The following is a 144,179-nucleotide window of genomic DNA, read 5'->3' on the forward strand; positions in this document are numbered from 1 at the left end:
GTTGGTATAAGACAAATATTTTGTCGTATTCTTATCTGATACAAGGTACAGGTAGGTGAGAAGAAGCTCTGAGATCGGGGACATATCTTCAGGATAAACTGATCTTTTTAATTTCCGTAAAAGGGAAGGAGTTGCCGAGTTCGATGTCGAATTATTAGCTGGTACAAGCTACAGGTAGGTAGGAAAACCCTTTTAAGATCATGGTAATAATTTCAATCTAAAATAAATCATCAGCAATGAATGACATGTAGGATTATGATTATTGACATCCAAATTAGATGCTTTCTTTTAAAATAATTTGCTGTAAATGAATGCATCATATGAATACCTAATAAACAAGATGTGTTTGTGTAGCACTGATGCCCCCATATGGCAATATAGCAAATATTAAGCTTTTTTTAAAATGCAAATTTAATTAATAGGTACCAAAAATAAGGTATTCTCAACGGAAAACAATTGTGAAATTTGTGAAAATGTTAAAGGTTTTTTTTATATGTACAAAAATCTCTATGTTCAAGGCAAAAATGTCAATGTAATTGGTATCAAAATGAAAGGTCTTGCCACATAGAATTCTTATATAGAGTATGAAAGCCCTAACCCTAACCGGTCAGAAGTTATGACCTAGAAGGTCAAACTCCAAGGTCAAAGGGTCAATGTTCTTGGTATCCAATGAAGTAACTTCTCACAAGGATTAAATATGTTAAGTATGAAAGCACTAGCCATAATACTTTAAGAGTTATGGTCAATGTTTGCTTTTTTAAAGTAGGTCAATTTTAAAGGTCAAAGGGTCAAAATTCTCGATATCCAATGAAGTAACTTCTCACAAAGATCAAGTATTTGAAGTACTGTAGACGTACTTTTTTCCGCGGGGTCATAATTCCGCGGAATGTCAATTTCCGTTTAATCCGCGGGTAGAAAATTACGCGGATTTCTTAGACTGTCACTATATATGCCTTACATTTATATTAAGTACGCTTGGACAAATTTCCGCGGAAAATTTGTGGCCGCGTACATAGCGTAAATTAATACCACGCGGAAAAAAGTACGTCTACAGTATTTGAAGTATGAAAGTCCTATCCCCTACCGTTCAAAAGTTATAGCCAAGGTTAAAGTTTCTTCACAAGTACGGAAATCTACAAGTTCAAGGTCAAAGGATCAAGGCTGTTGGTATCAAATAAAAGGTCATTCAAAAAAGATTACATATGTGAAGTATAAATGTCTTGGCATCTACTGTTCAAAAGATATGGCCAAAGTAAAAGTTTATAATTTTCATGACAAATGGGTCAAACTGCAAAAAATTAATATAAATAATCAAGAGCTAATATCAGCCTTTCAGTGCTGAAACAATTGTTTAAAAAGGATGACTCAAAGATCTTTCAAATAAAAAGTCGGTGTGACATTCCACCTTAAAGGTTTATGAAGAGTTATCTGCAATTGATGAAAAGAAGAAACTTTATTATTTCTCAAAGTATCTTAACTTAATATAGATATAGTTTATTCAAATATTTACAAAGATATTTGTTTGCAAATTTAATAACTTTTTTACAATATCTTAAATAAAAACATGTGCAGCCCATCAGAACTTCAATTAATGTAAAATTCAAGGTGCAATTAATTGGACAAAAATCAAAGTTTTGTACAATTCTCAGTGAAGCATTATTTGATACCATCTTCAAAATTTTATCAAGATTTCAACTATCAGACCATTCATTTATTAGGTACGTAAAATGGTCGCTATACATTATAACCTAAATGCTTCGGAATTCTCGCGGGGCTGCCCTTCAATACATGGTCATTAGATAAGAAATGAAATCTAGTAATTTGGACTTTATAATTAGTTTAATTAATTTTTTTTTATATTTCAATCATATTTTACAACAAGTATTAAACAAACATCACTGCCCTAAGTGAAGAAATACAAATAAAGTAAGCACAATGTCATATATTTGTACTTTGGATCACATGAGAAAAAAAAATTCACTCGAATTACCTAGTGTGAAATATCAGGTATACCAGACCCAGAAAATTAGTAACTGCCGAATAGCGAGAAATGTAGGATTTGTAGATTTACGTATCCCTTGCTCTATTGCGTTAGGATATGCCTCGTGGGGGAAAAATCTTGAGTTTTGTGAGAAATTAAGTCTTATCGCTAAGCTGGATATTCCTGTAAAACAATACCAGATTTCTTATTAGTGGTTGTTGTATAGGTATAAGTTTCTAATTAGAATAAGAAAATAATTATTTCTATCTCACAACCTCAGTATAATAGTCATTCAATTACACTGGCGGATTAGTTTAGAGGTTAGTGCCCCCCCCCCCCCCCCACCCTCCCACACCGGTCCCCTTTTTCTGTCGAATATATACATATGATTTAATAATTCAATAATTTTTAATTTTAATAAAATGTAATTTACCAATCGAATAAATATTATCAAAAATATTTATTATATTTCTGTATGTTTTAACACTGACAAACTCTTAATTCTGATAAACAACAGCATCCCCCCCCCTTTTCCCCTTTCAAGATTCATGGATTCGCCACTGAAATCTGCGTCGCCGTGTGAAACAGTAGTAAGAAAGTTTGCTTTCAAGTCGCTGATTAAGGAGATAATCATTGTGTTGCAGGTTTGAATCCATCTGAAGGACGTGGAGACCGGTCCTCCAATGAGACCGTATAAACCGAGGTCCCTTGTCGCTGGCACGAAAAAGATCCCTCACTGTGCAGGGGACCAGGGCCCCCTTTTCTTTACAATATAAGCATAAGATTTAATAATTCAATAATTTTAGTGTGGTTGTGGGCTCCTTAACTCTGACAGACAACCGCTCCACCCCTCCCTGTCGCTGTTGGTGCTGGCACGAAAAAGGTCCTTCACTGCTCAGTGACCCAGAGTGTCGAGCAGCTTTCCAACGGCAATTGTTAGTGTTCCCATGAGTGAAAAATTGGAGCGAGGAACTTATTGCAGCATTTAAACACGTTTGGTTTTCGTTTCTTACAGGACCACATTTAACGATAGATACCTGTCTCCAGTAGGTAATACCCCCCCCCCCCCCCCGTGCATTCTCCATTCACAATACACAGTACCAAACTGCATTAACCGAAATACAAATAAATATATAAAAGGAAAATATATCAAGCACTATACCTCAACTCCTTTTATTTTTCATTAAAATCAATCCACGATTGTCTATAATTTATCCATAATTTATATTGATAAATTGTTTATATTTACTGACATTTCCATTTTCCAGCATACGGATTTATATATAATAACCCCATTGTAAATTACAGATGAAATAAGAAATAAATTACCAACCGAATATGTATTATATATTATTAAAGAATATTTATTTTATTTCTGTTTATTTTAATGCATGTGGAATATTCCATGTACGAGTGAATAGGTCTCTAGTGATGACGTATTACGCATCTTATGAACGATAACTCATTATATGAACGATAACTCATGTCCGACTTCTTTTACGCCATATCTTCTAGTCATTACCAAAAAGGTATATTTTTTAGGGAACATTAAACCTAATTCGTCAGCCAGTCTGTCCATCTGTCACGAGAACTTTAAACTTGATAATAACTATTGAATGAGTTGAAATAGGACTTTGATATTTCACATGTGCATTATTTGTGACATCTGATTTTCAAATATACTGTGATTTTTTTGACCCTGTGATCTTGATCTTGGAGCTTGATCTACTTAAAAAAAATAACATTACTTTAAATTGACCATAACCTTTGAAAGCTTCCATTTCATAAAATTGTATTAACTGTGACAACACCTTTTAAAATTCACTGATTTTTTACCCTTTGACCTTGAAGTTTGACCTGCTTTTCAAAAACATTAACAATACTCATACCTTTTGAATGAGAAGAGATAGGGCTTTTATTTTATCCCTGTGTATTACCTAAGACAACTCTTTTCTAAATACACTGACTTTTGACAACTTGACCTTGAGGCTTGATCATAACTTTTTAATGAGGAGAGATAGGGCTTTCATATTACACAAACATCACATGTACGTAACCTGTGATAAAATCATTTCAAATGCTAGTATATCATGAACTTTGACCTTGAAGTTTATCCGGCTTTTCCAAAATTTAAACATTGCTTAAAATTGACCATATCTTTTTACACATGTATATTAGCTGTGACAAGGCCTATCTAAAAAAAAAGGTATGGCTTAAATCATGCAGAGTGTGTTATGGCCTTGAATCAAGGTCATTTAGGATAAGATATTTTGGCTGGATGCATTGTTTGAAAAAATATGTGTGAATTTTTCAATACGGTAGCACACAAATGGGATATGCTCATCATCAGCGTGTGTCATGGTGTGACCTAAGGTCATTTTGACAAGGTCAAGGTCGCAAACATTCCTTTACTATCCTTTTTTAATAGTAAAACATAATAAGATGATATCTACCCTTAAAAGATTGCTTTAACATTAGAAAGTGGCATGACCTTGACTCAAGGTCATTTCTCTCTGTCCGTAGCTCCGACGGAAGACCTACTCGTTGCTTTGCAACGAGCTCGGCCCTAGTTAAAAACTATAATCCTGTTAAATTAACGTAAAAAAACTACAAATGTGCGTTTAAAATTGATTTGTCACTTTTCTTCCTCGCAACGTTTGTTTAATTGCGTTATTTTTATTAACTTTGCAACGTCGTCTGACGTCACAAACGGCTCTTACGTCTATTAGCCACGTAAGTTTTGAAGGGCGCTAAATTCACATTAAATATTAACGAAATAAGCAATTAGGAAGAAGGAAAATTAGAGATTGTAAATATAAGCATTGAATTCATATTTTTGGCTGTATCATACTGCGCTAACGCGCGGTATTTAATTTGTGTGTAATAGGACCGAAGACAGCCAAAAATATATATAAAATACATGGTTACTGTCTTGATATATAAGCGATATTCACAAGATGAAATTACACCAATCAGTCGACAGAATGGTAACTGAATGCCCACTGAATGGTCACTGAAAGGTCACTGAAAAGATCCTTTCCCATGACTTTTCCGTGATCATTCCGTTACCATTCAGTCAACTGAATGGCAGGTACATTTCAGTGACCTTTCAGTTATCATTCAGCTGCATCTTTTTATTAAATAATCGGCTTATTTTTTAACATAAAAATTTTATTTCACTTTTTCCTGATTTAATAGCATTTAGTTTATATATTTTCGAATAAAAAGTGAAGAAAAAAATTAATGCCAGAAAAAAAAAAATTATTCCCAATTCCAGAATCGAATCCTGGTCCCCAGCGTGACAGTCCGTGACCTTATCAATTGAGCTACTAGTTCTTGTTGAAAAGTATGGAATTAAAATCAATCAATTTGAAGAAATCGAAACGGAACGCGGTTCACCTGTTGTATCGAGGAGTTGCGATGTGTATATATCTTGTATATATTTTGTATATTCTATGTTAATTGCGCGGATTTTGGGGACAGACTGATTAATTACACATCTCTTATCGGGATGATGACAATTATCGGCGACGGGCACCTGTTCTTGTCAAAGAAATCTTCTCCTCGGAGATCGCTTTAAATTCTCTATCTAGAAATTTATCAAAATATTTTATTTTAAACAGTATCATTTAACAAGCTATAATCTGCAAAATTAAGTTTCTTCCACAAGAGGCATACATAAATGATTTATTCTATTCCTGTAAAATGATTTTATAATGATGTCTCTCAAAAGCTGAAATATCCTGCGGTTTTGACAATTAAGAAACGGAATTTATAATATCAAGGTTCTTCCAGAAAAGGTATTTAGGTAATAATATCAAAAATATCAATTCTGTCGCATCGTTTAATATTATATATTTCCATGAAAAATATAATAACTGTAGAATGTATTACATTGATATAGGAATAATGAAATCTATATTAGAGCTGTAAAAATAAGAAAACATTTTCTTTGTTTATATTAAGATCGCATTATGATTGATAGCCTCCAGTTTTAATTCAGATTGATTTCTAATTAATTTAATAGCTATTAAATGAATGTTTATCACCGAATTAGAGATTTACAGAAAAAAAAAAATAGACAAACTCATACGACATTTTACTGAATTTTGCTTCTAGAATCGGATCTGATTCATTATATTTTAATCACTTGAAGAATTTTTTTGTTTTTTAAATCTAATTGGAAAATTAAATATCATTTTGAATTTTATGAGTCAAAACTTTTTGAATTTTACGAGTTCAGTTGAATTGTTATCATTTTTTTGAAACATATACTAAATAAATAACAGTTAAGACGTATTTTTAAAGTCTGTAATCGCAATTTAAAGTTATACCAGGGAGTATACGACATATCTGATCTAAAAGAACAAAAATACAAGATCAAATGTAGATTTACAGGATATTTGCTATTAATATTTATACGTTCAAATCAATTTTTTCGCCGAATTTGACCTTAAATATCCCCTCGTTTCTATGGTTAAATTGACTTTAAACTGTGTGTGATATTTAATTCCGAGTCGGAAATAAATCGGTTATTATTTCAAATTTGGTATCTATGAAACGCGATTGATTTAAATTGTGTAATTTACAAGAGTCTTCTCATTATTTAAAGTATCAAAAGAAATAGAAAGATCCTTTTTATTTTAGTTAGTCTGAACGTATAAAAAATATGCCATATATGTCTTTTAACATTTGGTAAACACTTGAAATACAATTGAACATCTAACTGTTATTACAAGTTTTAGGTACCTTTATTACGTTAATGAAACAAATACACAGTTCAGATTGGATAATAAATTTATGCAAGATATTTTTAAGGAAAAACTACTGATTATAAATTAATAAGCCAGTGAAAAAAATCGCTGAATTGATACTAAAATGTGTACCAAAAGATAACGGAAAGGTAATTGATAGACGACGGAAAGGTCACTGAAAGTCGACTGAAAGGTCACTGAAAGTTGACGGAAAGGTCACTGAAAGATAACTGAAATGTGTCCGCTGAATGGTGACTGAATGGTATCTGAAATAAGACTGAAAGGCAACTGAAAGGTCACTGAAATGTGCAACTGCAAGTTCACTGAAAGCCGCCTTGGAGTTTAAAAATGGCGTCAGTGGAGGTGGCCGCTTGAGTAGGAGGTCCGTGCTCTAAAGCCTATAAGTCAGCCCATAGTGGATTATTTGATAAGTGACCATTGTATAACTACTGTGTAACCACTTTGGTGTTATTTTCTGCCTTTTTGTGATAAAATTCATGCAGGAAACTTGGATTCTTTATCAAGATCCAGTAGTGCCCAGTACCGTATACACATGTTTATGTGTGTTCGTGAGGTGTTCGTGAGTAGTGTTTAAAGACCCAATTTTTTTACCGTACGGTTACCTGAGGAGGGGGAGTGGTCGAAGTAACAGGGTGTTATTTACCTGGAGACCCCCAATACCCAAGGTGTCAAAAATCTGTGTATACGTAGCATTACACAGGAAGTCTGTGTTTGGTAATCAGGTCATCATTACATGTTTTGTGTCTGGTTTTGAGTAAAACTACGTAAAATAATTATTTTAATATGAAATTTATTTGTAAACTTAACGAATTCATCATATCGTTTTAGAAAATGTTTTCCTTACATAAAAGAAAAAATCACGAGTAAAAACTACAAATTAATATTTATCTTTTTTAATCTTCAATAAAAGAAATCACTTGATTAAAAAAATCTGAATATTGAAATAAAATAAATTATTAATCCACCTATCCGTCGTGCATGTGAACATGCATTTACCGCGATCGGAATGTTTTTTTTCCCCTGGCCAACAATGTTGTCCAAAATATTCCATATTTTTGATTCTTCGTGTGTTAGCAAAATTTTATTGTTAGAAAGAGTTCTTTTCAGAATCGATCACTATTAATTATCTTCACATTTTCATTACATATATATATATACAGACGCTAGAGGAAATTCGAGCATTAATTCTGACATCAATTTCTGTAGATATCTACAACATCGTGCGGATTGTAGCCATAGTACAAAATAAAACATCTTTTAAAAACTATGCTATGCCGTTTATTAGTGCTGAATATTTTTCTTATACCCCATTTCTTAAAAAATAATTTAAATCGTCGGACTTCCAATTACGGCAAATAGAGCCGGTTTCTGTGGACGCGGTCTTTTTTCTACAGATAACGTGGACGATATAACACTTACAAGTAACAAACAGCAGTGAAGATAGAAAAGAAATATTTTATAATGTCAATGTTGTAATAATACTAGTATACTTTCAATTATTTTATTTAAATGAATTTCAAACGTATTGGAGTTTTCTAATCTGCGTGTATACTATGCGGGTACATGAAAGAGTTTGACGCGTGACCAGGTAATTGTTTTCAAAACATGCAAACTCAGATTATCAGGAAGCACGGGTAGCTGAGCTGTCAATCAAATCAGAAGCTATTGTTTTCCTTATGATTGACAGGCGGTAAATTATTGATCTTGAATCAGGTAGATTTTTGGGGCGTTAACATAAAATTGGGTGTTTAAATTTTGATGTCGCAAAGATTCACCAGTTAAATTGTTAAACATTCGGTAATATTTGGTATATATAACAATAGTTGTATAAAAATAACACACAATATATTACAAAAATAATCAGTAGTTAATTTGTTTGAAACCAAATTTGTCGAGAGGCATGATCTTTGATTTATATTATCTGAATTCAAAACTCAAAAAACATATGTTACATTTCTCTTCATCAGTCTTTGAACATGACGTTAAAAGTAATACAAATACGTCAATTGTGACGTCATAGAGACTGTAATTATTTTAGATGGTAGATCTAATTGATTTTTTTCAAGATGAATCACTTAAACTTTGCTCGATATCATTCACTCTTTAAAAAGTTTTACTTAGTAGTCATTTTTTACTTGAAATAACAAAGATAAGTAATAGATAATTACTAAGCCTTTACTTAAAAATTTAAATCAATTACTGAAACATATGTAAATTACTAGATTGAAATGTTTTACTTGATTTTTGTATTTTAAAGAATTGATTTACTTTGTATTTCCTCTTTACTGAATTTTGTTTACATAAGTAATTAACACTTACTAAATATAATTAAAAGAGTTACTTATACATGTCAATTACTTAAGCATTGTCTAATTTTAAGTTTCTGAGGAATTCTGCAATGATAAATGATGCAAATAAGTTTGTAATTATAAATAAATTAATATATACCGTGTTTACCGGTACATGCATCAACTTTATTCTTTTGTCGTAAGGAATATTAGGATGCATGTCCCGAAAACGTCAAGTGCTTTATACAAATATTTCCTGCCGTAATGTTAAGTATGTGCAGCTTTATGATTTTATGCATAAAATAAATTGAGCAATTATAATGCAGTTGATGATTTTATGCAGGGAGTTTCTTAGGATTTGGCGTTTAGGCCAGTGGCCCTTGACCTTGGAGATTTCAATCCTTGTGAAAAAACTGTTAACCTTGGCCATTACTTTTGAACGATAAGGGATAGGGCTTTCATACTTATATAGATACAATTCCTGTGAAAAGACCATTCATTAGATACCAAGAACTTTGATCCTTTGACATTAACCTTGGAGTTTGACCCACTTTTAAAAAGCAGACCTTGACTTTAACTTTACAGAGGTTGGATTTAGTGCATTCATACTTTACATAATTCATCCTTGTGACAAGACCCCTCTTTGGGTACCATCAAATCTTACCCTTTGTCCTTGACCTTGGAGTTTGATCTACATTTCAAAGTTAATAAACTTCACCATAACTTCTGAAGGGTTGGGGATAGTGCTTTCTTATTTCAGATATGAATCTTTTGTGGCAGGACCTTTCATTAGATACCAATAACATTGACCATTTGACCTTGACCTTTGAGAGATCAAGAAATACCAATTTATTGAATTTGTATATAAGAAAAGTTAAACCTTTGCTGTGTTGCCATATGGGGGGGGGGGGCGTCAGTATTTCACAAGCACATGTATTCAATTGATTTACTTAAAACAATAATTTATTTACTGAATCAAGGAGAATTCAGAGCAGTTGTAATACAAATAATTACTTAAAAATGGTAGTCTAATTACTATCAGGACTGAATTCTTAATTGCTTCCATATTAATTGTCTGTGAGGAGGAGTTATCTTTCTTCTAAATATTTCTTCATGTCAAAAAAAGTTATACTAACTAAAATGTTGTATTAAGTACTTGAAACTATCAACCATTTTTAAAATGGTCTTTAAAAATACTCCCAGTATACAACTTATTCTATTTAGAAGGCGTTTGATATTGGAATTAAATGTTTTTATTGCTTAATATAATAAAACAGTTACAAAGAAATAATGTCGATTTTAGTAAAAATGATAAATATTTCATTTACTTGGCATTCTCTTGAAGTAATAATATTCTTGATTTTGATAATTAAATTAATAGTTTCAGATTTACAAATACTTAGTAATAATTCATAAAACCTAGTAAAAAGAAAGCATATTATTTCTTAATGAAGTAATAAGGATTTACTAAACATGAGAAGTTACTTGTTTCAATCCCATGTACATGAAATAAGTAAATGGTTTATACTTTTATGAGTAAATGAATTACTTGTTTCAATCCCACATGTATATGAAATAAGTAAATGGTTCAAACTTGTAGAGTATTCCAATTACTTAATTTAAGAAAATTATAAAATAAAAATATAAATTTGATCACTAGAAATGAGTAATAAATTGAGTATATAAATAAGTAGTCTTAATACTTATTTTAATACTTATTTCAGTAATTATAATAATAAATAGTAAAAGAATTGACAAGTAATTGTTTTATTGGTTTTTACTATTTATTATTGCAGTTACTAAGCAGGATTGCCTTTTACTTACTATTCTGACTAATTGTATTACTTAATGTTTATTGTTTTTATAAATGCAAATACTTATTTTGAAAATTAATAGTAAAACTTTTTTTAGAGTGTTAAATTGCATGTATTAACAGAGGTCTATTTCTATTATCTCCAATTTCAACCCCTTTCAATCGCCAGTTTCCGTTTTAAAGCTGTACACTATCTTCGTTGTAATTAACAAATTGAAAAAATGGACCTCCCCCCTTTTTCTTGATCCATATCACTGTGAAAACTTGGAATATCATTATCACGTCTGCCCTTCGTTATACAAGCAAAATAATATTGTGCTAGATTCCTGCTAAAATATTAATAAAAAAGAAATAATGTACGAGATTGAAGGATATAAGCATTTATTGTCTGCAATTCCACGAAAAAAAATCTTGAATTTGGATGAGTATATTTCAATTTCAAGTTCCTTAAAATATTACGAGAGATGTTATATATTATAGCCGCAATTTACATACGTATATCAGCCATCGATCTATTTTATTTTTAAACAAAACCTTCTGAAATAATTTTATGCAAGTGTAGAAAAGTAAATTTTCATACTGCTTCAAAAGCAAAAATCCTGTTTATGATCATAGGGGCTTGTCTTCCGGATTATTAGATGTAAAATAATTTTTTTAAAAATTGAATCTTCTTTAAATACACTTTAAAAGTGTTAAAATAAATATCCTGACCTTTTCAGCCAAGAAAAACCACGTTTAAAAAAGACGTACCACACATCTAGCTTTAAAAAGATTCAAATTTTTAAAAAAAAATTATTTTACATTTAATGATCCGGAAGCCAAGCCCCTATGTTAATGATGCTGTGCATATACTTCTATCTTGTGTCATTTAAACATCGGGTAGTGACTGTGCTGTTTATATTTATAGCCTAAGACTGAAAATGCCACCTATAAAAGCAATTAATAAAACTGAGGGTAGTGTATCTGAAAGCAGTATCAATTCATCAGAGACCCTAAGTAATGAGTTACAGTCCATTGTGGACGAAATTCGTCAACTGAAGAGTGACCTTGTGACAAGAAAAGATCTAAAAGCAATTGTTGAAAATACTGTAAAAAATGTTGTTTCTTTCATAATTGAAAAGAAAATGGAAGAAATCAACGAAGTAATCAAATTAAACAAAGAGTCAATGCAGAAAGTTATTGATAAGCAAAACAATACGATCGACAAATTGAATCGAAGGATAGCACAGCTTGAATCAGAATCGGAAGACACACATTATTTTGCCCGTGAGGCCTATGTTACTGCAAATCGCAACGAACAGTATTCTAGGAAAAACTCCTTCAAGCTTAATGGTGTTCCTCAAACACAGGGGGAAAATGTAATGGAAGTTGTCAATCAGGTGATTCAGAAAGAATGTGGGGTGCGGATCCTAGAAAGCGATGTCATCGCAATCCATAGAATCCCGGGTAAACCTAATACACCCAAACCGATTCTAGTTAAACTGAAAAACAACGTCGCAAAGAGTGCAGTAATGTGTAAAAGATCTGTCATTAAGACCAAGACGAACGGAGAAAACTGGCTTTCAGATGACGTTACCAGGCAGAATGCCATGCTAATCGAACGCCTAAAAAACATCACAGGATTGGTAACGCATGGTACTTCAACGGCAGTGTCTATGGTGAATTAAAGAGCAACGAAAAGAGGATTAGATTTGAGATCCTGGACAATATCGATAAAAAGATAGAAGAGAGTGAAAAATGAACGGAAAACTATTCCGGATATCTACTTGCCACGTTCAGAACTCTTTAAAATAGTATTCGGAGAGACTGTTCCGGTATCGTTTGGCTACAAATTCCTACAATGCAGAACAATATGTGAAAGACTTTCGGGCAGTTTAGGGACTTAACCAACCATTTTTGAGCTGAAAATGTGTTTTTTATACGTTTCTTTTGTATTTCTTCTTTCCTCTTCTTTCCTCTCTCTTTCTCTCCTTTCTATATCACCGTTTTTTGAAGTACAATGGCTCCATGCTTTGAAGGTAATGTTTATTTTATCAGTTAATGATGAACTTAAAAATTTTATCTGTTAGCTGTCAGGGTCTAGGGGATATCAACAAACGTCGAGATGTTTTTAATTTTTTAAAAGGATTAAACTATAATATATATTGTTTACAAGACACACACTTTACTCCCAACTCGGAGAATGATGTTAAAAATTTATGGGGTTTTGATTGTTACTTTAGCTCATATTCCTCAAATTCGAGGGGAGTAGCTATTCTTGTTAATAATAACTTTGATATACAGACTTTGAAACAAAAAGGGGATGCTGATGGAAACTATCTCTTTCTAGAATTCAAAACCGAGGAAAAACAGCTGCTGCTTTGTAATATTAATGGCCCAAATAATGATAGCCCAGACTTCTATGAAAACATACAAACTTGTATAGATGATTTTAACTGTGATAATGTTATTGTATGTTGTGATTTCAACCTTGTATTGAACCCAGATATTGATTATTATAATTATAAACATATAAATAATCCTAACGCAAGGCAAAAGGTTCGCGATTTTATGGAAGATGGGGGGAAAACCATCACACTATTTTTGTAACTTAGAGAATAGAAATTTCACAAGCAAGATCATTCCAAAAATAGAAACAGAAAACGGTAACATTATTTATAAGCAGGCAGAGATTTTGAACGAAGCAAAAAAATATTATGAATACTTATATAGAGACATAGATAATTCTGTAAACGATATAAATGATCTTGATGATGAATTAAATTTTCCAAATATCGCTAAACTTTCAAAAATAGAGTCCATGGAGACAGAGGGTAAAATAACATTAAAAGAAGCTTCAGAAACACTCAATAATATGAAATCAAATAAATCTCCAGGTTCGGATGGCTTTACATCAGAGTTTTTTAAGGTTTTTTGGAAGTCCATCGGTGTTTTTGTAGTAAGATCTATTAACTATGCCTATGAAAATAAGACTTTAAGTATTACACAAAGACATGGTATAATAACCTGTATACCAAAAGGTGAAAAACCAAGACAACATTACTGGAGACCCATTTCGCTACTTAATACTGTTTATAAAATCGCATCAGGCTCAATTGCTAATAGAATGAAAAAATATCTTGATAAAATTATTCATTGTGATCAAACTGGTTTCATACAAGGAAGAAATATTTCTGAAAATATAAGACTTATATATGATATCATGCAATTTACAGAAGAAGAAAATATACCAGGACTTTTGCTCCTGCTGGACTTTGAAAAAGCTTTTGACTCCTTGTCTTGGTCTTTTATACAGAAATCCCTCAAATTTTTTAATGTTAGCAATTCTATTAGGAAATGGGTTGATATTTTTTACACAAATATTACAGCTTCCATTAATCAAGGAGGAAATTTGTCGAAATCTTTTAACCTACACAGAGGCTGCCGTCAAGGAGACCCTTTTTCTCCATATCTATTTCTTATTTGTGCAGAAATCCTTGCAATCAGCATTCGAAACAATAAGGATATAAAGGGGATTCAATTTATGAATACTGAAAAAAAGTTAAGTATGTTGGCAGATGATACTTTAATATTAGATGGAAGTGAAAGATCACTCCAAACAAGTCTCAATACTCTTAAAAGATTTGAGAAGATGTCAGGCTTGTATATAAATTACAGTAAAACTCAAGTAGTCTGGATTGGGTCTAAAAAAGGCAGCAATGATACGCTAAGTACAGATCATACATAAGAGTGGGGAAAAGTAACCTTTAAATTATTAGGCATTGACTTTGACACAGATCTAAAAAAGATATTTATGCTTAATTATGCATCAAAAATAAGTAATATAAAGAAATCAATACAACACTGGAACAAAAGAAATTTAACTCCTCTTGGTCGTCTAACGGTTCTAAAAACTCTTTTATTGCCAACATTAAATCATGATTTATATGAAATACTCATTCGACAAAAAATTGAACCGTTGGGTAAAATCTGTTGGAATAGAATATTTGACTTGAGCAGTGGTGAATGGGAGATAATTTATTTACTTCCATTCAAAATTACAAAAAACACCAAACTTCAGTGGTTTCAATTTAGAATAAACCATAAAATACTAGCGACAAATTCCTTCCTACACAAAATTAATAAAACTGATAATAAAGCATGTACATGTACCTTCTGTAAAATAGAAACTGAAACAATAGCACATTTGTTGTGGGAATGTGAACATGTGCAATCTCTTTTAGAGAATTTTGCAAACTACTGTTTCAATAAAATCAACACTACTATAACTTTTTCCAAAAAAGAATTTTTATTAGGCTCTGTGCAGAGAACTGATAAGCTTAAAAATATTATTGCCTTACAAATTAAACATTATATCTATCTGTACAAATGTACAAACAGAAACATCTCCTTAGATTGGTTGATATCCTCTATTAAAACAATGTATGAATTACAAAAATATATATCTTATAAAAATAATGAAAAAGAATCTTTTGATGAAAGCTGGAGGCCATTGACTGATTTATTTTCTTAATCATCTCTCTCTCTCTTTCTCTGTCCCCTTCTCTCTCTCTCTCTCTCTGCCTCTCTCTCTCTCTCTCTCTCCAGTTCTCTCTCTCTCTGTCACTCTGTCTCTCTCTCTCAATGTTTTCCTTTTTGTAAAATTTTTTTTTCAAAAAGCAATAAATTATATAAAAAAAAGAAAGCCGCCTTTCAGTTTTAACTGAAAGGTCTCGTTTCTTCCTGTGATTTGGGAGGGTAAGAAAACGTGATAGAGGGCGAGGCTTGCCGAGCCCCTCTCACGTTTTCGACCCGAGCCGAAATATCGCTTATATTTCAAGACAGTTATCATGTATTTTGTTTATCCTGCAATATTTTTTACATTTGAACGTCCAAATCTAGCTATTTTCGACAGATTTAGGCACATCTCTGCAGTTGAAAGTATGACGCCATGGCGTAAACATTGCAAAATACGTGACGTCACAATGCTTTTTAGAACGTCGGAATACTTGTGCGAGGCTTTATTAGGGCAGTGACCGGATAAAGCTTTGGTTTATTAGGTTACCTTTATTAGGTCAATGCAAGGGGTAGTTGCAGGATAAATATGAATTCAATGCTTAAATAGACGACCGAACGGACATACCGATTACTATATACCCTCCCGCTTTTCAAGCGGGGGTATAAATATAAGGATTTTGTCAAATTTATAGAGCTGTAGAACCTAGATAACTTCGCTATTTCCATGAATTCTCGATATTCGTGTTCGTACTAAACGAGTTTTTATACCCCCCCCCCCCCCCGCTTGTAAAGCGAGAGGGTATATAGTAATTGGCATGTCCGTCCGTCTGTCTGTTACGCTTTGGGGTACTAAGTACCCATCTCTTATCCGCAACTCCTCTCATACCATTAAATGAACTTAACGAGACTTTCACAGAATCTTTGTTATATAGTGTCATTGTGCAACTCCTAGCTATTTTACTTTTTGATCGGACACATATTTTGGTTTTTCCAAAACATTGACACTGCCAGTTTTTCAATAATATTGAAGGGTACCCATCTCTTATCCGCAACTCCTCTCATACCAGAATATGCCCCAATTGTAATTTAGAAGAGATAGAAGATGAAGTACATTTTCTTTTAAGTTGTCCATGTCATAGTCAATCAAGAATAAATTTACTATCCACGATATCTATGAGGTGTCATCTTTTTAATAGCTTGTCAAAAAATAACCAATTTTTGTGGTTAATGAACTGTGACGATGTTGATGTGCTGTTCAAATTGTGTGAATTCATAAGTCATGTATAGTTAAACAAATTCAAAATCATTTGATGTACCTTACTTAAATACTTGTGCTACACTATGTAAATATGTTGTTGATATGTGTGTTGTATTTTATACTCTACATTGAACAGAAGTGGATAACTTTAATACATGTATAATAACAATATACTATCCTTCAGCACTGACTCTTGCTGTCCATTGTAGTTCAATTTAATTAACACATGTGTCAATGTACAATTTATTTATATAATATATATTTTTCTCCATAAATTTTATGTCTGTTTATTCTACATGAGGCAGAAGTGGAATTCTGTATATCCTTTAGCACCGACTCTTGCTGCCTCTTGTTGATGTTTCAAACATAGTTTTATGTGTTTTGATATATATATATATATATATATATATATATATATATATATATATATATATATATATATATATATATATATATATATATGTGTGTGTGTGTGTGTGTGTGTGTGTGTGTGTGTGTGTGTGTGTGTGTGTGTGTGTGTGTGTGTGTGTGTGTAATATATCCTAAATAATACTTATGCACATTTTTTGTACAACAACCCATCATGCATGTCTATATATGAAACTTAAAAATGCTACCAACATATTTATCAGTATATATATACTTAATAGAAGAATTGCTCTTTCCTATATATTGTATTCTGTCTATTACTTTATTATGTTTATATGTAATTATGTATGTTATATGTTTATGCCCAATGGGCCCTGATTGGTAATAAATTCTATTCTATTCTATTCATACCATTAAATGAACTTTAAGGAGACTTTCACTGAATAAAATTTAAATATACTTTCAAAGATTCTTTATTACGTAATGCCATTAATACATTGTGCACTTCCTATTTTACTTATTGAACCGACACATATTTCGAGTTTCCCATAACAAAACATGGACACTGCCATGATATTCATATGGAATGCGGGGGTATCATTTATTGAGCTCATTGCTCACAGTACCTTTAGTATTGAGTATAAAAAAAGTGCGTAAAAATCACTCTCACAAAATATTCACTTAATATCATTGTCAAAGCTTTTTTTAAAAAGTCCTTTTAGCAATAAAGAATTTATATTATAGCTATAAGTTCTATAATATTGAAGGATATCCATCTCTTATCCGCAACTCCTCCCAAACCACTAAATAAAATTTAAAGATGCTTTCAGAGATTTTTTATTATAATTATACATATTGCCATTGTGCATCTCCTATTTTACTTTTTATACCCCCGCTTGAAAAGGGGGGAGGGTATATAGTAATCGGGATGTCCGTCCGTCAGTCTGTACGTCCGTCTAGCTGTAAAGGCTCGCCCGTCTGTTACGCTTTTTGGTACTCATCTGTTATCCGCAATTTCTCTTACACCACTGAATGAAATTTGATGAGACTTTCAGAGAATCTGTACTACATAATGCCATTGTGCACCTCCTATTTTACTTTTAGATCTGACACATATTTTGAATTTCCCAAAGCAAAACATGGACACTGCCATTTTATTCTTACCTATGACGTGAGGTGTGGCGGCTTCTGAATAACATGGAACACCACAAGTTATTCCTCTTTACACTTTACTGCAATAAAGAGAGGGCAATTCCCCGTAGCAAAACATGGACACTGTCATTATATTCATATGGGAGGCGGGGGTATCATTTAGTGAGCTCATTGCTCAGAGTACCTCTAATATTTATCTTGTAATGATTCTCGCTCTTTTTCATAGATCGGTAACATTTTACCATAATATCTATGTGTTTTTCAGTGGATGTAAACAATTTTACTACGTGGAGACTACCATTAATAAAAAAAATTATACCCCCTCTCCTTTGCTCTTGATGTAACGACGAAATTATCATAGTAATAATCAAACGATATACGCGGTGGAATTATGTCTACGGTGCTTGTCTCGCTATTTTTCACTCTTTGTCCGAGGCTGTTTCGTTGCTATGATGTATATGTATCTATGGTGGGTGGAGCTAATGCTGCGCCTGTGGAACTTTGTATTCAGCTGATAAGTTCTTGCTACCTGTCCCAGAACCACTATAACGCTATACCTCCATTTGAGAGAGACTTTCAGAGATGATGGACACTAATAATAGAATTCTTTTGGTTATTGCTGTTACCTTTGGCTTTAGTAATTCTTACTTTAGTAATTCTTATTTTTATCACGAACAATTCATAAAAGATCCATTTTCGTATGATGGGCTCAAAACTGATTTTTATCTGATGGTGGACTTTGTAAGGGGAGCGATACAGTGTGCAAGTAAATGTTCACAGAAGCGGAAAGAGTGTATATCGTTTGCTTGGAATGAACGAACACTGAAATGTTTGCTGTACAATCGCAGTTTCAAAAGCATGCAACCTCCAGCTCAGCTATATGAAGAATGGGAATACTATCACACCCGAGGTATTTATAAAATCATCTTTTTACTGTTGATATACATGCATTTACTTTCTCATGATATCTTTTGGTATTTCAGGAAAAATATCTCGACCTCCTTCCTATCTGTTAATGAAAAACTGCGGGAACATCAAAAATAGATAAATAAGTAAATAAATCAATATGAAATAATTATGATTCAAGCAATGAAACTTTAGAAGAAAAACATGTTCCTGTATAATATTATTATGCTTCCTGTCAATTTTTCTATATACAATCAATGCCCCAATGTTTTCACATAATGTTCTTAGGACTTATATAGCGTAAGCATACTATTTAATATGTATCTATTTTTTAAACTGAATTTCATGGCCGTGTATCTATTTTAGATATGTTCACCAGAGGCTTAATTCTATAAAAATATTTTAAATACAGCATTTCAAAAACTTTGACAATATCAAAAGTGTAGTGAACGAAAAATTCGACGCACGAAAATGTTCAATATTCAGTAGAAATTTGTAAGATATTATCTTTTTTTATTTACAAGAAAATGGTTTTTATTTTAAAAAAACGCCGACGACGTGTGATGATAACACAGCCATTCGTATATGGGATCCGAAGGAGTTGTATGCGGCGTGTGCATTTGTATAAGCACTAGCTGAAATCTCGCGCAAGCGCGGGGGAAAATATTTCCTTTTTACTGCTAACAGAACTATTCCAAAAAATATTTTTCAAATTCTATTGACAATTTATTACACAGGAATATAGCATGACGAAATACTTAAAAGTCCAGCAATTAGTTTACTTACTTACTTAGTCCTCTTCGTGCTTTGAGCACATAAGGCCTGCACCGAGGACCTCCATCTCTGTCTGTCTGCTGCCATTGTCTGTACAGTGCCCCAAATCCACCCCTGATCATTCATTTCCTTTTCAACCGACCGTCGCCATGTCTCCTTTGGTTGCCCTCTGTTTCTCTTTCCTGGTGGAGTCCATCTTAGGGCTACCCTTGGAATCTCTGATGGTTTCATCCTCATCACATGAGATCCATAGAGAAGGACTCCTATGACATTTGTTTTGAATATCCTTATTTTGGTTTTGGATCTAATAATTGAGGATTTCCAGATGTTCCGTAGGTTGGCAAAGATGGCACGGGCTTTTGAAATTCTATTTTCTACGTCCATGGTGGAATCTCCATTGGCTATGATCTTACTGCCAAGGTATATAAAATTTCTTCCTCATTTCTTTCTTCATTTCTTCATCTCTAGAATTTCTTTCTACTTCTTCTATTCTGTTGTTGTTTGCTGTGACTTCTTTATCTATCTTTGTATTTAGTTTAGGAACAGAAATAGATAATTATAAGAAATACATTTCCTAATATTTTGGGATTATTTTTTGTACTTCTACAAATAACAATTTTATTCAAGGCTTCTTCTCCTTACAGTCATGTTATAAAACAACTTTATTCTTATATACATCATGTACTACAGGTGCTCATTGGCCTTTTCTCTTTACATGTTAGAAACTTTATTTAAGAAATAAAGTCTGCGTTTTCGTGAATGTTGCAGAATAACCTCCGAGGTCGAGAAATGCTATCTGAAAGATAAAAACCGAGGCGTTAGCCGAAGCTTTTATATTTCAAACAATATTTCGAGACCGAGGAGGTTATTCTGCATCATTCACGACAAGGACTTTATATCTATTCTACCATGTCTACTGCAATCGCTAAATACTGCTGATCGTTTCACCCCTACTAATGTGTTCGGAACCTTTTATTTTTCGGTGTTCTACAAATCATAAAACCCGATGAGTTCAGAGTAGCTTTGGCAGTGGCTCTGGCGAGAGTTCGCGAGACTACAGCAAGATAGTGTAAATTATTCACGGAAATGTGGCTAGGAAGTGACTAGCACGTGGAGACATGGTAAACAGAAAAGTTATGTCGCGTTTAAGTTTTCAGCACCCTATTATATCATTCTGTAAAAATGTACTTCAATTGATTTCTCTTGAATTCATTCAATTGAAATTATAAGTATTATCTATGTTATCTATGATACAATTTTCTGCTATCATGAATTAAAATTTCTTTTTTGACAAATGTTTTTCCATGGGAACCGGAACTATATTTTTTGGCGTCAGATTAGCAAATGAGGCACCAATGTGACTTTAACTGACCAATCAGCTGAATGAGAATTGCATCATGGGTTACTACGAATACTACAGGAATTTTACGCTAGATAAATTCCTTTATTGTACTATCGGTGAATACAATTGTCAGGTGGATTCTCTGGTCAAAACACGTGACCACGAGTATAGTTATGTAAAAAATGTTTTGTTAATTCAAATGCATACGAGAAACTGCTCGTTTTCCTTACCCAAGAAGTGCTGGTGTTCTGAACTTGACACTAACTACATATACATTTTATTAAACATGTTTTTTCTTCTAAAAAAAACAAATTAAAAACGCCCGTGAGATCTTTCATAGTTTCTAATCTTTGCATTTTGTTCATAAGAACATTTTTTTTATTTTGCACTCCATTGACATGATCATAGATTGACCTGAACCACGTGTTCGAAGTGAAATTTAAACATGCATTTGGCGTGAACGTATTCAATCAACAAATAATCAGTTGCTCGTGGTTAGATCATCTGTGCGCATTAATAACAATAGCCATATAAGGCAAACAAAGGTTTGACCGTGTTGATGATATTACACATTTTTTTACCAGCGTATCGGTCGCTAGTGAGCTCTAATTTTTGCCGTAAACTATGATAATATATATTTTTATTTAGCCCCCCCCCCCCATTTAGCCACCCTTTTCTGTTGAAAATCATGAAAGTCTTTCAGAAAGGTCTGGAAACACATTTTTCACAGGACATGTTTCAAAAGAATTAAATGGACTATAGCAATTTCCTGTTTACTGCCAATTTTATTTATAAAACCGGTTCTACCCTATAACCTTTGAATAGGCCAACCTAAACCACGTGTCTTGAATTTAAATCACAATAACAATAGTAGGGGTGCGTTTCCTCTATAGAGAAACGATTTAGGTCACCATGTCTCGATTACGCTGTTCCATTTAACACCAGAGGTAAAATTTGTTTGCTTACCTGTGTATGGAATGCAGACGATTTGAGCTTTTGTTACATTAAAAATACCCTTTTTAAATTACAAATTTGTTCGTAATATGTATTGATCAGTTAAAATTAATATAAAATAACAAAATAATGTTCCTGTTTTACTGCTGAAATCACGTTGTTTAATGTGTAGGGAGGTCCTTGGAATAGCCCCGCTTAGCTAAAAAAAACCGACATTCATCAGCAACTTTATGAAATTTACAGTGTTTTTACTGCAAACGACGAACACATCGATGCAGTCTAAACAAGTATTTCATTCTACAGCCAAACATGCATTTGAATTGTTCAGATTTGATACGTGTTTCTGATCTGATAATTTTTTGATGACGTTCGTGATCTATTGGAAATAATGTCCGCCGCTTTTCTTTGATCTTTGCAATAATCGTGGTAGAATTTAACATATTTTGAGCTACACATGTATATTATTGCTTATTATACTTCGGATGATCTGTTTCCATTTACATCACATATAAGAGAATGTACATACAGGTCTAAAAGGTATAAATAAGTTTTAAAAATAAAAGACTGTATGTAGAAAATCAACTGAAAGTGTTCATCAAAGAACACAATTTTAAAGGATTTAAGTAAATTATTTAAAAATCAAATTGTACCATCTTACATGTCTAATCAAATAACCATGGCCATTAATCGACATTTATTTATAAAACATTAGCACAACTTACTAAGATACATTCACAAACTCATTGTGTTACCAATTTCTTTACATTTATTTCCATGCCCATTCATGATAAACAATCGCCTCGATTTTCTTTTCGACATCGGGTTCGATGCCACCTGACTTTCTAGAACTTTCAACAAATAGCGAGATCGGACATAAACGGAAAGGATTTGCACATCAGTGACCATTGCTTATTTCTTTTATATCACTTAAATCAAATTTTGATTGAATAATTCATTAATGACGTTTTGTGAAATAAATAAGCGCTTGCTTGTTGTCAGATATTTTTTAAAATGCCGTTTACTTAGATCCGCCACCACTTTACTCTCTTCAGTGCTATTTCGAGGCTGTTAGAGCTGATTTCAATAGCCCTAACGGAGTACGCTGTTTGTGACGTGCTAACGCTTTGTTGTCGAGAGGTTTAAATACTACGTCACGTTGTCACCACATCAAAGGAAGTAGCCGAGATCGTGTCTCTCCCATGCTAAAGTCGGTCAGCTGCAACATACAGCTTGTTTGTTGGGTAAAAAAAAGTTGAGTAGACAGTCCCGATGTCGTTTTCTTGAATATTACCAGCATAATTAAATGTCTTTAAAACTTGAATTGATCAATGAAAGCATTTTATGATTTTTTTCAGTCCACTACGAATATTTAAATTGGTCGATTATTTCATTCTATCGCAAACTTTATCTTTTTCATATTTGCGTACATGTATAAAAATCAAGTAGTGCATAAGTCATTGATCATTGCATTAATTGGTTACGCGTATCAATCCAAGCCATGCATTCTGAGACTGATACAATTTAGAACAAAATACTGCTGAAAAATAGAGCACCCTCTATACGCATATATTCGAGAGAAATTGTGAAGAGGGAAGGCCGGGGGAGACGTTAAAATTTTATCTATTGAAGTTCAATTTAGTTATGTTTTAATAAATTTTGTATGTATAGTATAATTAATATCGAACGACGGAATGTAAAGCGTAAATCTATCTTCACATGCACTTCCCGATTCCTAGAGAGGGGCGTGGCAAATTTTGGAAATAAAATGGCCTGTTCTCGAAAAAAAAATCTATCCTCGACCAGTAAGAAAATAAACAATCTGTCCTTGACTGGCACTTCTAACCCCTGCTCACCCCACCCGCTTTTTTTTGGTTTATATTTATATAATTATTTTTTTTTTCTATTCATTTGTTAAATTATTCTTTTTATATTTATTTGTTTTACTCTATCTCTCTCTCCTTTTCTCTCTCTCTCTCTCTCTCTGAATTCATTCTAAATATTTATCAATTGATAATCTATTCCTCATACATTTTTTTTCAATGTTTACATGTACTTGTAATTGTACCTTGACCTATGGAGAGAACGATCATAGGCATTTAAGCCTGTTGCTCAATCCAATTCAATGAATAAAATATATTTTAAACTAACCCCACCCGAGACAGAGTTTACCTTTTTTTTCTTTGGCTTGTCAAACTTTTTTTCGGATGAAGAAAAAGAAAAAAAGTTATCCGTCCCTGACTTACATGATATGAAAAGAAATAATCTGAAACGGAAATTTCACCAGCCCCTCTCCTTGGCGTTTTTTTTTTACCCACACAGTGTATTTACATTCATTTTCTCAAGGCAGCTGCTGTAACAAGGAACAATCGACTCGTCTCTATAGCTCCATTTTTTTCCCTGTCGCTTGCGTTAATACAATATAAATTGTGACATACACATGTGCACAAATGGCAAATGCTATAAAAAATAAAACTATCACCTCGGCTTCACTTTATTATGGACTCTAAAAAATGCATATAATATAAATAATGCTCTTTTTAAACTGTTTAATAAGACTTGTGCTGTCTGTCCCCTTTTGTAAACCGTTTAACGTCGGCGATGTGTATTGCAGCTGACCGACTTTAGCGTGGGAGAGAAGCGATCTCGGCTACTTCCTCTGATGTGGCGAGAATGTGACGTAGCATTTAAACCTCTCGACAAGCAAAGCGTTAGCACCTCACAAACAGCGCAATCCGTTAGGTCTATTGAAATCAGCTCTATTCGAAAATGAATGTAGACTTTTAATTATGTTCCCCAAACGAAGTTGGGGAAGATACTGTTTTTACTCCGTTTCTTCTTATTATTTTTCTTCTTCCTGGGTACTTATTTGTCAATTAATTAATGATCTCCTAAACTACTCGTGCAATTGAGGTAAAACCTTTTTAGGTTAAGTAGGTATGTTATGTAGATTTGCCGAACGAAGGTCATTTTGCGCGCACGTGCAACATGTGAAATGACCAGTATAATGAATATAGCCGTAACTTTTTCAGTTCTTAATGAAATGCTTTGAAACTCATAATATATGAATTTCTTTACGTTTTTGAGTTTCGTATTACGGAAATGTCCGATCTATTCATAGTAATTTTTGCATGCACGAGTGATTTGGCGTTTACTATAAATAGTGTTCCAGGCGTGTTTTTGGTCATTGCGAAGTTCGTTACAAGATTTCAAGGACATACATTTCCCTTCCCATCCCCGCCCTAAGAACTATGCAATGCATTGTATTTAATCATTATATACATGTACAATTATGTTTTTGTCGATGTTTGTGTCAATTAATATAAATTGTGTTATATATTAAGTCATTAAAAGTTGATTGTTGATTATAAATGCGATCTTGTAACGAACGCACCTAACCTAAACTATTTGTTGTTATTTTTCAAACTAGTCAAGAAAAGATTTATTTTCGGAGGAGTTTACGAGGGAGAAAATAAAAGGATATATTAGTAGCATAGACAAGATGACATGGTCAAAATAGCAAGATCTCACGGACATGCACGCGCTTTGCTCTGATTGGCTGAAACTAAAGTCTCTATAATCTGTATCTTTCTTGTTTTTTGATAAAATCCTTTGAAATTTTAAACATAGTCATAAATTAGGGAGATTTACAGCCTGATATATAAGAATTATCATGAAAGCATGTGCACACCGTGTAGTAGGGCACATATGGGGTTTCTGTTAAGTAACATATGGGCTTCCAACTCCGAAGCGGTGATTTTTTGCATTTGGAAAATATATTTGTAAAAATCCGTTGCTAATGAAGTCTTCGGGGCCAAATGACATGCGCACGGGTTGTAAGAATGTATTACCTTCCAATTTAGTGCAATAGGCTGGTTGAAAACGTTACGGATTTTGCAAACACTTCTGGACAGTTCAGTCGACTGGGAAAAGTTGTGGTGTCGCTGACTTTCTTTGCTCTATAATTTTCAAAAGCGGACCTTTAAAGCTCATTGTAAGGATGGTAGATAAAGATTGATATAAAAACAATCCATGGAAACTTTTTTCACCTTTCGCAGTCTCTTTATCTGTAAGAAATATAAATTTTTGTGGCCAAATTCTAATGTGCCTAATGGGGTTTCAAGGTTTGTTAACATAGGGGGTTTCAACTCAAAGGTTTTTTTCTATGTTTAAATCTTTGCTTTCTTTCAAGAATATGGATTTCGTCCATTTAATACGAAATAAAATCGAATAGTCATATGTTAGGCAAAAAGTTTGGTTGTCACCTATGTGCAAAGATGAACAGATGTGAAAGCTCACTCAAGAGACAGGTTGCGTGTCATACACAAGCCGGGAGCATTCTTCCAAGCATAACATTTTACTGTTGAAATTCTTCATTGAAAACTCACACCTTTGTTGCGGTACCGCCAAATAATGGTATTGAAGAGTTGTGCATGAATAAAATTTGTTACTGAAAAGTGAAACCTACCCCCCTCCCCCTCCTACACAAAATATTTTTTAAAAAAATCTTTGTGTTTGTGTAGTTTTTTGGTAGGAATTTTTCTCTGACCCCTATTAAATTTTTTTTTTAAAAGGATGCTATGTCCTTGTATTCAATTGCCATAGAAAAATGCTTTGTTCCTCTTGTGCGTCTGACCAGATTCAAAATAAACCTCCTTCCCACATTTTCCTAAAGGAAACCCAGTTCCGTGTTTATGAGACGCAATGTGCCTCTATGTGAAACTGATTTATTTGATTAAACGCCTTCTTTTATGTAAACGTATTCAATGGCGTTGTACATGCAGTAACATTGTATACAAATATACATGGAAAGCAATGATTAAAAATATATAAGTTCCTAAAGAAGTGTTTTTTAAAGTTGTTTTTGAAAACATCAATAGATTTTGATTGATTAATATGCTAGTTCGTTCCATAATTTTAGATACATGTACAATGTTATTAAATTTCCTGTCGCAGATCTTTTATCTTACATTCAATAGGACTTATAACAGCCTTCGGAATTTCGGGAAAAACGCAATCGTTTATTTGAATTCTATTTTGATAAAAGTTCAATTAAATGTTTCGCCCACTGAACAGTTACACATAAATATCAGAATTTTAAATGACATCCTAGATAGATTTGATAGGTGTCCGATAGAGATTAAAGTGAGTATTCATGTATGTATATTTTTACATTCAAATTATTTCTTTTCTTTTAGAAGTCCATCGGAATTTTTATATAATTCCATTCAATATCCTATCAAACACATCAAACCTTATTACTGCATGCGCAGTAGAATGCATAGTTGGAATTATATGCATTTTCAGTCCTCTTGTAAGGCTAAGATGTGTATTGTATTAACTCATATTAATTAAAATCAGTGGAATAACTTAATCATCAAAATATAACATTTGTACCCCCCCCCCCCCCGCAATTAACATTCAATGTCACAGACGGCTTTTACGTACGTCAGGTCTGACATGCGCTAAATCCAGTAGAAAGTAAATGTATAATGAAATTTACAATTATGTAGAGATAAAACTAGAGAATGTAAATGTAAGCATTGGATTCTTACTTTTGGACTTTTGACACTCTTACAGGACCGAAGATATCAAAAAATAAGAATTTGAGGTGCTTAAAAATCTTTGCACACCAGTGAAAAACAAATCTTTTGCCTTCCATTTGGCCATTCACTTTTCCTTCGTGATGAATGAACAAGGAATCTGATCCAAAGATTTAAACATAGAAAAAACCTTTGAGTTGAAACCCCCTATGTTAACAAACCTTGAAACCCCATTAGGCACATTAGAATTTGGCCACAAAAATTTATATTTCTTACAGAAAAAAGAGACTGCGAAAGGTGAAAAAAGTTTCCATGGATTGTTTTTATATCAATCTTCATCTACCATCCTTACAATGAGCTTTAAAGGTCCGCTTTTGAAAATTATAGAGCAAAGAAAGTCAGCGACACCACAACTTTTCCCAGTCGACTGAACTGTCCAGAAGTGTTTGCAGAATCCGTAACGTTTTCAACCAGCCTATTGCACTAAATTGGAAGGTAATACATTCTTACAACCCGTGCGCATGTCATTTGGCCCCGAAGACTTCATTAGCAACGGATTTTTACAAATATATTTTCCAAATGCAAAAAATCACCGCTTCGGATTTGAAAGCCCATATGTTATTTAACCGAAACCCCATATGTGCCCTACTACACGGTGGTGCATGTACGTGTGCTTGCAAGAGCGCGCACGTACAACATGAGAAATGTCCAATATACATGTAATTGATATAGACGTAACTATTTAAATTTTTGATGAAATGCTTTGAAACTCATAATATAAGGATATATTAGAAGCTTAAACAAGAAGGCATGGTCAAAGTGGCAAGATCTCACGCGCATGCACGTGCGCTTTGCTCTGATTGGCTGAAACTAAAGTCTCAAATTACAGGAATTAGGCACAAAAAGGGATTTGGGGAGCGTTTGGGGAACATCTGTAACGGTCCCCGTTACAATTAGCACTAGTTAAATTTACGATAATTACAATGCGCGAGAAATCCGAATATAGTTTACGGACATCACCTTATGCCTAGTGTATTCCTACAGGCTTAAGTAAGAACTCTTGTGCATTCGTTTCAGAGTTTATTTGCAAAATTTGTTAATTTATAAGTATAGATTCCTAATGTGACAATTTTGTACAAGAAGTGTAACGTTTTTATCTGAATATATCTTAACCAGGATTCTTTTAAGAGGAGACTTTTCTTATACTCTGTCTGAGTAAAATGATTTGGCGATAATAATTTTCCTTAACTCTTCCTGAGTAAAATGATTCTGTATATATAATAAGAAGACAACTATCAGAGATTTTTCTGGGTGCTATGTTTCAATAACTAAATATGACTCACGCGTCACCGCGTATTCTTGGTATAAAGGTTCCTATTGATATGGTGAATCAGGCACCTCGATCTGAAAAGATTTACTACCTCCTGACATACAAATTAATTTCCCGAATACCACTACCGCTGTTGAGCTTAATATTCAAATTCCTACACTATAGCCTTATTTCTTAAGTTACTTCTTCAATAATTACGTGTGCCTTAAGTCTTCTCCCCGCAGACTTCACAACTCTCTTTAGCTGCCCGCTGCACTGATTTATATACCCTTTGGGAATCTATTTCCGTGGGAAGTAAGGTTATTCTATTTCATAGGTGTTTTCTATAATGTTTCACTACCCATGCCTTTGATATCGTGCGTCCCGCACGCTATACCATTTTTTTTCCTTTTTTAAAAAAAAAAAAATGTTTTAACAAGATATCGTTAATGTAACTATCTATTACATCTGCATATTAAAACATGCACTAGACCAAAAAAAAACATCTACATTTTCTTGTGACCTTACACTAAAAATTGTAATCATATTCGTATTCAGAATGCCAAGCAGCCCTTTTTTTTGTCTATGACCCGAATTATAGCTAATTCTATTTCATTCAATTCTGATTTCCTAACATTTCCATATGAGATTTATCAATGCCAATTTCAACAGCAGTGTCCTGACCTTGATCCTTTGAAAATTAACTCTTCTGTCAATCTCTGAGGACCTGGGTCCCATATGATCTTAACATGTACAATAAGTGTTTTTGTTTCTTTTTCTTTTCTTATTTTGAAAATAACATCAGGGTGCTGTTTTACAATGAAGAAACTCAGAAAAGAAGTTTTGCTGATTTCCCAATTCCTTTCTGTGGGAAATATAGGAACACTTTTACGCCTTCTTAAAAATTCTTTTTCACCACATTCTGATCGTGGAATCTCTTTTGGTGAAACTTAGATTGCTCTGTGATTTTGCGCGTGTTTGCATGCGCTCCTTCCAAGGTTTTTCGTAGTTCCTATACCTAATCATGTACATTGGTAGGCTCCAATCCGTTTGGAATTTTGTACATGATGTTAATTGGGGAGCCGTCTCTCTTCCCAACATTAACATATAACCCGTACTTTCATGCAGAGAGGATCGGTAAGCCATTAGAACATATGGTAATTTCTTATCCCAATCTTGCTGGAAATAAGACATACGCGCTCATGAAAGTCGCTAACTTGTTTTCTTTCACTTCAGAATGTTCGAGGTTCTGTTAAACCTTTCCACCATGCCGTCTGACTTTTTGGTTCCATATTTTTCAGAGGATATGCCGAGCTGTCCACTTATATATAAAATAATGAGATATTACGATAATATACTAACTTGTTGCCAGATTCAGTCTCTGGAAGGGTACTCATTATGTCACTATTTACAAGTTCCATAGGATAACCAGTTTGTTCAGTTTGCATACGAGCCTTCCAAGAAGAGTAGACTTTTCTTTTACGGCACTGAGGACATCCTGTTACATAAATTCGGAGTCTGCTTGTAAACCTGACCAGTAAAACTTTTCCTTAATTTAGCTCGAGTCTTTGCAACACCAAAATTTTAGCATCATGACATTCTCTAAGTATCTCTTTTCTTTCAGTCTAGCCGTCTACATGTATATTCTGCGACAGGACTGCACCAAGAATAAAAGGCAATGTGAAGTTTGGATATGCCAATATCGTTGTACATGTATATTCTCAGACGTCCACTTGAACCCTCTTCCTTTTTCACAGAAACAAAGACTTTGCAATGCTGCACCGTAAAGTATATTATATAAAAGGCAATGAGAAGTTTGGCATCATTTTTTTCTTTTAAAAATATGCCAATATCAGAGCCGTTGTCAAACACGATTTCAGTCTATCATAAGCATTTTGACAATCAGACGTCCACTTGAACCCTCTTCCTTTTTCAGTTACTGAGTAGTCGAAACAAAGACTTTGCAATGCTAGAAAAACGTTCATCAAAATAAAATCGATACACAGAATTAGCTGTATATTAAATCATTTTGAAAGAATTTCACAGAAATTTCCGTAATAGCTGTAGGAGGAGTAGCATTTTGAAACAATTTCACAGAAATTTCTATTTTTGTATAAGCCTATAACAGATTGTACTTTAAGTTTATTAACATCAATCGGCATCGGTCACATTATTGCCTAATAAATACATTTATGCATAAAAGATATCAGAAATTTGTGCATGCATCATTTTTTTCTTTTAAAAATCATTTGGTTTGTTTTTTCTGCATTGCATTTTTGTACATTTTGAAAGAACCGAAAATTTATATTCACAAAAACCGTACACAGAATTATGTATCATGACTTGTGTCGACCAAAACTGTAGGAGGAGTAGCATTTTGAAAAATGCCATAAGTCGTTTAAAAAATGTCACACATTTCTAAATAAAAAGCAATTATCCACATTTAAATTACAATAAAACTAACCCAAAGACATATTATTATTTTTTACAAACATTTATTTCAAATCATCTCTATGTTAAACGACCAAAAAGAAATAAACCATTTCAATATATACAAACAAGTATATACCACTTTATAAATCTGATCAGTTGACTTAGCACCGATGATTCTGAACAGTTACTGTAAGATACATTTGATCTTACGTTATAATTATTACAGATAGCGATCAAAATTGAAATATCAAATGTTTTCTTTCACTTCAGAATGTTCGAGGTATCTGGAAAATGGTATGATTAACGTGGATATAGATAAAGTGTTTACCCCTGGAGTAACCAGGACAGTCAGTTGTAATGATGGCTTTGTTGCAGTATCTGGACAAATTAACGCAACATGCAACCCTAATTTTCAAACAGTTGTTTCCGATACTTGCCGTGAAGGTATCTTTTATAAGTATACTGTGATTCGGTTATTCAATTTGCACCTCACCTTATGTTTGTAAGAAAGTAATTTGGAATATACAGGGTTAGAAAACATATTATTGCATTTAAACATGTAAATATCCAAACTTTGAAAATGAGAAGTGATTTACAGTATTCTTATGTAAATTTTAGTCCTGCGAAATATCACGGTTGGCAAGCCTACAGAACAGATATCAACCTTATGGAAGTACGAATCTGGTTTAGCGGTGGATGGAATTAGAGACACTGATATTGACGCTCTCTCCTGTTCGCATACAGATGTCTCTGATGATAATCCGTGGTGGAGAGTTGACCTTCTAAAGGTTTACTTCATTGTTACTGTAAGAATGCTCAACCGGGGAATGGATCGATATGGAATAGGTAAGTTTGAGGTCCTTGTCAAGAATTTTCACTAATATTGTGATGCCACCACCTGGCGGTGGAGGGCTCGACACTTAGGGCCATTGATCATGAATAGCGAGGGATCATTTTCGTGCCAGTACCTCGACACGGGACCGCGTTTTAAAGGGTCTTATCTGTGTAAGACCGGTCTCCATGTCCCGAAGTTGGATTACAAGCCGCGACTTAAATTGATACGTAATTACAAAAGAGTCAAAACCACTAGCTTGCTATATTTTCAACTAAATATCAACTTATTCATATTTAATGAGAGCAAAATTAAACCTTTAATTTACTTTGCCATATTGGAACACTTAATTATCATTTACTATGTCGCACGTACACGTATGAGATCGAACAAGGCTGACAGGTACCTTTTGAAGTACATGTAGTAGTAATATAGTGGGACACAAAATAAAAATGGATAATTTTTCGGCTCGTCATTTCCACAAAAAGGAAGGTTTTTTTCGGTACCGCGCCGAGGGTTTCTTTTTTTGGCCTTTTTTTGGGGGGGGGGGTCCTCTTATTTGGGTGTTATTTGAGGAGGCTGGGGATCAACAAATTAACCACCACATATAACTTAAATTTTTAGAGATGATATCTATATAACTGTAACTATCATTTGGCAAAAAAAAAATCGTACATATTTGTTTTAAAATTTGATCATTTTTGTGTATCTATAAATGGAGCTCTTCTTCTAAAGGAGGTCGAAATAGTCTAAAAATGGCCACGAACACCCAGCCCCTTTAACTGTTATTAGCTATCACTCTTGACCATGACTTTTGACATGCCCGAAGGCAGGTGGGTTTATTTCTTTGTTTTTACATTTGCAAAAATTTTTCTTAGATGACCCTTTTGAAGAGAAGAGATGTTCAATTCTGTATGTACGAGGGGTGATCAAAAAGTTCGCGAACTATCTCTATATTTAGAAAACCACAATTCAGATCAGAATGAAATTCGGCACACATAGAGTCCTACACATGCACTGTAAATAGCATATGTAATGGAACGTTTTGCCCCGTGTTTGTGACGTCACAATGTGAAAATGACGTCATAAGGTATATAACGTGACAAAAAATGGCTGACTCAGTCGTATTCGAGAAACGAACGGCTGTAAAGTTAAACATATATCTTTGAAATTCCTTTGCAGAAGTTTATAATAATTTGTTCACGGTTTATGAAGACAAAAGGCTAGCCAAAAGTTTTGTCATTAATTGGATTGATTGTTTAAGTGAAGGAAGGGAGATGTTTAAAAATGATGTTTGTTCTGTTGCCCGGGGAAAGCAAACTGGGAAAGAGACGTGTCCTTTGTTAAGCAATTTGATATGAAAGATCGCCAATTTACAGATTGAAAAGTAAATGAATATCTTTACAATAATATAATTATTCAAACCCTAAAATATCGTTTTCTTGAGACTTTCAACATATCAGATATGATAAAGTGAAGGCATCCATACTTTATCCACATGGAATAAACGACGCTCAAAAGACAGATGACTTGGGTTTTGATGGTCACCATGCTCATTCTGCAAAATGATATCATTATCCATCCATACTGTTGCGGAAATTAGGCTATTTCTGACAATTGGACTGTTTTTGTTGTAAAAAATAACTTGCATGGTAAGAAATATAAGAGTCGGAAAAAAGTTTATGCTTCTGCGACAGAACGCTAAGGAGTATGTCACGTGACCGCCTATATCACGTGATCCGCGCAAGGGCAGAATAGTTGCAGATACCCATTAAAATCGGAGAGAGCTACTGTAAAAAGAAATTCAACACTAAAACCCCATATCATTTCTTTTTTGGAAGTTATTCAATTAGTTCGCGAACTTTTTGATCACCCCTCGTATAGTACTAGTTTGGAGGTCAGAGGTCATAGCGCGACCAAACCACACGGCGAGATGATACAGTACCAACCAGACCCAACCTGACACTAAGCAGTCCAAGAGCAGTCCCGGAGACTGCATTATGGGACTGCTAATTATATATAAACCAGAGCTGTTACACAGCGGTCCCAGAGTAGTGCCACACCTGTCCCATTGGACGGGGTTTATTAACAGGCGCGGGTCCAGGAATTTTACTCGGGGGGGGGGGGGGGGGGGCACTCCAGTGAAAAAAAAATCCAACCCAGAAATTTGACAAGAAAAATCAAAAAAAAAAACAAACAAAAAACCAAAAAAAAACCTAAAAACGTGAAAATCCTATTTCGGGGGGGGGGGGGGGGGGGGGGTAGTCGTTTACTTCCAAATCTTCTTCATACCTATGACTTTTCATACCAACTTAGCCATATCCAAGTTTTTGAGGGGGGGGGGGGGAATCTGCGTTTTCTAAGGAGGGGGGGGGTCCAGGGTCACTTTTTACTTGGTTTAGTGGTCCGAATCCCCCCCCCCCCCCCAGATCCGCGCATGAGTAATTTAAAGGGCGGAGCTAACTGGGATATGAGATTTCCAATAAACAATGGAAGTATAACAGGCAGTTGAAATTATTCTGAGTAGTATGCCAGGAATCCTTACATGTATGCGAAGGTCATATATAAACAGTACACGCATAGAAACAATTTGAATTTAAATATTTATTGAAGGAAAAAGGTTTTTACACCTACATGACTGTATGAATTACACTAAACATGAATATTTAATCACAATTATCTGGTATATTAATAATTCAATATCTTTATTTTATCTGATTGAACCGGTTCCCATATTTATTTTTATATAGAAAATTAAACTTGAATTGATTATTGTCAACCAGAATTAGTTTTAAATAGATCTTGTCATAATAGAACATGGCCGAGTATATTGCTTGTGAATTGGGAACAAAAATTATGAATGTCCTGGTCCCTGCCCCCCTGGGGCCTAAGGGATGGGGCCAAAACCACTAAAATTAATGAAATCTTTAAAAATCTTCTTCTTTACTCTTGGACATCAAGCATTCAAACTTTTTTGGTGGTTGTAATAAGCATTGAGTCCTCTACCAAAATTGTGAAATTCATGGCCCTGGCATCAGGGGTTCTAGTGCTACAGGGGACTAAATAGATTATATAGTGACAATTCATAATTTCTTTGAAAATCTTCTTCTCTCTCCTGCGCATTAAATAAACTAAATAAGAACATGTACATAGTTATGTTGAATAAGGTTGCCTCTTCCAAAATTGTGAATTTCATGGCCCCTGGGTCAGGGGTTCTTAAGTTCTAGGGCGGGGCTATATAGATTATATAGTTAAAACGCATTATTTCTTTGAAAATCTTCTTTGCTCCTGGGTAGTTAATAAACAAAGCAATTTTTAAAACATTGTTAGGTTGAATAAGGTTGCCTCTTCTAATATTGTGAATTTCATGGCCCTAGGGTTAGGGGTTCTGGTATAAGGGCAGGACTCTGTTAATTATATAGTGAAATGCATAAATTCTTTGAAAATTTTCTCCTCTGCTCCTGGGTATTAAACAAACTAACCAAGTATATAATTATGGAGGAGGTAAGAGGTCATCGAGCCGGAAAGTCGATCATAAAAGGGCTCTCTTGAAAATTCGTAAAATGTGTTATTTCAACTATTTAAAGTGAGTAGGGAAAGTTTCTGCATTATTCTGGGGGTATACCATTGAGTATGTAAAAATATCTAAATACCTTTGTTATTCGTTTAAGTGCATTTGTCTATTTTTACGTTTTCTAACCCATGTAGCCAGTGAGGACAACTCACCCGTGAACACCTGAGAACATTGTCACAAATGTTATTATAGTTGTATGATAGTAGCTTACAGGCCAACTATAGAATGCATGTGGAGATAAATAACGTGTGTTTCTTGTGCTAATGTTCTTCTGTGTATTGGTTGTGTTTCCCGGAAAAAAATGTCTGAAATGTCTGAAACTACTAAACTCTTAGAGGAAACTCGAGCCATTGTATATGAAGAACAAATTCGTACATTAAGGACTTTAGAGATTCCCTGTATCATTTGGCGGTCGTTGCAGCCAATGGAAAGGCATCGGTCTATAAAACATATAAACATAATTAAGAAAGAAATGTTTCCGTTCATTTTTAGCTCACCAGAGTCGAAGGCTCAAGTGAGCTTTCCTGTTCAAAATTTGTCCGTTGTCTGTCGTTCTTGTTATTAATTATTATCTTTTCATTTTCATCATCTTCTCAAGAACCACTGGGCCAATTCCCACCAAACTTGCCACAAAGTATCCTTAGGTGAAGGGGATTCAGGTTTGTTTAAATGAAGGGCCACACCCTCTTCCATGGGGAGGTAATTATGAATTTGTGAATAATTAATTTTATCTTCTTAATCGTCTTCTCAAGAACCACTAGTCCAGAAAAGATGAAACTCCTGTGGAATCATCCTCAGGTAGTGTAGATTCAATTTTGTTCAAATCATGACCCCCAGGTGTAGGGTGGGGCCACGATCGGGTATCAACGTTCAACATAGGAATACACAGGAAGGATCTTTGAAAATCTTCTCTAGAACGACTAGGCCAGGAAAGATGACTCATGTTGAATCATCCTCAGGTAGCGAAGATTCGAAGATTCCAAATTTCTTCAAATCATGACCCACAGGGGTAGGTTTGGGCCACAATGTGGTATCAAAGTTTAACATAAAAACACATAGGAACCAGAAGTCTCTGTCGAGACTGAAGCTCTACTGGTTTGTACTTATAGCAAAGGAAGAGGAAAGTACTTAAGCAGTTGGGAATTGAAACTTTACACAGGCAAAAAAGAGAATAATGATCCTTGAATAAGTCTCTTTATGTTCTTAGTGTAGTCTACTTGCAAGCCACATTATATTATAATCAGACTAAAACTGTATTTGAAGTAGCAAATTTGAGAGTAACAGAAATTGCTATCTTTATTAACCAAGGTAATAATGTTCATTGAAGTCAAAAACGGATATAAAGAATTATGTACCTTAGTGTAGTCTACTTGAGTGCCAAGTTATATTGAAATCATACCAAAACTGTAGGAGGAATAGCATTTTGAAAGAATTTCACAGAAATTTCTATTTTTAGTAACAACACCAACACCGTTCGTCGAAATCAAAAACCGATATACAGAATCATGTATCTTAGTGTAGTCTACTTATATGCCAAGTTATATTGAAATCAGACCAAAACTGTAGGTGGAGTAGCATTTTGAAAGAATTTCACAGAAATTTCTATTTTTAGTAACAACGCCAACACCGTTCGTCGAAATCAAAAACCAATACACAGAAATATGTACCTTAGTGTAGTCTACTTGAGTGCCAAGTTATATTGAAATCATACCAAAACTGTAGGAGGAATAGCATTTTGAAAGAATTTCAAAGAAATTTCTATTTTTAGTAACAACACCAACACCGTTCGTCGAAATCAAAAACCGATACACAGAATTATGTATCTTAGTGTAGTCTACTTATATGCCAAGTTATATTGAAATCAGACCAAAACTGTAGGTGGAGTAGCATTTTGAAAGAATTTCACAGAAATTTCTATTTTTAGTAACAACGGCAACACCGTTCGTCGAAATCAAAAACCAATACATAGAAATATGTATCTTAGTGTAGTCTACTTGTGTGCCAAGTTATATTGAAGTCAGACCAAAACTGTAGGAGGAGTAGCATTTTGAAAGAATTTCACAGAAATTTCTATTTTTAGTAACAACGCCAACATCGTTCGTCGAAATCAAAAACCGATACACAGAATTATGTATCTTAGTGTAGTCTACTTGTGTGCCAAGTTATATTGAAATCAGACCAAATTTGTAGGAGGAGTAGCATTTTGAAAGAATAGCACAGAAATTTCTATTTTTAGTAACAACGCCAACACCGTTCGTCGAAATCAAAAACCGATACACAGAATTATGTATCTTAGTGTAATCTACTTATATGCCAAGTTATATTGAAATCAGATCAAAACTGTAGGAGGAGTAGCATTTTGATAAAATTGTTTACAGACAGACAGACAGACAGACAGACGGACGGACGCCGGACGCATTACTATCGCATAAGCTCTTCTGTGGTCCTTTTCACAAAAAATCTTACGACTAAGACTAAAATTTCACCACTCTGTAATTTTTTATTAGATAAAAATATATTTTTTCTAAATAATTAATGAAAATGCAATCATAAAATATCAATATAATGTAACAGAAAAATAAGATTTTCGCAGCTAATATATTGCTGTAGGAAGGGGGAAAGTTTTAGTCTTAGTCGTAAGATTCTTTGTGAAAAGGGCAGCAGGTCTCTGACCAGTAGAGCTAAAAATCTTAAAAACATTTTTTTTTCAAGAACTGCAAAGCCGTGTTTGGTCATAGTTATATTTAAGTATCCTCTGAGAGTGTAGATTCAAGGTTGTTCAAATCATGAACTTAACAAGCGGTGGGGGGGGGGGGGGGGGGGCACAATGTGGGATTAAAGTTAAAGAAAGGAAAACTTAGGGAAAATCTTCTCAAGGATCTGATTTCCCTATATTTAGGACCTTTTAAAATAAGTGATTTAAGGTCCTCATTTCATGTATTAACTATATTTACGTCACCTGTAACAACGTATCCAGCAGAACTATAGTTATATGGCGAAGAACATGAACACGATGGAGGATTATGTTTCAGATACTCGGTATCCAGGCCATGTAAAGTTTTTTTGTAATTGAAAAATTTGGAAGCAATGGTCCATGTATATTTGTGTAGTGTTGATTCAAGTTTATTCAAATCATTACCCCTTTGGCAAGGGTGGGGCCACAATAGGTGACCAAGTTTTTACGTAGGAATGCATGGTAAAAATAGGTAAAATTCTTCAAAAAGCCATCATGATGATTGATCATCAATTTAAAAGCATAAAAAAAGTAATGTACATTTGAAATTCAGAAGAATACTCAGAGGAGCCATAAAGTGGACAAAGGAATACAAAGGCTATAGCAATAAAAAAAATTATCCTATAAGCAACGAAACCATAATGTGTCACAAAAGCATTCTAAGGAAGTGTTGATTTAAGTTTGTTGAAATACCTCAGAACCTACATTTATAATACATTTAAAGCATTTCCATACGTTATATTTTAATGACTCTATACAAAACATAATTTTGTATACCCCCGGATCGATAAAATCGGTAAATTGTTTTTATGCTGTCTTTCTGTTTTTCAACTTTAACCTAGCCAATAACTATTGAGTGGGTGGGGCTATGACGTTTATATTTCGCATTAGACACAATTTTCGTAAAAGACAAACAGTTTAGAAACGCAGAGAAACTGTTACAAGGATATGTACATATAGAGAGTTTTCGATGGACCTTTTAGCAAAAGTTACCTCCCGTTGGCCGCCATACTGGAGGTCCAAATGCTCATATTCCTTCATTGTTCAACCAATTTAGGAATCATTATTTTTCTGAAGTATATAAATTTTTGGAAGCCTCCTTTATTTAAAAAAATTATTTAATAAATATTTTCCACCAAATATTGCTGCTATATTTTCTTAAACTTGGTACATGTAAGACAAAGAGGAAAAGTCACCGAGTCGACCTCCAATATGGCGGAGTTGAAAAAAAACCTGAAGCAAGTAAAAAATCAATATTTTGCTTCATAATTATGATTGTTTCTTCTGCAAGCTGATGCAGATAAAATTCCTATGTCAATCAGCTTGCACAAAACCTAGCTTACAGTCTCTTAGTTCCGGGCCATGGAAAAATTGACCATTATGCTGTCTGACGCTCGTGGCGTCAGGCAATACGTCCGTATTGTGTACATTCAATTCTCCAGATAACGTTTAAATTTTTTTTTCAAATTTTCCCCATTTTTGTATAAGACCTTTGTCCAATAAGGTTGCTATTTATAATAAAACGAAGTACTACAGTATTTCATTAGAAAAAATATGACAGGTTTTGTAAATATTTGGAAAGGGCACACATCGGGTCCGAAAAGAATTGTTTTAAATATTATGTATCTGATTGGAGCTTTAGTTAAAAATGTCTAATTTTTATTTCTTTACCGCTCGTATTCGTTTCGTTAATATATATTTTCAATTTTTGTTCTAAACCAAATCTCAATCCTTAACATTCTTTATAAAGTTGAAATTCTTACCATGTTTCAAGATTTCTCTACAATCAAAAACGTTTATATTTTGCTGTTTTCTTTTTTTGAATATATACAGATGTGTCTGATCGCCTTCGTAATGTTTCCATCAGAACCGGAGAGACCGTGTCAAATATCTCAACACTCTGTGGTTTCTATGCTGGTCCTGGAACTCTTGGTGAACTGGTCACTATTGATTGCCCGCCCTCCACTACTGGACGCTACGTTGAAATCGCCTTGATCACCGAAATTTTGAGCCTTTGTGAAGTTGACGTTTTTGTTGCTTCAGTATAAAGGGCCAATTAATTGACAATTTTTTTAATTACTCTACATGACAGATGAAGAAAATAGCGTTTGAAATATGTATCAGAATTTGATAGAAAGACATCGGTCATTCAAATGGTTTGATTGTATATTTATTGCTTAAACAGGCTCATCATACCACTCTCTGATGAAATACTACACAAAAAAATAAACCTCCATTGTGTCGTGGCTGTTTTCTGCTAGGGACAAATTGTATAGGTTCGCTTTATTATTTTATAGCCTGGCACTATCACATTACTGTATCTTGTTTTGTGTATAGTTTTTAAAAATGATTTTTTAAGTTTTTAATTACATTCTCTATAAGTTTTTGTCTTTTAAAAAAAAAATATGCTTAAACGTTCCTTAGTGTTTTGAGTCAAGGGAACTCTTGCAATTGAATCTATATTCCAATTATTTTTTAGTTTTGAATTTTCATTTCTTATAAACATTTTCCATTCAATTGTCACTTGTTTTTTTTTATTTCATAGATTTTATTTTTGCTTTAAATTACATTAACAGACTGTACAATATATTACTTATGTAGTTTACATTCAATACATACTTTCAATTCTTCTCCCTAGTAATTCATATCATACAATGAATACAATCCCTCTTTGGTAAGTACAAATACATGTTCATTTCAAAAAGCTGCAAAAAATATATGACATTCATGTATTATATAAATCTTCACTGTGAAAGCTTTATCTGCAAAGAAGTAAACCAGAAGTCTCTGTCGAGACTGTAGCTCTACTGGTTTGTACTTATAACAAAGGATGAGAAAAGAAGCCATTGTCATTAGACCAAAACTGTAGAAGGAGTAGCATTTTAAAGGAATTTCACAGACATTTCTATTTTTAGTAACAATGGCAACACCATTCATCGAAATCAAAAACCGATGCACTATTTTAATATGTGTATTAGTGTAGTCTACTTGTGTGCCAAGTAATATTGAAATAAGACCAAAACTGAAGACAAAAGTAGAAATAGTAGCGTTTAAAAGGAATTTCATAGAAAATTCTATTTTTAGTAACCATGGCAACACCGTTTATCGAAATAAAAAAAAATGCACTATTTTATGTATCTTAGTGTAGTCTACTTCTGTGCCAAGTTATATTGAAATCAGATTAAAACTGTAGGAGGAGTAGCGTTTTAAAGGAATTTCACAGAAAATTCTATTTTTAGTTACCACAGCAACACCGTTCATTGAAATCAAAAACCGATTCATTATTTATGCATCTTAGTGTAATCTACTTGTTTGCCAAGTTATATTGAAATCAGATCAAAACTTGAGGAAAAGTAGCATTTTAAAGGAATTTCTCAGAAAATTCTATTTTTAGTAACAATGGCAACACCGTTCATGGAATTCAAAAACCGATGCACTATTTTATGTATATTAGTGTAGTCTACTTGTGTGCCAAGTTATACTGAAATCAGACCCAAACTGTAGGAGGAGTAGCGTTTTAAAGGAATTTTACAGAAAATTCTATTTTTAGTAACCATGGCAACACTGTTCATTGAAATAAAAAACCGATGCACTATTTTTTGTATCTTAGTGTAGTCTACTTGTGTGCCAAGTTATATTGAAATCAGATCCAAACTGTAGGAGGAGTAGCGTTTTAAAGGAATTTCACAGAAAATTCTATTTTTAGTTACCATGGCAACATCGTTCATCGAAATCAAAATCCGATGCACTATTTTATGTATCTTAGTGTAGTCTACTTGTGTGCCAAGTTATACTGAAATCAGACCAAAACTGTAGAAGGAGTAGCGTTTTGAAAAATTGTTTACAGACAGACGGACAGACAGACGGACAGACAGACAGACAGACAGACAGACAGACGGACGGACGCCGGACGCATTACTATCGCATAAGCTCTTCTGGTCTCTGACCAGTAGAGCTAAAAAAGGGGGGAGGGGTGGAGGAGGGTAAACACACAAAAAAAATTAGTTAAGTTGGGGGGGGGGATATTCATTATTTTAACATAATTGTACATTTGAATATAAATTCGGAAAAATAAATACAATGCATTATAGCATATCACAAATAATTTCCCAGTATTTTTCATATTCTGAAAAGAAAATGGGCGCTTTAGATGGCGATTCGGCAGGAATAGTGGCTCATAAAAAGAATTAAAAAAAATACCATTGATTTATACATTTTTTCAAAACCTAGCCTATTACTGTGTTGTTGGTAAATGTAAAATGGGCAAATATTCATTTAAATATGTTTTATTTTATTTTAATATGCACCTTAATATAGCCGTAGGAGTAAAATGATGAAAAAATCGACTCTTTTATAGCCGTTTTTCATTAATTTCGTTGTTTCTGGGTCTTCTCTCCATGAATTTTAAATGTGTTATCAGTGTATTTTTAACCGTAAAATTTTTTTCCAGTTGTTTGAAAAATGGAGAGACGACCCAGAAATACTAAAATCTAAACTTTTTACATTAATTTTCTGGTAGAAAATTGACAAAGTCCAAATGTATAGGGCTTTGGCTTTAAATAATGATTTAAATACAAGCTATGTATAGTGTTCCGCGGTAGCTACATTGGTTTGTCGCTGGATTCGAGCCATATCGAAGCAGTAGCTTAGGTTCGAATACAGGGATTTCTTTTATTTTATTTTTCTTTGAGCTTGAAATTTTTGAATTTTAAATACTCCTTGAATAAAGTTGCAAATTATGTTTTATAAATTATTTTACATTGTTTTATATTTCATTGCGTTTACATTTTGTCTTTTATAGTGCTAACGTTCTCAAATGGAAATAAACATACATGAACCTGTAACTACAAAGTTACACCTGATGAAAAAATATTGATATATTAAAAAAACTAGCAACTTCAATCGTTCTGTTACATTCAATATTTTAGTGCATTTGAAAACTGAGCACAAAAATTATTAAGTGTTAGACTTCTATTACAGTGTATATTCTATTACAATCATGTAAATGTACAGCTGATGTATCCAGCATACTATATATTAGATAATTTATCTTTCTTGACACCTTATAATTGAAAAAATTATTTACAAATAAACAAACATAAGACAGAAATCCAATCCCATGCAGTTTCTATAAGATGTATAAGATACGCATTGAAACTACATGGTGCTTGGACATTTAAATCTGAATTGTTTCGTGTCAATGATTCCTGCCGACTGCCCATCTAGTGCGCCCACTTTCTTTACATTTTCTTTCAGGTATTATAGCTTTTTCAACTAATATTCTATCTATACTATTTTTTTCTAGCGTTGCAATACTTAATTTAAATACATTTTAAAACCTACTGGCAAAAATAAATTGTTTAACAGGAAGTTTTATTATATTGTGTATTCTAAACATGTTTGTACTGTTGAGTTTCCCAAACAGTATATCCTGTCTATCAAAATTAATAATAATAAACACCATATTTTTTTTACACAGAAATACTCAAAAATAAATGTTTAATTGTTTCAACTTCTTGTTTACATAATGGACAAACAAGTGAATCAATTAGTTTAAGTTTATAATTGTATTTATTTGTTGCAATATTCCTGTGCAGAATTTGATATTGCATCCACTGGAATTTTGCCCTTTTTTGTGACTTCAAATGGTAGTTCAAATATATTATTCCATTCTAACTCGCCAATTCTTAATGGATTCCCCAAAATTAAAAAAAAAATCTTATGTTTGATAAACTTCCATGATATAGTGTCAAAAAACTTTTTAAAAAGTCAATTATCATTAATAAGCTTGGAATCTGTATATTCATTATTTTATTCAACAGGATTTTCAATCGTTCAGCATTACAGCCTGAGGCTATTTCATAAATCACATTCAACAAACTGGTTGGGCGATAGTTTTATAAGAATTGTTTTAGTTTTCTGTTTGGGTGTGCAAGTTATTATGCCTAACTTATTTGATTCAGTAAAATGTGATAATTCATATGAGTTGTCTAGTGCTCTTGTAATGATGGCACTTACGAATATGAAAAATGAGAAAAGCCCTGGACGAGATGGTTTCACCTGCGAATTTTTCACTTTTTTTTGGCAGGACATACGAGGGTTGTCCCAAAAAGTCGTAGACAATGTTTATAACTTTTTAAACATGCAACCAATACTAACAAAATTTTGCATAGATATAATATAATCAATGCTCTTTAAAATTGTAGATTTTTAAATATACATCTTTCATATTAATAATATTAGGACGATTTAAATGGTGGCCGATAAGGTCTGTCGGTGCACGGAGAAAATTCGGAAAAATTTACGCATATAACTATTACATTTGCTTTTATTAGGTCACCTGAGTAACTCAGGTGACCTATTGCTATCTGTTTTTGTCCGTCGTCGTCCGTCGTGTGTTAACATTTGAACATTTTCAGCTTCTTCTCTGAAACCACTGAACCAATTTCAACCAAATTTGGTATACAGCATCTATGGGTGAAGGGGAACATAAATTGTGAATTTCATGGTCCCTGCCCCCCTGGGGCCTGGGGGTGGGGCCAAAACCACTAGAATTATTGCAATCTTTAAAAATCTTCTCCTTTACTCCTGGACATCAAGTAGGCACACTGTTGGCATGAATGTATTGAGCATTGAGTCCTCTTCCAAAATTTTGAAATTCATGGCCCCAGGGTCAGGGTTTCTAGTGCTATGGCGGGGCTATATAGATTATATAGTAAAAATGCATTATTTCTTTTAAAATCTTCTCTGCTCCTGGGTATTAAATAAACTAACTAAGTACATAGTTATGATGAGCAAGAGTGCCTCTTCCAAAACTGTGAATTTTATGGCCCCAGCGATAATTCTTTAAAGTGATGATGTCATGATGACTTCAGTAGCACTTTGTTACTCAGATCAACCTCTGAGTATTAATTAATAGAGTAAGCATGCTAAGTTTATAATTATGCTAAGCAATGGTGCCTCTTTCAAAATTATGAATTGTAAATTTCATGGCCTCTTGTTTAAAACACGAACCAAAGTTATTTGTTTGAAAGTTGTTACACGATACTCAGGTGACCTATAAGGCCCGTGGGCCTCTTGTTTCTTTAGTACTATTTAAAACATTGAACTCAAATTTAAATCAGTGAAATCAGAATCAAAATCTTAATAAGATGTCAAACTTTCATATAAATAGCATTGGAAACAAACGATTGGTGTCATGATTTTCAAGGTGTTGTTGGAATTGAGTTTGAAAATGACGTCGTCAAACGCGTAACCGGCGCACGGATATATAATAAATACTTTTGAATAAGGTTTGTATACATCATAGACAGGAAAAAAGAGTACAGAAGTGACATTACACAGTAGATTTTAATAGGGGAGTTATTTTTAATTGGCGTGAGATTCAATGAGAGTTTTTCCTCTATACCAAAAATAGTAACAGCATGTAAGAAGTAAAGTACATAGGGGCTTGTCTTCCGGATTGTTAAATGTAAAATAAATTTGATTGTTAAATGTAAAATAAATTCTAAAAATTTTGAATCTTCTTTAAATACACTTAAAAGTTGTTAAAATAAAGATCCTGACACTTTTCAGGCAAGAAAAACCACGTTTAAAAAAGACGTACCACACCTATATACATGGGTGTTGCTAAAACGCGGAACGGAAAACGGAACGGAAAGCGGAACGGAACGGAAAACGGAAAATTTATGTTAAACAAATAGCCTAGATTCGATATAAATTAGATATAAAAGCAACATTCTTTATATAAAAGTCATATCTTATACAAAGTTATGGTAAACACTGGCTCGTGTGCATGCAATGGTCTATAAAATACATGTGCATACTTTCTAGACTCAAATTTTGAGTATCCATCGTATCGTACTTTTTTTTTCCTTTTTGGGAGTTGATTATATCAACGAGTCTATGTCAGTGGGCCAAGACAGGAAGTGCAACTGACAAACAGCCGCCAAGGAAAATGATCATTGCGAATAAGAAAATAGTTCCTCATTAAACTTACAATAAAGGAATTATAATTCTTGACAATGTAGTCCACAATCACTGTATTCAACTTTAGTCTGTCATTTTCATTTCTTCTTAAGCATCTGTCACCTAAATAATCATACCGATTCCGATATGCATTCATACATTGTGCAAGTATTCTAATTTTAAGACAGGAAATTCCCTACTAACAAAGCTTCTGCAATATGATGAGAAAACATGATGGTATTCTGGTGGTTAAAAACAGAAAAAAGTTTTGATACAGTATAATGTACATAGACAATAAAATAGTGGGCTTAATAATCAGATGTACTATAAAAGTTAAGGTCAAATTGGAATACAGAGAACAAAACTTCATGTCTAGCCTAGCCGTTTTGTTTACAATGCATGTGTATGGAAAAACCCCTACATAAACAAATACATGGGCGCAGACATTTTGGACACCCAAAGTTGTGCGGAGGAGAAAATGCTACCTGGCGCGTGATTGGTCAATAAGAGAAAAGACTTGTTATGTATTTGACAAGTGAAATAAAGTTGATAAAAATCTCATATCAAGACTTGGGTTTCTTTGAGATATATAGGAGTAACAGGTAAAAATTTGAAGGGAGGGGTGCTCTTTGGTTAGAGATTTTCAGTTGGTGTCAAACGCACCTTGTTGTAAACAAATGGAAATTGAAAGTAAAAGTGCCGCGTGACCATATATTTTTTCTGGCATGTTTTGTTTTCCAATATCTCGAACTTTCACGACAAAAAGGTCATTTGCCCGAAATTCAATATATGTATCAGTGAGAGGGGCTCACGTTTGTATGGAAGTCTATGGGAAAACATTTGGTGGTGTTTGTCCTATAGAAAAGGTATGATTTCATCGATAAACATTGATTACAGCCAAAAAATCAATCAGTTCCTATTTTTTTGGCATTGAGATTATATTTTAGTTAGTTTTAACTATTTGTTTAAAAATTAGAGGGTTTGGGTAAATTGAGGCTCACGATAGGGACTGCACATAGTAAAAAAAAAATGCCAAAATTTTGCCCTAGCTCTCATATTTTCAATAAATGTACATGTAAATAGTTTTAAATAAATATTTATGCTGAAATTTACTGTGAATATTGTAGATAATACAATATCGATATTTATGGGCATCATCAATACACAAAACATATGAATATCCCCCTCGCAGTTTGAGAAATTCATTTAAATCCATGTATTTTATGAGTGTAGACATTGGAACAGATTGAGTAATCCTCTTTCAAATTTGTGTTAATCAGAGTTGATTGAATAATTTATAACAAAATTTGACTGTTGTTAACTAATTAGGTGACTTTGTTTTTACATAAGGGGCATAATCCAGCAGAAAAGCCAGTTTCAGTCATGTAATCAGTGCTGGCTTGAAAAAAAGTTATACTTTTGGTGAAACTTAGAGATTACTTGTAGGAAATTTAATTGAAATTACAGTACAATATATTTGTGCAGAAAATACATTGAAAATGCAATAAATATGCAAAATTATAACTAAAAAAATTATGAAAAAGGTGTCTGAATATCCCTCCTTTTTGCCATATCCAATCTTGATATTCTGCTGAAAAGGGGGGGGGGTAATTTTGTGCTCTAATCATGCTGAAAAATGAAGGATTTTTGTTTAAATTGGGTTTATTTGAATAACAAGAGTCATATTTATCTGCAGTTATTTTTTTTCAATTTCTTTGATATTTTTTGAAATAATTATCTGAGTAAATTCTATTTTAACATGTTTATTTTAAGTACAGCTATTTATAAGAACCAGGCAGAAATAAAAATAAGTGATTCATGATAGTGATAGATTTTTCAAAAACCCTCATATTTACATTAAGATACATCAAACTAAATACTTAATCACAGTTATAAATGGATTTTATGCACGGTTGATTAAAAAATGAATTCAATATATACTGAAACAGTCAACAATATCCATTGAAAGGTGTCTGTACGTGCAGGTGATTTTTTAAAAAAGCCCGCACTCTCATTGAATGTGAATTATAAAATATTGAACATCCAGTGTCAAAGAGTAAAAAACATTTAAAAAACCCATGGGTTATTTTAACTACGAATAGATACAGTGATTTTAAATTATGTAAAAACATGAAATTCTAGTTATCTCCCTTGGCACTCTTCTGTAAAGAAGTCGAAAATGATGCATTTCACTCTTCTGTGTAGAAGGAGATAAGAGGTTGATTTTTGTTTATTATGACTTTGAACAGGTACTTAGAGACTTATATACTTACAATAAGTAGAGATTGACATATATATTTCATCAAAAAAAGATCTTTATGGACAACCATTTGTCCTGTAGTTTTTCTTTTTTGTCTGAGTGTGGAGTTTCACCTCATTGTCCAGAAGAAAACAATTTGATTCTTATAAAAAACTGCAACAAAGACATTACAAACCATCTTAAATTTTTAAATATTGGAAATATAGCATCAGAGGGGCATTTAATATGCCTCCGAGCTGGCATTTTTACCACGGCCGAGGATTATTTAATCTGCCCCTTCCACCGATACTCCCTTGGTGTAAGATGGAGGAAGAAAACTTCGTGCTCACACCCAAGGCACAATTCAAAGGCCAAAGCCGAGGTCGGGAGGAGCATTACAGTTTCAATGTCAAGGCACTTCTATACAGTGTATGGAAGTGTCATTCCTGTTGGCTCAGGTAATACATTACATCCCTTAATTGTAACATTAAACATCTAATAAAATGCTTATATTGTTTGTTCACACTCCACATGTTCCATGTAAAAATTATTGAATCTACAGGGATTTTCTACTGCCCCGTATAGCATAGGGGCTTGTCTTCCAGATTGATAAATGTAAAATATTTTTTTTAAATCTGTATCTACATTAAATACACTCTAAAAGTTCCTTTGATAAAGATTCTGAAATGATCAGGCGAGAAAAATAATGTTTTTAAAAATAGTATTACATCTATATACTTAAACTCTCAAGGTGCAGTACTTTTTTTAAACATTATTTTTCTCGCCTGATCATGACAGAATCTTTAATAAAGCAACTTTTAGAGGGAGTGTATTTTATGAAGATACAGATTTTTTAAGAATTATTTTACATTTATCAATCAGGAAGGCAAGCCCCTATGCCGTATAAGGCCATTCCCATTTTCAAATTTCCTTTATTTACATCAAATGTCACCTGTCTGGTGCCTCTTGACAATTGGCCTTGTATCGATGCTGACACCTGTCTTGTATAAACTAGCCAAGTGACTAATATACACTTACACAGTAATGATGAACTGTAATGACTTAATATACTACATTTGTGACTGCGTATTGATATTCTCTCTTATGCAGTCAGTTACCTAGTAAATATGCTCTGTCTAGGTCAATTAGCAATTATTATGTTTCAGCATTGCGTTTTTAAAAAATATGATGTAATCAAACTAACAAGTACCCAAGTCAGCCCCCAATTGCAAGTAGTATAGTCCTGCCTCTTGAATTACAACTTAATCAAAATTCTCAAATTTTCGGATATAGTATTAACAAAATATAACAAACTACCTTTCTCTTGACAACACAATTCTTATTTTTCTAACACAACATAATTCATTTATATTTCTTGTATATAACATATGATCCCTATTTTTGAAATTGTCACCTGAAAATATTACTTACGTTTCTATTTAATTTCTTTTCCTAAATTCTTATGATCATTTTACATATCTTTTTATTGACTAGGGGATTTTCATTGAAAGTAGATATAGTGATAAATTATATTTAAATTAACATGTTACTCTAGATGTCCTTTACATTTTATTTTAATAGGTTTATGCAGTAAATGCCGTAAAAACCTAAGTGATGAAATGAAATCATTTGAGGTAAGATTTACAAAGGGCAAAATATTAAATACTGATTATATCTTTTTCAAAGCCTTTTCTGTTAAATTAAAATCTAAATAAAGTCTGCAAAGTAAAAATTACCTGGGTTTAATAAAAACTTAATAGATCCATTGGATAATCATGTTTGAAAATGCAAACATGTATAAATTTACAATTTGTTAGGTAGAAAAAATTCAAACATTGATCAATTACATTTTATATACATTTCATACTTGAACACAAATTGCATCTGTAGAAAGGAAATCTAATAAGTGTCCATGCAGTCAACATGCCCTTGTATGTAGCATGTTCATCTATGCCTGTAGCCTTGAATTCAGCATATAATGATATAAGTTATATACACCATGTACCACGTACTAGTCTAATTCACAGCAGTTAGTTATAAATAATATATTTGCATGTATTATATATGTACTCTCCCAAGTAGTAGTACGCTCAAATTATACCAGTTCATTACATGAACAGCATTCATAGATCTGAATTCTCTATCTTCAACAATTTTCAAACTCAGCATAGAATGTGGAAATACCATGCAATGATTTAATATAGTGTACTTTCATGTAAATTAGTTGAATCTGATTCGAGAAAACCTTTGTTAAAAAACACTATAAGTATAATATAATAAATACTGCATGTATTCGACTGCACCTCTGTTTACAGTGGTTTTCTTAAAATTAAAATTTTCAATGTTACACTCTCAACTACATGTAATATTTATATAATGTACTGTTCTGCTGTAAAATGACCTAAAATATATGTTATGATATATTTCAGTGTTGTCAAAAAGAACTCCTTGCTTCTAACTCCAAAAAGGCCCAGAATGACACAGCTGAGGTAATACATGTACCAAAATTTTATTGAAATACCGGATTTTTAGGTCAACTCAGGTGACCTATTGCTATCTGATTTTGTCCGTTGTCGTGCATCGACTGTGTTAACATTTGAACATTTCAGCTCCTTCTCTTTTAACACTGAACCATCGACCAATTCTGGCATATAGCATCTATGGATGAATTGAACAAAAAATTGTGAATTTCATGGTCTTTGCCCCCCCCTCCCCCTTGAGCCTGGGGGGGGGGGGGGCAAACCCACTAAAATAAATGCTGCTCCTGGGCTTTTAATAAACTAACCAAGCACATGGCTGCCTCTTCCAAAATTTTGAATTTCATGGCCCCAGGGTCAGGGGTTCTAGTGCTAGGGCAGGGCTATAAAGATTATATAGTGAAAATGCATAAATGCTTTGAAATTCTTTTTTCTCTGCTCATAGGCATTAAATAAACTGTCTAACCAAGTACATAGTTATGTGGAATAAGGATTCCTCTTCCAAATTTTTGAATTTCATGGCCCTAGGGTCAGTGGTTCTAGTGCTACGATTGGGCTATAAAGATTATATAGTGAAATGCATATTTTTTTAGGTTCTTCTTTTCTGCTCCTGGGCATTAAATAAACTAACTAAGTACATAGTAATGTTGAATAAGGATCCCTCTCTCAAAATTGTGAATTTCAATCAACAACATGATGAAATAAAATTTATAAAATTTCCTAAATTTTGAAAGAAGTGGCCCCTGGATCAGTGGTTCAATCCTGTTGGATGGGGTGCACAACTAATGAAGTTAAAATGCATTTTCTATATGTTACTCTGATCTACGTCTGAGTATAAAGTAACTAAAGTAAGCATGCTAAGTGTATAGATATGATAAGCAATGATGCCCCATTCAAAATTGTAAATTTCATGGCATTTAACACAAATCAAATTCAATTGTTTGAAAGTTGTTACATGATACTCAGGTGACCCAAGAGGCCCACGGGCCTCTTGTTAAAGTAAAGTAAAACATTTAAATATCAATTTACTTCTCAATTTTCATTTCATATTCAAATATTAATGCATTGTATCTTATATTTTCATGTAAAATATGGTAATGGCTTGTAGGATAGGATATCAATACATGCAATTTAAATTCTGTGTGAGGATAATACGCATACCATATACAAATGAGGAAATATTGCAAAACGAAATCTGATTTTCTTTCTTCATTTTCATTTTGAGTTTATTATTTACAATAAATATCCTGAATACATTAAAGAAATACCATTTCTAATTAAAAATGGGTTTTTTTCCTGGAACGAGTTGTTTTGTTCATTTATATACAAAAAAATTATAACCATATCAATTTTTAACAATATCAATATTTTGTATTGCACATTGTATTGTGGCTCCAATATCTTGATACATTTTGATACAGAGAAAATTGAGTTTCCCCAAGCCCATTTGCTTGGCATTCATTTGAAATAGTTCAAATAGCCTTATTATCTATCATGATATTAATATTTTTTTCAGCAATCCAGGAGACTACGACCAAAAAATGATAATTACAGTGAAGATTGCAATTCAGAGACTTTGTCACAGGTATTTATTTTGAAGATTTAATTACTCTCTGCAAAGTAAATCAGTAGGAATTCTACTCAACAAGTTACAGAAGATATAAAATATTTTACCTCAAGCACATGCAAGGTGTGTGTGGTGGTGGGGTGGGGGTGGATAGGTGTTTGGTGGGGGGGGGGGGGGGGGGCTTCTGTGTCTCACTTACTTTAAGGATAATTCTTTGCTGTACATTAACAATTCAAATTTTCATTTGGAAACTGATTTCTCCCCTTCTGTAGGTATACTGAGGATCACTGGTAAACTCCAGTTTCAATATGAAAAAACAAGAGCCCCTTTTCTCGGCATACACTTGGCACATTGTTTTCAGTAAAACCATTGAGGCTCGTGCCCCTTAAGTCTCTTGTTGGTATTCCCAGTCATAGTTCAAAGGCCAAATATATAGCTGTGTGACTTAAATGTTGCAGATGTGAAGCAAACTTTAGCACCTAATAGATCTTTAAAAAGTTACACATATTTTCTTCATGAAACATTGAAAACACTATAACTGCTTTGAAAAAGGAAAAGAATTTATTTTGTCTGACTTATTTAAGGAATATCTGTCTAGTTAGTATAGTATGCCAGGGCATCAATGCTAGTGAGAAACATGGGATAATTTGCATAACAGGCAAATCCTTAAATTTCCATTTCATTAGAAATAATTCAAATACCCTTATTATCTGTCATGATAATTCTTGTGAAATAAAAGTGTAGATTTAAATTTTCAAAATGTAGATATAGAATAAAATTACACAAGATTTGTCTTGCCAATATTTTAATAGACCTCGCCCATTGATGTCAAACACCAAGACAGTCACACGAGATTTACTTGCAAACTTGGCCTCCTTAGCATCAGAGACAAATGTGCTCAAGATTTGCAGGCATATAAGGCTTCTTAGCTCCTGGCCTATCGACATACCGGAATATACATTCCGGTAGAATCATCAAGAAATCAACTCCGCTTACTTTCACAGAGTTATCACAGAAAAAAAAATAGAAATGGAAATATTTCATTTTTCAAATTATGTATTTCTAGACTGAGGAATCAACCACCTGCAGTTTGTCACAGGATTCAAGTTGGAGCACCACTTCAGAAGGTCAGAAACAGCTAACTGATGGAATAGATAACCTCAACAATGCTCTTACATCTCTAAGTGGTGGTCAAATCAGTCCAATGAAGTATCAGCTGCAAACACCTTTGAACGAAGTTCAAGCCAGTACAAGGAGATATTTGAAAAGGAAGGCCACGGATGCCGTGCACACAATTCTAGATCAGATGGCCCCTGGACAATCAAGACAACTGCTCGGTTTACTTCTTGAAGACAACCATCAGGACAAGAATGAGCGAAATGATAAAACAGAACTTGAAATAACAGATTCAATTCTTCAGCTCTACTGTGAGGCTGAAAATAATGCCCTAAAGCGTCAACTCCTGTCTCTTTTATCGTTACCAAACGCACACAGTAAATCTGAACTCCAAAAGCTTATTCCTGGTCTAACAAAGTGGGAAATTGATCAAAGTCGATTACATGCAGCATCTCATGGCGCGGGCACCTTACCAGTAAGTGTGGGACCAGCTTTTAGACACCGCATGAATAGAGAAAAACTTGAACATGCATTGTCATTTTTTTTAGATCCCAAATTCTTTCAGATTTGTTCATATGGAACCAGAGATCTGCATTGTGACAATGGAAAGACAATCACAATACCACAAGTAGTGAGAACAACCTGTCACTCTTCTTTACTGAGCATGTATAAATCATACTGCGGGGAAATGGATTTTATTCCATTATCTGATTCAACATTGTACAAGATCATGTCTACCTGCTCTGCTAGTAAAAGAACAAGTTTATGTGGTCTTGATAATATTGCCACTGATGGTGCAGCAGCCGTAGATGATCTTGTACAAATGTGTGAGCGTTTAAAAGAATTTGGATCTGGATTGAACACCATAACCAGTTTGACAAATAATTTAAAGAACCTGAAGATATATCTAAAATCGGAATATAAATTCAGTGTAGGACTGTCTAGTGAATGTCAAGATCACTGTTTAAGGTTCGCTCTGAGTCACCCAACCAATGTGTTGCTCCAGGAAGAGTGTGACCATGCACATGAGGAACTTTGTAGAAAATGCAACCTCATTGAAGAAATAAGCAGTGGCTTTCTCGAGGAAGTGCAGAAAAGCAGATGTAAGTTTATTGATAAGAAATTTTAAAAACTGTAAATAGGAGCATAACTATTTTTGCATCAGTTGGATGACTAAGAGCGAACTTAAAACAGTGGTCTTGGCGTCCACTGGACAGTCCCACACTAAAGAGCAAGAGCCACTTTGTACGTTAAAAGGTCCTGAGAATATCTGAACAATCAAAACGACTTTGTTTATGTTGCAAAAGCAGTATTCATCACTTGGGGTGTTGGTGACCATGTATCCATTAATCATGACATAATTTTCCCTTTAGTCAATGCATTATGATGTAATAAAATGCGTCATTTTCCCCATATCCTGTAATTTCCTTCGAAAATGGCCTGAAGTTGAAGTATTTTTTCAAAATTTCATATAGAGCACAACCTCTGATCCAAAATATGCAAATACATAATGAAAGATCTGTTTCTGAAGATCAAAAAGCATGTTTCATTTTTTGGATCATGGGCTTTGCTCATATTTTAATTCTTTGCTAAAAGTAGTCAAATATGTATGTTTTCTGCAAATTTCAAGAACATTGCTATTTTCCAAAGCGTGTTTTCTAATATTTGGATTCTCAAAAAGAAATGTTATTATATGAAATGAAAGCACCAAGTGTCTACTTTATTCTGATATATGAAATGGAAAAGAGGGCCATAGTAATTAATTGATATAAGTACAGGGCCATTTTATGCATAAAGTGAACCTAGCTCTTTGTTAAACATAAAATTTGATAATCAAATGTTGAAATTTCATATTTATGGTTTGTCATATCTTATTTACAGCATCAGAAATGGTGGAAGAATTATCAATTAGAGTGGAGAAGGCAATTGAAAAAATTTCTGATTGGAAAGCTCACATTCTTAGAACCCAGAATCAAGAAGAAGGAAGATACAAGATATTGGAAGAGCTTCAGCCTCATCAGCTACTCATCATCATGGACTGGGCTATGAAATTCATTCCAGCAATGTACAGAGAAAAGCAGTCAGACTTTTTTGGTCAAAAAGGCATGAGCTGGCACATTTCTGTTGCTGTTTTCAGAGCAGAAGATGGATCATTGAAGGTATTAGCATATGCCTGATACATTTTATTTTGTGAATGTATCTGTTTTGGAACATTTCAGCAATATTCACATTTTTAGTTTGCATTTGCCCCAGGTAATATTTTAGAACTGTAATTAAATTCAGAATCAACATGATTTTTTGTCAAATTTTCTTTTGGATTATTGATTGCAGAATACAAGGCTGCTGATTGATAAAAAATTATCAAGTACTCTCTTCCTCAGCAATTTACATTGATGACAAAATTTTTACTAATATATTTAGATAAGTTTATATGATGCATTCTATATTTTTTTTTTTAGAATTTTATATTGTCAAATGTTAAAAATGTTTGATCTTATTTTTTTTTTAGCACAAGACATTCACGCATATTTTTGGCGCAGTCAAACAAGATTGGTTTGCTGTCGCATCAGCTCTGGAGCATATCCTTCAGACTTTAAGGGTGCAAAGGCCAGAAGTAGAAGAAGTATTTCTAAGGAGTGATAATGCTGGGTGCTATCACTGCGGATGCCTGTGGCTGAGTTTACATGGAATTAGTGAAAGAACAGGTAAGTGGACAATCAGTTGCCTGCATGAATTTTTCACACATAAAAAATATTTATTTTCTCAATTCTTTTGTCATATCAGAGAACAATTTTGTCTTGCTTTATATTTGCCTTGACACAGTTGTGTAAACATTTAACACTGTCCTTTTTTAAATTCTCCCTATAAACAGTAAAAGTTCACTTACTTTAAATGCTATTGACTGCATGCATGTATGTCTATAACAATCATATTTTAGTTTGATGCATTACTTTTTTCTTTCTATAGGTATCAATATACTACGATATGACTTTAGTGAAGCCCAAGCAGGCAAAAGTTATTGTGACTCCAAAATTTCACACATGCGCTCAAAAATAAGGATGTTTGTTTCATCAGGAAAAAATGTAATAACACCATTTGACTTGAAGAACGCAATCATGGATGGAAGTGGTGTTGTGGGATGTTATTGTGCAGTAGTGGAGGTTGATAAGAAGAAGCAAACAATGACAAGTCATTGCTTCAAAGGCGTCTCTTCTATCAGCAATCTTTCTTTTGAAGGGGAAGACATCATAGCCTGGTATGGCTTCAATGTGGGCATTGGTGTGAAGATCAAGAGAGAGGATGCTTTGAAAACTGAGCAAAGTCAAACAGGACTTATCATACTGTCTGACTTTGAAGAAGAGCCACAGACACAGTATGGAAGTATCTCCTCTCAGAGAAAAGAAAACTGTCCACAGATTTTCCACTGTTCCGTATTAGGCTGTAATCAGCATTTTTCCTCCTATCAGCATCTTCTAGAACATATAGAGTTGGATCGGCATGTGCAGGAAAAAAGCTCTACATTTGATGAAATTCGACATCTTTGGTCGGAGACATGCCATTCAAATCTGTTCATGTCCAAGCAGGTCCTACAAATAGGCACTGATCTTCACTCAGTTGAAGATTCAAATTCATCAAGAAAAAAGCTTCCCCAAGGATGGGCACTAAAAAAGGCAAGAAAATTTGCCCGCTTTTCTGTAAAAGTTAAAGAATTTCTAATACGAGTGTACCAAGAAGGTGAGAAATCAGGAAGAAAAGCTAATCCAAATGAAGTGGCCCAGCAAATGAGATCACTGAGACATAGCAATGGGGAAAAGTTTTTCACTTCAGAAGAATGGCTGCAGCCTTCTCAGATAAACTCTTATTTTGGTAGACTTTCTTTGAATGGAAAGGCCAGTGGTTTCAAGGAGGAACAAGAGAATGATGAACAACTGAGAGAAATCTTGCAGTCAATAGAAGAGGAAGAAGAGAGAGAAAACATAAGAAACACGCTGTTGTTTGAAGATGGTAGCACTATGTGATGTGAATTGTGTGACTGTATACAGATAGAGACATCTGCATATTGATGTGAATTGTATGGTTGTATACAGGTAGAGACATCTGCATATTGATGTGAATTGTATGACTGTATACAGATAGAGACATCTGCATATTGATGTGAACTGTATGATTGTATACAGGTAGAAACATCTGCATATTGATGTGAATTGTATGGTTGTATACAGGTAGAAACATCTGCATATTGATGTGAATTGTATGGTTGTATACAGGTAGAGACATCTGCATATTGATGTGAATTGTATGATTGTATACAGGTAGAGACATCTGCATATTGATGTGAATTGTATGACTGTATATACTAGAGACATCTGTATATTGATGTGAATTGTATGACTGTATATACTAGAGACATCTGTATATTGATGTGAATTGTATGACTGTATACAGATAGAGACGTCTGCATATTGATGTGAATTGTATGATTGTATACAGGTAGGGACATCTGCATATTGATGTGAATTGTATGACTGTATACAGATAGAGACGTCTGCATATTGATGTGAATTGTATGGTTGTATACAGATAGAGACGTCTGCATATTGATGTGAATTGTATGATTGTATACAGGTAGAGACATCTGCATATTGATGTGAATTGTATGGTTGTATACAGGTAGAGACATCTGCATATTGATGTGAATTGTATAATTGTATACAGATAGAGACGTCTGCATATTGATGTGAATTGTATGGTTGTATACAGGTAGAGACGTCTGCATATTGATGTGAATTGTATGATTGTATACAGATAGAGACGTCTGCATATTGATGTGAATTGTATGGTTGTATACAGGTAGAGACATCTGCATATTGATGTGAATTGTATGGTTGTATACAGATAGAGACATCTGCATATTGATGTGAATTGTATGGTTGTATACAGATAGAGACGTCTGCATATTGATGTGAATTGTATGATTGTATACAGATAGAGACGTCTGCATATTGATGTGAATTGTATGATTGTATACAGATAGAGACGTCTGCATATTGATGTGAATTGTATGGTTGTATACAGATAGAGACGTCTGCATATTGATGTGAATTGTATGGTTGTATACAGATAGAGACGTCTGCATATTGATGTGAATTGTATGGTTGTATACAGATAGAGACGTCTGCATATTGATGTGAATTGTATGACTGTATATACTAGAGACATCTGCATATTGATGTGAATTGTATGGTTGTATACAGATAGAGACGTCTGCATATTGATGTGAATTGTATAATTGTATACAGGTAGAGACATCTGCATATTGATTGTATACAGATAGAGACATCTGCATATTGATGTGAACTGTATGATTGTATACAGGTAGAGACATCTGCATATTGATGTGAATTGTATGATTGTATACAGGTAGAGACATCTGCATATTGATGTGAATTGTATGATTGTATACAGGTAGAGACATCTGCATATTGATGTGAATTGTATGATTGTATACAAGTAGAGACATCTGCATACTGATGTGAATTGTATGGTTGTATATACTAGAGATGTCTGCATATTGATGTGAATTGTATGACTGTATATACTAGAGACATCTGCACATTGATGTGAATTGTATGACTGTATATACTAGAGACATCTGCATATTGATGTGAATTGTATGACTGTATATACTAGAGACATCTGCATATTGATGTGAATTGTATGGTTGTATAAGGGTAGAGACATCTGCATATTGATGTAAATTGTATGACTGTATACAGGTAGAGACATCTGCATATTGATGTGAATTGTATGGTTGTATACAGATAGAGACATCTGCATATTGATTTGAATTGTATGGTTGTATACAGGTAAAGATGTCTGCATATTGATTTTTTTAAGATTAAGAATATGCTCTTTCTATGGAATCAGATTTTTTTAATTTGTTGTATTTTTCTGGATATGCTTCTAAAATAGGTCATTTTGGTGAAAAATGAATTTTTGTGATATGTCATTGCCATGGTAACAGAATATTTAAATGCATAGTTTTTATTAAATTTTATTAAAATAAAGAATGTGTTCTTTCTATCCAATGTTATCAGATATCTTTAACATGTGTGATTTTTGTCTAACTATGCTTTTAAAAATGAGTAATTTTTGAAAATGAATTTTTGTGATATTTCATTGCCATGGTAACAGGATATTTTTTTTAAAAACCCATGGGTATAACTGAATTTTATTAAAATTAAGGATGTGCTCTTTCTATCCCAAGTTATCAGATTTTCTTTACATGTGTGAATTTTGTCTTACTATGCCTCTAAAAGTGATTATTTTGTGAAAAAATTGTGATATTTGGTTGCCATGGTAACAGAATATTTTTGAAAAAAAATTGGGTTTAATTGAATCTTATTAAAATTGAGAATGTGTTCTTTTTATCCCATGTTATCAGGTTTCCTTAACATGTGTAATTTTTTTTTTACACTTTACTTCTAAAACTGGATATTTTTGTGAAAAAATGAATTTTTCTGATATTTCGTTGCCATGGTTACAGAATATTTAAAAAAAACCCATGGGTTTTATTTCATTTTATTAAAATAAAGAATGTGCTCTTTCTGTTCCATGTTATCAGATTTCTTTATCATGCGGGCCTTTTTCTTAATATGCTTCTAAAATATGTTAGATTTTAAGAAATATTGTAAAAAGTGAATTTCATGAAACACTGTATATTAAATTGACGTTCAGCACCTTTTATAAATCCTGAATAATTTTATCCTTATGGTAATTATTAATCATTTTGTATGTACTTTTCAGGAAAAAAAGATTTATTTATATTTTTTTCATCAGAAGAGGTCTGTTCCTGCGTTAAATAATAGCTAAATTCACAATATTTTCAATTTTTTGCTTGGTTGCCATGTGCGTTTACATGGTGCATTGTTTCCATGGCAACAAAGGCTGACCAAAAAAAATATGTTGTCCAATGATGTTCCCTTGGTCCATGAAGCAACATATTAAAATTTTGTAAAAATCTGAATTGGTCATGAATCACCCCCTGCCTGGTTCTTACAAATAGCTGTACTTAAAGGTATTACATCACAAATGCTTAAAAAAATTTCAAAAGATGGTGTAAATAATTAAAAATTATTACATAAGCTACTAGATGCATTTATTAGTATGTTTTAATAAAATAAAATGTATTTCAGCAATGCATTATCAAGAAGGAAGAGATTAATGAACCCTACCCTCTTACAATGAACAACACATGGACACTCTCGGGATGATCCCTTTGCTTTCATTAAGAGTTCCAAGGTATGGTTTTCGTAGAAAATCTAGTTAATCTCTTAATATTTAAGTTATTTAGAACTTTTTATAGATTATTAGAAAATAAATTTCCTCAGAACTGCGGTTATTTAAACACTTTGCGTACAATTGAGCACTGTATTCAGTCAGACAATATGATTTATCTGCCCTTGGCATTTAATCAATTTATTAATTATGTCAATAATAAGAAATGATATGCAAATAAATATATTTGCCTTTTATGAGAATAATTATACATATTCAACATCAATTACATGAAATGTTCATGAAAATTGGCTAAAATGTAGGTCACCCCCCTTCAAAATTACAAAATTTTCAGTGGGGATGTATTTGATTCTCTGATGCCAGCAACCCACTGCTGATGGAATTATGTTCCCCAAACGAAGTTGGGGAACATATTGTTTTTACTCTGTTTCTTATTATTATTATTATTATTTTTCTTCTTCTTCTTCTTCCTGGGTACTTTTTTGTCCGGGAATGATCTCGTAAACTATACATCCGAATAAGGTGAAATGTTTTTAGGGTCAGTAGACATGTTATGTAGATTTGCGGAACGAAGGTCATTTTGCGCGCACGTGCTTGCAAGAGCATGCACGTGCAACATGTGTAATGACCGATTTAATTGATATAGGCGTAACTTTTTAAATTTTTGATGAAATGCTTTGAAACTTATAATATAAGGATATATTAGTAGCATAGACAATATGACATGGTCAAAATAGCAAGATCTCACGCGCATGCACGTGCGCTTTGCTCTGATTGGCTGAAACTAAAGTCTCAATATCTTTCTTGTTTTTTGACGAAATCCTTTGAAATTTTGAAAATAGCCATGCATTAGGATATCCTACAACATGATATATAGCAATTATCATGAAAACACGTGCATGCACGTGCGCTGCAATCTGATTGGCTTAAACTTTAAATAGCTATAACTCCCTTGGTTTTCAACCAAACAGGATGGGATTTGGAACATAGATAGATATAGTAGATTTCTACAAGAAGGTATGGCCACTAATCACATGCATACACGAGCGTGTACGTGCGCTGCAATCTGATTGGCTGAAACTTTAAACAGCTATAACTCCCTTGGTTTTCAACCAAACGGTGTGGGATTTAGAACATAGATAGATGTAACGGACATCTAAAAGAAGGTATGGTCACCATGCTCATGTATGCACGTGCGTGCACGTGAAATAAGCAAAATAAAAAAAAACAATTGAATGAGAGTATCTTTTTAATTCTTTTGTATTAAATACTTTAATATTAAGTATATTAAAATATATAGATTGTGTAGACAAGATGATATGGTCATTACGCACATGCATTTACATGCGCACGCGTGCAATGCTAAAATTGATGAACTTTGTACACTTCTGGGTAAACGTTTTTAAGTCTCAAATGCATCGAGTTTGTCTTATTTAATGAAGCTTCCAGGGAATATGGCACCAAAAGGGAGTTGGGGAGCGTTTGGGGAACATCTGTAACGGTCCCCGTTACAATTAGCACTAGTTTGTTTTAATCTTATGTACATTTGAACTAGATATAATTCTCTTTCTTTCCATCGATTATTTTATCTACATTAGTTTTCACTCTTTCCATAACCCAGCTTTTTCTTACAAAAACCTGCTGATTTTCTTCATTTTTCATTAATAACGGGTACCTGCTACCCTGAATGATTAATATGATCTACCTTGAGAAATTATTAGAGATAATAAGAAAAACAAGCAAAACATGTGCTAGATTAATCATTTTATTTTAAAAGTTTGAAAGAAAAATAGAAAAATGCTTCAATTTATAGACATCTTTTCTGTTTCACAGATGTTGGTCTGATTGACTGGGGTGTGAAATGTAACAGCCAATGGTGTACTTAAGCTAAGACTGTCAGTCCCAATATTCAAGAGGTGAGATAAGCAATGGATATATGTTCTAAATTTACCAAATTGATCACTTTTTATAAATGTTTCTTTTACTCTATAGGAAAAACCCCTACATAAACAAATACATGGGCGCAGACATTTTGGACACCCAAAGTTGTGCGGAGGAGAAAATGCTACCTGGCGCGTGATTGGTCAATAAGAGAAAAGACTTGTTATGTATTTGACAAGTGAAATAAAGTTGATAAAAATCTCATATCAAGACTTGGGTTTCTTTGAGATATATAGGAGTAACAGGTAAAAATTTGAAGGGAGGGGTGCTCTTTGGTTAGAGATTTTCAGTTGGTGTCAAACGCACCTTGTTGTAAACAAATGGAAATTGAAAGTAAAAGTGCCGCGTGACCATATATTTTTTCTGGCATGTTTTGTTTTCCAATATCTCGAACTTTCACGACAAAAAGGTCATTTGCCCGAAATTCAATATATGTATCAGTGAGAGGGGCTCACGTTTGTATGGAAGTCTATGGGAAAACATTTGGTGGTGTTTGTCCGTATGTGTGCACCTGACTCAGGCTGATTGATAACTCAGCGGGCATTGTGTGCTTGCGAATCTCTAATATGTGTAAAGCTTAATTTAGATAAGATCTCCCCACTGCTGCAGAAGTGGCCTATACTGCATGGAGATTAATATTACTTCTCGCCTTTTACTTTTGTGTCCGGAATGATAGTAAATGAAAGTATACACAGGGTGATTTTTATATGCGTAATATATGAAGCTTGCTAATTTCTTTTGTTTGTGGAAAGTTGTACAGTTACACAGTATAGTGAAAGTCAATTTGCGTAATGACTGTTTGACTAAGCAAAATAAAGAGTGGAAATAGATTATTGCAAATTGTTGGCACATTGAGTATTTTAAGGACGTGGATGGATGTTGGGGTATCCAATTTCCCTCTAACACAAATCTCTGTAATACGTACTAGTGCATACACATTTTGGGGAAAAAAAGGCCAAATACACACGTAAATTACAGTGTATGCTTTGTGGTTTAACAAATATCTCGCTGCAATTTTATTAGATTTCAAGGAAATCGGTCTCAAAAATATAAATTGTTAAATTTAAAAATGAATTATACCAGGCAAAAAGGCATAATTAATATATGTCATAATCGAACGAGTTCTATTAAGTTTGAAAAACACCAATCTGTTACATCACATATTACATGAACTACCCCGGTATACTTACATGTATATTCACATTTTTGAACATCATTGAACTTATTTTATTGTATGTACACGAAATATTGAAATGGGGTTTTAGCCATTTACCAAAATATATACTCGTATATAATAAAAAATATTAAAAAGCAACCTAGCTATTAAACTTTTTTTCAGAATTTACTCCTGCTCAATCTGTGAAAAAGTCAACTGATTTTTTTTAAAAACTCAATACCTGGTGTGTATAAATCTGTTATTAATTTTGCTGTAGTAAATGTAATTTCTGAATCTGATAGATTAACCCTACACTTAGACATTATACTATCGATGATAAATTGTTTATATGGGCTTGAATAGTCTTTTTCCTATTTTACAAGATGAATATTGTGAACCAAAATCTATATTTGTGAAATACCTTCAAAGTAAAACTCATTAATTTTCTCATCACCAATTCAGATTGTATTTGTTATTTTATTACAATTAAATTTCATTATGTCGAGAAACGCTGTCCACTTTATTCATGAATTGATTGTGAGGTCGTAATCGTTTGATGATATTTTTATCAAGTTATGTTAATATTTATCCATATTAGTATTTCCCCATACCCAAATTAAAATAATTGCATTTTCCCCACTGGGTGCGTTATTCATTTTCTCTCAAATTTGTCTTGAATGTCATTTTCATCCTAAAACATGTATGAAAGTGCAAGTTCCATACCTTCATCTAAGATAAGGACGAAGTCTGTGAGGAAAACGATTTATCTAACAATATTTCGCATATCATTCAATTTTTTTTTCAAATTACTAGATCACTTAATTTTCGAGACACCTTATTTTCGCGAGATAGTCATTACATGTAACTATTAGCATGACAAAATTTTTTTTTACGAATTGTGGTCATTGTTCTTTAAAACTGTAAAGAGTACTTATATATTTGCGAGAGAGAAATTTTCGCGATCATACTGTCTCGCTTAGTTACGCGGAAATAAATTTCTAATAAAAAGTGATTTACAGTAGAACAAACCATACCGCTTTGACTCTGTAGGATCACGAAATCCACTTAAACATTTGCTTCTCACATACCTCAATCAAGAAGCATTAATATAAGTATAATTTGGAAAGTGGGGAAGGTTACACATATCGAATTCAGGTTCGAATCCCACCGAAAAACTTGGAGACCGGTCCTTCGGATGAGACCTATAAACGAAGGTGCCTGGTCGCAATAAGTGCTGGCTCAAAAAAGACCCCTCTCTGCTCAATGGGTGCCGAGTATAAGTAAAAAAAAAAATTGCAGCTCTCCACCGGCAAGTGGTGGCATCTCCATATGAGTCAAAAATTCTCGAGAGGGACGTTAAACAATATAAATCAATCAATCATACATCGAATTAATTTAATTATCAACTCCCATCAGTACTTTCAGTACTTTGATTTTATTAGAAATGAGAGTTCATTCGTAAAAAAAAAAGATATACTGTCTCGGAATATGGCAGATGGAAAAAAAACTATACTTGATATCAGTAAAGACAAATATAATAGGTGCCCAAACCCACTAATTGATTTATTAAATCTTATGTATTTTTTGGACAGGGGCGGACCTTTTTCAACTTCACAGACCTTTCCAATGTGCGGGAAAAAAACTTTTAAAAAGATTTTACAAAGTCATTCAAATACCCCCGCACGTACACACATGTACCACATAAAGAAACAAACTTTAACTTTATTGAATGTAAAAATGCTACATTAAATTTACCACAGAAAAGTTTTCCAACCTTATCTTTTCAGAATTTTAATATAAAGGAAGCGACTCTATTTTGTATAAAATTTTAACAACCACTATAACATTAGAAATGTTTACCCCAGTTTGCCAGGAAGGTAAATCTTAAGAATTTTTTACATTTTATTTCTCTTACCATTGTTTGTTTAGATTTCAAATATATCCTCCCCAATTTTTTCCAAAAATAACCTTTTTACTTTATAAATGTTCATTGAAACCTACACAAGTTTAGTTCATGGAATTGATAGGTTGTTCCCCTCCCGAATCAAACAATTGTCTTTTTTCGTTTGTCAGATTCTTTGCAGTTGAGTTTACCCCCCCCCCCCCCCCCCACACACACACACAATTTCAAATTTAATTCTACGTTACAGCTGTGCCAGCGATTTCCGTGAATAAGAGACTGAACATTACTAAATCAACTTGTACTTAATAATGAGGGATAAAAGATGCATATGATTTATCGTTTATGATAAAATTTGTGCATTTTAAGTGATTTAATCTAAAACAAACATATTCCGTTTTCCGTTCCGTTCCGCTTTCCGTTCCGTTTTCCGTTCCGCGTTTTAGCAACACCCTATATACATAAACTCTATAAGGGACGCAAGATAGATAAGCAGTCAAGTGACCAGACGTGTTTTTTACAGCTCCTGAAGATCTTATCTCTACTTAGCTTAACAATGGAATAATAATGAGTTTGAGTGATAATTCTAATCTTTTCAAGTCACTTTTGGACTCATTTACCGGATTTTCAAGATCGTTTATTTTAACTAATGATCTGCCAACGGAATCTGTGGGACTTAGTGTAAATGATGTGCCAAATTTCTTGCAAGTACAGGAAAACCAGGAAAGTGTTACAATTACTTTCAATGGCGACAAGTACCCCATCATTTTAGATCTGTTGGAGAAGAAACTCCTATTATTTAAAGACAGTAATGAAAGGCGACATGGATCTATTTATAAATCACAGGATAAAACTGTCACTGTTACCATCTACGAGACAACAAGCTCTCTACATATCCAAGGGGAATCGTATTTTTCTTGGTATCAGGAGTTCCTCACGGACTTGAATAAATTGGATCTAAATTTGGAAACAAATTGTAAGACTTTAGATGAAACATCTCCTCAATGCACCTCCATCCCTCAGGGTAAGACATCACAGAATTGCCATCAGTGTATTGGCAGTGCCAAACTTATTCAGGAATTGTCTGACACCGTCAAGCTTTTGTCACAGGAAGTCATTGACCTAAAACAGCAACTAAATGGGTCAAAAAATGTCACCTCGCTTGTTTCAAGAGCTACCCAAACAACTCCTAATAGGACAAAACAAAAGGAGACATCAACAGACGGACTCCTTTACATTCCAGCTGGTGTATCTAGGCATACCCAATGCACCCTTAAAGCTCCGACAATATCCAATAGTACATGTACCATGACAGATGCCAGTGAAGCTCATACTATGAGTTTTCCTACCTCGCCAGATTCAAACACCAAACATGGAACAAATCAACCTAGAAAGATCCCAACGGATAAATCTGTCCTCATCATAGGAAGTTCCATACTGCAAAGGATCCGCACCAGAGGATTGCGTTCAAATGTGTAGGTCAACACAAATCGCGGGGCAAACATCTCCCATATACGGTCCAAGCTCTCAAAAATGGATGTTTCTTCATATCGTAGTGTAATCATCTTGGCTGGCGGAAATGATGCATCTAGACGACGAGACCCAGAGGCAATAGAAAATGATTTCGCAGAAGTAATCACCGATCTCAGAAATCGGAATTCTAGTATCAGTGTATTTATCTCGGAAGTATTACCAAGGCGTGATACAGACACCAGTGAAGTTAATGGAATTATTAAAAGTGTATGTGAAATGTATGGTTGTTCAGTGATTCCAACTTCTAAATTCTTTGGTCGTGGAAATCCCAAACAAGAGTATTATTGGAAAGACAACATTCATCTGTCAGACAGAGGTACCACAGAACTGCTAAAAATTTTCCATCAATACGTGAGTATCCTCAAAGTCGGAAACGTACGTACGAATGGTGAAGAATCGGAAATACTTGGCAGTACTTCCTTCCGCCGTCCAGCCTTCTGTTATTTCTGCGGGGAAAGTGGACACATATCACGACACTGCAGACATGGAAGAAAGTTGGACTGCTGGAATTGTGGGGAACTGGGTCATAAAACCAAGCTTTGTCCGAATGGACACTAGGAAACTGGCAACGAATGTGTAGCCGACCATAGTTCCCAATCGATTTCTCTTGACAACAATGTTTATTCGACTCTTAGTAGATTATGTTCAGAATGTAATAAGATCCACTGTTCATGCAAACAATGTGAATATTTTTCTCTAGATTTTGTAACAAATTCAAAAAATTTAATTACTTCACCAAATACTTCTAAATTCTCAAAACCAGACAAGAATACTCATAGATTTCATACCAAGAAGGTTTCACAATCTGCTAATCATACGATATCTAAAAATGAGAATATACATGTACCACATGTACTGAGCAATAATGGGTTTGGTTTGGTGAAAAAAGGTCTAAGATTTGGAAATCTAAACATATGCCACTTATTGCCTAAAATTGAAGAAATTAAACTATTACTTCATGACAAACAAACTGTAAATATTTTAGGACTTTGTGAAACCTTCTTGAATGATCAAGTCAGTGATTCTGAATTGTATATTGAGGGTTTTGATATGGAAAGAAAAGATCGCATTCTGAGAGCAGGTGGTGGTATTGTCTACATTTCTAGTAATATAGGATATAAACGTAGGCCTGATTTTGAAATCAGTAATATTGAAACAATTTGGCTGGAATTAAAAATTAAAAATTCTAAACCAATTTATTACTGTTCAGCATATCGTCCACCATCTGCTCCCTCCTGCTGGGCAGAGGACCTGGCTAGAGAGATTAACTGTGCCTCCTGCTGTGACGATGCAGAAATTATCTTAACAGGTGACTTTAATGTAGACTTATTCAAAGAACCCCCACAAAGTTGGACATATGCTATGGAAGAGTATGGTTTTTCACAATTAATTACAGCACCAACTAGAGTAACTAATACCTCAAGCACCCTAATAGATCACCTTTACACCAATAAACCAGATAACATGTGTGAAGTAAATATACCTTTTATAGCCATCTCTGATCACTACCCAATATGTGCCACTAGAAAAACAAAATGCATGCCGCAAAAAGGAAAACACATAGAAATTCAATATAGAGACTTCAAAAAGTTTGATGAAAATAAATTCCTCCAAGACTTAAAACATGTAGAATTTAACAATCTCCTCCAGATGCATGACCCTAATGAAATACTAACTGAATTCTATGAATTATTCAATAGCGTACTTGACCAGCATGCACAGGTTAAAACAAAACGAGTAAAGAGTGAAATCCGTCCTAAATGGATGACACAAGAAATAAACAATGCTAGACATTTACGGGACTCTTACCACAAAGAAGGAGACATGGAGAACTATAGAATTTATCGAAACAAAGTTAGCGTTCTTATAAACAAATCAAAATCTTCTTACTATAAAACAGCGATTGAACAGAGTTCAAATCCCAAAGAAATGTGGAACTATCTTAATCAATTAACATGTAATCTTAAGAATACAACTCCATCTCATGTGTCTTCTAATGGGGAAATTGTTGATAATTTACAGAATATTGCAAATACTTTTAATAACCACTTTACGGATGTCTCTAACAAGCTTCTTTTGGAAATGCCAAAACATGATTATGATCCTAATATCTTATGTAATTTTGTTAGGTCTAAGCTTGATGAGGAAACCTTGTTTAGTATTCATCAAATTGAGGAAAGTGAAGTTTTTAACATGTTAAATTCTCTAAATATCAATAAATCAGCTGGTATTGATTTTATTGCTTAAACCATTACTTTATTTCGGTATCATGGCTCTGTCCCCAAAAGTGATGATTTTCCTAAATGTTGATGCGATTGTCAGTCGTAAACACGCGTTTAATCAACAGTAAACGGATACAATTTCTTCGATTTGAGCTCATCTCGCTGAATCGACCCTAAAATAACGGAAGTTGACATGGTTGCACGGTAACTCTGTTTATGAGTTAACAGTTTACAATTTGACACTTGCTCTGTTTATTAAAAGTTCTCTAACCAGTTTCATCTATTCTATTAAAAAAAACTCTCATATTACGGTTATTTGACTAAAGAAAATAAATTAAATATAAAATCTCTGTGTAAATTTAACCATTTATTGGTTCATTTTACATCGTGATCATATGCTTTTATTATTCAAGCTTTTGGATGCCGTCGATCGTATAACACACCTGACCCTGCCGACGAATTGAACACCGCGAAACGCGCGGTGTGATAATTTATCGGTACGGCCAGGTGTGTTAAACGACCGACGACTAAAAATTTGAATTCTGTGCTTATATTGACATTCTCCAATTGTTCCTCTTCATAATTATTTATTTCGTTATTTTAAACAATAAAATGCTTTCTTTGTTTGTTATTACTGGAATTAACGGAAGCAGCTGTTGCAGAAAAAATACATAACCCGCTTACACATCACCCGCGTAAGCGGGTTATGTAATTTTTTTCTGCAATAGCTGCGACCGTTAATTCCAGTAATAACAAACAAAGAAAGATATTTTATTGTTTATATTAATTTTATATCTGTTTAAATAATCATTTAAAGTAGGATTAAAAAGATTAATTATTGTATTAATGATGCGAACGTCTTTATGCGTTTCATTGATGGAACAGCCACTGATCAAGAAATATGTACAGGTGACATGCCTAATGTAGTTCATGCAGTGATTTCTTAATATATAAAGGAGAAAATATTCAGTGGATGTAAACATTAATGAATATTTAGCGCCCTTTTTAACAGGATTACCGTTACAATCTTATATAAATTGAGTCAAAACATTGTACATTTTGGTGTTCCTTGATTATTGAAAATGTTTGTACGAGGGTTGTCCCAAAAAAAGTCGTAGACAGGGAAAACAGTTTAGTTTCTCTTTTGCTAAATTAAATTTCTTTTCTTGTCATAGCAAAAAGTAACATTTTATGATCATGCATTGCAAGTTTCATGATGATATCGTATTTAATAAGAAAATTATGAAGAACTAAAGAAAGCATGTAAGTGTACATCGGCGCACGAAAGCAAGCGTAATAATTTACGTCTCATAACGTCATGATTTCTTTTTCTGCTTCACACGCGTCTGTCACAGGTACTTGTGGACAGGACCCCCCCCCCCCCTCCCATATACACCCCTTGTCAAAATATTTTTTTTGTCTTTTTTGTCATGAATTGTTTTTCTAGTACTTATTTACAACGTATTCCATATGAAAAATCCAAAAAAAATAACAGATTTAATCGGAACTTTTCATTATGACATTCTCTTGTTTATTGTCCTAACTACAGTCTTGGAGTTTGTTTCTGGTCTTGACTGTGTATATCTAGCTGCTTTGTTAAAGAAGCTTAACTTCTTTTTATTTATCTAACATGGCTGTAGGAATAATATTAGTACATGTATATTATATAATATACTGTAGAAAACATAGGTACTATATGCTCGTGTCCCCTCAATAACAACCAGTGACATTTTTTTTTGCTTGTTGAGGAATATTTAGCTCTACTGATCAGAGACCAGAAGAGCTTATGCGATAGTAATGCGTCCGGCGTCCGTCCGTCTGTCTGTCTGTCTGGCTTTGTGTAAACAATTTTTCAAAATGCTACTCCTCCTACAGTTTTGGTCTGATTTCAGTATAACTTGGCACACAAGAAGACTACACCAAGATACATAATTCTGTATATCTGTTTTTGATTTCGATGAACGGTGTTTTCATGGTTAGGCTGTTCAAAATTAATTCTACGTTTAACGTCACCTCCAAAGTTCAAAACCTACGAGGGAGGGAGGAAAAAAATAAACAAACAAAAATTTCAAACAATTGTGAATTTATTCAAATAAACCTATTCAGTTCATTAAAAAACACTACAACTGAGTAATAAGAGTATTGGATGTGACACCTAAGTTTATATTTCCCTAGCAGAGTTTTTCCTTAGAATGTTAATTGGTTTGAGTCCTTTTGTGACCAAACAATATAGACTGAATGTGCAGGAAAGTGGCTTTTAACTAGGCCTCAGTTGTCCTTTGGATTTATATTGCCACACCCCCATGGTATCCTGTAAGGAAATGCTTCTTCTTGTGGGAATGGTTAATCAATATCTACAATTAAAATTATGATGACAATATTTAATACATTCTTATATTGAAATATCTTGAAATTGAATTATGTTGCATTTTTTCTCATAGTACTAGATCTACTAGCATTTAGTTTTGAAAGTGTAAATTCTAATATTTGGATCATAGCTATTACATGTAGTTTATTCTTAATACCTTCAATTCCACACACAGGACAAGGTTCGTCTGACACTTCTTGGAATATCCTAACCACTTTCCTTGCTCTCCTTCAATAGAAAGGCCTTATTTTCTGTAAGCTTCACACTGCTCAAATGAAAAAGAATAGTATTTAATTTATCTTTTCCGTAGCTATTTGTAGGTACATGAATTATGAAGAAATCCATTGTCTTATTCATTACTCTTCCTTTGAATTTTTACAGAAATGTTTAAAATGATACTATTTAATAAAATTTAAATGATGATCGCACTGTATATAAAATTTTCACACACTTTGCACTCAGTAAAAAGTCTTGCGATTCTCTACAAAATACCATAAAAAGTTCAGCCAAGATAATTACGAACTGAGAGTCTCACTCAGTCTGTCATTGTCACAGTCTGTACATGTGATTCGAAGACTGACAAAAAATCAACAAACTAGACTTTGCCATTAACTTCAATCATTTAAACATCTATTTTTTACTTACATTTATGACCCCAAATTGTTTAATTCACTGCTTTTCTTTTAATAAAACACCAACATCATCTACTGCGGTATCAGAGCACATTTTCTGTCACTACGGGATGCAGAATTGAGTCGCTAAATGTAGAACCAAACCGGAACGGATAAACGGAATTCCGAATTGTTTGTTTTTTTTCAAAGACGATTTTCTCCAAAACCTACGCGCGCGGGTGACGTTAAACGTAGAACTAATTTTAAACAGCCTAACATGGCACACAAGTAGACAACACAAAGATACATAATTCTGTGAATCAGTTTTTGATTTATAACGGTGTTGGCATTGTTACTAAAAATAGATATTCATATGAAATTCTTTCAAAATGCTACTCCTCCTACAGTTTTGATCTGATTTCAATATAACTTGGCAGACAAGTAGACTACACAAAGATACATAATTCTGTGAATCAGTTTTTTATTTGATGAACGGTGTAAGCATTGTTACTAAAAATAGACATTCATGTGAAATTCTTTCAAAAAACTGTCTGTAATCAATTTTTCAAATGGTTACTCCTCCAACAGTTTTTGTCTGTTTTCAATATAACTTGCCACACAAGTAGACTACACTAAGGTACATAAATCTATGTATCGGTTTTTGATTTTGATGAACGATGTTGCCGTGGTTACTAAAATAGAAATTTCTTTGAAAATTTTTTAAAATGCTACCCCTCCTCCAGTTTTGGTCTGATTTCAATATAACTTGGCACACAAGTAGACTACTCTAAGATACACAATTCTGCATATCGGTTTTTGACTTGGATGAACATTATTGCCTTGGTTACTAAAAATAGAAATTTCTGTTAAATACTCTCAAAATGCTACTCCAAATACCGTTTTAGTTTAATTGTAATATAATGTGGCATGCAAGTAGACTACACTAAGAACATTAAATGACCTAATCAAGGATCATTTTTCTTTTTATTACTGTTGTAAAGTTTCAATTCTCAACTGCTTAAGTACTTCTCTCTTCCTTTGCTCAAGTACAAACCAGTAGAGCTTCAGTCTCGACAGAGACTTCTGGTTAGTTGATAGCATAGTGCCCTAACTTAAAATGTTTGGCTGTTCCCCATCCCCAAGTCTGAAATTGCTTCCTACGAGCCTGTCTAGGTATAAACTTAGAGACTCAGTTATAAAAACTTCTTTCGGTACGTCTTACCTAACAGCCATCGTTTAAAATATATTGTCACTTGTGGTACTAGATTTTGACAACTGAATATTGGATGGGATGTATTTGTACAACCATTCAAAAAAAAAACTTGCATTTTTTTCTCTCAAAACGCCTTCTTCTATATTTGTAGTTTAAATCTAAACAATTCTAACCTGTGATGGCGTGCTCATACTCCTTCCCATATATTAAATAATATAGCGAGTTCAGAACTCGTAGCAAATTGAATAATGATTTCTGAGCTGTTTTGAATAAGCACATTTCTGGTTGTATTTATTTTAAACTAACGCATTACACAAATCCACCTTTACGCAGACACAGTCACTAGAAAATAAAAGTTCAGTTTGCCTTATCATATCCACGTAGAAAGGGGGGGGGGGGTTACATGTCATATAATGTCTCTAAGCGATTTTTAAAATACTACATTGTATCAGTGATAAATCCTCTATAAAGAATATCGTTGATTGAACCCTAATTCATCTCGAAAATCTGCAGCAAAACTCAAATTCTAATGAATCGATTTCGAATTCTTTTATCAAAAATTTTCCTGAACTTTTTCCTAGTCCTCTGACGTTTTCCTTTATTCTATGACACTCGGAACTCGAAAGTTACCCGCTAGGTGTCGTTTTTGGATCACTTCCATAATTTGTGGTTTGACGTTTCCAAATTTTTCACGTTTGACGCTGAATACCCGGATAATTGGGGAATGTCTGGGCAATTCAATTGACGATTAAAGACACAAATATCTACCGAAACAAGATATCATGACACATTTTGGTGACATGCAGTAGGTATATGATATTTTAGGCCCGATATTCAAGAGGGGTCCGATGTAAACAAACCGAAGTGACTTACCTTCTCTATTTTATAATACCAGGGTTTGACTTTTTTTTTAGTAAATCGTTAAATCTGTTATTTTTGGGATTTTTCATATGGAATACGTTGTAAATAATTACTAGAAACATCATTCATGACAAAAGAGAAAAAAAAATATTTTGACCAGGGGTGTATATTGGGGGGGGGGATTTTTTTGGTATTTTTTTAGCTCTACTGGTCAGAGACCAGAAGAGCTTATGCGATAGTAATGCGTCCGTCGTCCGTCCGTCTGTCTGTCTGTCTGTCCGTCTGTCTGTCTGTAAACAATTTTTCAAAATGCTACTCCTCCTACAGTTTTGGTCTAATTTCAGTATAACTTGGCACACAAGTAGACTACACTAAGATACATCATTCTGTGTATCGGTTTTTGATTTCAATGAACGGTGTTGCCGTGGTTACTAAAAATAGAAATTTCTGTGAAATTCTTTCAAAATGCTACTCCTCCTACAGTTTTGGTTTGATTTCAATACTACTTGGCACACAAGTAGACTACACTAAGATACATAATTCTGTATATCAGTTTTTGATTTCAATGAACGGTGTTGCCGTGGTTACTAAAAATAGAAATTTCTGTGAAATTCTTTCAAAATGCTACTCCTCCTACAGTTTTGGTCTGATTTCAATATAACTTAGCACACAAGTAGACTACACTAAGATACATCATTCTGAATATCGGTTTTTGATTTCAATGAACAGTGTTGCCGTGGTTACTAAAAATAGAAATTTCTGTGAAATTCTTTCAAAATGCTACTCCTCCTACAAGTTTGGTCTGATTTCAATATAACTTGGCATGCAAGTAGACTACACTAAGATACATCATTCTGAGTATTGGTTTTTGATTTCGATGAACGGTGTTGCCGTGGTTACTAAAAATAGAAATTTCTGTGAAATTCTTTCAAAATGCTAATCCAAATACGGTTTTAGTCTGATTATAATATAATGTGGCATGCAAGCAGACTACACTAAGAACATAAAGAGACTTAATCAAGGATCATTATTCTATTTATTGCTGTTGAAAAGTTTCAATTCCCAACTGCTTTTAAGTACTTTTCTCTTCCTTTGCTATAATTACAAACCAGTAGAGCTTCAGTCTCGACAGAGACTTCTGGTTTTTTTTAGCAGATTCAAATTTCAGTCGTAATTTAGTTGGATGATCACCTTACATTTTAGACAGCAGAGAATACACATTGTTTGACGTCGTTCATGGTCCAGAAAATTCTGCGTTTAACAAACAATTTATTGCATCCTCGTGCGCCTGTTCCTTAAATATTTATAATTTCAGGAGTGTGAAATCCAACTTCAAAACGTATTCATTTAAAATGCTCAATTACATTTTCAGTAATTGGCTGTGATCTTAAAACACAGTAAATTTGTAGAATTTTAAATTACCAAGTTCATTTATTCTCTCAAAACCATTTAAAATACATGGTACATGAGGACAATGATAAATATTTACAGCATATATACATTCTGGTCAGAGGTATAAGTATATGATATTATACATAATAAGACAATAAAATTGAAGAAAAAGAAAATGAAGAGGAAAACAATGAAAAAAAAAATGGAAAAAGGGGAGGAAAAAACACGTAATAATGAAATGAGAGGAAAACAATTATGGAGGACAGACTAAATCATATATTTTTAATATAAACATACAGAGTTTTTTTAGTGATATAGCATCTTGTTTTGTCATCAGTTGAGAGAATTTAAGAACATTTGGTCTAGTAAAGTAGTATTCATTAATATACTTTTTCCTGATGTTTGACAGTGCAGTACATTCAAGTATAAAATGAAATTCATCAGCAACATGTTTAGCATTACAAAATGTACATAATCTTTCACTTAATGGTATAGATGCCCATCTTCCCAACTCAACTGGTAGATGGTGATTAGTAGTACGAAATTTGACAAGTATTTTTCTAAATTTTAATGGCAGAATACTTAGATACTTTTCACACTCAAAATTTGTTTTAAAAGTTTTATACAAAGTACCTTTAGAAGAACTGTTAATATCAGAATGCCATTTTTGTATAAATTGATCTTGTAATCTTTGTTTAACAACAGTAGTAACCCAGTCTTGATTAGGATTATAATAAAACTGTTCATTCCAAATATAAGAAAGTCCACATGAGTCAAAAATACTATTAACACAGTCAATCCAAGGATTCTTACCAATTTCCGATTGTGAGTTAGAAATTAAATATTGATACAATATACATGAAATTTTCTTATCTGTGCTATTCAATAATCTACACCAGTATGAGACTATTCTTGAATTAATAAGGACAGATAATGGGAAACGTCCTGTTTCACCATAAACCATACAATTCGGGGTACTACTTTTCAAGTATAGAATATGTTTCAAAAATTTTAAATGAACACGTTCAATAATATCTAGGTTTCAAAACCCAGATTTCACAACCATAAAGTAACACTGTAAACCATTTTATCAAACAAATCAAGTTGACATTCTACAAGGAAATGATTCTAGTTAATTTTAAAGAGACGCCGTGACGGAAATAGAGGAAAATTATCAAAAGTAGAATTTTTGCATGACATATGCAAATTTTGTTCAGTTCTTAGATAAAAAAAGGTTTCAGAAAATACAGGTTTCAGAACCTAAAAAAAGTCTACTTTTATGAAAAAAAATAAAGCAGAAATAATATTTGTTTACCCCAACACAAAAATACTGCTTCACTTCTTCCTCGTTTGTACACATACATGTAGTTGAAGAGGTACATGTATCTATAAATAGAAACAGGTGATTTCCTTTTAAATATTTGAGTCGGCCGTGTCGTCGGTAAGGCAGCTATGGCTCTTTACATAATTATAATCTAAGATCACTTGGTAACGTTAAGATAATTTTCCAAACCAAATTTACACCTGCACATTTTATAATGAAGGCATTTTGAAGAATTTAATACATTTACATTCCGGATCCAGTCTTGGACATATAAAATTATCCCTGAACACACCATCTGTGCATGATTCTCCATACATTTCAAAACAATAAGAAGAGTTCCCTTTCTTTGTTTACGTACATGAACGGACATTGGCGTGTGGGGTCAAAGATTTACATAGAAATACATAGATAAAATCTTTAAAAATCCTCTTCTCAAGAACTTCATGATGCATAAACCTGTGTTTTTCTTTTTAAATGTTTTGTGACAAAACTATCCTGTTAAGAGTTCACAGTGATGATCATAAATGTTTAGTAGTTTATTGATAAAAACATACGTGCTTTTTTTCGTCAGTGTTTACATTTGTGGCGGTCAGCCGGGTTCGATCGCCGTTGGCCAGATAGCTCAGTCGGCAGAACATCTGACCGAAGATTCAGGGTTACGTGTCTGGAGTTATTTGAGTAGATCAGTCGTGAAACATGTTTCAGACAGTAAAGGCCGGTGTGGATAAAAATCATAACTAAGGATATAGGTGTAGTCTCCAAGGATTTGTACCATTTTTGTTTTGCCAGGTATTGTTTGTAATTCTTTAGATAATTAGCAAAAATATACATTATTATTCTTATAAAATGAACAGTTGTTGAGATACATGTAATATTATAATACTCAGGCTTGATCTAAAACGTTGGTTAGCCTAGTAGGTCATGGGTTCACTGAAAGTTGAAAGGATGACCTTTCGTAAACATTTTCTACAATGACCTGATTAGTTAGCGTGGTAGTTATTTGAATTGCTCATAAATTAATGTTAAATTCAACATCTGATAGGTCTATAGGTTTGTTATTTAAGAAATTGGGATATGTTTTAGATTTGTAAGGAGGTTTCTATCATTGGAAAGGTACACATGCAGTCAACAGAATTTGTTTTTAGGTTCCCCCTCTCCACTTTGAAGTCATTGCTAAAAGCTATACAAGTATTAGCTTCCCTAAAAAGCTCGTCTGACGTGGTTTGCTTAAATTCATTAAGTGGAAATAAATCAATAATTATATATATGTTACTTAATTTCTTTCGTTCAGTAATCTATCTTTAAAAGACCATTGTAAACAATATTGCCATGGCAGCTCAATTTCTTTTAAATCATGCTGGAGATGAATTTTACTGAACACAATTTATTTGCAACAACATCTTTCTTTTCTCATTAATACTACGTTTTATTTTATATCATTTTTTTTCTGTGGAAGAGAAGGGTTTGTACATGTAGCATGTTAAACAAAATTACCAAATGAAATGTTATTTCCAACAAAGAAGTTCATACTACATAATGTCAACAGAAATTATTTTTTAATCTATATATTTTTTTCATTTACTCAAGTTCAGTTTATTTTCAAACCATTTTATAATGACATGCCATAATATAACAACTGGTCTACACCATTGTCATTAAAATTTATGGATCGTTTTACCAGTACATTAGTCATGACAAGAAAACTTATGCATTCTATCCGGAGAGCGAACTCAATAAAAGCCGAATTAACGTTAATCTGTGATTATTCCCAAGGGAAGATGTGCGCGGGGCAATTAATGTCAACAGTTTGAGGGAGGGATCTTAAGTTTTACTGGGTTTAAAACATAGGTAGAATACTTATTATTTAGAATTCTTTGCACACACACCCTTTGGGGGGGGGGGGGGGGGGGGGGGGGGGCTTCTAAATCAAATGCTGTTAAAAAGTAAAATAAAAGAAAAAGAAAGTTAAATTAATTATAGTATACTAATTCTTCGTTAAAAAATAAGCTTTTCAAAGTTTTACGTATTTCCATATCAAAACTAATTCTTCATTAAAAATAAGCTGCCTTTCAAATATCAAGTATTGAAATAAATGGTGGAATGTATCAAGTTTTATTTTACTTTAACTAAGACAGCTGAAAACCTAGGATCCACCCCCTGAAATCAATTACACTTTTATTGACTCCATTGCTTTGGAATTTCTTGGCATTAAAATACGAAAAAACAATAATTTTTATATGATTCCAAGAAGAAAAAAAAGTTTACCACATTTTCGTTCGGAAATTAAAAAAATCCGAATAAATTTACTTAGTATCTCACAAAATGATGTATAACATCGCATACTTGTACATGATTAAATCGATTTATGTTTTAACCTGTTAATGTTATTATAGATGTAACAGATTGAAGTAAAACTGTGCAGAGGCAAATCCACTATCATTTATGATTTTACATAACACAGCAGGAACATTAAATTTAAGCTCTTGCATTGTTCAAGTAATGCCGACCTTACTGATTTCTTTATTCAACAAACAAAATAAAATGAAGTATGTAAATTATATCAATGGGAAGATCGTTGTTTGATCACCTAATGGGCGCGTAAAACAGCGATAACAATCTTGGCAGGGCGTTACACATGTTGATCATTCCTCCTGCTGTTCTTGAAAGCTAACATTGTTTCTCAAACCATCTGATGTACTGTAACAATGATTTTCTACTTAACACGTAATTAATGGATGGAATTCTGAAGTCTGTAGGAAAAGAAACAAGAAGAAGCAAACTAATTTCGTCCAAAATATAATCGTTGGATTGGAGTTTTTTTTTTACTATAATGGGAGCTGGGCAACTAAGAGAAAATATTTTAATACGTGCCCATTTATGCAAATAAAAGATTAAAAGCGCATTTCCTCCTTGGCCGAGCTACATGCGTCTTTGGAGATTATGGATGTATCGAAATTTCCACCATCGAACTATCTAAACAAATTAATGGAACGACTGCATAAATAAGCCCTGCTTACAGGTGTCATTGTCTGACGTCACGGCGTCAGACAGTACTAGATTTAACCAGGGCTTATTTATGCAGTCGTTCCATGAAATTGTTTAGATAGCTCGATGGTGGAAATTTCGATACATGCATAATCTCCAAGGAAGAATGAGTTTGTCCCAGGAGGAAATGAGCTTTTATTTACATTACTGAATGATCTTGTCTTTAGTATAGTCCGTGCTTTCGTCTTTGAACATGTTCGCTTCAGTTCTCTATAAAAAAAATGCCTTATTATATAAATTTCACTGTTTTGTGTTGTGTATCATTTTACATGTTATGGTTAAATAATTGATTGCTTATTTTCAGTAAAATTATACCTTGACATTGAATTACTAGTACCTAAACATCAGGCACGTGGTCAAATATTTTCTCTTAGTTGCCCTGCTCCAAGTATTGTAAAAACTGATAATACAGTGCCTGAGAAAAATGCAGTGAAACAGAAAAAATGTCTAAATATTTAATTTCGCTTTTAATTCTTTATTGTGTAAATAGATTTGTATGTTGCGAAAGTGATATACTTCACTCCCATCCAACGATTCTATTTTGGACGATATTACATTGTAAATTAGATTGCATCTTCTTGTTCTTCAGTTCAGAATTTCATCAATCAATTACTTAACAGTGTTAAGTAGAGAATCATTGTACATCAAATGGTTTGAGAAGCAATGAAAGCTTTCAAGAACAACAGGGAAATGGTCAGCATGTGTAACGCTCTGCCAAGATTGTTAATACGTGCCCATTAAGTAATCAAAGATCTTCCCATTGATTTCATCATTTACAACCTTCATTTTATTCTGTTTGTTGTATAAAAAATCAGTTAAGACATTTAACATATAAAACATTACTTGAAAAATGCTAACCTGGGATCTTGAACCATCTTAAGCCTAAGTCGATCAAAATCTTTATTTTATAATAAAATGTCGCAAAAGTCAAGCAGACCAGAAGGGTTAGAGGTAGGGTTAGGGATATTTTTCATATTGTTTCACATAGATATTGTTATGTGCAAATAAAGAAATAAATTCCATAATTGATAAATATTTATCGGCGATTAAAAATTTCACTTAAGTCCTAGTTTGTTTCATGATCCTGGAGCCAGGAGCTTCAATTTAAAATTCTTTGTAAATTATTGTATAAAATATTGACTACGCATGGACTCTTGAAGATGCAAACCACGTCAGACAAGCTTTTTAGGAAAGCTAATGCTTGTAACAGTATTACACTTTGGTTCACGTCAAATCATGGCTGACGCAAAATAATCCCGGAATCTCAAATCATGGCTGACGCAAAATAATCCCGGAATCTTCCCTTCCGATTCGGGCATTTTGATATGAGACTGGAGCTGAATTTTTTATGAGAAGAAAAACAACTTGTAAACTTCCTGTATTGACCAGATGTATTGAAATTGAGGGCGTGCTGATTTTTCTGTATACTGTCAAGTGTGGGGAGTGATTAGGCCCTGGACTAGATTTTCAAGCACCTGCTCGACTTCGACCGAAACAAACTTGCGTGCCTTGCTGGATGGCTATGTATTTTTTTGTACTAAAATCTTTATAAAGTATGGTTTTACAAGATCTGAAAAGGAAACTTCTCAGAAGTTTGTTTTGAATTAGTTACATCTACTCAAACTTGCGCATTTTTGGTAAGAATATATAGCAGAAATTAATACTGTTGTGACACCTGCAGTAAAACCGAATTTTGTACTTAGAAATACTGTAGTCTAACAATTAAGGTTTTATTCTGTGAGTTTAGACGGAAAATGAGAAATAATGGCATTTTTCGGCCGTCATTGCCGTTCGTTCATGTTTAATGGAGCAAAGAAAATTAGTCCAGATTTCCTCTAAAATAAATTATGTTGGCCACACCACGGCCTGATTTGGATGTGTCGGGTTGAGAGAAATGCATGAAATTTATAGGACAGCTTAAGAAATACCTTGCCATCACACTCGTTAACATTATTTACTCATAAACAATTTTAAAATCTATAAATTAAAAAAATTTAGACCACACTCGGAGCAAAATAAAAATTCTGAATATGTGTAAACATCGGTTTATTTGGAATATATTGGTAACAGATAAAGAAGTCCGGTCGGAAAAAATAATTATTGAGGCAAATCAATCGTAATTAAGCAGAAAACACCTTAATATTTCACTAATATTTATTTTTTCAATGCCCCTTTTAACCCCATCCCCCCCAACCTTTTGACAAAAACTATTTCTTTCGCCCTGCTAAAAAAAGCAAACTTATTTTGAACGATTTTTCATCCTCATGTGAACCAGTATGCATCCATTAAAAAATTAAAACGAAAAAACCGCACAAGTTTAACGCGCAAGATCATTACATACAGTTCAACCTTTGCCATATTTTTAGAAATCCGTGCTCACTGCGAAGCCCCCTGTCACAGAGTTTTGCCCGTAATTTTCCTATCTTGGGGCGGATTTTTATGATACTTGGTAAATACATTAAATAATCATCATAGATCGGGAAAATAGCAATATACCGGCAAGGAAAAAAATTAAGTTAAATGCAGGTGTCATAACAGTATTACACTTTGGTTCACGTCAAATCATGGCTGACGCAAAATAATCCCGGAATCTTCCCTTCCGATTCGGGCATTTTTATACGAGACTGGAGCTTAATTTTTTTTTATGAGATGAAAAACAACATGTAAACTTCCTGTATTGACCAGATTTATTGAAATTGAGGGCGTGCTGATTTTTCTGTATACTGTCAAGTGTGGGGAGTGATTAGGCCCTGGACTAGATTTTCAAGCACCTGCTCGACTTCGACCGAAACAAACTTGCGTGCCTTGCTGGATGGCTATGTATTTTTTGGTACTAAAATCTTTATAAAGAATGGTTTTACAAGATCTGAAAAGGAAACTTCTCAGAAGTTTGTTTTGAATTAGTTACATCTACTCAAACTTGCGCATTTTTGGTAAGAATATATAGCAGAAATTAATACTGTTGTGACACCTGCATTAAATCTAGTACTGTCTGACGCCAAGACGTCAGACAATCAAGCTATTCTGATTGCTTTATATCAGAGAACTTTACTATGTTATTTACAAATGCACACATTGCTTTAAGTTTAATATGGATATGAATATTTCCATTAATTTAGAAACCACCGCTTTAATTTTATGCTTCATAAAATATTCTTAAGACAAGAAACGTTTTTTATTTGTTTTGAAAGAAATACAATTCATTTATTAATTTTAAGTTCTAATTTTTTGCCAAATACATAACCCGCTTACACATAACCCGCGTAAGCGGGTTATGTAATTTTTTTCTGCAATAGCTGCGACCGTTAATTCCAGTAATAACAAACAAAGAAAGACATTTTATTGTTTATATTAATTTTATATCTGTTTAAATAATCATTTAAAGTAGGATTAAAAAGATTAATTATTGTATTAATGATGCGAACGTCTTTATGCGTTTCTTTGATGGAACAGCCACTGATCAAGAAATATGTACAGGTGACATGCCTAATGTAGTTCATGCAGTGATTTCTTAATATATAAAGGAGAAAATATTCAGTGGATGTAAATATTAATGAATATTTAGCGCCCTTTTTAACAGGATTACCGTTACAATCTTATATAAATTGAGTCAAAACATTGTACATTTTGGTGTTCCTTGATTATTGAAAATGTTTATACGAGGGTTGTCCCCAAAAAAGTCGTAGACAGGGAAAACAGTTTAGTTTCTCTTTTGCTAAATTAAATTTCTTTTCATGTCAAAGCAAAAAGTAACATTTTATGATCATGCATTGCAAGTTTCATGATGATATCGTATTTAATAAGAAAATTATGAAGAACTAAAGAAAGCATGTAAGTGTACATCGGCGCACGAAAGCAAGCGTAATAATTTACGTCTCATAACGTCATGATCTCTTTTTCTGCTTCACACGCGTCTGTCACAGGAACTTGTGGACAGGCCCCCCCCCCTCCCATATACACCCCTTGTCAAAATTTTTGTTATGAATTATGTTTTTCTAGTACTTATTTACAACGTATTCCATATGAAAAATCCAAAAAAAAATAACAGATTTAATCGGAACTTTTCATTATGACATTCTCTTGTTTATTGTCCTAACTACAGTCTTGGAGTTTGTTTCTGGTCTTGACTGTGTATATCTAGCTGCTTTGTTAAAGAAGCTTAACTTCTTTTTATTTATCTAACATGGCTGTAGGAATAATATTAGTACATGTATATTATATAATATACTGTAGAAAACATAGGTACTATATGCTCGTGTCTCCTCAATAACAACCAGTGACATTTTTTTTTGCTTGTTGAGGAATTTTTAGCTCTACTGATCAGAGACCAGAAGAGCTTATGCGATAGTAATGCGTCCGACGTCCGTCCGTCTGTCTGTCTGTCTGTCTGGCTTTGTGTAAACAATTTTTCAAAATGCTACTCCTCCTACAGTTTTGGTCTGATTTCAGTATAACTTGGCACACAAGAAGACTACACCAAGATACATAATTCTGTATATCTGTTTTTGATTTCGATGAACGGTGTTTTCATGGTTACTAAAAATAGAAATTTTTGAAAACTTCTTTCAAATTGTTACTCCTCCAACAGTTTTTGTCTGTTTTCAATATAAATTGCCACACAAGTAGACTACACTAAGGTACATAATTCTGTGTATCGGTTTTTGATTTTGATGAACGATGTTGCCGTGTTACTAAAAATAGAAATTTCTTTGAAATTTTTTTAAAATGCTACCCCTCTCCAGTTTTGGTCTGATTTCAATATAACTTGGCACACAAGTAGACTACACAAAGATACATAATTTTATGCTTCGGTTTTTGATTTCGATGAACGGTGTTAGCATTGTTACTAAAAATAGAATTTCCTGTGAAATTCTTTCAAAATGCTACTCCTCCTACAGTTTTGGTCTGATTTCTTATAACATGGCACACCAAGTAGACTACACAAAGATACATAATTCTGTGAACGGTGTAGGCATTGTTACTAAAAATAGAAATTTCTGTGAAATTCTTTCAAAATGCTACTCCTCCTACAGTTTTGGTCTGATTTCTTATAACATGGCACACAAGTAGACAACACAAAGATACATAATTCTGTGAATCAGTTTTTGATTTATAACGGTGTTGGCATTGTTACTAAAAATAGATATTCATATGAAATTCTTTCAAAATGCTACTCCTCCTACAGTTTTGATCTGATTTCAATATAACTTGGCAGACAAGTAGACTACACAAAGATACATAATTCTGTGAATCAGTTTTTTATTTGATGAACGGTGTAAGCATTGTTACTAAAAATAGACATTCATGTGAAATTCTTTCAAAAACTGTCTGTCTGTAATCAATTTTTCAAATGGTTACTCCTCCATCAGTTTTTGTCTGTTTTCAATATAACTTGCCACACAAGTAGACTGCACTAAGGTACATAATTCTGTGTATCGGTTTTTGATTTTGATGAACGATGTTGCCGTGGTTACTAAAATAGAAATTTCTTTGAAAATTTTTTAAAATGCTACCCCTCCTCCAGTTTTGGTCTGATTTCAATATAACTTGGCACACAAGTAGACTACTCTAAGATACACAATTCTGCATATCGGTTTTTGACTTGGATGAACATTATTGCCTTGGTTACTAAAAATAGAAATTTCTGTTAAATACTCTCAAAATGCTACTCCAAATACCGTTTTAGTTTAATTGTAATATAATGTGGCATGCAAGTAGACTACACTAAGAACATTAAATGACCTAATCAAGGATCATTTTTCTATTTATTACTGTTGTAAGGTTTCAATTCCCAACTGCTTAAGTACTTTTCTCTTCCTTTGCTACAAGTACAAACCAGTAGAGCTTCAGTCTCGACAGAGACTTCTGGTTAGTTGATAGCATAGTGCCCTAACTTAAAATTTTTGGCTGTTCCCCATCTTGCTTCCTACGAGCCTGTCTAGGTATAAATTTACAGACTTTTAAAAACTTCTTTCGGTACGTCTTACCTAACAGCCATCGTTTAATAATATATTGTCACTTGTGGTACTAGATTTTGACAACTGAATATTGGATGGGATGTATTTGTACAACCATTCAAAAAAAAAACTTGCATTTTTTTTTCTCTCGAAACGCCTTCCTCTACATTTGTAGTTTAATCAAAACAATTCTAACCTGTAATGACGTGCACACACCCCTTCCCGTATATTAAATAATATAGCGAGCTCTGATCTCGCAGCAAATTGAATAATGATTTCTGAGCTGTTTTGAATAAGCACATTTCTGGTTGTATTTATTTTAAACTAACGCATTACACAAATCCACCTTTACGCAGACACAGTCACTAGAAAATAAAAGTTCAGTTTGCCTTAACATATCCACGTAGAAAGGGGGGGGGGGGGGATTACATGTCATATAATGTCTCTAAGCGATTTTTAAAATACTATATTGTATCAGTGATAAATCCTCTATAAAGAATATCTTTGATTGAACCCTAATTCATCTCGAAAACTGCAGCAAAACTCAAATTCTAATGAATCGATTTCGAATTCTTTTATCAAAATTTTCCTGAACTTTTTCCTAGTCCTCTGACGTTTTCCTTTATTCTATGACACTCGGAACTCGAAAGTTACCCGCTAGGTGTCGTTTTTGGATCACTTCCATAATTTGTGGTTTGACGTTTCCAAATTTTTCACGTTTGACGCTGAATACCCGGATAATTGGGGAATGTATGGGCAATTAAATGGACGATTAAAGACACAAATATCTACCGAAACAAGATATCATGACACATTTTGGTGACATGCAGTAGGTATATGATATTTTAGGCCCGATATTAAAGAGGGGTCCGATGTAAACAAACCGAAGTGACTTGCCTTCTCTATTTTATAATACCAGGGTTTGACTTTTTTTTAGTAAATCGTTAAATCTGTTATTTTTGGGATTTTTCATATGGAATACGTTGTAAATAATTACTAGAAACATCATTCATGACAAAAGAGAAAAAAAAATATTTTGACCAGGGGTGTATATTGGGGGGGGGGGGGGGGGGATTTTTTGGTATTTTTTTTTTTTGCAGATTCAAATTTCAGTCGTAATTTAGTTGAAAGATCACCTTACATTTTAGACAGCAGAGAATACACATTGTTTGACGTCGTTCATGGTCCAGAAAATTCTGCGTTTAACAAACAATTTATTGCATCCTCGTGCGCCTGTTCCTTAAATATTTATAATTTCAGGAGTGTGAAATCCAACTTCAAACGTATTTATTTAAAATGCTCAATTACATTTTCAGTAATTGGCTGTGATCTTAAAACACAGTAAATTTGTAGAATTTTAAATTACCAAGGAAATGATTCTAGTTAATTTTAAAGAGACGCCGTGACGGAAATAGAGGAAAATTATCAAAAGTAGAATTTTTGCATGACATATTTGTTCAGTTCTTAGATAAAAAAAGGTTTCAGAAAATACAGGTTTCAGAACCTTAAAAAAGTCTACTTTTATGAAAAAAAATAAAAGCAGAAATAATATTTGTTTACCCCAACACAAAAAAACTGCTTCACTTCTTCCTCGTTTGTACACATACATGTAGTTGAAGAGGTACATGTATCTATAAATAGAAACAGGTGATTTCCTTTTAAATACTTTTGTCGGCCGTGTCGTCGGTAAGGCAGCGGCTCTTTACATAGATATAATCTAAGATCAGTTGGTAACGTTAATAAGATAATTTTCCAAACCAAATTTACACCTGTACATTTCATAATGAAGGCATTTTGAAGAATTTAATACATTTACATTCCGGATCCAGTCTTGGATATATAAAATTATCTCTGAACACACCATCTGTGCATGATTCTCCATACATTTCAAAACAATAAGAAGAGTTCCCTTTCTTTGTTTACGTACATGAACGGACATTGGCGTGTGGTATATTTACGACAACAAACAACTTCATAATGCAAAAACCTGTGTGTTTTTCTTTTTAAATGTTTTGTGACAACCCTATCCTGTTAAGAGTTCACAGTGATGATCATAAATGTTTTGTAGTTTATTGATAAAAACATACGTGCTTTTTTTCGTCAGTGTTTACATTTGTGGCGGTCAGCCGGGTTCGATCGCCGGTGGCCAGATGTGACTCAGTCGGCAGAACATCTGACCGGAGATTCAGGGTTAGACCTTACGTGTCTGGAGTTATTGAGTAGACATGTTTCAGACAGTAAAGGCCGGTGTGGATAAAAATCATAACTAAGGATATAGGTGTAGTCTCCAAGGATTTGTACCATTTTTGTTTTGCCAGGTATTGTTTGTAATTCTTCAGATAATTAGCATAAATATACATTATTATTCTTATAAAATGAACAGTTATTGAGATACATGTAATATCATAATACTCAGGCTTGATCTAAAACGTTGGTTAGCCTAGTAGGATATGGGTTCACTGAAAGTTGAAAGGATGACCTTTCGTAAACATTTTCTACAATGACCTGATTAGTTAGCGTGGTAGTTATTTGAATTGCTCATAAATTAATGTTAAATTCAACATCTGATAGGTCTATAGGTTTGTTGTTTAAGAAATTGGGATATGTTTTAGATTTGTAAGGAGGTTTCTATCATTGGAAAGGTACACATGTAGTCAGCAGAATTTGTTTTTAGGTTCCCCCTCTCCACTTTGAAGTCATTGCTAAAAGCTATACAAGTATTAGCTTTCCTAAAAAGCTCGTCTGACGTGGTTTGCTTAAATTCATAAAGCGGAAATAAATCAATAATTATATATATGTTACTTAATTTCTTTCGTTCAGTAATATATCCTTAAAAGACCATTATAAACAATATTGCCATGGCAGCTCAATTTCTTTTAAATCATGCTGGAGATGAATTTTACTGAACACAATTTATTTGCAACAACATCTTTCTTTTCTCATTAATACTACGTTTTATTTTATATCATTTTTTTTCTGTGGAAGAGAAGGGTTTGTACATGTAGCATGTTAAACAAAATTACCAAATGAAATGTTATTTCCAACAAAGAAGTTCATACTACATAATGTCAACAGAAATTATTTTTTAATCTATATATTTTTTTCATTTACTCAAGTTCAGTTTATTTTCAAACCATTTTATAATGACATGCCATAATATAACAACTGGTCTACACCATTGTCATTAAAATTTATGGATCGTTTTACCAGTACATTAGTCATGACAAGAAAACTTATGCATTCTATCCGGAGAGCGAACTCAATAAAAGCCGAATTAACGTTAATCTGTGATTATTCCCAAGGGAAGATGTGCGCGGGGCAATTAATGTCAACAGTTTGAGGGAGGGATCTTAAGTTTTACTGGGTTTAAAACATAGGTAGAATACTTATTATTTAGAATTCTTTGCACACACACCCTTTGGGGGGGGGGGGGGCTTCTAAATCAAATGCTGTTAAAAAGTAAAATAAAAGAAAAAGAAAGTTAAATTAATTATAGTATACTAATTCTTCGTTAAAAAATAAGCTGTCTTTCAAATTTTTACGTATTTCCATATCAAAACTAATTCTTCATTAAAAATAAGCTGCCTTTCAAATATCAATGATTGAAATAAATGGTGGAATGTATCAAGTTTATTTTTCTTTTACTATGAAAGCTGAAAACCTAGGATCCACCCCCTAAAATCAATTACACTTTTATTGACTCCATTGCTTTGGAATTTCTTGGCATTAAAATACGAAAAAACAATAATTTTTATATGATTCCAAGAAAAAAAAACTTTACCACATTTTCGTTCGGAAATTAAAAAAATCCGAATAAATTTACTTAGTATCTCACAAAATGATGTATAACATCTCATACCTGTACATGATTAAATCGATTTATGTTTTAACCTGTTAATGTTATTATAGATGTAACAGATTGAAGTAAAACCGTGCAGAGGCAAATCCACTATCATTTATGATTTTACATAACACAGCAGGAACATTAAATTTAAGCTCTTGCATTGTTCAAGTAATGCCGACCTTACTGATTTCTTTATTCAACAAACAAAATAAAATGAAGTATGTAAATTATATCAATGGGAAGATCGTTGTTTGATCACCTAATGGGCGCGTAAAACAACGATAACAATCTTGGCAGGGCGTTACACATGTTGACCATTCCCCCTGCTGTTCTTGAAAGCTAACATTGTTTCTCAAACCATCTGATGTACTGTAACAATGATTTTCTACTTAACACGTAATTAATGGATGGAATTCTGAAGTCTGTAGGAAAAGAAACAAGAAGAAGCAAACTAATTTCGTCCAAAATATAATCGTTGGATTGGAGTTTTTTTACTATAATGGGAGCTAGGCAACTAAGAGAAAATATTTTAATACGTGCCCATTTATGCAAATAAAAGATTAAAAGCGCATTTCCTCCTTGGCCGAGCTACATGCGTCTTCGGAGATTATGGATGTATCGAAATTTCCATCATCGAACTATCTAAACAAATTAATGGAACGACTGCATAAATAAGCCCTGGTTAAATCTAGTACTGTCTGACGCCAAGACGTCAGACAATTATTTTGAAAAGTAGACCTGTACAATGATGTTCAAGGATAACGAGATCGTTAACCGTGGTATTTTATGAACGCCATAGTGAAAAGCAATTTGCCAATTTACGAGCAAAACATTCATTTAATATTTCTTACAGATTTGGAAATATGTGACGGACGGACAGTCAGACGGATAAACGTTGTGTGGAGTAGTCCTGGATATAAAGATAAAAGATCTTATGTCAAAATTTATCAACTGTTATTGGTATTTGATGTTTTTTTTAATCTTATACCAATTTATTAATAATTTAAAACAAGTATTCACTGCATGACAGTACGTAAAAGGTACTCCAACTGTAAAAAGTCAGCTTTGAAGTATCATAAATATCTCAAAAAGGAAGAATTTTTAAGACGCAGGCTATTCCCCATTTTCAAAAGTGAGTTATCTCCCCTCAAAATCGGAACTCTTCAACACTAGCATAACATGTTACGATAATCCAACAAAATAGTGATCAACTTACACGCTGTATTTAAAAATTTTAAAAGAAGGAAACGGTGTGCATTTTTTTTTAGATAGTAAATTATTTTATAAAGGGTTTGTTAGCCCCCCCCTTTCTAGAAAGCTATACGAATTAGCCAGGCACGTAGCATCGTTTTCAAAAGTCGGGGGGGGGGGGAGGGTAGCCAAAGAAATATTTTTTTCTTACCTGGAAAAGTTGACAAGCAAAGAAAAACCTTGCCCAAAGTTGGAAAAGCTACTAATTTCAGTACCAGTTCATTGGCATACAATACTGCATTTCCCTTATATAACTTTACCGTAGTATAAACTGTGTGTGTGTGTGGGGGGGGGGGGTTGGCAACCTGTCTATCAATGAACATTTTCAATAGAAAAAGTAATATTGGGAAAAAAGTGGGGGTGGGGCTTAAACCCCTTGACCCCGCCCCCCCCCCCCCTTTCCGTGCGTACAGGTACAGAGAATATGTAAATGGGTTGAACAGTTGAATATGAGCCATAGTTGTGAAAATTAAAAATTATTAGAATTTTTAATTGTGAATTCAATAAAATTACGGTACATATATTTTTTCACAGATGTACATGTATGTCAGTTACACGGAGTCTCTCTCTCTCTCTCTCTCTCTGATTGTTTTTTACACACTTTGTAAAAAAAGAATAACTTATAAAAATAAATACATGTACTTACACTGAAAGGATTTAAAAAAAATAAATAACACTTGAGAAAAGATTGTTTTCAGTTAATTAACGAGAAATACGCTAGGAAATTATTGTATCAATTTCGTGTTTCTGCTCTCAATTCTCTGATCTAAAACAAAATGTGTATTTTACTCGGGAATATACATGTACATATGCTTAGATCCTACACTAAAACTTTGATTAAATGCAGCTCAGACTTTATACGACATATGTAACACGAATTCAGGTCGATGCTATTTTAATTAGTCTTTCTTCGTTACATGAGCACATGAGATTAAATTATTCATTTAGAATTCCACTCAAAGTTTTAATACTATATAGTGAATCAATTATATTACAAATAAAAAATTCTAGAAACACGGTTAATTCAAATGAAATAGGCCTTTAATTGTCACCAAATGTGTTCTTGTAAGTAAAAGTTCTATGTTGTGACATGTGTATACAACCGAGCAAAAACGCAGTTTCTTGGTATCGGTCGCGGAAGACGAACTACTGCTGTATATGAAACAATTTCAGAGGTAAAACTGTAGATGGACATGTCATCAGTCTTCAAAAAATTCCTAGAGATACAATGAAAATATGGCTGCAGCAGGCTAGATTAATTCGTAAAAACTTTATAACTAAAAATTTGTTCCGCACATTTTGTAAATAATGATGATCCGTCTGCAGAACATCCACTACCGAAAATTAGCTTCTTTTTTTTTTAAATAGGCCTATTTGAATATGTATCAGCATTTTATCAGTAATTTGTTTCTTTTTTTTTTTTTTTGTAATGGGGGGGGGGGGGGTCACACAGCACCTTATTATAGTACTACACAGATTAATACAAATCCAGAAAGAGACTATGAGTGGGCAATCTAAAAAAAAATACGAATCAGTTAAGATCTTTTTATTCACAATCACAATAACATTTTTCCATATGACAGAGGCATACACCATGAACATGTTTACATCAAGAACGTCCGCGGAAGTGACTTTATTTATAGCGCATGCGTATTAAACACAGTAAAAGAGTTCCCTTCAGGGGAAATAACTCACCTTTTGAAAATGGGGAATTGCGTTGCATTTACATGTACACTGTACATGTATGCAGTGGCTTTATCACGAAGTTTCACATGCATTTACATGTACACTGTACATGTATGTAGTGGCTTTATCACGAAGTTTCACATGCCTGAAAAAATTAATACACTGAATTTGATTTTTTTTCTAAATAAATCTAGATTCATATAGGCAAAAATATGGCAAAAAATTAGAACTTGAAATTAATAAATGAATTGTATTTCTTTCAAAACAAATAAAAAACGTTTCTTGTCTTAAGAATATTTTATGAAGCATAATATTAAAGCGGCGGTTTCTAAATTAATGGAAAATTCATATCCATATTAGACTTAAATCAATGTGTGCATTTGTAAATAACATAGTACACTTCTCTGATATAAAGCAATCAGAATAGCTTGATTGTCTGATGTCTTGGCGTCAGACAGTACTAGATTTAACCAGGGCTTATTTAAGACGCAGGCTATTGCGTTGCATTTACATGTACACTGTACATGTATGCAGTGGCTTTATCACGAAGTTTCACATGCATTTACATGTACACTGTACATGTATGTAGTGACTTCATCACGAAGTTTCACATGCCTGAAAAAATTAATACATTGAATTTAATTTTTTTCTAAATAAATCTAAAATTCATATAGGCAAAAATTTGGCAAAAAATTAGAGCTTAAATTTAATAAATGAATTGTATTACTTTCAAAACAAATAAAAAACGTTTCTTGTCTTAAGAATATTTTATGAAACAGATTGAAGTATAACTGTGCAGAGGCAAATCCACTATCATTTATGATTTTACATAACACAGCAGGAACATTAAATTTAAGCTCTTGCATTGTTCAAGTAATGCCGACCTTATTGATTTCTTTATTCAACAAACAAAATAAAATGAAGTATGTAAATTATATCAATGGGAAGATCGTTGTTTGATCACCTAATGGGCGCGTAAAACAACGATAACAATCTTGGCAGGGCGTTACACATGTTGACCATTCCCCCTGCTGTTCTTGAAAGCTAACATTGTTTCTCAAACCATCTGATGTACCGTAACAATGATTTTCTACTTAACACGTAATTAATGGATGGAATTCTGAAGTCTGTAGGAAAAGAAACAAGAAGAAGCAAACTAATTTCGTCCAAAATATAATCGTTGGATTGGAGTTTTTTTACTATAATGGGAGCTAGGCAACTAAGAGAAAATATTTTAATACGTGCCCATTTATGCAAATAAAAGATTAAAAGCGCATTTCCTCCTTGGCCGAGCTACATGCGTCTTCGGAGATTATGGATGTATCGAAATTTCCACCATCGAACTATCTAAACAAATTAATGGAACGACTGCATAAATAAGCCCTGGTTAAATCTAGTACTGTCTGACGCCAAGACGTCAGACAATCAAGCTATTCTGATTGCTTTATATCAGAGAAGTTTACTATGTTATTTACAAATGCACACATTGATTTAAGTCTAATATGGATATGAATTTTCCATTAATTTAGAAACCGCCGCTTTAATATCATGCTTCATAAAATATTCTTCAGACAAGAAACGTTTTTTATTTGTTTTGAAAGAAATACAATTCATTTATTAATTTTAAGTTCTAAGTTTTTGCAAATTTTTGCCTATATGAATCTAGATTTATTTAGAAAAAAAATCAAATTCAGTGTATTAATTTTTTCAGGCATGTGAAACTTCGTGATAAAGCCACTACATACATGTACAGTGTACATGTAAATGCATGTGAAACTTCGTGATAAAGCCACTGCATACATGTACAGTGTACATGTAAATGCAACGCAATAGCCTGCGTCTTAAAAATTCTTCCTTTTTGAGATATTTATGATACTTCAAAGCTGACTTTTTACAGTTGGAGTACCTTTGACGTACTGTCAGTGAATACTTGTTTTAAATTATTAATAAATTGGTATAAGATTTAAAAAACATCAAATACCAATAACAGTTGATAAATTTTGACATGAGATCTTTTATCTTTATATCCAGGACTACTCCACACAATGTTTATCCGTCTGACTGTCCGTCCGTCCGTCACATATTTCCAAATCTGTAAGAAATATTGAATGAATGTTTTGCTCATAAATTGGCAAATTGCTTTTCACTATATTCTTCATAAAATCCCGTGGTTAACGACCTCGTTATCCTTGTACATCATTTTATAGGTTTACTTTTCAAAATAATTTTTAGAGCTTATTAAATAAGTTAATATTTAACAAGTAAGTCTCAGCTACTTAGCATGTCTAATGTTTAGAATAAGATATTAAAATACCCAGCTTAACAGTTCGTTTGATCTTGACCTTGGATTTTTTGTGCAAAGATATTTTAAACGATTAATCCTTAAACCTGTCTGATAAATTTGAGTGACAGGGTTTCGATTGCTAGGATAGCTAGCATATAGGACAGAGGTTGCAAAAATATGCGGACACATTGGATTTCGAAAAAAATATATTACTTTGAACAATGACAAATGTATGATTATCTTTTTATACGCCCGTCTTAAGACGGGACGTATTATGTTATAGGCTTCGTGTCCGTCCGTCTGTCCGTCTGTCTGTTAGCTTTTTCGTTTCCGGCTCATAACTTTAATACTACTAGGCCTAGGCTTATCAAACTTTGTCATCTGATGCATCTTGGGTAGAAGGTGTGTCGCGCACAAAAAGTAGGTCGCTCTGACCTTTAATTAAGAAGTTATAGCCAAATATGGAAAAATCCTTTCCGGCCCATAACTAGAAAACCATAAGACCTACAATCATCAAACTTGGCCCGCCAGTTTATGCATCTTAGGTAGAAGATGTGTCGCGACCTATTTCAAGGTCACTGTGACCTTTAATCTAAGTGAATTTTTAAAAAAATATATGTCTTTTGACTATTCATTTACACAACCCAAATAATGTAAGAGTATTGCACTGCTCTTATTAAAAAAGTGTTAAATCAAGAAAATACTTATTTTTTTAAGCATATACTTGACAGCAATCTAAAACAAATATAATGTATGTTAGAGAAATCCCATGTCTCCTATGAGTGTAATTATCAAGCACTGGTCAAGAAGAATTTTGATAACCGAAAATTGCATATCAAATTAGAGAGAAATTAATGGGTTTTGAGTGCAAGGAGCTAACCGACAGAGTATTGGCGTTATCTATATCCCTTGAGAATTGGGCAAATGGGTAAGCCTGTTTGATTAAGAATAGCTCTTGTTGACTAGCTTAAGTTTTGAAATGAATTTGATGAAAAGTAATTAAAACTAATTTGATATTGCATAATAGACTAATCTGATATTATGTAATATTATTAATTTAAAAACTAATTTAATGGGGTGGGGTTGAATCAGCATGTCCATATGAATTACATACTAAAACCTGTCGGACATTAAATCTCAACCAAAAAAAAAATGTGAGAGTATTTTATATGTTTTTAAAAAAGAATTATGGTAGATAGTGCAGACCCATTCATCTCTTGGTAGTAATGAGTAGACAAGCATCCAGTTAAAGATTAATTAATGAGTTCAATTTAGGAAGGCTAGCTGTCTCAGTCGCTCTGATTAAGCAGCCCTTTTGGGATTAGACAGAAGAACTGCTGGTCAGTTTATAACATATGTCATTTGATGGCCAGCCTTTTTTTCAAAATTAATTTGGAATAGATTAAAGAATTATAGTAGATAGTGCAGACCCATTCATCTCTTGGTAATAATGAGTAGACAAGCATCCAGTTAAAGATTAATTAATGAGTTCAATGTAGGAAGGCTAGCTGTCTCAGTCGCTCTGATTAAGCAGCCCTTTTGGGATTAGACAGAAGAACTGCTGGTCAGTTTATAACATATGTCATTTGATGGACAGCCTTTTTTTTCAAAATTAATTTGGAATAGATTAAATTGTTAAGACTAATTTAATGATGGGCATTTGACAAGGTCTAACACAACCAGCACAGAAATCTATCAGTGATGTAATATTTATTATAATTGATGCCTACATCACAGGGGATGGATAAATATTTTAAGGAATGGAAAAATCATCAAAATCTTAGAATCAAGGTTGATGTGATTTTCTTGCACCTAAACTGTTCAAGAAAATTGTAATTTTTTGACGGGCGTATCATGCTGTGGCGCGGCACTTTATTTTTAATCTTTTGCTTATTATTTTATAAAAAGCCAGTCTGGTCCATTTACTATAATTTTGAAATATAGTTACATCGATTTCACTTTGCGGTCATATGATTCACGGAGCATATTATATTGACGTTAGGTGACGTGCGTGAAAACCTAATTCGTAACCTTGGAAATGCGTAAGCATTGATTCAAGATCTCAATAAAATAAGCTTTTAAATTAGCTCAGATGAGCAGAAAGCTTAATTGAGCTATTCTGATCACCCTTTGTCTGTCGTCCGTCTAGCTGCCTGTAATGTACTTTTTGCAAATGACTTGCATTGTATGCCACAATACTTTGCTTTCTACACATGCTAAAGGAAAAACCAAAGTTACAGTCTGAATTTATTGTTATAAAAAATTTATTATTAAATTATAGGAGGTATTCTGACAGATTGCAACTCTTCAGAACACGCTGATGAGAAAATGCATAAAATAAATTGACTCTTACGGGAAATTAATGTAGTTCATTTTAATATTCACTCAATACATAGGAAAACGTGTCCAATTCTGACAATTCATTGAAAGCATGTTTTACTGTAATAAAATCCCATTGTTCCGATTTTTTAATTTTGGAAATTATAATTTTGAAAAAAATATAGTTATCTTCCATAAACCTAACATTTCAAAGCAGCAATGAAAAAACTAATATAAAGAAGTATTTATCCAATGGCAGAGGAATTCGGACTCGAAATCCTATTACAGGGAGTTTTTTTTTAATCCCGTAATTTGTCCGTGCTAGGCCTTCCTGTAACAATAAATGTGGAAACTAGTTTCTAAATAAAGATTTAACCATAGAAAAAAGGGGGCTTTTGCCCCCTCCTCCCGCGTTCTACATGAATTGGTTTAGTGTCGTTAATGAAAAATAATTTGATTTTTATTATACTTTCAGTTGAAAGAGTACAGCAATGTCAGAATTATTGGATATCAACTTTGGTGTGGATCTTATTGAGGCAGCAAAAGCGGAATATGACTTTCTTATCGAAGTTGAAAGTTTGGAATACCTTCGAAACGATGCGGTGCTGCAATATTCCATTTACAGATACGAAAAATTTTGGCTGCCACTTGTTGCTTCCCAAAATGAGAGCACCTTGCAGCCTGAAAATTTACACCCACCAATTGACATAGAATGGGTTTGGCACTGTCATATGCTAGCACCACACAAGTATGCAGAGGATTGCATGCCTCTGTTTGGAAGAGTTCTGGATCATTCTGTTGTGAAGTCACCAGCGGGAAAACAACTTACAGAGAAGATTTGGTCTCAGGCTTATGCTGTTGAAACATTTGAGCTTAGCCAGGAGATACGAATTGGAAATGTGTCTCCTACAATAAAAGAATATAAGTCGCATTTTACTTTTGATCTGTTGGCAGCTGTCCATCGTCAGCAGGATTTCTTTTATAACATCCATCTGCCACATTACAAAGACGACAAGTTTCTAAGCGATGCTAATGTACGATACAAATTTTACTTAAATCTGAAGAAATTACATCCAAAAGAATTTTTGGTGCCTTGTTATGATATTGATTTGCTTTGGCACACACATCAACTTCATCCGATCGATTATATAAAAGTCACAAAAGCCCTGCTTGGTCGTACCCTTGTTCATGATGACACGGTGACAGACAGAAGTCCTGGATCCAAACTATCGGTGTCTGATGAAAATACAAGAAGGCTCTGGTCAGAAACATACCATGAACGATTTTCTAAATTTGGTGCAATGTACCGAGGCGATTCTCCAAGGGGTAAACTTTATCACGTTACACAGCAAGACATCGACAAAATGTGTGGAAGAAGAGCTGTTGTCACTATTCATGAAATACAAGTCACGTGTTCAAACTCAAATATTGATAAAAAGATCAAGGTAAAAGTACTCAAAACAGATTCCATGTGGAGATCTAATGTAATTAAAAAATTGACGGGAAAAGTAAAAAACATGACGTGGAGGCAGCAGGATATAAAGTTTCCATTTGGCACCTATGACTCAACACTTACTTTTCTGCTCGAAACAAGATACAGCATATTTGGCAGAATTGGGAAATATATTGGGGGGTTTGACGAAAAATTTGGTCCTTACCTCATACGCCCTGAGTTACAGGAAGGTGGTGAATTCCAGATTGAAGGGGACATTGAGGTAGTTATAGTCCAGTCATATTTTCTCCATCAAAATGGTAACTACACACACTGTAATTGCACACGTTTCAAAATTTAGTTTTGATCAATCTATAAGATGATTAAGATGAATCTGAATAATAATTAAAAAGTTTTGAAAAATTCATACATGGGGAAATTGAAAAACGGAGGTGAAAATTTACTCACTTGACTGCAGACGTATTTCTTCTTGGCTTTTTCGTTGTTTCTTTACTTCTAATGCCCGCGTGGCGCAGTGGTTAGAGCATCTGCTCTAGAGTCGCGTAGTAAGGAGTCAATCCTTACGTCGTGGGTTCGAATCCCACTGAGGGATGTGGAGACCGGTCTTTCGGATGAGACCGTATAAACCGAGGCCCCATGCTGGCACAAAAAAGATCCCTCACTGCTCAAAGGCCCTGAGTGCCGAGCATAGGACAAAATTTATAGCCCTCCACCGGCAAGTGGTGGCGTCTCCATATGATGATACATACTAGTGAGAGCTATTCAACTGCATCAACATTTTTTTTTTACTTTAACCTTTCCTTTGACCTTTACCTCGCTTTTCTTAAATTTGTTGTTAGCTCAGTTTTTTAAGGAGCTATTCGAGATATTTTTATCAAAGTACATATGCTGATACATACTTATGAATATGCTGATATATGCTGATGAAACCTATTCAACTGCATCAGATTTTTTTTTACCTTGACCTCATTTTTCTTGAATTAGTGTCAAACTTCACATGTTGATACATACTGTTGTAAGCAATTCAACTGCATCAACATTTTTTACTTGACTTTTCGTTTAACCATGACCTCAATTTCATCAATTTATGTTGAAGTCAATTCTAAAGGACCCATTCATAATATTTTTATCAACTTTATACTATAATACATATTGATGTGAGCTTTTCAACTGCATCAACATTTTTTTACCTTTACCTTTCCATTGACATTAACTTTATTTATTTTAAACAAGTCTTTAGCTCAGTTTTAAATAGAATATTCAAAATATTTTTATCTAACATAATATATGCTGATAAGTATATATGATAACGTTTCAACAGCATAAAAAATAAAAATATATTTGACCTTGAAATTTACTGCTACTTTGACATACCTTCTCTTTAAATTTACATTTTGCTTAGTTTTGAAGAAACCATTTAAGATGTATTTATGTAAGCTTATGAACGTATACATAATTTTGTGAGAATTTAAATTATCGTCTGTATCGAACTTTTTTAGATTTCAATCTTAAAGGAACTGTTCAAGCAATATTGACCAAATTTCGTACACTAATACAAAATGTAGAAAACAGTTTGACTCTTCACTTGTCTGATAATAAGCTTCCTTGAAGAATTCTTTAAACGTCTGTTTTTATTTATTTTGTGTACAACCTGTGTTCCATACATTTTTTTAGTTTAGAAATATTTTTAATTTTCAGCATTTAACACTCACAACTACCGAGGTAGTAGAAATGCTTATTTCTCATCAAGTGTAAACAAATAAAAACGAAAATAAGCACATTCACATTTATTTTAATCTTTCGATTTCCCAACTTCCCAATAGTCAATTTTTCTAAACTTTTAGCTCGCCTGAGCCAAAAGCTCAAGTGAGCATTTCTGATCTAATTTTGTCCGTTGTCTGTTGTCGTTGTCGTAAACTTTTACCATTTTTATCTTGTTCTCAAAAACCACGGGGCCAATTAAACCAAACTTGCCACAAAGTATCATTTAGTGAAGGAGATTCGCGTTTGTTCAATTGCAGGGCCTTGCCCTCTTTCAAGGGGGGATAATCATGAATTAGTGATAAATAAATGGCATCTTTTAAAAATCTTCTCAAGAACCACCGTGCTAGAAAAGATAAATTTCATGCAGAAGAATCCTCATGTATTCAAATTTGTTCAAATCTTGACACCCGGAGGTAGGGTTTGGCCACAATGGGGTATCAAAGTTTGATATAGTAATGCATAGGAAAAAAAATCTTTAAAATCTTCTCAAGAACTTCTGAGCCAGGAAAGGTGAAAGTCGAGAAGGGGCATCCCCTGGTAGTGTAGATTCAAGTTGATTACAATCGTGACCCCTGGGAGTACAGTGGACCACAAAGGATGAAAAGATTTTTACGTTGGAATACATCGGAAAAAATGTCTTCACAAGTATAACAAAGTTATTATTGATCATTAATATAAAAGCCTCAAAAGGTAATGTAGATTTAAATTTGTTCAAATCTTGAACAATCAGTAGAATAGAGAAGCCATTAAAGTGGACCATAACAAAGGAATATGAACGCTATATCAATAAAACATGTTAAAAACAACAAAGCTATTATGATGTACATGTAAATTAATTCAAAAGCACCCTTAGATGATGATGGACTTGATGACTTGAACATTTCTATCGTCAACTTCCCTTACTACCTTCATCGCCTGCATACGGAGTTTATATATCTCAGCTGATTCGATACGCAAGTCATTAGATTATACTCTACGTATGAAAAATTTCTAAAGCGAATCAGATTATTGACAAACAAGTTGATGAATCAAGAATATCAGCAGTCTCGTTTAAAGTCATCATTTCGTAAATTCTATGGTCGATACAATGACCTTGTCAGCAGATACAATTTGTCATTGAGTCAGGTGATGACATTAGTATGTTTTTCGTACTAATTGATGGTCCATTGTTTGAGCACTGAATTGACAACGGCTTTTCCCGTTGTTTCCCGGTCGTGACAGGGGGCATTTGGCGGATGTAACCGGTTGTCAGGGGATGCACACTCCTCCTTGCACCTGATCCCACCTTCAATGTTTTGGAGATCCGTCTTGCTCTGCTCCTATTTTGTATTGTTTTATGGACTTTTGATCTTGATTACTGTACATAATCTCCATATGTTTCACTTAGGAAGTGTAGATTTAAGTTTGTTCAACCACCCCCCTTCCCTGCCTTTGAATTCAATAATCCTAAACCCTTCAATACTGAACTGATTTTGGCTTTTACCTAGTCAGTTGCTCATGTGAGCGATGTGTCTCTTTGGCCTCTTGTTATATATGAGTTACCAAATGAATAGCTTATCCACAAATCTGTATAAAATATAAACTGTTGCAATTACATGTAGTTCTCATTTTTCTGTAGAATGGCATGCATACGACTAAAAGCCCATTGCTCCAACAAGCAAAATGTTTGGTCAGAGGGTCTTTCTTACGACCCATTTTAGATGACATTGTACTTTCTTTGGAGCCAGGAATCTACGAAGAGGCAAATATGCCAACGAATGTAGAACAACTTTGGGGTCCTGTTCCTTTGCCAAAGTCTGACAAAGAAAATAAATGTCAGGTGGCTTCTCACAGGTAATGTACTCATATGTTTATACATTGTTTTTTTTATTATTTTTGTATTGAGATTTGAGGATATTCGGGTACTGACATGCACTCGTAATGGAGTCTATTTTATCTTTTATATTTTTACTTTTAATTGCAATTTTGAATATATGTACTTAACTTGATTTAAATTGTAGTTTTGTACTTTTATAGGCTACGAGACCCGAATGGAAACATTATGTTTACTTGTCGTTTAATACACAGTGTAAGCGTTATGACGTCAGTTGTTCATGTGTTCTATCATGACAAAATGGCTGCAGTTGCGCATGTTATAGGTTCTGATCAACTACCATTGGAAACACAGGTATACTTACATTAATTTAGAAATCTTATTATGAAGATGAAACGAGTCAAGCTTTTTTAATTTGTGTTTTAAAAACAAATATATACATTTGTGGTATCTCTCTATTATGTAAACATACGGAGAACAAATATCTTCAATTCTGTATGAAGTTTGTCTGAGGTCAGAGGTCAATACGGGATCTAATCACACGGCGCAATAATATCTACCGGTGCATTAATATAAAATGACTTGCTCTACTTGCTTTTCATGTATAAAAATGAACAAAATATGCAAGTAGAATAATAATTATTTTAAAACGTTAACAAGTATTCTATACAGTTTTTTGGCTATCGATTTAACCTGTGTACAATGGAGAATATACCGATAGAAACTAGCTTTTGATTACAAGTTTTATGTCACTTTTTTTCAACTGTACAGTCTCTAACGTTTATCCTTATTTTTCGGGTACACTTTTAGTTAAATCTTCACAATAAACTATAATTTTTTCATCAAATTCTACTCACGATAAATGTTTAAATCTGTTGGAAAATATCAAAGCATCAATACATTGCAATCACGCCACGAACAGCTGACAAACACCTCGGCGCTGTCATAGTTCAATGTAAGCTTTCGCTAGTGTCCCCGTGATTTGTTTACATTATAAATATGCATTTAGTTATTGAAATCGTAGAAGTTTTTGATCTTGATTGCAAATAAACGGACACGGTCAAGTGTTTCCATCCATCGGATCACCCATCCCTTTCTGGCGACCGAAATTCCTACAACTTTTTATCATCGATCTCCGGACGTGTTTCTTGTGTCTTTTCAGCATTGATTATCAATTTTCACGAATAGAAATATTCCCATACAACAATCTGTTCACTATTACTGATCACAAGTAGCCTTTCACAAAATAGTACCTTAGAAATAAAATCCCACGTCTAATGAATTCGAAGCGTAACCGCCATTCAAGCCGATTAACACCTTGCGTAACTTTTCAAAATCTACGACGGACGGTTAGTGCAATAATTTATATTCGAAAATATTCAATCATCTGTCTCAAATGTATATATAAGTAATAAATAACAAGTTTATAAACTTCAATGGGAATTGAAGTGGGTCGGTCACGTGATCAAATCCTGTGAAGTTTATACACTTGTTATTTATTTGTTAAATATTTCTATGACTTCTACTTCTTTTAAAGTATGCCACACAGACGTACATTTTTATATCATTATTATCGTTAAACTGTATATTGACCATTAATTCAGAGATATCGGAATTTTCTTTAATTGATATATCAAGCAGGTAGGGCCGGAAAACATTTGGTTGGACCCAGGTTCTGGTGAAAGAGCTATTGTAATCAAAACTGAAGAGGGAGATTCCCTGATTCTTGTGGGGAAGTGGGACGGATTTATCAGGAGGATTCCTGGAAAAGGTACTATATATACATGTACTGTAAATTGGCAAATATTCACGATGGTTTTAATTTTACTATATGTTCACGATTAATCATTTTTCCGCGAAATTAAACCCATCGTGAATAATATCATAAGTTTTTAACAGGTCTGGACGATTTTCAAATATGGAAGTCAAGAACGATAATCGTGAATTGCTATAAATACACAGAATAAATAAGGTGCTAATCCTCGAAGCTCCTGACAAACCATCACGTTTAGACAAACCATCAGAAAATAAATAAATCACGTGGGTTTTAGACTTTTCTGCTCAAAAGATTCTTTTACAACAATCTTTTTGTAAAGTTTAATATGCATATTTAGAAATGAAACAGCATAAATGACAATACTATCGTAAGAAAAACACAACTTGAAAGGTTGGAAAAAATTCTAAGTGGGATTAAAAATATGTCAATACGAGGTAGCTATCCCAAAAGTTTATCTTGTGTTAAAAAATTGACATAAATGCAGCAGATTTTCAGTTATTAGAACCTGGTATGAAAATGTTTTCAGATGGGAATGTTTTTAATATTTTAATTATTTCCTGAGTATTTATTACAAAATCGTGCAGTTTCTGGTATGCATGGTAAGTTATGGTGAAAGAGCGTTAATCTACATTGCTTTTCTCGACGTTTTACGCGTTTCCTTACAGTGAATGTCCATTTAAAGTGTTTATAACATGATTGTATGCAGTGCACGTGAAACCCGTGATATTTTATAACTACTTTTAGTCTACACAATGAACACATGTATGCAATAGAACTATACTACGCGATATCGCTGAAAATCGGACAGTTAAGGAAATTATTGTTACTGACAAATAGTATATCTTATGAAAATGATAAAATTATAGTTGATAATAACTTGACGGTATGATCTATTCCTCCGTAAACTATCGCATTGTTACACGCATGTATTTAATATTTTCATTTTCAAGATGAAAATGTCAAGTTTGTTCACGGTAAATATGTGGGGAATACCTTATTCTTCCAAACCTGTCATCTTACGTCTAAATATTTTTGTCAAAAAAATCTTTTTGAAGAAAAAACAAAAGGACGTGTTCTCTTTTTGTTCCTTTGAAATATGTTTTGGGGCGCGTAAAAATACTGCTGTCTGATTAGATAGAAAAATATTTACGTGTACATGATGTATATTTATAGCAACTTTCAGTTATCATTCTTGACTTCCATATTTGGAAATCATCCAGACCTGTTTAAAGATGTTTAAATGCTTTTAAGAAATTTCTTGCAGCGTGAAATTAAAACAGTCGCTAATGGTACTTTTTGAGAAATCTTGAAATTTTGACACCATGGAATTAAAACGACTTACAACATACTGTAGAAGCACAAATTTTCCTGGGGATAAAATTTCGCTGATTTGTCATCAAAAATAGTTTCATGGGCATTTAATTTCGTCGTTTTGAAAGTAATCCTATTCAATATACAGCAAAACTCGGTTATAACGAAGTCGCTGAGATCTATAATATTACTTCGTTATATCCGTAATTCGTTATAACCGTATAAGAAATTCATTAAATTTATATAGCTTGGTATCCACCATGAATTCGTTATATCTGTAAATTCGCAATATCTGTGTTCGTACTAAAAGAGTTTTACTGTATATTCGTGTAAAATTTCGTGTGGAATTTAATTTCGTTTATAATTAGTAAGAACGAAATAAACGAAATTTAACTCCCACGAATATTTGTGCCTTTACAGTATCTATTTATCCCATGCTTATCCCTTTATCCCGTTGATATAGCTCATGTGATATCGTTTTCGTATCCCACAGTTAAGTGCAGTTATGACGTGGCAATTAATGGTTTTTGCGTTTGCGTGATGAAGTAAATAAAGTGTAGTCCTTATATAAAAACAGTGAAAAACATCGGTTCTATTAAACATGGGATAAAAATAATCTCCCATGATTATACCCCCCGCAAACGAAGTTTAGGGGGGGGTATATTGGAATCACCATGTCGTCTGTCCGTCTGTCTGTCTGTCTGTCTGTAGACGAGATTTGTCCGGACGATTTCTCAAAAACTATTATATTTATGAAAATTTATACACATATATTATATATATATGTATATATTTTCATCTTGATTGGATGATTATTTTGAATTTTACAGGTGTTTTTTCATTTTTATTTTGTGGTCTTGTGCAGACCGTTTCTCACAAACTATTGCAAGGATTTATCTGAACATTTGCACACTTATTATTCACCATATGAAGGTGTGCACCTGGAATTTTCAACTTTATTTGTTTATTTTTCTGCATTTTACAGGTTTTACTTTTTATTTAAATTGACTTGTTCATTTTGGGCTCATTTATAAGGTTTGAGAGATAGAATCTAGAATATCTGTACAAAAATGTGAACTAGTACAGCTAAATCAATTGACTCATTAAAACTAAAAAAAAGAAACATCATCAAGTGTTTAAAACAGTTTTTACATTACACAGAAGATAATGTAAATTCATTTGTCTCTTGGGAATAATGACTGGACATGCATCCAGTTAAAGATAAATTAATGAGCTTGGTGTTGGAGGTTGTTAAGGCATATCTCTTATCAAGTGTGTGTGTGTTATCAAATCTCCAGGGAATAAGGCACAAGAATTAAAGATCTCTCTTCTCTTATTCTCTTAATTGTAATTTATTGTCTGTCAAAGCACTTCATTACTGGATGACCAGCTTTTTATTTTCAAAATGAATTTGATATATCAAGATTAATTTGATTTTGTATAATGATTTTTTTTTCAATAATTAGTTTGCAGAGTGTCATGACACATAATTGCAATATATTTCTTTAATGCAGAAATAAAAAAAAATGTTTAAGATTGAATTACAATGTATTAGTATTGATGTTTCATTTGGTTGCACTTTTGTTTCACTCATTAAGAAACATAATGAGCACTTATATTTTACTGCAAATTTTTGTAAGTAAATAGTGAACACCTCTAGATCCATAAAGTATTTTTTGAATTGGCACCTTCTCTGAAAAACCCAGCGGGGGTATTTGTCCCTATTGGACAGTTCTAGTTTGTAGTAGAGAGAGAGAGAGAGAGAGAGAGATTTGTTTTTTATAAATTCGGTGTGGTCAAAACTTCTTTTCTTTTCAGTCAGAAGAGGAGATCCAGGCCATTTGCAAGTAAAAGTTTTTAGAGTGGATTATAAAGGTCCTCTCCAAAAGGCAGTAATAAATCTTTCAGAATACCAACCAGTAGAGTTTGAGGGACTTCAGTTAGACTTCAAGAGAGGCTCAATCACTTGCAGTACGAAAGCTTCGGGACAAGTTCTGAACTATGTTGCCCTGTCATTTTCCATTGCTCTTCTTCACGTACTCTGTGTGCCTCGTCCTTCTAACTGGCAACCTGGTATGGTTCTAAAACCAAAAGTAACATCAAGAAGGAGACGAAAAATTAGAGGACTTCCAGGTGAAGATTTGTCATTTATGCAGGCAGCCGGTCTTCTGCATCAAACACCCTCAAATCACTACATGTATCATACGTATGGTGCTAATGTTTGTGCTGGCTGTTGTTCTAAGGGCATTGATTGTGATAATACTGATGTAGGATTTGAGCAAGGTGACTGTATCATTGATTCAGATGGAGGTGATTTTGGCGGCGGAGGTGATGTTGGTTGTGGTGCAGATGATGGGAATGGCGACTGCGGCGGTTGTGGTGGTTGTGGTGGCTGTGGTGGATGTGGTGGTGGCAGTGGGTGCGGAGGCGGTGGAGGTGGCTGCGGTGGAGGATGCGGATGTGGTGATTGAGGTGGATGTGATGATTGAGATGGATGTGATGTTTTTATCAATTTATTTTATTTTCGAAATGATACTTTCATTCTTCTCCCAAAAAATTAGTTCATTGAAGTTTTTGGTCAACGTAGTACCTCCATTAGTTACTCCAATTTTCATTAACATTACTCCTCGAAAGAAAGTTTTCTTTGTAATAAAAAATGAGCAAAAGGAGAACGATTTTTGGAAGGAGTCACATTTCAATATCAATTTTCCTTTGATTAATTCTACCTTTCATATGATTAGATTTTAAAATTTACGTATTGGGTCAAAATGTGATTCATTCGCATTCAAAATCGGCCGAAACAGAATTTTCTTCATTTAAACATCGATTTTTGCTTGAAATTAGACCTGGAAGTCCTTCAGGGAAATGTGCTCCAAAATATTGAATTATATTTTGAATCTGTTCTAAGAAATAATTTAATTCTGTTTGTATTCTTGTCTCTCATTGGTTGATTTCCAAAAAGGAACGCATAACATTTTGTATAATCTGGTTTGGTATGGGGACACACCCCCTTGACAACCAGCTGAATCATCTGTATCCATCAATCCCCTCATTTCCAGTCCTTCGGATTCATGAAAAATTCCAGATTTAATGAATGAACCTTTAACTTCAAACAGTTGCTCGATCTTACCTCATGTAAACAAGCATCATGGCTGCTAGATCTATGTATCAGTTTTTACCTCCCCTTGCTTCCCATCACTTCCGTTACTACGGTTGTATTATTGCGCGGTAAATTTGAACTAATAAAAACAACACAATTGTACATCCCCAGTTGTTTAATTATTTTAAAATTAAATTATAAGGAATGACTTAATTCTTGGCCAGATTATCGAGTATAATATGGTTTGCGTTAGTTTACGCTTTTTTATAATCCGCTTCGCGGATTATAAAGCGTAAACTGACCCAAACCATATTATACTCGATAATCTGGCCAAGAATTAGAGTCATTCCTTAAATAATTTAGAATAAGATTTGAAGGTGATTCCTTTATGATTACCTAGGATCGAATTTCACTAAAAAAGATGCAAAAAATAGGAAAACTATTTTTGGAAACCTGATTCAATTTACGTGTATGTACATTAATGTCAGCGTAGCTCAGTTGGTTGGAGCGCTAGCTCTCATAACAAGCCAGTTCTTTTAATAGTGGTTGAGTTCACGTGATGCCACAATTTTTACTGTACCTTATTAAATTTTTGCCGATGAAACACCTTTTTTATAGGAATTTGTGTATTTTCATTTAATTATCTACGTTAAATGCATGGTTAATGCATGGTCTTTCGTAATAAAAAAAGATCTTATACAAAAGCACAATCAAAAGGAACTATTCATTAGTGCACGTACCATACTTTCTATTCAGGTGACCTGTAAGGCCCGTGAGCTTCTTGTTTAAAGTATCTGCACAATTGAATATTGTTCAGAAGCTGTCGTAATGATTTTAATTCACTCCTGTTTAAAAACTATCAAAATCATTGAAGATTTATTAGAATTGGTCCCAGAAAAAAAGGGATCGCAGACATTAGGTATATACATGTATATTTATCTTTTTATTGGTACATAGGATATACACTGCATTCCCTTGCGAGGAACATGAAGAACTAGATTCGCTTATGCAAAAATGGCTTAAGAATAGATACATCAATTCATTCACTAACACCCTATTTCCCCATTTCAATAGTCAATATAGAAAAAAGAACTTAGGTGTATTTTTATTTTCCTATAAATGTAACACAATCTCCTCTGAAACTGCATTTATTGGAAAACAAGTTTTGTGAATATGCAATGATATTGAATTTTGCGGAAAACATGTATATTTGTATATAAGAGTACATTCAGCAAGGAATTGAAATATGACCATACCATTATCATAAAATATAGCATATTCAATATGTACATTTTCTTGTATACATGCATTTAACAATCAATATACATGTACAATTAAAGACTGTTCTCTATTAAAAGTTTCATACCTATATATTGTGTGTGTTCATCTTGACCTTGTAGGGAGAGGGCTAAAATAGGCCTTGCCTGCTGTCCAATCCCATTCACTTTGTGAATAGAATTTTGTATGAATAAAAAAAAATGATTGTTCTCATCAAAACACATGTACATGTATATAAGATCGGGCTTGCATCATTTGGACCCTCCTTCCTTTTGTTTTTGTTTGTTTCTAAATATTTGTTTCTCCTCAGAGGAGTATAAATGGACCCAAATTAGACTAATAAAATATAGAATTTTGTATCTTGTTTCTTATATCTAATTTTCATACATGAAAAAGAAATGATTATTAATTGTGTACTGCAAATAAGTTGTTAATTAAATTTTAATTACTCCGAAGTTTTACTTTGTTGATCAGCCAATTTTAAAAAACAAATTCGCTTAATTTTCAGGTGCCGAATTTATTTACTTGTACCCTGTACGCGTTCATATTTATGCATACTCTACATTCTTTACCAGTCAGAAGTATTGAACAATACTATAAGTTCTGAACCTATCAATGTTAGGGCCGGTACACACGGTAAGGTTTGCCTCATAAGTCTAAAAACTTAAGTTTTGCAAGCCGTACGGCTGTCCTGTACACACGCTAAGGCAAACCTTATAAGATTATAAACAACATTATCATAAATTCCACGTGTTTTTAGTCCAAAACAATCCATAAATTTTCAAAATGGAAGACGAAGCTACTGGTGCAGTAGCAGTAGTTTTACTTGCAACTGCATTCGTGCTCCTTAAAAAAAGGAAAAGGTTGAATAGACGCGTTTGGACGCGCCCCTGGATACAGAGAAGATCTCTTCATGGTGCACATAATGCACTTTTGCAGGAACTAAGCTTAGAAGATCCCAGTGCCTTCAGAAACTTCCTCCGCATGGATGAAGACTCATTTATGGAGCTATTACATTTAGTAACTCCACACATAAAGAGACGAAACACAGTCATGAGAGATGCCATTCCGCCAGCAGAAAGACTCTCCATCACATTAAGGTTTCTTGCAACAGGTTAAATATTTTACATATGTTTCATAAAATGCTCCATCTCTAAATTAAAATGTGCAGCATTTCTTAAAGAAAATATACCAATGTACCAATATTGTTAAACTATGTATAAAGATACTTTTAACGTGCTACAGAGAATGATTGTCTGTAAGGCCGCTTTGCTACGATGAAGTATATGATTTATAAATATGAATTTAATCCCTTTTTTAATAACTTTTGTGTTTATTTTTTCAACATTGATCACATTAGTTATGTGATTTTAAGACTAAATATGGCGATCAAATAAAGACAAAAAAAACTTTAAATAATGTTTAAATGCGTGATTCATTTTGCATCAATATGTCCGTATAAGACAAGGTATCGAAGAGTCTCATTCCAGATTGGGCAATAAACGATGTGAATTAAATATCGATCACATTTTTAGAAATTGATTTTAATTTATATTTTTTCTCCTTTATAAATAAGATATTGTACTGTAAATGGAATTTTAAATATGTAATAATTTGAATAAGGCAATAGTCTCCATTATAAGAATTTTTTTGTACAATTACCGTTAAAATGGAAGTTAGATATCATTACCCCGTAGTTCATAAGCTAATGGTCACTTTTTAAAATATAAAATACAAATTTTGCGTGCCTACCTTTCTTTAATACGCACCTAACCTCTCTAGTTTCCCATAGCCCTAATGCTAATACTGGTCGATACTATAGCTAATTCATCACTTGTTATCCTATATCATCATAAATACTACAGAATCATTAACTAAACCAAGGACCTATATACAGGTCTTGACTACACAACATTTATTAATAAATTGGATTATGAGGGTTTTTTTAAGGATAAAAAAAATAATTTTTTTAGCCTGTAGGTCCGAAAATCGCCTAAACAGAGAATGAATCTGTAAATTTTTTTCTACGGGTATTTGGAAGAAATTAAATGATAAATCTCTTGATATTATATTGCAGGTGACACTTATCAATCTCTCGAGTACTTGTACAGAATCCCAAAGCAGACTTTGTCTACTATAATTCCTGAAACATGTACAGCCATTTATAATGTTTTAAAGGAAAGATATTTGAAAGTAAGTGTTTCTTTATGAGTGTACACAGTCGTATGTAGCTGGAAGGAAATATAATTTGAAAAATTAAGGATTTCACAGCTATTCAATAACTGTTGTTCTACTTGGATAAAATATCTATACTTCCCCTGGCCTGTGCCAAGGAGAAAAAAAAACAACAAAAACAATTACACTTCTTACATAAGAAAAATTTAAATCAAGTACAATCATTTCTTTATTGATCAAATTCTGTGGCCATTAATGCAGTCATCTGAGTTAATGGATTTATTGTATTTGTGGAAGAATTGCATGAACTCAAAGATGCTAAATTTGAAGAAGTAACATTGCTGAATTGTGCATCAAAAATCAATTGTTGAATTTTAATTTTTAACAAAGATTTTTTTCTGGGATCCTTAATTTTTCTGAGCTCATTCGCAATAAGTTTTGCAAAAACAGTGTCCTCATCATCACTCTCTATTTTCCGCGCTTGAATGCTCGACAGAGCAGAAACGGCCTTCTCCATTACTTCCTCAGGCAAGTTTCTTTTCTTCTTTTTTGAATTCATGGTTTCCAGTTCTTTGTCATCACTTTTCTCATCCTCTTCATCATTTCTTTGGGAGGTATTGCTTGTATCCTACAAAACAATCTTTGTCAGTTTTTTCTATTTTTTAGGTACCATCAACCCCAGAAGAATGGGAACGTATTGCAAATGATTTTGAAATGAAATGGAACTTTCCGAATTGCATAGGGGCAATTGATGGGAAGCACATTACCATAAGAAATCCTGTGGGGAGCGGATCCCGCTTTTATAATTACAAAGGGTTCTATAGTATAGTTTTAATGGCTGTTGTTGATGCCGATTATAATTTTATTTACATAGATATTGGCTGCAATGGAAGAATTAGTGACGGGGGTATTTTTGCGAGATGCTCACTTCATGAACGCCTAGAAAATTCTACCATGTCTCTACCACCACCAAAGCCACTGCCAGGACGTCGGAATGATATACCGTATATTATTGTTGGTGATGAGGCTTTCCCCCTGAAACCCTATTTACTGAAACCCTATCCATCACGACAACTTGATGATCCGGCCAAGCAAATCTTTAACTATAGACTCTCTAGAGCGCGTCGTATTGTAGAAAATGTGTTTGGTATACTTTCGAACAGGTTTGCAATTTTCCAGACACCTATTGCACTAGAAATTGAAAAAGTTGAAGGCATTGTATTAGCAGCATGTGCACTTCATAATTTTTTAAGAGCAAAGTCCCAGGATGTATATATGCCCACAGGAAGTATGGACTGTGAGGATTTTGAAAAAATCAGTATTATCCAAGGGGATTGGCGTAGGGGTCCAACTCCCCAGGGTAATTTCATTGCTTTGTCAAGTCAAGGTGGAAACAGAACAAGTATTGGGACAAGGGAAATTCGTGACGAGTTTTGCGATTATTTCTTCACAAACGGACAAGTGACCTGGCAGTGGGATAAGACAAATTGAATATATATATATATAATTTTATGAGATATGGTTAATAAATAATTGTTACCAATGTGCTCATCGATTGTCTTGGAGTGATTTGTTCTCTAAGGAAGCTGTCCAAGGTTGCAAAAAATGGCCACTTTGAAGTGTATACATCACTAATTCCAGATCCGCTTTTTTTGCTTGACCTCATTTTTTTAATTCTTTGGCATAGTAACATCTCAGGCTTTGTAGCTTGCAATTAATTTGGGTGACTGTAATAAAGAAATTTAACAAAAGATTTTAAGTGTTTCAAACCATGATTATGACACAACTTTAAAAAAGATTATTCATATTAAAACAAACTAGAGATACTGTGAGCGATGAGCTCACTAAATGATACCCCCCGCGGCCCCGCCTCCCATATGGTTATAACTGGCGAAAAATTAAGTCCATGTTTTCCTGTGGCCGGGAAACCCAAAATATGTGTCGGATCAAAAAGTAAAATAGGAGGTGCACGATGGCAATATGTAATAAAGATTCTGTGAAAGTTGCATCAAATTTCATTCAGTGGTATGAGAGGAGTTGCGGATAAGAGATGGGTACCCCAAAGCGTAACAGACGGACGGACAGACGGACGGAATTAACGATTACTATATACCCTCCCGCTTTTCAAGCGGGGGGTATAATAAAGCATTCTGATTCTCGTTCTCTCTCTCTCTCTCTCTCTCTCTCTCTCTCTCAACTAGAGTTAAGTGGATTCTTTATATGGATCTTTTATTCACATCTATTGCTTTCCTCAATGAAGGACCCTCTCTAAACAAGTGCATTTTTTTCGGACATTGAGAAAAATATATCGTATGAAGTTACTGTTGAAATTATTTATCTAATTTCACGGTATGGTGCGTGGCATGCATTTACCCCTGGGAAAAATGTTCAAAGACAACACAGTGTCAGTGAAAAGAAATCACTGTTAATTACTTCAATATATGTTCAGTAAAGAAAATACATATAAATAACACGTTTAGTTAATTAATCTTGGCCTTTTAAAATGTAAAGAATACTTTAATTAATTATACTCCGTGCAACAAGTCGCGTGAGGTATAATGTTTTTGACCCGTCCGTCAGTCAGTCAGTCCGTCAGTCCTGCTTTTTTTTTTTTGTCAGCTCAACTCCTCTTAAACCGCTGCACAGAATTTCATTAAACTTTGCAGATATTTTGAAAAGAATGTGTAGATGTGCATATTAATGGGGAAATTCTGATTCAATCCTTTATTTTTTCCGGGATTTTCAGCTCTTTGAGTTTTGGGGGAGCATGGGGTATATGAGCTTGCTCACCTTTTCTTTCAATTCAAATTGAGTAATATGTTTTATATTTCTTTTTTTTTTTTTTTAGAATTTATTTCTAGCTGCAGAAAGATACCTTAGAATCAGAACTCTTTAGTGTGCAGAGAAGAGAGGGTTCTTAATTTAGAAAATTTAAAGACATTTAATCAATTTAATTTGTCCACAGTATCATTATGAGTATCATCACCTGTCCCATATGCTCTCTTTGAATTGAAAATCTTGAAATGGAAAGAAGAAAGTGTAAATAAAAAAATGCACACCTGTAAAGTCCGTGCCCGTGTCTTTTTTAAGATTTTCTTGAATTCTATTGAGAGATATGTTCCTGGAATCTTTTTTGTGGTAATCTTCACTACAAACATTCCACAGACTTTCCTCATCTTCCCAAAAGCTCACTAGTTTATCCACGACCTCGTTTGTAAAGACGGCCATTTCTTTCGAATACACCAAATATACCCACGTGTTCGGTTTGATAAAAATAGATTGACACTCGGGTGATTGATTTTTATTGGTTAACGTTGCAAGGTCAGCTAAATCTTGTATTAAGAAATAGAGCAGTGCTCTATTCGTAAGTCAGCCTTGTAAGGCTCGGAAAAACGTGTATTAAGGGTGTACACACGGTAAGGCTAGAAATTAAGTTCCAAGACTTATAAGGCAAGCCTTACCGTGTGTACCGACCTTTAGATACACTCACAACTTTTTCCAGGGCTATTCATTGACACTAACATGGATCACTGTGGAGTGATGTCTTTTAATGTAGCTGCCTTTTTTCCAAATAAAACCGTACCAGTAATAATATACCAAAAAATTGTTTATTGGTAGACTGATGACGGACGCCTTTTGATCACATCAACTTCATTTCAATGATGGATAAACTTTTTAATAAAAATAGGGGAAAAATCAAAAGATGATCTCTAACGGTGAAAGATTGTCTCGTAATGTCAACACCTTTTTTAGTTGTACGCCTAATCATTCTAATTCATTCCTAGTTAATCAAATATACATCGTTTACATATTTCTTTTCAAAGAACTGGAAACTGCTCCTTTGAACACACATGTAGGTCGTACTGACAGTGTTTTTATCGAATATCTAATGGACAAAATTGACAAGCAGTACAGCGTATTACATGACTAAGATAACGCCATGTCAGACTTTTAAAAAACCTTAAAAGCCAAAAAAGTACCGGTATTTAATATTTGAAAAAATAACATCTTCCTAATCAATAATAAATTGCAAAAACAGAGTTCATATTTGTTTTTTTAAAACATGTATGAAAATTTACGTTCTGGGCATGAATTCGTGGGTCTATTCATACCTCGAAAACAACGAAAATTAAACCCCAAAGAAACTGAGTGATTCCACAATATAGAACAAAATTCTGTGTACGTGTGGGTGAGTGATTTAATGCTGTGCGAAACGGAAACTTTGCAAAACGCGGAAGTGACATTATTTGCATGGGGATCGATGCTCCTCTCTTCCATATCGCCTCATACATTCACCTCTGTTGTTGGCATGCAAAGTGATAAGCACCGACTAGAAAAAGTGCATTTGTTTTAATTCATTGAAATAAAATGCCTGCAATAATGTTTTTTCTTTTAATGTATATATTTACATATCTAACTATAATCCAAATTTGAAAAAAAAAGTTCCTTGGAATGTCATGTTTTTCACGTTATGTCAAAAATCTTCAAGTGAGAAGATCGCAGAAATGTTTTAGAGAGGAAGGAACGTCAGCTCTGCACGGTAGATTGGATTTATGTTGTGTTCTATATATCCAGTCAAACATATGGGACTCAATAGCAATTTTATATACATGTAAATAAACTTCACTTCCTTTTTATTGGAGCCATTTAATAAACATTCACATGAAACTATATTTGGGAGTTGTGTGTTTTAATATAGATACGCAGTCTAGTATACCTGTGTATCTTTTACTTATCAAACCAAAACCGTACATATATAAATATATCTCAAAATATTATTTACAGACTAAGTTATTTTTTTTTCAAATCTAATTGATAATCTTCCGGCACTGTATTCCCTTCCCTGTTTAAATTATAGAATTTTTAAAACAATTTTGAGTGCCAAAATATTTAACACTGGTAATCAGATAGTAGATGAATATCATTATTTTTAGAAGGCAGTGCTTTAAAGCAATTGAGGATGGATTATTTGATCTAAAAATTTAAATGTTTTAATCCAAATACGTTTTGTGAAACCATTTGCCCAAATGATGTCGATTCTTTGAAAAAAAAATATGTATACATTTATTACTAGTAGTCAAATCAATAGTATGGTCGGTTGTCTTTAGCTAGCTTAATTAATATCACCTTTTGTTTGCCCCTCTTTATTTATATATGTATATAATTATGTTTATATGTGTATGTACCTCACGTACCATTAACAGGTTTTTGAGAGAATTTCTTGAAATTCCCTAACAAAAATTGCTGTTAATAATAAATATCAAGTATATAGTAACCTGTAGTTCAGAAAGCAAATAACCTTTCAAATCAAAATTTCAGATTGATTTCAGGCATTTTCATTGTTTGTGATTGTTCATTTAAATACTGTCCTTCGATCTTCTCAAAAACATAGATATACACTTGGACATATTCTTTTAAACATTTAATTATGACACGATGCATTCTCCATACATTTCAAAACATTTAGAATTGAAATATGCCCTTCTTTGTTTACGGATTTAATCAATGTACCAAGTGCCGGCAAAGTTTGTATCAGGTTACAAAAATAACCTAAACCTAGGTCGATAATAAATTTAAATTAAAGATGTAAAAGACGAGGCGCTAGCCGAGGCTTTTATATTTCAAACAACATATATATCATTGAGACCAAAGGTTATTTTTTTCACGACAACAAGGACTTTTTTTATTCTACCATGTATGGTACAAACGCTAAATTAGGGATAATCGTTTCCACTATAGAGAAACGAATTAGGTCACCATGTCTCGATTACGCTGTTTCATTTAACACCAGAGGTAAAATTTGTTTGCTTACCTGTACATAGAATGTAGACGATTTGAGCTTTCGTTACATTAAACATAGCCTTTTTAAATTACAAATATTTTCGTAATATGTATTGAGCAGTTAAAATGATCCTGTTTTACTGCTAAAATCACGTTGTTTAATGTGTAGGGAGGGTGGAATAGCCCCGCTTAGCTATAAAAACTGACATTCATCAGCAACTTGATGCAATTTACAGTGTTTATACTGCAAAAGACGACACGCCGATGCGGTCTAAACAAGTATTTCATTATACTGCCAAACATACATTTGAATTGTTAAGATTTGATACGTGTTTCTACCTAGTAGTCAAATTTTTTGATGGTCGGTTGAATTATTGCTAGCTTAATTAATATCACCTTTTGTTTCCTTTCATGTTTATATATGTATATAAATATATGTGTATACTACACGGGCATTGGAGTGTGGATTTGCGAAACAACAAAAATTGCTGTTAATAATAAATATTAAGTATATAACGAGTTGATTTTCAAATAACCTTTCAAATTAAAATTTCAGATTGATTTCAGGCATTTTCATTGTTTGTGATTGTTCATTTAAATACTGTCCTTCGATCTTTTCAAAAACATAGATATACACTTGGACATATTCTTTTAAACATTTAATTATGACACGATGCATTCTCCATACATTTCAAAACAGAAGAGTTGCCCTTCTTTGTTTACGGATTATAAGGTATACTACACGGGCAGTGGAGTGTGGATTTGCGACAACAAACTACTTCTTATTTTTCTCGTTATAACGAGTTGATTTTCTCTTTATAACGAGTTAAACACTGGTCTAAAGTTGATATATCTAAATGATAGGAAAAAAAGCATATAAAACCGAGTCGATCAAGTTTGCTTAAAGTGTGATAAAGATTTTATTGAAAAACAGCAAACTAGTTTTTTTTTATGTTTTTCGAGGGGTTGTGCCTTTGATTGTAGTTCGTTTATGTATAAACGATGCAGTTGATTTGTATTGTATACTTTAAAGACCGAAGACAAATACATGTATACGGAAACTTATGACTGCCTCGTGATGTTGTGTTGGCAGTACCACCCGAATTTTACGCCTATGACCTTACTGCTGATATCTCCATATCCCCCTCCTTCAAAACATTTCTGACACTCAAATAATATATATCACACTCTAAGTGTATATAATATATGTTGCATTAATGCCTTCGATAACTTGCTATTATAATGTATTAATTAAGGTTCTTAGACATTGATTATGAAAGCTAATAAGTCATCCAAACCATATAAGAAATAGTGTTTTTTATCGGAGAAATTTGTCATAACATAAATTGCCAACCTTTGAAGCAGGTACATTTGGCAATTTGTCCTTGGAAACGTTCACGTATAAATTAAATTTGCAACTTTATATCAATTTTAAAGTTAAGTACGACTGATAATTATCAAATAAACTTCAATGGCTTAAAACAACAGCCATTTTTAATTCCTATATTGCTTTTAAAATTGGAAATAAAGGGGAAACTTATTATTTCGTTATAACGAGATAATTATCTCGTTATAACGAGTTAATTAACTCGTTATAACGAGATAACTAATTCGTTATAACGAGATAATTAACTCGTTATAACGAAATAACTAACTCGTTATAACGAGATAATTAACTCGTTATAACGAGAAAACTAACTCGTTATAACGAGATAATTAACTCGTTATAACGAGAAAACTAACTCATTATAACGAAATAACTAATTCGTTAAAACGAGAAAACTAACTCGTTATAACGAGATAACTAACTCGTTATAACGAAATGACTAATTCGTTATAACGAGATAATTTACTCGTTATAACGAGAAAACTAACTCGTTATAGCGAGATACTAACTCGTTATAACGAGATAAGTAATTCGTAATAACGAGATAAAACTAAGTCGTTATAACGAGATAATGAACTCGTTATAACGAGATAATTAACTCGTTATAACGAGATACTAACTCGTTATAACGAGATAACTAAGTCGTTATGACGAGACAATTAACTCGTTATAACGACTTAATTATTTTTTTTTTATCTTTTCGTGAAATGAGCCTATCCGGCTTTCGTAGTATTGAACTTTGACGTTAAATAACAATTTAAAAACACTATGCTTACTGTCTCGGTTAGCTACATTGGTTATTCGCTGGAACTGTGTCACATATATTATACGTAGCGTTTTAGGTTCGAATACGGTGTTTTTTTAATTATTATTTATTTGCTTGAAATGATTGATTTGGGAGTATACAATTACCCATTTAAAAAATGCAAAATATATTTTATAAATTATTTTACAATTCTATATTTCTTTCAATGCGTTCTTATTCTGTCATTTATAATTAATGTTAGCTCCAAATAAACATACATCATGTAACAATTTTACTTGTAACCACAAAGTTATACCTTGATAAATACTGAACATATTTCAAAAACTAGCAACTATGATTTGTTACATTCAATCAATAATTTCAGTGCGTTTGGAAACAGAACATAAAAGAGTCATAGCGCATTTGATATTCACTTTCGCCTACTCTAGTGGTATTTTTTTTTAAATACATTGTTTAACCAAAATTTTGTCATACAATATTAGTTTATACATGCCTTAAATCAAATCACACAAAAATAATTTTCAAATATTAATAGTTCCCTCATATGATAGATATAAAAATCGTTCAGTTTATATGGAGAATATAGTAAATACTGAGGAACCCCCCTAAACAATGACAAACTGTAGCAAAAGACCACCCTTAACCAGAAAAACAACTTCTGAATAATTTTAATTGGATATGACTTCACTTCATTACATTTAGATAATTTTGGTTAAATGTGGTCTTCATATTGAAATTGTTGAAAAATATGTATTCAATTTTTCTTCTAAAATTATTTAAAGATTCAACAATCTGTCTTAAATTTATCCCTTTACATGTCACGACTTCAAGGCGTAGTGGTATGATTGCTGAAAACATCATGAACGAGAGTTCGAGTCTCACAGTATGTGTTTCTTGACTATGATTTTATTTTTTTTTTCTATGTGCATGTTTCCCATGTTTTCTTTTATTATTTTATTATACATGTATAAATAATGTAAGAGACATATAAAACACTATTACACCTTGAAAGCATCTCGGGAAAAATCAGTCTTAAACTATTTTAATGACCCAAAGTCATGATACATGTAGCTGCTAGCTTGTTTTATTTTTTAAAAAATTTCTAACAATCTTGTTTAGAATAAGAGTATTGAACAAGTAAATTATTGTCATGTAACAAACTTGCAGCTATAAAAATATAACAGTGGTCCACAAATGATTACATACATGTAGTTTGATTTTGAATTGAAAAGGTACATGTATCTATAAACAGAAACCGGTGATTTTCTTTTAAATACTTGAGTCGGCCGAATCCTCGGTAAGGCAGCAAGCTCTTCATTTAGTGTTATTCTTTTATTATATTTTATTAAATGTATCCAGCATAGACAATTTATCGTTCGAGACGCCTTTAATTGAAACAATTAAAATCAAATAAACAAACAAACAAACAGTAATCTAGAAATCTATTCCCATAGATGTAATGTCTCCGGTTCAAATAAAATACGATTAAAGTATCTAGGTTATGTAAAAGTACAACGCGGTGCTTGTACATTTAAACTTGAATTGTTTCGTGTCAGTGATTCCTGCCTCAATCGCAACTTCCTGGACCTGTTTTTCCGACCATTGACGGAGAGACCCGAGATGTTGCGATTGATTCCTGCCTAATGCCAATCCACTTTCTTTCGCAATAACCTTCGCTGTTTAAGAGTTCAAAGTGACAATGATAATCATAAATGCGCCGTAGTTGTTAAAATTGTTAAAAACATACGTGCTTTTGGATTATTTGTCACGTGATTAGAGTTTACATTCCCTGATTTACTGGGTAGATCAGTCATACATATCTTATTTCAGACAGACTAGATCTACAGGTATAGGATGCTAAATATGGAAAAGGAACATAGTTAAGGATTCAGGCGTGGTCACCAAGGATTTCATTTAAGTCAGGTATGGTTTAAAATAATTTCTTCAGATTATATTCGTATATATTATGAGGATATTGAAATAAAAAAATTCACAATTTAATGATTTTTAAATTGGTATTTGATTTTAAAAAAAATTAATACCAAAACAGTTAATAAATTTTGACATGGGATCTCCATATCGTCTGCAGAGCAGAGCACTCTTCAAGACACTCCACCCACCCAGTAATTATCCGTCTCTCCGTCCGTCCGTCACATTTTATATTTCCAAATCTTTAAGAGATATTGAAATATAGTGTTTTGCTCATAAATTGTCAAATTGCTTGTCACCGTATGCTTTAACATCATGCCATTTTTAATTTCTTTTCAAAATAGTTTTTAGAGCATAAATACAGCTTTATTATTAACATACAGCTTACATTTAACAAGGAAGTCTAAGCTAGCTACCTAGTTATACACTGTTTGTATAATAAGATATTTAAGCTATTTAAAAACAAACAGGTAAACTATCTTGACAGTTCACTTGATCTCGACCTTGAATCTTTTTGTGCAAAAATATTTTAATCGGTTAATTCTAAACATGACTTATAAAATTTGAGAGACAGTCACTTTCGATAGCTAGCATATACTTGATATACGAGGGTTGTTAGAAAATTTTAAGATAAATTTATTTGTACTTGTTTGATGAATGAGATATATGATGAAATTTCCATATCTTGCCTATTATTTTTTTTAAAGTCAGTCAGAGTCCATTTACTATACATTTTTGAAAATATACATGTATTGATTTCACTTTGCGGTCTTAGGATTCAAGGAGCAAATTATTTTGACGTTAGTCGACGTACGTGACAACCTAATTCGTAACCTTGGAATTGAGTAGACATTGATTCAAGATCTCAATGAATTAAGATTTTAGTGAAATCTTGAAATCAATGTCTACGTGGTAAAGCAATCAGGTATATAGAAATTACGCAAAATCGTTCATGTGATATGAGCTGGGTATTGGCGTATCACAGAGGTTAATTATCAACAATATCAATCCTTCCATTCTTGCAAAGCTTTATGATATGCCATTTTCAAGATCTTGGTCCTAGTTTCGTGCAGACAATCCCCAGCAGAAAGAAAATTAAGTCTCTCACGGTCATGTTGTTGCCCACACATTTTTTTTTTGTTTTTCTCGGTGCAAATTTTGCCGTTCTTGACTTTACTGTACGCATGGGTCATCTATACTTAGCAATGAAACAGTAACATCCCTCAAATTTAATTCAAAATTTCGCCATGTGATGTTTTATGAATATTGTAGCGACATGTCACTGGTGAAATAATTGATATGTACTACAGTAGACCAATTTCAATTTCAGAAAAAAGTCTGTCACAGTTAAATTCCATAGCACCACAGTTAAAAATATCAGCGCTTTACTGGCGTTCAGATTTTAGAACGCAGTTCGCAATTTGCAATTCAAAAGTGAACTGCGTTCTAGAACGCAGTTCGCAATTCAAAATTTTAACATAAGCTTTGTGGTCTGAAATTTTGAGGGTGGGGTACTAGGGGTCAGATACCACTTCTATGAAAAAATGGCGATGGTACCTTTCCTTTGACCTCACTTTTCCGAAATTAGCCTCAAACTTAATATGCTGATGATGCATACTGATGTAAACATTTCAACTACATCAACATTTTGACCTTAACATTTCATTTGACCTGGACCTTACTTTTATCAAATGTGTTTATGTCAATTTCAAAGAAACCATTCATAATGTTTTTTTTCAGCTTTATATGCTGATACATACGGATGAGAGCTTTGTGGCAACGCACTTTGAAAAAATTTTTCAAAGTGCGTTAAAATTGGGGCAAAATCAACGCACTTTGAAAATTTTTTTCAAAGTGTGTTAAATTTGGGACCAACTCAATGCACTTTGAAAAATTTTTTAAAGTGCGTTAAGAGTCTACATCAATATATTTTACCATGGAGACACTTAACGGACTTTGAAAAAAAATCATATTTAGTCATGGAAAGATTTTATTTGTTATTTATCTTTCAGAAAACTAAACCTAACCCTAACCTCAAAAATGAATTGATTTTACTCCCGTCGAAAAGAGGAGAAGACGGGTATAAGATCCCTAAGTCCAAATCTTTATCTTTCCAATGCATAGGTGTCGGTAACAAACGGAGGAGGGGAGCAATAAACCTAAAAAAAGGGTACGCTGCATTTTCAATGCTTATACAATGTATATATATTTCCAAAATAAGTGGGGGGGGGCTTAGCCCCCCTCCCCTCCCCTGGCCCTTCGCCCAGTCTCGATGTCTATGCTATACTCAAAGCATTCATATAATTATATATTTACCTAACTGGTATGACGTTGAAAACTTTCAATAATAAATGAGTTAATTAAAACAGATGAAAACTAGAAATTTTTAAGTACAGTAAAACGTATGAGAGAGAAAGAATTTTCATAGTTTTGAACAATCAAATTGGCCCCTTTTTATTATGATAAATGCTAAGTTGCTTGAAGCTGTCCTCTGTTAGTGCCCCCTATACACCTTTACATCTACTTATCAAAGACTAGAATTAAAAAAAAAAGAAGAAACGAATTAATGAACTTATTAAACAATCGTCACTCTCTTTTCCAAGACCCTTTAATTTTCCCTTAATTTATTTTATCACAACCTTCAATATTTAAAACGTCAATATCTCAGGTCCTACAGTGACTTTATCATTAAAAAGTTATCAAACCAGGATCTGTTATTTATCATACCGATTATTTGAAGGAATATTGATCAATCTTTACATTTTTTTCAAAGTGCGTTAATATGGTCGATATTAACGCACTTTGAAAAAAAATTATTTTTTTCAAAGTGCGTTAGCTTGGTCCCAAATTTTAAAGCACTTTGAAATTTTTTTTCAAAGTGCGTAATTTTTCAAAGTGCGTTGTAACACCCCTAGTACCCCACCCTCAAAATTTCAGACCCCAGGGTAGGGGACTTCGATGTCACTGAGCCCGATATTTATTCGTATAGTATTTTATGCCTCCTCTTTTCCCAAAATGCCATGAAAAAGGACAAAAGACAAATGTATATTGAAGTTGTTTATTCAAAATAAAGGTTTTGATCAATAAACAAAAGTAGTTAATATATAATGTTACCAACAAAATGGACAGTTGTTCTTTACACCTATAAAATATTTTTAAATAAAAATATATTGGCCGAAAACAATTGTAAAACATGTATATACAGTTTTCTTCATACATCCAGAATTTAACATGTAAATACAGAGAGTATACAATGTATAGAATCTTATAAAATTGGTACAGTTGGGGCTAAAAACTGGAGGGCCATATCTCAGAAACAAGAGATCATCATTTTTTCATAGAAGTGGTATATATATCTGACCCCTAGTACCCCACCCTCAAAATTTCAGACAACACAGCTAAAGTTAAAATTTTGAATTGCGAATTCCGTTCTAGAACGCAGTTCACTTTTGAATTGCGAATAGCGAACTGCGTTCTAAAATCTGAACGCCCGCTTTACTACATTGTAGTAGTTCCGCAGCAGAAAAAAATCATTGCCATAGTAGAACTGTCGACTAATTTGCAAAACCGTTAAGTTACTCTAATTAAAGCCAGCCTTTAGAGGCCACAAAAAAGGATTTTTTCCTTCTCCTATAGAAGTTTTGAAATAAATTCTGCTATATAAAAATTTAAAAACAAGTCGACACACAAAGGATCATAATAAGCGCCATTGAAATTCTTCCATATAACCCAGTGAACTTGAAATAAAAGACACCACAGAATTTGCCAAATCTGTTTCATATTTGGATGTTTAACTGACTTGAGATGAAAATGGCCAATTCACAACTATACTTGTAAAAATTTCTAAGTCCCCACTTTTATTTTTTCAAAAGTTCGAAACCATAACATCAATGTATTAGTTACTTACGATTTTGCCTTTAATTTGCAATACTTATATGTCAAGGCCAAAAAAATTGTAATCGAATGTGTAATTACTCGACCGTGACCGTTTTTGTTGAAAAGCAGGAAGTTCGAGTTCCATATGTTTTCGGGTGTATTCTTCATATCTTTTACTTCCATGTGTTCTCCATCTTTAATTGATAACGAAAAACAGAAAAAAGTTTGATTAAAATGCGGTGTATGTCCACACAACAATGTGAAAGCGAAGTTGAAATGATCAAAGCTGGTCGTAGTTAACGAGAGTTCTGTTTCCTTTCACTGTATGACTTTATTTTACTTAAAACCTTTATAATTATCGCCCTAAAAACCTACAAAGCATGCATGAATTCCTTCTTATCATTAGAAATCGCTAGATTTTCAACAAACACAACAAAATAATCCTAGAGTTTACCCGGAAAAATCAATGGAACCGGAAGTGCCCTCTCCTCAATGTCAAACTGGAGGAGTGGGGTACACATGTAATAAGACATTATGTAACCTTTGTTAGCAAGGCACAGGCACTTTCGGTAAGCTCCCTTGTCATCCTAATCTCAACCCTAATTAACATGTATGGAAGAAGATAAACCGCAGTTTGAGACAGCTGTTCCAGCAGCAGAATCTAGCGGAACTAGAGGACGACCTTGTCTCCTCATGGAAAAACAGTACATTCAATAAAATAATTTTTCTGAAGTAGTGTAAACTCTCTGAGGAACGATTGTCTTGCTATGAATTCGTTTGAATGGAGGATAATGCAGTATTTAATGTTGTGAATTTTTAATTCTAGGGTGCCTTAACATTTCTGCATATTGTGTTAAAGTGCTTCAATAAAATAAATTAAGTGAGAAAAAGTTGTATTGCTACTTTTTTATTCTGTAAACCTATTAAATTATGCTGTTATAATAATTTAATATAAAATCGGTGTAAAGCAAAAACTTGCCTGGGGACTTAGAAATTTTGACTAGTATATATTGTATAACAATTAGCTCTTGCATTGTCAACTTTCCTTATTTGTATGCTCTACACATGATCAATTTCTAAAATGAGGTAAATGACAAGCAAGTTGATGAAACAAGAATATCAGCAGTCTCGTTAAAAGTCATCATTTCGTAAGTTCTATGGTCGATACAATGACTTTATCAGCAAATACAATTTATCATTGAGTCAAATGCTGACTGACGATTTTCATACTAATTGTAAGTCCATTTTTTTTTTACACTGAATTGACGATGGATTTTCCCGTTATTTCCCGAATATGACAAGGAGCACACGGTGGGTGTGACCGGTCAGCAGGGGATGCTCACTCCCCCATGGCACCTGATCCCACCACTGATGTTTCTGAGGTCCATGTTTGCTCTGCTCCAATTTTTTTTTATTGTTTTATGGACTTTGATATTGAAAACTGTTCATTATCTCCATATCTTCCATATAGTGATATTCCGCTATCACCTGCAAAGTGTAAGTACATCTTCCACCTTAATTGATTGAAATTGATTCTAAAGAGCATGCCATGAGTACCGTCAAATTGTAAACCAAGGCAGGCTATAAACAGATAAGACGAAGTTACTTGGATTTTCACATCATTTCAAGTCAGCTTTTCTATTGTCGTTAAAATTATCTTTTTAAAAAAAATAAAACGTAGTACATATATTATTGGGTCGACTTTCGGCTGACATGTTTTATGATTACTCTTGTGCATTTTTGTGCCCCGCCATGAACATGGTCGGGGCAAATAGAGATTGCCATGTCCGTTCCTTCAGTCGCGCTTTGCTTTTAGCTGAGTTTGTAATACAGTCACGAAGAATATCATATTTCTGTTATATTATACCTCATTTTCATTATTCTACACAACGCATTATCTGATTGGTTCTAGATTGTCATGTGATCGGGTCATAAAACTTCATTTTCAGAGTTGTCGGCATGCTTTTTATTATAATCCACCTCTTCGGGTATTCAGTGCATTTTCCCGCAGTAGTTATCGTTCGTTGAAAGAAATCTCCCGCGAGTAGTAGACGTCACAATATACTGATGATTAGTGATATGCACGTGTCAAAGGTTTTCAGTAACTATTATTTTACGTTAATCAAAGTACTGAAGGCACTCATGGGAGTTGAACATGGTGTAAAATAAAATCTTTGATCGGGAGGTTAAGTGAGTGAACAATATTATTATTTCAAATACAGACAACTATTTCAGATTTTTTGTGTTGCAACAATCTTGAGAAAGACATTCAGAGCCATTGAATAGCAACAAAAATGCATGTTCCATAATGCTTGCCTGCCTACATTAGTCTTTTTTAATACCCCGTGCTGGAAAAGTGGGAGGGTATTTATTAATCGGAATGTCCGTCCATCTGTTTGTTACGCTTTAGGTATACCCATCTCTTATCCGCAACTCCTCTTACACCACTGAATGAAATTTTCAAAGAATCTTTATTACATACATGCACCTTCTATTGCTTTTTCATCCTACACATATTTTGGGTTTCTCATTGCAAGACATGGACACTGTCATTATATTCATATTAGAGGCGGTTGATCATTCATATAATTCACTGCTTACAGTATCTCTAGTTCATCTTCAAATTTGTAATATGTTTTTTCCTTGGCACCTCTACCCATATGTTATGAAAATTTCAGTTTCACAGGAATAATATCAATGTTGATAAAATGTGGATTTTCACACAGCATCCTTTTAAGAGCTAACAGGTTTGATGTATAAAACTTCTCTGTGAATATAAATGTATTTCAATTACACGAACATTATACATGGAGTACGTCAGAACTTTTTTTAATATTGTGAAGAAAAAAACAATGTCAAGTTAAAAAAAATATTTAATGACCATACATAAAAAAGTGGTATATGTGAGAGTTTGTGTGTGTACAAATTATCTAATATGTAAATGAGGTTTTCCTTTTAAAAAAAAATACTTCATTTTGTTGATTTCAATCGCGATTTTATGAAAACATCGGTGTCCGCTATTGGTTTTAACATTTATAAAAGACTACTAGATTTACCGCTTTTTGGCAGGTGATACTGCTGATTTACTAATAAACACGCATGTTTCCTAAAGTTTTTATGAATTAATGAATTCATGTAAACCAAGAAAATGATCATGAAAAGTTTGAATAAATTCTGTGCCCTGGTAAAACTGAAATTGCTAAAAATTCAAAATCCGGGACCGTCGGGCGTCGAGAAGACTTCAAGTTTTCAAGTTTTTATTTAAGACAAAGACCCCAACTGGGGTATATGAATACAAATAATACAACTTTTTTACAAATAAACAAGAATGCATGAAAGAATGAATGGTACTAATGTTATTTACATGTACAATTCACATTTAAAGTTCAAATAATAAAGTATAGAAGGCCCCTGCTTATACAAAATAAAACTGTATGTATTTATAACATTTGTTAAGTAGTAGTTTTGGTATTTATATTAACATATTACTGACAATAAAATTTTACAAAATTTGGCAAGCCCCAAAATAACTTTAGTATCCTTACAATTTAATAAGTCGTGAAATTTGATAACATTAGGGTTAGTATAAAAAATATTTGGAACAAGTTTTTTTCGTTCACTCTTGAAAAAAGAACATTCTAAAAGGTAGTGGAATTCATCTCCTAAATTGTTAGAGGAACAAAGATCACAAATACGATCATCTCTATCAACTCCCCAAAATCGACCTTTTTCAATAGGAAATCTGTGATTCATACATCTAAATTTACATAAAGCTTTTCTCAAATCCTTTGGTAAATATATCAAATAATTTTCAAAATAATGTTCTAATTTAAATATCCTATGATTAAGGGTTTTTGGCATCTCAAAAATACAGGCATATCAATTCTGCTTAAATTGATCAATTAATCTAGTTTTTACCAATTTTGACACCAACATTTTCTTTGGAGAAAACTGTTGCAACCATAACTCAGACATTCCACAATCATTTAGTGTTTTTTCAACATAATTAATCCACTTAGACTGCAGTAAGTCATGTTCTCTAAGTTTTAAAAACAATTTATATAAAAGAAAAGATATTTTGTATTGTTTGCCACAAACAAGTCTATGCCAAAATCCAATAACTCTGGACTTAATAAATATTTCTACTGGGTGTCTGCCTAGTTCACCATATAAAACCTGATTAGGGGTAGATTTTTTCAGATTTAGAATGATTTTGTAAAATTGTAAATATAAACTTTCTATGACATTGTTATTATCAAATCCCCATACTTCACAGCCATAGAGTAATATGGGTGTTACCATACTGTCAAAAAGTTTCAGTTGAATATCTAAAGGTAAATCCAAATATCTTACTTTTTTTTAGTAAACTGAACATAGCTTTCCTACCTTGCTCAAGTAGCTTAGTTTTATTACTAACAAAAGATCCATTACTTGAAAAAGTTACACCTAAGTAAACAAATTCATCAACAACTGGTAAGTTTTGGTTATCATATGTAAAGACTAATGATGTATTATCAGTTTTAGGTTTAAAAATAACAACCTTTGTTTTAGATGCATTAACTTGCAATTTCCAAGTTTTACAATACAAAAACATTGCATTTAAAGCAGCTTGTAATTGAGGTGCTGACTCAGCCAAAATTACAGTATCATCAGCATACAGTAACAAATAAAGTTTAAGGAAAATGTCTACCTCTTCAGTACTAAGCAAAAAATGTACAGCTTCTGTAATATTTGTTAAACCATCATATGCCCTAGCAATAAAATCAACAAGGTCATTCAAAAATATTGAGAATAAAACAGGTGACAAGTTTTCGCCTTGACGTACACCGACATTACTGTAAAAATACTCTGACACATTGAAACCCTGCCGGATGCACGACTTTGCATTATCATACATGCTATAAACAACTTTAAGAAAATTTCCGTCAATACTATGACGTAACAGTTTATGCTAAAGAGCTACCCTGTTGACAGAGTCAAATGCTTTTTTATAATCAACAAATGCACAATAAAGTGGCTTTTTCCGCTGTAAATAAAAATCAATTAAACACTTCAAACTGAAAATATGATCAACTGTACTATAACTTTTCCTAAATCCGGCTTGCTCCTCACATAAAAGATTCATACTCTCCAGGTATTTATTGAGTCTATTGTTCAATATTGCAGTAAACAACTTACCAAAACAACTTAATACAGTTATTCCACGATAATTATCAGGATCACTAGTATCACCTTTGTTCTTGTATATAGTACAAATAACTCCTTCAGACCAAGATGAGGGTATTATTCCAGTTTTAAAAACAAGATTATAAGATTTTTGTAAAAGTACTGATCATCTTTGTTTGCGAGTTTTTAAGAAATTCATTTAATATAAGGTCATTACCACAAGCTTTATTACTCTTAAGTGACTTAATCACCTTTTGTACTTCTTCTAATGTAATTTCAGCATTCAGATCTCCATTTAACTCTGTAATATTTTCAATATCAAAATTGTCAAAGTCATCATCACTACTGTCTGAATTTAGCTTCTTAAAATGGTCTAAAAAAGTTTCTAAGCTAACTTTATCCTTGATCGTTCTACTCTGAGTACCTGATTTGTTAATCAAAGTCCAAAAAGACTTGCGGTCATTGCTTTGCAGGTTTTTTACATTGCAAATAAATTTTTTCTTGTATATATTGTAACATTTATTAACAATTTTTTTTGTATTCTTTATTACATCTTAGTAAATTATTTCTAGACTCTGTAGTTTTCATACGCCAGTGATATTTCTTAGATTTGTGATAATTTTTGCGCTTTACATTACAATCAGCATTAAACCAAGGTTTATTAGATTTAGATTTCTTATGTTCATGATGATTAAGTTTGTAGGGTTTGACCATACCACTTGCCGAAGCAGCAACTTTAATTATTGTATTACAATCATTAATTATATCATCAACTATTTCCTGCTTAATTGCATCAAAATCCAAGGTTTCAATTCTACGGTTTAAAGCATCAATTTCTTCATCATTAAGATGATACACATAATCAGTAGTATTCTCTTTTATCCACTTAGATTTAATGCAAACATCATCATTCTCTGTGATTAGGGAATCAACCTTTTGTTTCTCCTTACAAGAATAAACAAAATGCAATGCACAGTGAACATCACTTAACATAGGATCAAAAGGTAGTACTTGAAATTCAATAATGTTTTTAAAAATAGTAGGTGAAGCTATACAATAGTCAATGACTGATGTATCTTTGCAAGTGGTATGACCCAATGCACTATCCTTACCCACTCTACCATTTACTATTAGCATGTCTAAACTTTTACACAAGTTGATTAAACGTTTTCCATAATTATTAACAGACTTATCTATATTACATCTTGTTATAATTTCTACATTGCTACAAGTATCAATATTCAATATATCAGGATTCAAAGACAAAGACTCACAAATCTTTGCATCAATATTAATAAAATCAGGTAAATCTCCAGTATGAGAATTGAAATCACCCATCAAACAGACTTTAGCATTATTCTCAGCACTTAATCTAACAACTTCAGATTCAACATCATTAAAAATGTCAATGGAACTATAACAACTACCCTCAGGAGGAATATAAACAATACCAAAAATAACCTGTTCTTTCAAGAAATTATTTTTGAAAGTAAACCATAAAACATTTTCAGTTTCACATTTTAAGAGCTCTACATTATCAAATAGTTCATTTTTAACAAACACAGCAATGCCACCTGACTTGCATTTAAATTTCTTTCTGTTTAAAAAATGTAGCCCAGTAAAATTTGCAATATTGACATCATCATAATCGTCAAGTTCTATAAAATTCACAACATCATAATTCTGACATAAATTTTCAAATTCTGGTGATCTGAGTTTAGACTTTAAACCACAAACATTTAAAGTTAAGAAATTTAAATGACTGCTGAATTTGTAAGTATCGTTGTCAGGTGGCGGCCCTAGTATTCCAAATCTGCAAAGCCCAATCCTTTGTAGTCAATCTCGTCAAACCCAATCTGGAAAAGGTCATCTGGTGAATCAACAGTTGCTTTGTCCCCGTTTTTCATCAAGACGTGAATTTTCCCATCGCGCGTATAGGCACTTCTCACTTGTTCATGGTTGCTGATCATATGGAACATCTTAGAGTGATGAGATCCTCGGCAATAAACAAGTCTTTATACTCATTGTGATTTTTCAGATCTTTTTTTGCAGTTATGATTAAGTTTCTTGTTTCTCTGTTGACAAAACGCACTATCACCTGTCTTGGCTTCCCGCCACCATTGGGCTGTTTGGTACCAATTCTATTACACAGGAACTCACAGTGATTTAACTCTACCCCAACTGCTGCAGCAATTTTTACGACCTCTGTCTTCAGATTTTCGTCATTCACCTCTTCTTTAATACCCATGATCCTGATGTTTTCCCTTCTGCCATACTGGTTTAATTTATCAGTCTCGTAGGTATTGATTCTTACCCCTGCCTTCAGCTTATTGATAACCGTCTCGTGCCTTTTAAGGTTCCTTTCAAGATTTCTATTTGCGAGCGCTCCAAGCGCAGGAAGTAGTAAGTGGACCACTTTTACTGCCATTAGATCAGACTCACTGTAGCTTGTAGATTTCGGGTTCAGTTTCAGTTTACTTAAAAGATCATCAACAAAGTTTTCATTTTCTAAGTCAATCGACTGACATGCTTCATTGAAGTTTGCACATAAAACATTAAAGTCGGAACTTTGCGAGTTCTGTGCAGGAGATTTTTGATTCTTGTTATTTCCACGGCCACCCATGTTTCAAATACTTTACATCAATTTCGATAAATGCAGATAAACACAAAAAATTATATCTACCGGCTTTCTGCTATTAAAATAAGTCGATGATTGACGATTTTTCTTGTATCTCTTGTTTTTACCACTCACGCTAGAGTTATGTGAGGATTCTAGATTTACCGCTTGCCGTAAGTATGTAGAGTTGTCGTTCGTATCTCTTTCAGTGTTTATAGATGGCGCTACACTAAAAATGAGTTCCGTTACGATAAACTTTTGAGGTTCTTTATAATTTAGTTTTACTTTGAACGAAATCTAATATTCATAATAAGATTACTTTACCTTACATTTACTTACATTTCAAATTATGAGAAAATAGATCAATTCAGAAGAAAATGACATGAACTATTTGTTGCGGATGTTTATGCATGTTTTCTGTTGAATATCATCGGAGTAAATTGGTCGACACAGAAGCCTCGCTTTCGGCTCTATATAATCAGCACAAATTACCGCGCATGTTAAATGAGTGATGACCATGGGAGATTGAACATAGTTCAACTCCAAAAAATGAAAGTATATTTGAGAGCGGTGCCGAATTTTAAAGTTTATGTTAATTGCATTGTTTTTGCTTTGTTTCGGTATAATAAAAAAAAATTGCATGATAGTGAGGAAAACATGAATATTTATTCAGTCAAGAAATATCATATTTTTCTTGGCTGAACAAATCTTCATATTTCCCTCACTATCATGCAAAAATGTATAATATTACGTTATTATACCCCCCGCTTGAAAAGCGGGAGGGTATATAGTTATCGGTATTTCCGTCCGTCTGTACGTCCGTCCGTCTGTTACGCTTTGGGGTACCCATCTCTTATCCGCAACCTCTCTCATACCACTGAAGGAAATTTAATGAAACTTTCACAGAATCTTAATTACATATTGCCATTGTGCAACCTCCTATTTTACTTTTTGATCTGACATATATTTTGAATTTTTCAGAGCAAAACATGGACACTGCCATTATATTCATATGGGAGGCGGGGGGTATCATTTAGTGAGCTCATTGCTCAAAGTACCTCTAGTTTAATTTTAGCTCTTCTGAACCATAACCTCAGAGAGCTACATGTATACATCAAATGCAATGCTAAAAATATTATCCTTTAACAAGGAGAGAAAATTGGGAAAATAAAGAAAAAGCGTACTAGTTGCGAAAAATTTTATATATTTATTTTTGATAGATATATCATTTCATTACAAATTTTTGAAAGTAAGTTTTCAATGCAAATGACGTGCATTTTATGCCACAATATTTTGCTCAATGCAAAAAAGTAAAAGGAAAAACCAAAGTTACAGTCTGAGTTTATTGTTATAATAATTAATTATTACATTTAATTTAAAGAATGTATTCTGGCAGATTGCAATTGTACAGAAAAATACGCCAATAGAGAAAATACTAACCAAAAATTGATTCTTAAGGGAAAATAAATATAATTCATTCTCGATTTTTAAAAATAAAATTATTGTAAACTAGCTGCTACTTAAAGTAGAACTTATGTCGGAGAAGTCTTTGTCACAAGATTTTCAAACTTTTCATAATGATACATTAGCACTTGCTTATCAATCAGTTAAAAGCACATGACATGTTTCCTTGTTTAATGTAGTGCAGCCAGTTAAACATGGAATGATAAATACATATTGCGACTTCACAATTTCAGTCATTTTTAGGGGTACTTGTCTTGCAAAGAAGACCCAAAATTACTTTTTTAAACATCGTTGTTTTTATTATTTATTAATTAAACAGCATTAAACAATATTTCCCGAGAATAAATTCTTTTTTATTCAATTGACATAAAAGATAAGTCCACATTTTCAAAACTATAGGCAAATGAACTCTATTTATTTTCAGTCAATTTCCCCCCTACATTTGTAAATATTTTTCAGAAGTCTTTGTCACAATGTTTTCAATCTTTAATATGATAAAGAACATACCCAAATTATTACAAAAAGTTATTAAAATATTTTCCTTTCGCCTCTAACTAATGAGAGATTGGTTATTTACCGATGTTAATATTCTTGACATTTTTGCACTTACACGGATTTTATTATTAAATGACTGTTTTGGGTTACTTACGGATTAAAAATGTTTATAAAAAATTGTACCCTTAATTTAAAAGATCATATTTAATAGAAAAATTGTTATAAAACTCCAAGAATATGAATAAGTAACAAATAATTATGAAAAAGAATGCACATCATTTCATGATAGATATCACAAAATGTACACACAAACTACAACACATACATCTTTAACTTAGACACATTTCATCAAGATATTACACTGAAATTTGTGTCTTTATAAAAAACTGCCGATTTTATTTTTAGGATTTTTGCATTCCTTAAAATAGTTACATGCCATTTACATCATAAAAAAACACTTTAAAATTATAATTTCATCACACAATCAATTATTTGACTTTGTCAACTCACAAAATGTGATTTATTAAATGAAATTGAAAATTTAATAAGCAAGAAATATATTTTAAAGTCTTAAGCATTATATTAAATAAAAATATATACATCAAAATGGGGCATGATTTTAATTTTTATATATTACTTAAAAAGTGTCAATTTTATGTTAAAAGTTTTTCCAAGACTTTCAAAAAATATTTGCTATATTTCTCACAATTCGTTGAAAGAATTCATTAAAAATAATTTCATTGCCATATTTGTGATAAGATCTACCAGCATAAAAAATTTCACTAAAACAAATGGTTTGTGTAAATATACCAGCATTCTCTAATAAAAATCAACTAAAATTAACAGAGCCGTATAAAGCTTATTGAAGGGAAAATAATAATCATTTTTAGCATATACCCAAATATACGTGTAAAATAACAACACTAGATATATTCTTGTTTTCCCAGGTTAAAGTTTTAGGAGCAAAATTTTATTTTCAAACGTTTTATATATTTACACAAATATTTAATGAAAAAAAGATATTTTTATAAATTGCATTTTCAAAAGGGCATAACTCTCACATGCAAATCAGGTATTTGAAAAATAATTAGAGACATTTCATTTGCATCAGCGGCCTATTCTCGGACCAAACTTGCATGAATGATGCATTTTTTGAAGTGTATATCAACCAAATTTGAACCAAACTTGCACGGAATGTTTAGGGATTCAAAACAGACTTGCTTCGGATGCTGGATCTGACCTACATTTTCATTCCCAAATAACTATAAGCCCTACCTGAACCAAACTTGCATGGATGATGCATCTAGGGATGGACACTACCAGACTTGCCTCGGATGCTGGATCTGACCTACATTTTCATTCCCAAGGAACTATAAGCCCTACCTGAACCAAACTTGCATGGATGATGCATCTACGGATGGACACTAATATACCAGACTTGCTTCGGATGCTGGATCTGACCTACATTTTCATTCCCAAGTAACTATAAGCCCTACGTGAACCAAACTTGCACGGATGGTGCATCAAGGGATGGACACTACCAGACTTGGTTCGGATGATGGATCTGACCTATATTTTCCAAACAAAAGACCTGGTTAAAGTTTTTGGAACAGATCAATCTCAATGAACTTCCTTGCCTAGATATGCAGGATTAACAAAGTTATGAATATTTGTTTACACTGAATATGTTTTTCATGCTAGACGTGTAGAAATGATGTCTATACGCCATGTAAGGGGTTAAACAGAACTTGCAGAACAGAATATTGTTGTCGGGATAAATACTAACTATTAAGAAAATATGATGTGAGATTAGCATTACTAACACTGATAACATTCGTCGAGGTGAGCTTCGTAATCTTTGATTATCATGTTTTTCCTAGAAAACCTTTCGCCACAAAGTATAGTTCCTGGTTTAATCCTAATTGAGTGGAATTTAATCGCGTTTTTTTCATTGAATATAGTTTAATTTGCATTGTAGAATCCAGATTTAATGTTAAAACTTAATGTTAGTTGCAGAGTGTTATGAATAAAGGTCCTGACCAAAATATGCTGAAAAGCTGATGATCGAACCTCGATCCTTAAAGCAATTTTACCAGTGTTCCGATTACTATACCTTGTCGTTTGACTTTGCTTGGCCTCTCTTGAACAAAAAGTGGCGGAACCAGTATCTAAATAAAGATTTTACTGTAGAAAAATTATATTCAGAGAAAAGGGGGCCGGGGGCTCCTGTCCCCATTTTCTAGCGTTCTACATGGTCTGGTTTAGTGCTGTAAATGATAATCTTGTTTTTTAAACTTACAGTTGAAAGAGTACAACAATGTCAGAATTAAGAGATATCAACTTTGGCGTGGATCTTATTGAGGCAGCAAAAGCTGAATATGACTTTCTAATCGAGGTTCAAAGTTTGGAATACCTTCGAAACGATGCGGTGCTGCGATATTCCATTTACAGATACGAAAAATTTTGGCTTCCACTTGTTGCCTCCCAAAATGAAAGCACCTTACAGTCTGAATATTTACACCCACCAATTGACATAGAATGGGTCTGGCACTGTCATATGCTAGCACCACACAAGTATGCACAGGATTGCATGTCGTTGTTTGGAAGAGTTCTTGATCATTCTGTTGTGAAGTCATCAGCTGGGATACAACTGACAGAAACTATTTGGTTCCGGGCTTATCCTGGTGAAACATTTGAGCTTAGCCCAGAGATAAGAAATGGAATGGTTTCTCCTACAATAAAAGAATATACGTCGCATTTCACTTTTGATCTGTTGGCAGCTGTCCATCGTCAGCAGGATTTCTATTATAACATCCATCTGCCACATTATAAAGACGACAAGTTTCTTAGGGATGCCTATGTACGATACAAATTTTACTTAAATCTAAAGAGGATACATCCAAAAGAATTTTTGGTGCCTTGTTACGATATTGATTTGCTTTGGCACACACATCAACTTCATCCGATCGATTACATTAAAGTCACAGTATCCCTGCTTGGTCGTACCCTTGTTCATGATGACACGGTGACAGACAGAAGTCCTGGATCCAAACTATCGGTGTCTGATGAGAAGACAAGAAGGCTCTGGTCAGAAACATACCATCAACATTTTTCTAAATTTGGTGCAATGTACCGAGGCGATTCTCCAAGGGGTAAACTTTATCATGTTACACAGCAAGACATCGACAAAATGTGTGGAAGAAGAGCTGTTGTCACTATTGATACAATACAAGTCACGTCATCAAGCACAAATAATGATAAAAAGATCAAGTTGAAAGTATTCAAAACAGATTCCACATCAAAGAAATCTACTCTGATTAAAAAATTGACAGGAAAAGTGGGAAACATGACGTGGAGCCAGCAAGATATAATGTTTCCATTTGGCCCGTATGATTCAACACTTGTTTTTGGGATCGAAACAAGAAACAGTATATTTGGCGGAAGATCAAAATCCGTAGGAGGGTTTCAAGAAAGATTTGGTCTTTACTTCATCCGCCCTGAGTTACAGGAAGGTGGACAATTCCAGTTTGAAAGGGACATGCAAGTAGTTAGCACATTGCCGTCTGCAAAATGTTTGGTCAGAGGGTCTTTCTTACGACCCGTTTTAGATGACATTGTACTTTCTTTGGAGCCAGGTATCTACGAAGAGGCAAATATGCCAACGAATGTTGAACAACTTTGGGGTCCTGTTCCTTTGCCAAAGTCTGACACAGAAAACAAATGTCAGGTGGCTTCTCACAGGTAACAATTCATATGTTTATACATTACATGATTTTTATTTTCTTGAACTGCTTGGTTAGTTTCCCTTGTATTTGTCGATTGTATCATTAGATGATTTTTTTTCTTCGGTATAAGTTTAATTTTCTGCATTGTCAACCCTCTTATTAAATCAGTCATACAGTTGCTGTATTTATGACATATAAGGAAACTTCGATGACGATTGTGAATGGCCGATCGATGTACTACATATCGTAAAATATAAGTAAATATTCAATGTACTACTCACATAGCCAGTGCACACTGGTATCCAATTTCTAAAAAAAAATCCAATTTCTTATTTTCAATTTTCAAGAGGTATAGTGGTAAGCCTCAGGTCTCTTAAGGGTACTTAACACGAACAAAAATTTGATGCATGAATTGATATATTTTTATGCGCCCGGATTGATAGATATATTGTTTTTCTGCTGTTTGTTTATCTGTTTGTCTGTATGTTGTCAACTTTAACCTTCGCCATAACTTTTGAATCGTGAAAGATAGAGACTTCACTAATTAAGCTCTTTCAAATGACACCAAGGTCAATGACGTTGTGACTTTGACTGTGACCTACATGCTAAAAATAGCTTTTTGTCTGCAAACTTTAACCTTCGCCATAACTTTTGAACCATGAAAGATAGAGACTTAATATTAGGTATGCATACTCCACTAAAGTTCTTTTAAATGACATCAAGGTCAATGATCCTGTGATCTTGTCTGTCACCTACATCATACTATAAATTAGTTTTTGTCTGCAAACTTAAACCTTCGCCATAACTTTTGAACCATGAGAGATAGAGACTTCATATTTGGTTTGATTTGGTACTCCACTAATTAAGCTCTTTCAAACGCCATCACGGTCAATGACCTTATGACCTTGACTGTAACTTAAAGTTTAAAAAAACTTTTTTGAACCTTCACCATAACTTTTGAGCCATGAGAGGTAGGGATTTCTTGTTTGGTATGCAAACTCCACTAATAAAGTTCTTTTTCAAATGGTACCAATGTCAATGACTGTGACCTTGACTGTAACCTGTATGCTAAAAATAGTTTTTTGGTACCTTAACCATAACTTTTGAACCATAAGAGATAGAAATTTCATATTTGGTATGCATACTTCACTAATCAAGTTCTTTCAAATCACACTAAGGTCAATGACCTTGTTACCTTGACTGTGACCTATATGCTAAAAATAGCTTTTTAAAAAACTTTGTTGCCGCCGGACGCACACTGTTTCACAAACACATCTTGTGTTTGACTGATTTTGATTTGAAACGACATAAATAATAAATCCCTGAAATATAAAGAAATCTCAGTGTTTCCTTGGTGCTTAGATATAATGACTTTGTTTTGCTTTCCATATACAATTTTGCATAAAGTCTTAACCTTATGAAAAAATCTTATACAATTCCCCCCACTATTCTTGATAAACATTATTAAGGTTACCAATTTAAATATTAATCTTTGAGAATCATTGCTGATTTCTGAAAAAAATGTTTATGTTATTTTTCCTTCAAGTGTAAAATATAAACAAAACAAACTCATGAATCTAGTAAACAAATCATGAAAAGGGCACAATACAGACCCCTGAAAATACAAGAGGTACGTGTGCCCGGGTTAAAAACGCGAATAGAGAATATATTCAGGTACTGATATGCACAGGTAATGGAGTCTATCTTATATTTTTTACTAATAATTTAAGTTTTGAATTTATGTATTCTATTCAATTTAAATTAAAGCGTTATTGTTTTATAGGTTAAGAGACCAGAATGGAAACATTATGTTTACTTGTCGATTAATACACTGTGTAAGCGTTATGACGTCAGTTGTTCATGTGTTCTATCATGACAAAATGGCTGCAGTTGCGCATGTTATCGGTTCTGATCAACTACCATTAGGAACACAGGTAGATTTAAATTAATTTGGAAATCTTATCATGAAGATGAAACGAGTCAAGCTTTTTGTGTTTTACCAACAAATATAATTAATTCCATTTTTAAAAATTATGCTACACAGACGTATAGTTTTTATATTATTATTATCGGTAAACTGTATATTGTACCGTTATATTATACAGAAAAAATCGGAATTTTCTTAATCAAATATCATGCAGGTAGGACCGGAGTGTATTTCGTTGGACCCAGGTTCTGGTGAAAGAGCGATTGTTATCAAAACTGAAGAGGGAGATTCCCAGATTCTTGTGGGGAAGTGGGACGGATTTATCAAGGGGATTCCTGGAAGCCGAGGTGAGAGAGAGAGAGAGAGAGAGAGAGAGAAAGAGAGAGAACTGTGTTTGATAAATTCAGTGTGATCAAAATTCCTTTTATTTTTAGGCAAAAGAGGAGTTAAGGGTAATCCAGGCCATCTGCGAGTAGAAGTTTTCAGAGTGGATCATAAAGGTCCTCGCCAAAAGCAAGTAATAAATCTTTTACGATACCTACCACTAGAGTTTGATGGACTTAAGATAGATTTCACGAAAGGGTTAATAACTTGCAGCAGGATAGCTGCAGGACAAGTTCTGAACTATGTTGCCCTGTCATTTTCCATTGCTCTTCTACACGTACTCTGTGTGCCTCGTCCTTCCGACTGGAAACCAGGAATGTCTCTACAACGAAAAGTTAAATCAAGAGGAGGACGAAAAATTGAAAGATTTCCAGATGAAGATATGTCATTTATGCTTGCAGCTGGTCTTCTATATCTAACACCCTCAAATCACTACATGTATCATACATATGGTGCTAATGTTTGTGCTGGTTGTGGCTCTGGAGGCATCGTATGTGATAATACTGGTGTAGGATTTGAGCAAGGGCGATGTGTTATTGATTCAGATAGAGGTGATTTTGGTGGTGGTGGTGCAGGTGATGGAGTGGTGGCTGCGGAGGCTGTGGTGGTTGCGGAGGCTGTGGTGGTGGAGGAGGGTGTGGTGGCGGTGGTGGATGCGGTGGAGGTGGATGTGGTGGTGGATGTGGAGGTGGATGTGGTGGTTGCGGAGGCTGTGGTGGTTGAGGAGGATGTGGTGGAGGTGCCGGTTGTGGTGGAGGTGGAGGTGGATGTGGTGGAAAAGGCGGATGTGGTGACGGTGGTGGATGTGGTGGTGGAGGTGGATGTGGTAGCCATGGTGGATGCGGTGGAGGCGGATGTGGTGACGGTGGTGGATGCAGTGGATGGTTTTATATTACTTTTGAAAAATATCCTTTTTATAAAATGATAATTAAGTTCAATGTATTGAACTTTATATAATTTTAAGCTCTAGACTATTGGTCAGAGATATATTTCTGGTATTCTGCAATTCTGTAACTCTTTTATGCTATTTACGAACAATATTGGTGTTTGTAAGCTCAAGTAACCCATTTATAGAATCACTTTATAAGGGCTTGTGATTCCATGAATTATTAAAAATAGTTGTTATGCAATCTTTCAATTTCATAACTTATCTTGTCATTATAACACTATTTGAATGAAGAATTAAAGGCACCTTAATATCACTGTACTTACTGAGATGACGTCATAGATTTATTTGACACGCAGTTAATTTGTGTTTGAGTGCTTAAGCTATTATTGAAGCTTGTATATATAAATTTATAAATTAAATAAGCCTAATTAACTAAAATCGAGCAATTATTTTGAATGCATTAATCAATATTTCCAGTCTTCCTGAATTAAAAGCGATTAGGTCTCATATTAAGCCGCAGTAATGCACATTTTTACAGAGATGTACTAAAATCACAGACACAACCCCTCGATAATCTCAAAACGATATCCGCTTAGCTATGAATTATGATTTTTTATACACGTGTAGATATTTTCTCTGCTATTTTGAAAAGTGCTGGGAGCAAGTTGTGCGCTGTTGCTTTTTTTCGTAATTTTACATTATTTCAATGGGTATAATCTTAATGTACAAAGATTATCAAAAGACCGCTTAATATCCGGGCATGAGGAAGTTGCTCTCAGCACTTTTTGGGTTAAGGAGTTTGTCCTAAACAAAACACAATCAATTTCATTTTAAACATTTATTCGTATATCCTTGAACTTTTACGATCTTTGTAGTTGTACATTTTTTCCTAATTTTAGACGTGTCACGTGACAAACAGCTGATGTAAGTGAAGTCGCTTTGGCCAAACTTGGCAGACCCTATGCATGCATATGCAATCGTAGAATTCCCATTGAATA

The 144,179-nt window shown here is 33.4% G+C and overlaps 5 protein-coding genes and 1 long non-coding RNA gene across 7 annotated transcripts in view; all 6 read left to right on the forward strand.

Annotated features, from left to right (window-relative positions):
* The first annotated feature begins 18,698 nt into the window (after positions 1 to 18,698).
* LOC134233629 (uncharacterized) lies at positions 18,699 to 40,827 on the forward strand. The gene is made up of 4 exons (XM_062715614.1): positions 18,699 to 19,043; positions 31,662 to 31,835; positions 32,010 to 32,237; positions 40,365 to 40,827. The coding sequence occupies exons 1-4, from the start codon at positions 18,716 to 18,718 to the stop codon at positions 40,577 to 40,579; spliced, it is 945 nt and encodes a 314-aa protein (XP_062571598.1). The 5' UTR covers positions 18,699 to 18,715; the 3' UTR covers positions 40,580 to 40,827.
* Positions 40,828 to 46,914: 6,087 nt separating this feature from the next.
* On the forward strand, positions 46,915 to 63,342 carry LOC134233598 (uncharacterized). Of its 2 annotated transcripts, XR_009985030.1 has the most exons (4): positions 46,915 to 47,365; positions 61,095 to 61,200; positions 63,031 to 63,113; positions 63,190 to 63,342. It is a non-coding gene; the product is annotated as an uncharacterized LOC134233598 (long non-coding RNA). The 2 variants fall into 2 exon arrangements; XR_009985031.1 differs by lacking the exon at positions 46,915 to 47,365 and having other exon boundaries at positions 61,065 to 61,200.
* LOC134233610 (uncharacterized) lies at positions 55,068 to 57,917 on the forward strand. Its single transcript, XM_062715591.1, has 4 exons — positions 55,068 to 55,143; positions 55,780 to 56,057; positions 56,408 to 56,603; positions 56,866 to 57,917. Exons 1-4 carry the CDS (start codon positions 55,068 to 55,070, stop codon positions 57,915 to 57,917), a joined length of 1,602 nt encoding a protein of 533 aa, XP_062571575.1.
* A 35,239-nt stretch (positions 63,343 to 98,581) lies between the features above and the next one.
* Positions 98,582 to 109,121, forward strand: LOC134233636 (uncharacterized). Its single transcript, XM_062715624.1, has 5 exons — positions 98,582 to 99,819; positions 102,940 to 103,154; positions 103,338 to 103,488; positions 104,776 to 104,905; positions 108,041 to 109,121. The coding sequence occupies exons 1-5, from the start codon at positions 98,596 to 98,598 to the stop codon at positions 108,691 to 108,693; spliced, it is 2,373 nt and encodes a 790-aa protein (XP_062571608.1). The 5' UTR covers positions 98,582 to 98,595; the 3' UTR covers positions 108,694 to 109,121.
* A 2,463-nt stretch (positions 109,122 to 111,584) lies between these two features.
* LOC134233621 (uncharacterized) lies at positions 111,585 to 114,266 on the forward strand. The gene is made up of 3 exons (XM_062715601.1): positions 111,585 to 111,714; positions 112,678 to 112,793; positions 113,442 to 114,266. Exons 1-3 carry the CDS (start codon positions 111,585 to 111,587, stop codon positions 114,264 to 114,266), a joined length of 1,071 nt encoding a protein of 356 aa, XP_062571585.1.
* An 8,195-nt stretch (positions 114,267 to 122,461) lies between these two features.
* The window catches only part of LOC134233645 (uncharacterized), a 21,952-nt gene continuing 234 nt past the window's right edge, over positions 122,462 to 144,179 (forward strand). The window contains exons 1-5 of the mRNA XM_062715636.1: positions 122,462 to 122,632; positions 138,558 to 139,997; positions 141,765 to 141,915; positions 142,123 to 142,255; positions 142,343 to 144,179. The exon at positions 142,343 to 144,179 is cut by the window's right edge and continues 234 nt beyond it. Coding sequence (XP_062571620.1) covers positions 138,574 to 139,997; positions 141,765 to 141,915; positions 142,123 to 142,255; positions 142,343 to 143,217 — 2,583 coding nt within the window. The 5' untranslated portion in view covers positions 122,462 to 122,632; positions 138,558 to 138,573 and the 3' untranslated portion in view covers positions 143,218 to 144,179. The remainder of the gene's footprint in view (positions 122,633 to 138,557; positions 139,998 to 141,764; positions 141,916 to 142,122; positions 142,256 to 142,342) is intronic.

Source organism: Saccostrea cucullata, unplaced genomic scaffold (genome assembly GCF_032062105.1).
Source record: "Saccostrea cucullata isolate Sc308-1 unplaced genomic scaffold, CSIRO_AGI_Scuc_v1 ctg4737, whole genome shotgun sequence".
NCBI classification, from domain to species: domain Eukaryota; kingdom Metazoa; phylum Mollusca; class Bivalvia; order Ostreida; family Ostreidae; genus Saccostrea; species Saccostrea cuccullata.

Coding starts and splice junctions, on each gene's coding strand:
- LOC134233629 (XM_062715614.1), top strand. CDS start 18,716: ATGATGGACACTAATAATAGAATTCTTTTGGTTATTGCTGTTACCTTT. Junction 19,044..31,661: donor GGAATACTATCACACCCGAG/GTATTTATAAAA, acceptor CTTTCACTTCAG/AATGTTCGAGGTATCTGGAA. Junction 32,238..40,364: donor AATGGATCGATATGGAATAG/GTAAGTTTGAGG, acceptor GAATATATACAG/ATGTGTCTGATCGCCTTCGT.
- LOC134233610 (XM_062715591.1), top strand. CDS start 55,068: ATGACTAAGAGCGAACTTAAAACAGTGGTCTTGGCGTCCACTGGACAG. Junction 55,144..55,779: donor TAAAGAGCAAGAGCCACTTT/GTACGTTAAAAG, acceptor TCTTATTTACAG/CATCAGAAATGGTGGAAGAA. Junction 56,604..56,865: donor TGGAATTAGTGAAAGAACAG/GTAAGTGGACAA, acceptor TTCTTTCTATAG/GTATCAATATACTACGATAT.
- LOC134233636 (XM_062715624.1), top strand. CDS start 98,596: ATGTCAGAATTATTGGATATCAACTTTGGTGTGGATCTTATTGAGGCA. Junction 99,820..102,939: donor AGATTGAAGGGGACATTGAG/GTAGTTATAGTC, acceptor ATTTTTCTGTAG/AATGGCATGCATACGACTAA. Junction 103,155..103,337: donor TGTCAGGTGGCTTCTCACAG/GTAATGTACTCA, acceptor GTACTTTTATAG/GCTACGAGACCCGAATGGAA.
- LOC134233621 (XM_062715601.1), top strand. CDS start 111,585: ATGGATGAAGACTCATTTATGGAGCTATTACATTTAGTAACTCCACAC. Junction 111,715..112,677: donor ATTAAGGTTTCTTGCAACAG/GTTAAATATTTT, acceptor ATTATATTGCAG/GTGACACTTATCAATCTCTC. Junction 112,794..113,441: donor TAAAGGAAAGATATTTGAAA/GTAAGTGTTTCT, acceptor TCTATTTTTTAG/GTACCATCAACCCCAGAAGA.